This window comes from Alosa alosa, chromosome 13 (genome assembly GCF_017589495.1).
Source record: "Alosa alosa isolate M-15738 ecotype Scorff River chromosome 13, AALO_Geno_1.1, whole genome shotgun sequence".
NCBI classification, from domain to species: Eukaryota; Metazoa; Chordata; class Actinopteri; order Clupeiformes; family Clupeidae; genus Alosa; species Alosa alosa.
Window position 1 is genome coordinate 17096069 of NC_063201.1, and position 144179 is coordinate 17240247.

At 43.4% G+C, this 144179-nt stretch overlaps 5 protein-coding genes and 4 long non-coding RNA genes across 15 annotated transcripts in view; 7 read left to right on the forward strand and 2 right to left on the reverse strand.

Annotated features, from left to right (window-relative positions):
- Positions 1 to 5773: 5773 nt before the first annotated feature.
- On the forward strand, positions 5774 to 12546 carry ubxn11 (UBX domain protein 11). Of its 2 annotated transcripts, XM_048260491.1 has the most exons (15): positions 5774 to 5859; positions 5989 to 6066; positions 6153 to 6190; positions 6348 to 6461; positions 7339 to 7439; positions 8017 to 8071; positions 8272 to 8339; positions 8636 to 8756; positions 9243 to 9460; positions 10196 to 10273; positions 10549 to 10690; positions 10795 to 10898; positions 10990 to 11063; positions 11665 to 11814; positions 12037 to 12546. In XM_048260491.1, the coding sequence occupies exons 2-15, from the start codon at positions 5999 to 6001 to the stop codon at positions 12161 to 12163; spliced, it is 1458 nt and encodes a 485-aa protein (XP_048116448.1). In that variant the 5' UTR covers positions 5774 to 5859; positions 5989 to 5998; the 3' UTR covers positions 12164 to 12546. The 2 variants fall into 2 exon arrangements, with proteins under 2 accessions (XP_048116448.1, XP_048116449.1); XM_048260492.1 differs by lacking the exons at positions 5774 to 5859; positions 6153 to 6190 and having other exon boundaries at positions 5986 to 6066.
- Positions 12330 to 39976, reverse strand: cep85 (centrosomal protein 85). 6 transcript variants are annotated; one of them, XM_048260470.1, is made up of 14 exons: positions 39904 to 39976; positions 32524 to 32594; positions 32199 to 32330; positions 25911 to 26626; positions 25063 to 25196; positions 23998 to 24115; positions 22532 to 22717; positions 21817 to 21969; positions 18630 to 18784; positions 18357 to 18474; positions 17822 to 17872; positions 17597 to 17704; positions 15622 to 15922; positions 12330 to 14815 (listed from the first exon to the last, which is right to left on the reverse strand). In XM_048260470.1, exons 2-14 carry the CDS (start codon positions 32561 to 32563, stop codon positions 14652 to 14654), a joined length of 2376 nt encoding a protein of 791 aa, XP_048116427.1. In that variant the 5' UTR covers positions 32564 to 32594; positions 39904 to 39976; the 3' UTR covers positions 12330 to 14651. The 6 variants fall into 6 exon arrangements, with proteins under 6 accessions (XP_048116427.1, XP_048116428.1, XP_048116425.1 ...); XM_048260471.1 differs by lacking the exon at positions 39904 to 39976 and adding an exon at positions 34122 to 34281 and having other exon boundaries at positions 12330 to 14816; positions 15668 to 15922; XM_048260468.1 differs by lacking the exon at positions 39904 to 39976 and adding an exon at positions 34122 to 34281.
- On the forward strand, positions 37886 to 39453 carry LOC125305648. Its single transcript, XR_007195449.1, has 4 exons — positions 37886 to 38045; positions 38151 to 38225; positions 38482 to 38526; positions 39145 to 39453. It is a non-coding gene; the product is annotated as an uncharacterized LOC125305648 (long non-coding RNA).
- Positions 39977 to 43054: 3078 nt separating the features above from the next.
- LOC125305651 lies at positions 43055 to 44367 on the forward strand. Its single transcript, XR_007195450.1, has 3 exons — positions 43055 to 43164; positions 43397 to 43441; positions 44059 to 44367. It is a non-coding gene; the product is annotated as an uncharacterized LOC125305651 (long non-coding RNA).
- Positions 44368 to 44791: 424 nt separating this feature from the next.
- On the forward strand, positions 44792 to 57835 carry dhdds (dehydrodolichyl diphosphate synthase). Its single transcript, XM_048260525.1, has 9 exons — positions 44792 to 45109; positions 45881 to 45953; positions 46152 to 46268; positions 46365 to 46507; positions 48218 to 48334; positions 48709 to 48810; positions 49018 to 49132; positions 54440 to 54547; positions 57324 to 57835. Exons 2-9 carry the CDS (start codon positions 45891 to 45893, stop codon positions 57564 to 57566), a joined length of 1008 nt encoding a protein of 335 aa, XP_048116482.1. The 5' UTR covers positions 44792 to 45109; positions 45881 to 45890; the 3' UTR covers positions 57567 to 57835.
- A 918-nt stretch (positions 57836 to 58753) lies between these two features.
- On the forward strand, positions 58754 to 64456 carry LOC125305647. The gene is made up of 6 exons (XR_007195448.1): positions 58754 to 58910; positions 60671 to 60694; positions 60821 to 60850; positions 60943 to 60996; positions 61505 to 61555; positions 63773 to 64456. It is a non-coding gene; the product is annotated as an uncharacterized LOC125305647 (long non-coding RNA).
- Positions 64457 to 77613: 13157 nt separating this feature from the next.
- On the forward strand, positions 77614 to 85412 carry LOC125306486. The gene is made up of 3 exons (XR_007195570.1): positions 77614 to 77730; positions 83149 to 83272; positions 84802 to 85412. It is a non-coding gene; the product is annotated as an uncharacterized LOC125306486 (long non-coding RNA).
- Positions 85413 to 111179: 25767 nt separating this feature from the next.
- LOC125305791 (uncharacterized protein C1orf232) lies at positions 111180 to 118277 on the forward strand. The gene is made up of 5 exons (XM_048260744.1): positions 111180 to 111260; positions 113111 to 113185; positions 113754 to 113887; positions 114489 to 114891; positions 117989 to 118277. The coding sequence occupies exons 1-4, from the start codon at positions 111180 to 111182 to the stop codon at positions 114859 to 114861; spliced, it is 663 nt and encodes a 220-aa protein (XP_048116701.1). The 3' UTR covers positions 114862 to 114891; positions 117989 to 118277.
- An 18235-nt stretch (positions 118278 to 136512) lies between these two features.
- The window catches only part of fam110d (family with sequence similarity 110 member D), a 19279-nt gene continuing 11612 nt past the window's right edge, over positions 136513 to 144179 (reverse strand). Inside the window, exon 2 of the mRNA XM_048262076.1 lies at positions 136513 to 140602. Coding sequence (XP_048118033.1) covers positions 138348 to 139733 — 1386 coding nt within the window. The 5' untranslated portion in view covers positions 139734 to 140602 and the 3' untranslated portion in view covers positions 136513 to 138347. The remainder of the gene's footprint in view (positions 140603 to 144179) is intronic.

The window sequence follows — 144179 nt, forward strand, 5'->3', positions numbered from 1 at the left end:
ACTGCATATTTTTCTGATGTCATCCTTAGGTTGAGTGACATTCGAATGAGTTATATTCAAATGTGCAGTGGTCTCCTAATTTTGAATATGACCCTCAACTCAACACGACAAAAAATCTGTTCTCTGCTCTGTTAAATGGAGCTTTGGGTGTTTCCAGATAATACAGCTATCCCCCAACAGATTATCATCTAGCTTGGCTCATCTTCACTGACCCCAACTAAATTGACATAGCCTGGCCCTATACTATTAGCTTGGAGATTCCAGACCCTGGTAATCTAGAAAGATTAAGGGTCTGGCCACCAATAATATAATGGCCCAACTCGAGGGGCAGCACCAAGCGTGCATTTGAAAATCTCACTGCACACAACTGGATAACCCAATACAATTAACGTTTACTGACTGATTCCGGACATTGACGCAATTAGATAACACTACGAATGTTATCGGTTTTGCTCGTCTCTGGCCCGCCTATATCAGATACACCGATGTGATTTGCTCCCTGATACAAGTGGCAAAAGTTACGTGCATCATTGCCAGAGTGTCTCGCAGAGGCCATTCAAATTCCAGGGTACTATACTATGCATCCTGATAAAGTCCCCTTTGGAATTAAAATAGCCCCACATCATTACACTCAAAAAAATATCTTGTTGGATTTAATTAAAAATGTTTTGTCAAGTGGTTCCACAAAACTGTATTAAATAACTCTAAAGATACTATATTCTTTACAATCGACTCAAATAAATAACATTAACTGAACAAGAGTGAATAAAGTAGATGGTAAGTAATTGAATTCCTTTATTTTTATTTAGTATTCTTACATTGAACCAACTTAATATGGCTGTGTTCAACCAACTTAATGCTTTTATGTTCAATTAATTCAGCATTCTTACATTGACTCAACTTAATACTGTCCTGTTCAATCAAACTCACATTGTTATGTTCAATTAATTTAAGTTAAAAAGATATCTAGCACACATCCACATTAAGTTACGTTTAAGTGATAGTTACGTGGAACCACACTTGACAAAACTTTGTTAAGTAAACTCATCCTAAACACAAAGTTCTTAAGTAAATCCAAAGTAAACAAGTTGAATTTGTTCTGCATAACATTTCTAAATAAAATAAAATGTCTAAAATTGAACAAATGTGTGGAAATAGCAAACAGACACACGGTCTTCAAAACAAATCTGCATTTATTTAGCAGCAACCTTTGTCTCCATTCTCATCAATCCATCAGGGACATTTTTTAGTAAAATAGAAATGCAATGAACAGAAAAATATCTCTGCTAAACACAACATGTTTAGTTTTGTTACATTGTTAGGGATTCAACTATAATGTCTACATCTTCTAGTGGAGGCATTGGCACCCTCATGTTTGATTACAAAGATCCATGATAGCTTCAGCGAAAGTTCTACTAGGAAGACTCGTAGTGTAGCCTTACTCCTCCCATGCTTACATGGAGCCAATCTTAACTGCCTACTTTCGGGAAAGCCCCGCAATCTGATCATTCACTCATTCAATCAGCGCTAGCCTATAGGAATTCAGTGGGCTCCTTAAATATGTTCCACCTAACACTGCTTCTGCTTCTCAGTACGCTGACTTTGACGCCACCTCTGCCAGCAGTCCACATCCATCGGGCACGGTCTGCCTACCACATCATCTTCCTTCAGCCACCGCCACCAGTTGGTCCCCGTCTCGTCGTGGGGGGTAGGCTCCCGGCCCCTGCCTTCATCCATCGGCGGGAGACGAGATCCGCCATCGCTGGACGGATCCGAGACGGGGCCTACGCCAAAGACTGTTACCTATTCAGGACTCTATCATGCTTGTATCCAAGCTGTTCCTTTACTCATTAAATTGTTAACTGATTCTATTCTGTCTACTGAGTCTTTCTGGTAGAACGATGGTGGTTTTCTCCATCTGGCTCTGGGCATCAGTCCGCGTCCTTTACCACAGACCAAAAACAAACAAAAGTATATGTTTTTAGATATGTTTGAATTCAGTGGATTAACCTCGCATCTCCCATCTCCTTTAAATTAAAGCAATGGTTCTGAGTGAATTTCACCCTTGGGTCATTGCATGATCATCGCGAGCGCCAAACCCCCCCCCTGGCAGGAAAAACTCTTGGTCGAGTTTTTCCTGGTCGAGTTTGCGCTGTCAGTCTATGTATCAGCCCAATGGCTTGCCAAAACCAAAAGTGTATCTCGTAAATTACGCCACTAATAATGTCCGGAATATCACTAAACTTCTACAGTAGTACAAAAAAAAGAGTCTGTACTCATTAAACGAGGCATTGGAAAGTTTTTGTAAGCAGCCTACACCAGGAGCTTATTTAAATAACACTTGCCTGATAGCTTCTACTCTCTGCTGCTACCGCTACGTCGACATCACTTCCGTGATTTGTGAAAAGCTCGTAAAAGTCCTTTGCAAAACTCACAAGTGTAAGAGAAAATCTAGTGAATTCAACACTCCATAGTCATATATTGATAACTGGATGATATTTTAAATTGTATTTTCAGGTCAATAAGTGTTGACCTGAAAATACAAGCATTTATAAAACTTATGCATCGCTTTCTGCCAGGACTTTTACAGGCTTTTGCCAAATCCGCGATGGCGACGCCAACATAGCGTTGCAGTAGGTGTTGTTTATGAGTACAGACCCTTTTTGTACTACTGTAGAAGTTTGGTAATAATCCGGACATTATTAGTGGGGTAATTTACGAGATACACTTCTGGTGAAATTCACTCCGAACCATTGCTTTAGACTCTCTGCTCTCCAAAATCCCTCTAACGTCTATGATTTCTTTTAACTAAAAAGCTAGTTAACCAAAGATTAAAACTTTGGGTGACATTTTACCAACACAGACTAGGAAGCTTTGTCTGTAAAGGGTTTATGCGTGGTCAAACAGACCGATGGTGACTTGTTCTGCTTTAACATGCATATAGACAGCCTTAACAAAACATAACAAGCACCGAAACATGAACAAGGAAATGTCCATGGGTACTAAAATAATACAAGAAGCCAAATTCATTCATACCCTTTTTCCACTAGACGTACCACTGCTACTCTCGCTGCTGTTAATGCTTTACTGTTTTTTTTATATTAATTTACACTTACCAGGTATTCCTTAATGAGTTTCTCAGAGCCTTCATTTAAGTACACAAGTGCTTTCAGGTTGCAAGCTCTCAACAAGCCAATGGTATAATTCTGCAAAATAGGGAAATGAACACTACTTTACTTACATTTACAAATTAAGCATCTTAATGTTTACCATGTCTTACCATGCAACCCCCTTTGTTAAATGTTAAAAGAGATTTTTAGAACGCACTGATCTTCAATGTAAATCTATTCATGGGGTTGAAACAGGCAGTGCACCCCAAATATGTCAATGTTAACTTTCAAATTCATGTCATGTCAGCAAGGTAAGACCTTTCAAAAAAGGTTAGCAGGTGCATGGCAAGGTCCGGTAGCTCATGGCCTAATATTGGATCACAGGTTTTCAAAGTGGGAGGCACAAAACAACTTCTCACTAACCTGGTCAATGGCAGCCATGATCTCCTCCCTTCCTACGCACACACAGCAAACAGCCTTGTGCAGATGATGTCGAGTTCTGACATTCTGACAACGTTATGAGGGGAGAGGAGATAGAAAGAACAACTAACAATACAACCCAGCATTTGGAAATACAGAAAGAATTACAATTAGCATATGGTATGGGTGTCTGCGACCAAAGTAACCATGAGCTAACCTGTAATACTTCAATAAATGAGACCTTGATGACACTCCGGTCTTGCGCTCCACATTTGCACTGCCACATAAAGGCCTGTGGGGAGATGAGAAAGTATATCAAACTCAACAAATTTACACTAAAATGTGTAAAACTATAATAATATTGGATCACAGAATCAATTCAGAATTTTAATAGAATTGAACTAGGAAGAAAACCTTTAATTAGATTGGCTTGTTTATGATTTAATTAATTACTTGTTTGTGATTAACAAATTATTCAAACATTGAAGAGTAGGCAGCCTCTAGCATGTAAAATTTAAAATTATTTACCTCCTGAATATAGTGGTTGACAACAAATGTGTGTGCTTAAAATGGGCAAGTTTCCATGCAAGAAACTGCCATTTGCTTTGCTCTTTTAACTGATATATAAGCCGGATGAGAGCCAAGTAGCCTATGATAGCAATACAAAAATAATGACAAGTCTGATGTTCCTGCAACTGCTGTCCTTCAAAGATTGCAGCTACACGTGGCTAATGTTACAGAGAGACTAGGCAAGATGGCAGAGTTTGCTACACGAACATTAAAATGATTCAAATGTTTCTTGACGGACTTTAGAGTCTGCATCAACCCTAGCTAATTGTTCATGACACAGAAGGATAATTTGCTCAAACAGAGTGGGGTGCACCTACATTTAAACATTAACATTTTCAGACACTGATCCAACTATTAGTATTCACATAAACCCAGGCAGGGTTTGTATGGGGCTAACGTTAGCTGCTAGCTTATCTTAGCAGTTAAATACATGAAGTCATCCTGACCTTGGCACTTCTATGAACATTCAATTGTGATTTATATGAAATAACCCCATCAAGGCACCACCCCTGTCTATCTTCAGTAGGGAGCAAAACTAACCCGGGAAACATGATAGAATTCTAGCCTGAGATGACTTAACGTTAGCTCGCCAGCCACCATGACAGATTTAGTAGCTAACATTAGCTGCTCGAGTTTAGTAACACATTTACACTTACACATAAGATCTACTAAAATGATTATTCAAGTTGTTGTTACGATAAACTCAAAACTAAAACACTATGAACAGCCACAAATACATACCTTGCAATTACAGGATCCAAAAATGTTCCGTGAGCAACCGAGGAAAAAATGGCGGACCTTCACTTTCTCAACCGTCTCTGGCGGAGTCCTCACCATGGTCCTCATAAGTTGTGAAATAATGCTACGGCAACCATAGAGGGACAAATTTCCTAATCCATTTGAAATAACACAACCAACTCAATTTCACCTTAGAAACCTAATTTTGTTTTGTAAATCCTACGAAAGAGGATTTATTAACATGAACAATAGTGAGATTTCATTTTTTTGAGTGTACATACCCTTCACCATACCTAGAGATTGGCATGGTTTTATTTCAGTTAGCCTAGTAGCTGGTTTGATTTGCATTGAGAAATGATCTTATGAAAAGTACCCCATGTAAATCTCTCTAAAAATTAAGGCATTAAGATAAGTTTCCAAAAGATGATTTTTTTTATTTCTATTTTTTTGTCAACTTTAGCATGGGTAAGCAAAGCATTTTGGATTTTGGAGGGAATATGTAGGAAATACTTTGAAGAAGGAGCATGTATGTTACTGATGGAGTAGTCAGAGCAGGGGTGGGATGTTGGTTGGTGGGTAGTAGGATCTGAAGATAAAACCAATCAGGCCTTCTGAGGTCAATTCAGTGGGACTTTATTGTATTTACCAATCATCATAATTAGCCTAACTTGCAAAAACAAAATGGTCTTTTGTCGCCATCTAGCGGAGGAAAAGCGTAGACGTTGGCAGATAGTCTTGGTAGCACAAGTTGGTTTTAATAACCTAGGCTATGCGCATTTGTACATTTATATGAGTGCATTTTATAGTTTGCACGTAGCCTAAACTAATTTACACACATTTATAATATGTAGCCTAGTATGCCTACGCCACTACAAAACAGAACAGGCCAGGGTGGCTCCGGCCTCACGTACCCACGGTAACCAATTCCAAACAAAGTCACCTGGAACGTCAGCGTTCCATTGCATTTTCTTGAGTTTGATGCTCAGAATGTTGCAAACGATAATCAAGTAGCTTTGGCCAGGTAAGTTGAACTTTTAACTTTCCGCACACAGCAATGGCAGTAAACAATGTTACAAATTTGCAGGTAACTTGTTTTTAATTTAGGATTCGTCGTGCCCTGATCCACGTTTTTTTACCGCTTTGCTTTCAGTTTGTTTAAAATGAGCTCACCTTTATCTCTGTTGGGGAAAACCCGTAGAGCACCCTTGCCTGGATCTCTGGATGAAGGGTAAATTAAAGCGAGATTTATGCACAAATATTTTCCAGTTCACTTTCGGTGGCAAATGCAATAGCATAACAATGTATTGTGTACAGGAGAAAAAGAGTGCCCTTGAAGCAAAGTTCATCCATTGGTAAGGTTTTTTTTAGGCCATAGTGCAGTTGATTTTGTTGTCCATTAGCCTATGTGCTGTGATGTGACTATCTGTAGCCTATGTTCTGTATGTGTTTTGGTGTGTTTGGGCTGGGGTAGGAGGGATTTATGTTGTGTTGGTTTGAATTTCTCTTCAGAAAATGAGTTGGGTGTGTTGAAAGACATCCTCTCCAGAAGGTGTCACTCAAACCGTTCAAACGCTGATGGTGCCGCTTCCTCAAAGATGTCACAGAGGGGGAGAGCAGCTGACTGTAAGTTCTGTTCACTCCCTCCTTTGCTTAGAAGTGTATCCTGCCATCCTCTGCTGCTGCAGATTGCTGGTGTATACCAGCAAACATGTATCCACATCCTGTCTCCTTGCAGTGCAGCACATGAAGCTTCTCTTTTTTGCTCAGCTTAACATTGCCCTGATGAGGTTCATTACACTCACTGCACTCAAACGTATGGGGATTGGAATAGAGGGGGAGGCTAAACGGATAACCTTGGTCTGACTCCCCCCTCCTCTGCATTGAAGTGCCCTTGACATACTGAACCCACACCTGTTCCTGACTAATAGGCTTGCTGCCCTGTAACTGTTTTTTTGCCATAAGTAGGACATGAGAGGCGCTAACAGTAGAATGCTCTGAGTGCAGCAGGCCATTTAGTTTCACATCAGCTTTCACACAGTTTGAAGGTGATTTGTAGTTTCCAGTTAGGCCACACATTGTGAAACTGTACTACCTACAGTATATCTTAACCTATAACTTAGGGCAGCCGTGGCCCACTGGTTAGCACTCTGGACTTGTAACCGGAGGGTTGCCGGTTCGAGCCCCGACTAGTGGGCCGCGGCTGAAGTGCCCTTGAGCAAGACACCTAACCCCTCACTGCTCCCTGAGCGCCGCCGTTGTAGCAGGCAGCTCACTGCGCCGGGATTAGTGTGTGCTTCACCTCACTGTGTGTACACTGTGTGCTGTTTGTGTTTCACTAATTCACCGATTGGGTTAAATGCAGAGACCAAATTTTCCTCATGGGATCATCAGTGTTGAGGGAGGATACACTGACTTACCAGTGTACTTTGCTAAGTTGGTGTACATTGTCAGTCTTGGTTGTAGTTCCTACATAACATGTGCTTACTGTATCTGTCACCAGACCCCCCTCCTACAGATTTTGAGCTGATGTCCACTATGATGCAGAAGCTGGCCCAGCTAGAGATCAAAGTGAAGGCACAAGCTTTGGACATTCAAAGGAAGGCAAGAGGCTACACACACATTAAGAGAGTTAGCCTAACTCTCCATAAGTAGAACAATATCCACACCACTGCAACAACCTCTTCCATGTTCTGTTTTAACATCCAATCAGAAACATGCATCAGAAACCATATAGGCACAAGCTGCTGTACACAATACACAGAAGGCCTACAGCAGAGGTTCTCAACCTTTTTGTGGCTAAGGCACATCAAAGGTCAAACTAAAATGCTGAGGCACTCCCAATTTAGTTACTTATTATGAAGTATCATACACATTATCAATCTTCTATACAGAGTGTTAATGAGTTGAGACTACAGCGATGGGTACATGCTCACATGTTGACTGAGCTGTGTAACAGATCTGTATATTAGGCTACTTAATAACAACAACTTTAAATGACTACCCAAAACCGTTTTAATTAAGAAGCTGTGTCATTGATGCATTTAAAAATAGCCCTCTAGTCTATTTCGCGAATCTGTATGAAAGCGCATTAGGTTCCTCAAAATTCCACAGCACACCCCACTTAACCTCACGACATACCGGTTACCGTGAACCACTTTAACTCCCTTCTCACCTAAAGGAAAAGACAATAGCTGTTTTGGAAGAGAAGTTGAAGTTTCAGAAGAAGTCTAAAGGTATTTTTTCACACTGTTTATCCAAAGGAGAATCTGATAATTTTCATTGCACAAATAGTGTTGTCATTAACTTCCTCTTTAATGTGAAGGTAAATAACGCCTCTACAGAACTGTCAATTTCCCCCAAACTTCACAGTTTATAAATAGTGGCATCAAATGAGTAGTTATGTCCTGCTATGATATCTGTCTGTGTTGTTCAGAACAAAACTGCGAAGAGGAACTGGTTGAGAAATGTCACAACCTGCAGAAGCAAGTGTGGGAAATGGAGGTGAAAGACAATCATTTAACAGACAAGTTTACTATTTTCATTTACTATGAATATCAAATTCTAGCAAATAAATGGATTATTTCATTTCACACACACACTTGGATTTCAGTCCCATACCTTTACAAAAAAAAAAAAAAAAAAAAAAATATATATATATATATATATATATATATAAAAAACAACGGCAAAAAACACACCATTCACTTCCCTCTTTTGTTGCAAGGGTTGAAGCAGATGATATGAAAATGTTCATTAACATATAAAGAAATGACAGACATGAAATGTCTTCCCCACAGCAATTCCTGGCTGATTATGGCATGATCTGGATAGGAAACAATTGTGACAGGCGTGCTGATGAACCCAGCTCCGACATGGATGATGCAGACAAACACACAAAGCAAAGCCTATGGGAGCCAGGTACCAGAGACACTGGTATTACACAGTGCGACAGATGTACTATTGAAGTTGGACTCAAAAGCACACTATCAACAAAACGTCATATAGTTGTGTGTGTTCGATTCATTTCATTGAAACCTTGTCAGTTTTGTGGATTGCACCACTCATTATCGTAGGCTGCTGTCATCATGGATTTGCCCATCACTGCTATGCAGATGATACTCAACTACAGCTCTGGAAAAAATGAAGACTACTGCACATTTTTCTGATGTCATCCTACGGTTGAGTGACATTCGAATGAGTTGAGGGTCATATTCAAAATTAAGAGACCACTGCAAATTTGAATATGACCATCAACTCATTCGAATGTCACTCAGCAAAACTTCATATAGTTGTGTGTGTTCGATTCATTTCATTGAAACCTTGTCAGTTTTGTGGATTTCATGGATTTCATCACTCATTATCGTAGGCCGCTGTCATCAGTCCTGTTGGATCCTGTCTTTGCAGCCACCTCCAGGGCAGGAGAGTTCAGGATGAACTTTGACCTCGTGCTGGCGAACATCCGGGAGCTGAATGTGCTGGCGGGCGAGGGGGAGTCCTACGTGAAGGCCGTGCCTGGTGGCGCCCAGCTGGCCCAGCGGACGCCCATTCCCTTACAGCTGTACAGCAACGGCATTGTGATGTTCAGCGGGCCCTTCCGCTCCTACGACGAGCCCAGCACCCAGGTAGCCCTCAGGAGACCACCTGGACATCAGATCATCTGGTCCATGCCAATGCAGGGCCAGTTAGGGTCAGGGTTAGAGTCAGCTCACAATAGGGAAGCAAGTGTCACAGCCAACAGAAGCTGTCTCGAGAGTGTATCACAACCATTTTTTGCATCCCATTGTGTTGTTTGGGTTTCTTGCCAGATTTAGGGCTTCTGTTTAAAGCAAGGCATCATTTGAACAGAATGTTAGCTGCAGTTGTTTGCCTTCCTTGTGAAGGCAGGAGTCTAAAGTGATGTGATTTATCAGAAGAGGCACATGAGGCCAACTGTGACGAGAGCACTTGGCACTGAAGAGAACCAAAGAATGGAGACAACTGGAGCAGGTTGCACCAACTAGTCTTTGCTACGCCGGCCATAAGTGCTAAGTTAGTCTTTGTTAAGACTGGTCTTAGGCCCATATCTAACGCCTGTTGCACCAACAGAAATCAGCGTGGTGCAACAGGCGCAACATAATTTTAGACATAGAACGTTGAGTTACGCCAGTCTTAGTTTAAGACTGGTCCTAAGTCCTGTTGGTGCAGCCCGCTCCTGAAGCTTTTTAAGACTAGACGTTCTTCATGGTTCCTGAAGCTTTTTAAGACTAGACATTCTTCATGGCTTTTGAAGCTTTTTAAGACTAGACGTTCTTCATGGTTCCTGAAGCTTTTTAAGACTAGACGTTCATGGTTCCCTGCCTGTGCTTGTGCCTTCACAGCAGTGCATGCAGGACCTGATGGATGGCTATTTCCCCTCAGAGCTGCAGGAGCGGTTTCCTGATGGGGTTCCCTTCCAGGTGAGCGTGCATGGCGATGTCTACATACATCTGTGTGTCAGCTATACTGTTTGTGAAAAAAATATATAATGTCCGCAACACTGCTTAAACTCCCATATTTAATTAATGTACATTATATGTATGTGTACATTATATATTTTTTTTCACTGGAGTAAGTTTTTTTGTCCTGCACCTGCCAGAAGGTGGGATGTGCACTCATTAACTCTTTTTGAATGTCAGCTATACTGTTGCCATATTCTTTCTGCTTCTTTACGGTTTGCGCTGTGCGCTCATAGGTACAGGACAGGCGAGAGGAGGTATACAAAGACCGGCGAGAGCAAAAGGACTTTCCTGGCAAGGGTCAGCTGGTGTGTGAAGCATCCAGTGAGACCTCAGCTCAAAGCCTGGACACAACTCAGGGCACCAGCTGTGCATCAGGTCTGAGAGTACCGCACCTCCTGTGGAGACCTCACTTGGTTTATGCATTAAGGAGACCCTGTACGTCTTAAACCATGCCATGTGATTATTTGTTGGTTTTCTAGGCAAGGCGGTGTCCACAGAGCAGTTCTTGAGGAAGCTACCAAAGACAGTCATCAAAGCTGGAAAGGTGATCGACATTCGTGACTCGTTAAGAAACCATTTAAAGGTAAGCAGGGATGGGATTTGTAATTATTCTGCAAGGCTTCAAAATAACTTTTTTTTTGTTTGGTGAGTGTCTCTTTCTCTATGTGGTGTAGGGTTCTGCTGTGGAAGAGCAGCACCCTTCTGTGATCATTGTAGACACCCCGGCACTACAGACCTTACATGAGAGGTAATCGGGCTACAACTCACTCCCAATGCAGACGTGTCAAATACTATACTGCACACATGTCAAATACTACAGTATACTGCACACACCCAATGCACACGTCAAATACTATACCGCACACTCCCAATGCACACGTCAAATACTATACCGCACACTCCCAATGCACACGTCAAATACTATACCGCACACACCCAATGCACACGTCAAATACTATACTGCACACACCCAATGCACAAGTCAAATACTATACTGCACACACCCAATGCACACGTCATATACTATACTGCACACTCCCAATGCACACGTCAAATACTATACTGCACACACCCAATGCAGACGTGTCAAATACTATACTGGACACTCCCAATGCAGATGTGTCAAATACTATCCTGCACACTGCCAGGATAAATAAGCAAGTAAGGCGTTACTATTTAACTGCAATTCATGGAACTGTGGGTGGGGTTTAAGGAATCGTGAGGAAAAGGAGGAGGAAGAACAGCAGTAGTTGTAATTGTTAGTAACATCCGACATCTTTCTCCCACCATGAGGTTTGCTAGCTAGAGTTTTGGACTCCTTGGTGTTCAGGTGTCTCCCTGTCTGTAAGGTTGGATGAGCCGGACAGGACTGCATGTGATCCCGACGGGGACATCAGCACCCTGAGAGTGAAGTCCGAGAATGGGGAGAAGACTTTCGTTCTAAAGATGCACATCACTCAGACAGTAGGAGACCTGCGGCAGTACCTGGACAAACACAGGTGAGTTTATAGCAGAAACCATAAATAATCTGCCAAAACTGGTTATCTACGAGCCTTATTCTTATAATATAATCATGCTCTCGTTAAGATGTCTTTGAGGTATGCTTTTAAAAGAAGCTATTTTTTCAAATAGTGTTAGCAACTAATAAAATAGTGTGAAGTTTTGAATGATAATTTGCAACAGACCCAACTAACAGATTTGTATTTGGCTTCAATCACTAGATGCTCAGGTTCCTCTCCATACAACATCATCAGTGTGTTTCCACGACGACGCTATGACGATGACACCCAAACACTTGCAGCTTGCGGCCTCACACCCAGTGCTGCTCTGCTGCTTCAACCTTACTGATGGGCACATACAGATACAAGCACACACACAGAAATCTGTGGACACAAGAGCATGGACACAAAAACACTCCTCACAGATATCCTGTTTTCAGTCTACATCGATGACACCCAAGTGTTTTGCAGTGCTTAATTTTAATGCAGATAAAGGAACACAAACAACTGCAAAGTTATTGAAAACAAACTTTATTTCTAAAATATGACAAAAATAGATATCTTTTAGTGTTGCAAAAACAGCTGGCTTAACTGGTTGCTTTAGCTGGTTTCTTCTTAGTCACACACACGCTCACACACTAACATTCTCTGTGCAGTCTGGTCATGACCACGGACTATGTGCAGTACTTGCCCAACATCATTTCATTAATAAATTATTTCCAGACATTTTAATAGGACTTCTGGCATGTTATTCAAGTCTTCACAGAGGAAACACAAAACAGGTAAAATACTTTGTCACTGTAGTGTCAGTTTTTATAGTATTTAAAAGGCAAGGATGTGGAGCAGTCCAAAAAAATTCTCCTCCCTTTAGACTAGAAGTTGGAGATAGGCATCATCTTTTACCACAGAGCACAATACTGTGTGCAGAGTATTCGGCGCAGTAGAGGAGTTCAGCAGTTACGAAACAAATACTTGCATGAAAATGCAGCTGCATGACTAGGTGAAAGACAAGCACACAGAGGTGTGAAAAGACCATCAAATAACAGTCTTTCTTAGCTTCATAACAGAGGTTGCAAGGTTCCTATTCAGCTTAATTCCAAGAAACGATGCCCCCGCCCTGCCCCACACGTTTAACTTCCTCCCATTCTCCCCTGTGCAAAAGTACCCTTTATGCACACAGAAAGGCTTTGTTTAGTGTTAAGAGGAGACATTAATACAAGCAGACTACCAGCTTTCAGGTGTTTGCATGTTAACAGCTTAACACCCTTGTCCCTTTTTGGCACTGTAAAACAACTGCTGAGCAGACGGTGGCCCGACACACCACACACTGCGCACGAGAGCCACAACGCTCCAGATCAAGAAGGAATTATTTAGGCCGCCCATCTAAGGTGCAGCAATGGGTCATGTGTCTGTGTCAATGCCGCTCTAAATTGGCGCCCACAGGATATGGTAGTTGACGTTAGGTACATGGATAACACCACAGTGGTTGCTATGGTATTGCAGGCAGAATGAAACTGTGTGGAGAAGACGTCAGACAACCCCTCCGTCTCAACAGGAAGCCAAACACAGGAAGTGCACAAGTCTATGATACTACTCTAATACAGCAACACAACAGAACACAACACAACACGTCAAATAACACATTCAGTACATCTGTGTAAAGGGAATGTGGAGGTCAGTTAGCTGGCGTGTAATGCCCCACCCCACCCACCCCCCAGAGTCAATAGAGAGGCCAGTCTATTCCAACAGGAGCATCTGAAATGCTGTGCAAATAACCTTGGTGCACATGATTGTTTCAGTCATTGCTTTGCTACAGAGGGTTGCGCAACAGTCTGGGCGATCATGTTGAGTACGAGGACACTTTAGTCAGAGGAAGGCACTTTTCTGAGCAAGACCACTGCGTCTGTTGAGATGGCCATGCAACCAACAGGCTGTGCTGGTTAAGCACCAATGGATGAAAGAAGGAAAAGAAAGAACAAGGGAGAGAGAAAGAGAGCGGGGTCCCTGATGGCTCGACAGAACACCACTCCCTTGACAGTCATGGTTCAATAACAATCCAATGAAAGTCCGCTAAACCATCTCACTTTCTTCCGGAATACAAAGCTAAATGATACATTTGAAATAACAGTGACTAAAGCTGATGATACATAGGGCAACTTTTTGAGCAATGCTGCTGGGCAATGGCCCTCATTGTTAGGGTTCTGGCAATCAAAAATTGATTTTCTGGAGAACTTCAATCATCTGTAGGCAAATCATCAGGTTGCCCAGCATTATTGCTCAAAACGCTGCCCCACGCATCATCAGCTTAAGGGATACTTGCACTGCCATGGTTCAGCAAGAGAGACATTTTCAGTTGATTGTCAACCGCATCTAAAGATATTCTTTTTCCTCAAAGAGGAAGACACATCTTAAATAAATATAGTGTTGATGACACCACAAAAAACAGACTGAACAGGGCAGAAACTAAAAGTAGAGAATCTAAAGTATTCCACACATATACAAAAAGCAGGCTATTAGTGTTCTGGCAATACTGGAAGTGTTCTGATGGCAAAGCACAAGTGAACACACAGTGCCCACGCCCTCTCCTCAGAAGAGGCCCACTCACACCACAGGTCTGGAAGTCTGCTGAGGTGAGGCAGTGGCTGTCTGGGTCCTGGGGTTGATGCAGAGGTGATTACTCTGTGTGTGTGTGTGTGTGTGTGTGTGTGTGTGTGTGTGTGTGTGTGTGTAAGTAATACAGTTGTGCGAATGGCATGTAGTGATGATTGTGGCTAGGACTGAACACCACTGGGTGACACGCTTGTATACTGCCCCTATATATGCCCCTGAGCGCCAGCTCACTGGGTGATGCAGTTCTCGCCCATGTCCTGCGCGTAGCGATCAGAGATGGTGGTCCTGAGCTGCTCCACGTCACGGCGGAGCTGCTGGGCCTCGGCCAGCTTCCTCTGCAGCACCTCCGAGCTCAGCCAGTCCTCACAGGGGTCAGCCAGCGGCGGTGGGGCTGATGAGGTGAGAGAACACACATAACGTTTATATAGACACAAACAGACATAATGCTATGTACACACACATACATATAGTACATACACCATATGCACAGTTACGAGCACCACAAATCTTGCAGGAATGCTTTGAGAGTTCAGATGTAAGCATTCTGACTATATAAATACCAAAGCATTGTGAACCGCATGAGAGAGAGAGACAGAGAGCATGCAAGAGAGGCCGAGAAACAGACGGAGAGCCTAAAAGAGAAGAGAAACACACCGACAGCATGTGAGAGAGAGATGGAACATGAGTGAGTGGGGGTTAATCCCACTGACCAAGCATATGAAAGAGAATGTGTGTTACAGGGAATGCAGAACAAGCCAATGGTCAGATGTCTGATAAAGTCTGGCCGGTTGATGAGCGTCTGTAGCTCCAATCGGTGCGTTGTGCTGTGCAGAGCTGGTGGTTATTTCTTCACCTGTATCCACACTTGTTGACTGTACGTTTGTCATGATTGTTTTGTTTACTAAGTCTACAGGTTTCCACTGTTTATCTGACATAGCAACAGTTACATAGGAATGCAGGACTTGACCAAAGGTAGACATACGTGAATGAACATGTGACATATTACAGCCGATGCAGTGAGTGAGTGAGTGAGTGAGTGAGTGAGTGAGTGAGTGAGTGAGTGAGTGAGTGAGTGAGTGAGTGAGTGAGTGAGTGAGTGAGTGAGTGAGTGAGTGAGTGAGTGAGTGAGTGAGTGAGTGAGTGAGTGAGTGAGTGAGTGAGTGAGTGAGTGAGAGAGAGAGAGGATTGGGTTCTTACAGCCGATGCCGAGCAGCATGGACAGATTGGGGTTCTGTCCCTGTGTGCCGATGCCGAGCAGCATGGACAGATTGGGGTTCTGTCCCTGTGTGCGCTGCGTGAGGACGCTGCAGAGGGAGCGCAGGTCGCACAGGCAGGCCGCCATCTCGCCGTGCAGACGCTGCGTCAGACGTGCGCTCGCCGCCTGTGGGGGCCCCCGGCCGTGGCCCACACCCGAGCCAAACCCGGCCCGGTCCGCCTCCTCCAGGTGCTCCTGCAGGGTCAGGTTCTGATCCAACAGGTCCTGGTTCTGAGAGGAGAGCTGCACCGTGGCAGAAGGACAGTGGTTAGAGACTGGGGAGAATAATGAATGTCATTATGTGCACACACGCTTTTGGTTATTAATGAAGCCTAATGTGCACTGTATCCTTATTGAGTTATGCAAAACCGTCACATAAACAGGAACAGAAAGCCCTCCTTACGTCAGCCTACTGATGACATCCCTTATCAAATGCCGCACAAGCCTTTAGCCTAACTTTTACAACATTGGCTGTAGGCTATAGAAATTTAACGAAGTGTACACATGGCCTGTTGGGGGATCATAAAATAACAGGCTAGGATGAAAGGTGATTAAGTGTCAGCATTATTTTCCTGAGCTACTTTTCATTAGATGGTTATGATTATGGGATTTGGCAGACGCCTTTGTCCAAAGTGACATACAAATACAAAACAATATAATACTTAAATTTAACAGGTAACAATTTATAAATGTTGGTCAGACCACATTAAGGAGAATAGTGATAACAAACAACAATGTCAATTTATTATTAGGCTACGACTAGGACATTCTAGCACTCAAATATTTTTGTGAGGCTACAGCGAGCGCCAAATGAGTCCTCCTCTGTGTTAAAATAAACCATTTCTTTCGTTAATTATAGGATTAGGTAGCCTATCCATCTTTCACTGTAAGGCTTGTATTTCATGCATTAAGTAAAAGGCCCAGACAGCAGCGGAGTGGTAATCGGGATTCGTTATTTGTAAAAGTTTTTTTCTTCGCCCTCCTATAGCCTGGACTAGACTGCGCGATCGCAGCACTTTACTTTCACTTCCCGCCGCCCTCATGGTCAGCATAGATGGTAGCCTGATAACGTGGGATGCTGCATAGCATACAACTGAAGATTTTAAATGAGTGACCACGTCCACGATAGTAGTCTTAAGTAGCTTTTTTACTAGGCCCAGCGAAGGCTGGCAATGTGTAATATTCCGCTGTTTGGTGCACACGCAAGTGTTCAGATTGTTCGTCTATCCGGGAGGCACACGAGACTCCCCGCATGGCGCATTGATGACAATTCTCACTAATGCTAATGTACAGTGTTTTTGCTATGTATGACACAAGACACTAGAAAAAACACAAAAAAAGCAGCACCAACTGTTGGTGGTTAACCAATATAAATAAAGGGTCTGTGTATATATTTAACCAACTAGAATGATGAACAAGAAAAAGACTTTTATCACATATTAAGAGTTAAAGGAAAGTGGACATGTACCTTAACTGGCATACAAAAAAATATGCCATTTCATATATAAAAAAAAACACCACTGAAACAGGGTTATCAGCTATAAAAAGCAACCCAGGACACAGCGTTAACTGTGTTCGACTGTCAGCTGCACAAAAGAAGGAAGTATGTACACCAACTGTGGTTTTAAAATATGTGTTTCCCATGTAAAAAGAGAAGTGTTCATATTTTTTCAAAAACAAACAAACAAAAAAAACAGATGACGTGCAAGTTTGTGCGTGTCTCCATATGTGTGCATTTATGTATGCTTATGCGGTCATGTATGTATGTGTGTGTATGTGTATATATATATATATATATATATATATATATATATATATATATATATATATATATATATATATATATATATATATATGTATGTATGTATGTATGTATGTATGTATGTATGTATGTATGTATGTCTGTACATAGCTCACCTCCTTCATGGCGGAGCGCAGCTGGAGCAGACCCTGCTCCTTCCCCATCAGCTCCTCCCTCAGAGCCTGGCTGCTGCTCTCCTCCAGAGACACCTGATCCTCCAGCGTCTGCACACACACACGCATGCACACAGGCGTACACACACACGCACACACACAACCCAGGTCAGTTTCTGTCAAGTCTATCGACATGCCTTTAACCATGAGAGTGTTTGAGAAACGCACCCGAATTTGTGTTCCCAGCTGCTCCATCATACGCAACTGCTTCTCAATGACCTGCCAGCACAAGAGAAGGACACAGCATTCAGCCAAGATGGACTCTGAACTGTCACAGTGTAAAGGGCAACACAATAATCACAGATCACATGCTCACAAAGCCCTCCTCCAGATGCTGCACAGCCCTGAGGTGCATTCAAATTCTTCAAACAGAAATGTTTGAGGCAAACATCTTTCCTTTGAACTGTTCAATTTGAAAGTATTTGTGTAAACATTTCAAATAGTTAAATTTTAACACAACCCTTCCTACCGCATCCATGTATGGGTGGCAGAGCACTACCTCCTCAGACTACCTCTTTGCATGTGCTGGAAAACACTCACAGCAAACTCTAAGCAAACATAAAACATTGTCAACATTCACGCTTTGCAAATTCAAACACACCTCTGTTTCTACACGTAACTAAGGCAGAGAGGGGGTGACCGCTACACTGGGCAAACTGAGGTTGAGTGGGGGTGGAGGTGTGCAGCAAGCGACGCGTCTGACCTTTTTCAGTCGGTGTTGCTCCTCCCTCAGGGCGGTGTTCTCCGTCCTCAGCTTCTCCAGGTCCAGAGACGGCAGCCGCGCTCCATCCTCCAGACCCTCCTGCACACGCTCCTGCAGGCTACACACACACACACACACACACACACACACACACACACACACTATGGTGTTGGTGATTGAGGCATGACCAGGGTCCTTTCCCTTTTCCTATATGCCTGTTGGTAGAGTATACTATACTGTATGTATGAAAGAGGAAGTGCTTGTGTGCGTTACCTCGTGACGGTGCTCAGCAGCTCGCGCTCCCGGCGTCTCTGCTCTTCCAGCTGGGCGTCTCGGTCCCGGGTGGCCGAGCGCGACTCCCCAAGTCTAGCCTCCAGCTCTTCCACTGTGGCTTGGAGCTGCTCTGCCCTCCGCTCAGCCTCCTCCAGCTGACAATTAAATTCAGATTCATTACTGTTTAAGTTCAATTCAGTTTCATTCTATTAAGTTCAGGTGTAGTTCTTTTGAACTTCAAAGCATTTCTATCCTATTGATTTACTGTCATTTGCTAATTACTTCTTCGCCATTAGCGACCACATTCAAGGTAAACTAACCACACCACAACCAGAAGAGTCTGACTCAAACACATGGTCCACACGGTTAAATGAAGTCTGTACAGTGTCGTGCAAAACTTTTAGCCATTTTTGCTTAGCAAGATTCTTTCTATCTTCTGCATTGGTAATAAGAAACATCATATTTAGATTTCCAATTATTCTTTTTGTATAATTTTTGCAATTATTTTGTTTGAGGCATGTTCCGCTTACTGCACTCTGTTGCTAATGTTTCTAAGTAATAATTAAACTATTATTAATGTATTTTTGTAATCACCATAATTGATCATTACAGCATTTCCAATATACCCAAAACATCTGCACAGAACTGTACCTATAGCCAAACATAGTTTTACATGACCATACCCAACAGAAATGAAACACAGTGGTATGCTGGACATACAAGTTGCAATTCTGATGTAGCCTTAGCGCAATGGAAAGAAAGAGAAGAAATGAGACAAGCGTTCGGTGTTTCTCACACTGCAACCAATCGGCATTAAAATCTCGCCTTGCTCGGCTGCTACACTGCTGTCACAGGTAGATGGCTGCACAGATTAACATGCCAGGGCGACCACATTTCAGCAGATAAGCAAGAGAATATAATGCAACTATAGACTGATAAGCACTGCAAAGCAAACACAACCTGCTTTCCCTGCTTCAGCTGCCTTGGTGGCAGTAAGTGGAGGATCTCGGGGCAGGGCTAGGAGCAAACAAAATCAGGCCTTGCTACTGGTGCATTCCCCACAATCTCATTAATTACTGAATCTGTTAACAGTCAGACTGTGGCTTCGTCACCAACTCAAGCCTTAGTTTTATCACTTCAGATGTAATAGGAGCCACCAACAAAATCTCAACCCCTGAGCCTTCAAGCATGAGGTCTTATAAGAAACGTGCACTCTTCTAACAAGCTTTGGGACAATGTAGGATAAAGGTATGTTGGTATGGTTTACTTTTCTTCTGTTTACGTATGAACACTTAACAGAGACACACAACCTAGATGCAGAGAAAAAACTTTCCACAGGAAGGGAGTTGTCAAAGTGAGCAGCTTCTTCCACACTCTGGAAACCCGTAGCACACAAAGATCATTTCCGACAGCCCCCACTACCCACCAGTTCTTCTCTGCAGCATCCCAACGCACATGCTTCACAAGCAAACTTGTGTGACACCACGTTTTCGTTCACACACGTGGGGTGACACATGCGTTACACATCACACATTTCATAGGAGTCCAACACGAATGCCAAACTGCAAAAGATCTTTGCACCACTGAGCGTGTTGGCCACAAACAGAGTGAAAGTAAAAGTATGCAAAGCATGCGCTGGCCGACTAAAGCTAATTTAAAAGGTAATCTAATTAAATACCAAAAAAAAAAGCTAATCTAATTAAATACCACTAGTGCAGTGCCCGTTCAAACATGCCATTCCTGTAGAAAACCCGTAGCCCAATTACATGCCCTCAGGTATGCCTGCTTTAAAAATAGGATGATAGGGAAAAACATCATTCCAGCTTAGCATTCATATAATAATGAATACTGAATATTATATTATAATATATTAGCCTATAATTAATGTGCAGTAAGCAGAACTTAGGCATGACTGCATGTGACATTTTTACAGATCAAAATGACATAAGCCTAACAGCGGTTTTGAGTTAAGGCTATATGTTTATTGTTAAGCTTATTGAATAACTTTCTGATAAAGAAAACAAACCATTTTGTGTAATGTTGCATCATTTTAAGAAATTTGAAACGATGTGATGTGACTCAATTTCTGGTAGCCTATAAGTGACATCACGCTCTGTCTGCCACTCGTCTGTAGTTGATCGAAATGACATGCCTAAAGCTTTGACGTAAGGTTATATATTTAGTCTATTGAATACCTTAATGATATAGAAGACAAACCATTTTGTAGAAAGATGCATCATCATATGACATCTGCAATAATGTGACTCAAATCTAATTTTGCTGGTACTTGTGACTAAGTGACAATAAAGGGCTACTACTAAAAACAGTTTTTGGTAGCATAAGTAACATGTCGCTCTGTCTGCTACTCGTTGTCTAGCTGTGTGCCGTTCTGAAACGTCCTTAAATTCAGGACCATAGCCTGTCGCTGGTTTCAACTTGGGACCCTTAAGTCAGAATTGTTTGTTTATTCAAAGTCTCAAGTCCAAAGTAGTTTCGGCTATTCAAAATGTCAATTTATTGTACATTATCTTTACATCATTTTGAATAGCCACCGCAATAGGCTACCTGTGTTTGTTGCCGTGTTGTTGCAAAATCCGGAAATCATTTTATGCAAGCAAACTGCATACAGGGAGCCTTTATTGTTGTCAGATATGATGATGTCAGTGTGTGTATTGTTGTCAGACGTGTGTGTGTGTGTGTGTGCCTCAACCCCAGAGAGTGGGGAGTGTGTGTGTGCCTCAACCCCAGAGAGTGGGGAGTGTGTGTGTCCCCAGAGAGTGGGGAGTGTGTGTGTGTGTGCCTCAACCCCAGAGAGTGGGGAGTGTATGTGTGTGCGTGTGTGTGTGTGTGCCTCAACCCCAGAGAGTGGGGAGTGTGTGTGTGCGTGTGTGTGTGTGTGTGTGTGTGTGTGTGTGTGTGAGGGCTCAACCCCAGAGAGTGGGGAGTGTGTGTGTGCGTGTGTGTGTGTGTGTGTGTGTGTGGGGCTCAACCCCAGAGAGTGGGGTGTGTGTGTGTGTGTGTGTGTGTGTGTGTGTGGCTCAACCCCAGAGAGTGGGGAGTGTGTGTGTGTGTGTGTGTGTGTGTGTGTGTGTGGCTCAACCCCAGAGAGTGGGGAGTGTGTGTGTGTGTGTGTGTGTGTGTGTGTGTGCCTCAACCCCAGAGAGTGGGGAGTGTATGTGTACCTCACCTGCTTGCTCTGGGCCTGGTAGTCCTCCATGGTGGGCAGGTCGGCCAGGTAGCGCTCCAGCGTCTCAATGCGCTGCTGCCGCTCTCGGCTCTGCTCCGTCTCCTTCTGGCACTTCTTCTTCAGGTTGTTTATGTGCTTGTCCCGGTTACGGATCTACAACCCAAAACAGAAAAAGTTGGGACGTTGTGTAAAATGTGAATAAAAACAGAATGTAATAATCTGCAAATCTCTTAAACTCATATTTACTTGCAAAAAGGACACAGACAGCATATCAAATGTTGAAAATTACAAATTTGCTGCCGCTAGGTTGCATCTAGATTTCTAGGTTATGACTTTGCCCCAAAATGTATAAAATTCCCTGACTTTCCATGTCTGGAATAGACTAAATTTCATGATATTCCAGAAATTCTATGAACCGTGGGAACTGTTTGTAAGACACATTATTGAATGTATTTTCAAAAGCCCTATGCCCCTATGCTAGTCTAAAGTTGCCTAGAGGATCGTGATGGGAAAATAATCATCATTACCACCACAGTAACCATGAAGTCCTTCAGCAGAGTGCAAAAGAAAGTGTGAGTGAATGGAGGGAGGTGTGGCAGGGAGAGGGAGGTGTGGCAGGGAGAGGGAGGTGTGACAGGTGTGACAGGGAGAGGGAGGTGTGTGACAGGGGAGAGGGACTGTGTGACAGGGAGAGGGAGGTGTGGCTGTTGCTCACCCTCTCCTCCTGCCTCTTCAGCTCCTCGGCGTGCTTCTCGGCGCCCTCGCGCAGCGACTCGGTCAGGCGTCGCGTCTCTGCCTCCACCGCGCCCAGATGCCGCTCTGCCTCTGCCTTCTCTTTGGCCAGGCCATCGCTGCGCTCGGCAAACTGGGCCCGCAGGAAGGCGTTCTCCCGCTGCGCCTCCTGACACACACAAACCACACACAACACACAAACCACACACAAAGACATTACTCACATGCAGAGGGTCCACGGATACTTTGATATTTCGCCCCTACGCTCTACCTTGCAGCAAGTGAGAAAACCACAACACTGACCACACCAACTCCAGACACAGGGATTTCCACTAGTGTGAGTATTATGAGGACTTTACACCTGGGAGCGGGTCTGAGTGTGCAGTCAGGAAAGAGCATGGAGTGTGTAGTGTTACAGTTAGAGTATGAAGTATAAGCATGAGAGCACATATGGTGTTTGGACTGTGTTGTGGGGGAGTGAGTATGTATATTGTATGTATGTATATTGTGCAGGTGTGAGAGCAGGTATTGTGTATATTGTGCAGGTGTGAGTAGGTATTGTGTATATTGCACAGGTGTGAGAGCAGGCATTGTGTATATTGTGCAGGTGTGAGGTATTGTGTATATTGTGCAGGTGTGAGCAGGTATTGTGTATATTGTGCAGGTGTGAGCAGGTATTGTGTATATTGTGCAGGTGTGAGCAGGTATTGTGTATATTGTGCAGGTGTGAGCAGGTATTGTGTATATTGCACAGGTGTGAGAGCAGGTATTGTGTATATTGCACAGGTGTGAGAGCAGGTATTGTGCAGGTGTGAGGCAGTGTGAGGGCAGTATTGTGTATATTGCAGGTGTGAGGGCAGGTATTGTGCAGGTGTGAGGGCAGTATTGTGTATAGTGTGCAGGTGTGAGAGCAGGTATTGTGCAGGTGTGAGGGCAGTATTGTGTATAGTGTGCAGGTGTGAGAGCAATGAAGTGTATACGGTGGAAGTGTAAGAGTAGGTATGAGTATGCAGTAAAAGAATTAAGGGCCGTTCCCACCAGGAACGATAACTATAAAATATAACTATAACTATAAAGCGTCCACACTGACCAACAATAAGGAAAGTCTCTCCTCGTGTTGGTGAATATGACGGCTAAAATTGGGATTGGATGGATTCTGAATGGCGGTCAGCTTTATAGCGTCCTCAAAAATCGCTCTGAAAGTGACCTCCAACGACATTGTCCTTCATGATGTTATCATTATACTTTATGTGAGGACAATAGTCATATTCATATTAGCTAGAACGATACTTTTTTTTGCCGCTGTCGCTATAGAGTTTGAGCGACCACGTCACATTTCTGTAGCAACGGCCATTTTAGCGGAATAGTTCTTTGTGTTAGCGGCGCTTTAGAGCAGGTGTGTGTGTGTGTGTGTGTGTGTGTGTGTGTGTGTGTGTAGAGAGTGGAGACCTGCAGGCGGAGCAGACACACGTCGGGGTAGGGGGCTCCTCGTCCCAGCAGCGCACTGTGGACCTGCAGCTCACTGTCCCTCAGCCGCTGCTCCAGCTGAGCCACCTGCTGCCTCTGCCTGTAAGCACAATATAGACCCTTTCAACAATAAAAACAAAAACAATGCTTGAACGTTCTATTTGGTTTCCAATCTACTTCCTCTGCATTAAGATAATATATGGAATGTTAAAACGGAAGCCTTTAACGTTAACGCAAGGGAACACGCGCACACACACACACAAGCACGCACACACAAGACACAGACAAGCACAAGACACACACACAAGCACTTTTACACACACGCCACACACACATGCACACACACACCACACACACACACGCCGCACACACACACACGCCAGCACACACACACACGCCACACACACACACACACACACACACACACACACACACACACACACACACACACACACACACACACACAAATGTGTTACAAAAACAAATGCCAAAAGTTCATAACCATTACAAGTAACACAACACACAGCAAGTGTACACACCCTGTGGTTAACACGCCACCCTAACTGTGTTTAACACTTTGCAACACTGCAGTCATCTTCTACTCCTAATATAAACAGGCTGCACCAGTGAAGATGTGCTGCACCACTGTGAGCCATCCCTCACAATATAAATAACCAAACTGTGATCATGACTCCACAGCATATGGCTATGACTCAGCTTCATAGATCCACTCAACCTCAGAGTGTTAGAGAAGTTATGTGTACAAAGCCTAGTTCTTACACATAATGCGTTGCATGCACACTGCTGACTGCCTCTTGATTTCCTTGCCACACTCCCTCCTTCACGACTGTAACCCAACACAATCACTCCTAGGCCCCTCTCAAGCAAAACCCCTACTCAAGGTTTTTTCCTGTTAAAAGGGGAATCTGTCCAAGCCACTGTCACCCTGTGCATAGAGGAACTTAGAGGAAGGGGGTTCAGAGGCACTTGTCTACATTTAAGGCATTATACACAATAAAATAACATTAAAGTGAATTGATCACAAACCTTTCAATGAGCATCTCCTTCTCCTTCAGCAGGTTTTCGTTGGTCTTGATTAATGCCTCCCACTTATTGCCATCCGAGTGTAACGCAGCAGACTGGTACAGAGGAGGGTACTGACAGCTTCCTGTAGTATACAGCTACACACACACACACACACACCAGAAAGGCACAGAGAGAGCATTAACACTCCTTTATCAAACCAATATTTAGGTGTTTAAATACTAAAAAATGCAATCCAATACAGACCATGCAACACACAGACCATAATTCAGCACATTATTCATACCTTAAAAACAACATGCCCATCCTCTCCACAATGTCATTGATCATCTTATAATATGCATATTTGGTTTTAATTCTACCTCCCAACAACATCCCCCTAAAAACCTCCACTTAATTTATTGGACCACACCCCAAGATCTTGCTCTTTCTTGTTTTCCAAATGGCCATTTTTTATTTTGTTTTGCTGAACTGAATAAAAAGAAGAAAGAAAGAGGAAAATAAGAAAGAAAGAGGAGGAGAGGGAAAGGGAGAGAGAGATAGAGAGGGAGGGGTAAGGGGTGAATAAGACCGAGTTTGGGAGAGATATACCGCCAGCGAGCACAAAAGGGGGAGCGACAGGCTTGTTGCCAGGCTCCCAAGTTCTAAACCCACTGTTCTCTCTAAAAACAAAACCCCTTGCTGAAGTCACTAATCATAATACCCTTCCATCCCAAATATTTGTTTGAACTACACTTCTGGAACATACTTCAGTGTGTGTGTGTGTGTGTGTGTTAGAGGCAACAGGCTCTGTTCCCCCACTGGTTGTAGTTTTAACCTCTAAAGAAAAGCTCCATGTAGCAAATCCTCACCTGCATCTGTTCCACCTGAAGACGGAGGTTCTCCAGCTGCTTCCAGTTGTTGAGTTCCGCACAGCGCTCCTGCAACAGCGGCTCGTAGACCTTGGCACCCATCTGCAGACCCAGCGGGTGCCCGACGCCCAGGCCGCCTCCCCTCATCCCGTACGGGTCCACTGACCCACTAGCCAGTCCAGACTGGGCCTCGGGGAGTACCCTGTAGCTCTGTTCTAGGGATGGCCGGTAAGCGTCTCCGTCCCTGAAGCCGGTCACCGGCGGCCGCAGCACGTCCGCGCCCCCCAGGCCCCCCATCAGCATGGACTGGTTGAGCGTGGGCTCCATGTTGGGCATGTCAAAGTGCTGCGGGTCGTCCAGCCGCGTGTGCTCGCCGCCGGGGAAGAGCGAGTGGTCCAGGCCGTTCACCAGGCTGCGGTAGCGGCTCAGGCAGTCAGGCTTGGGCCCGCCAGCCCCGGCGTCCAGCCCCGACGCACCCTGAGCGTCCAGGTTGGGGGAAGACGCCGACTTGGAGAGCGAGGACTTGGAGCTGGATGTGGAGCTGGAGTTGCGTGAGGTGGAGGACGAGGACACCTGGGGCTCCTCCTTGGGCAGAGAGCGAGGCTGGGGCTTGGAGGCCGGGGTGCCGGCCGTGGAGGGCATGACATGGGCGGTGGGGATGGGGATCTGACTGCGGATGGGCTGGAAGGACGAGCTGCTGCTGGAACTGCACAGATCTACACGAGTGGGAGATGGGGAGGGGGAGACCGGTTCAACACATGCTTATTCATTCAGTATTCAAATCTTTGCATTACTGGGTCAATTCTGTGCCACAGACAGAATCCAGGAAAATGGTTACCGTGCCATCTTAGATTTTGCTGAAAGTTTGACTACATAATGTTTAGGCCCCAAAACTAGGCTAACATTTTGATTATTTTAGTTATTGCACTCAACAAGGGGTGATTACATTTCTTTTACATTTTTATGGGACGTTAATGTTAGCCAGTCCAAATAACGCTAACGTTACATAGCTATCGATAACGTTAGGGGATTTCTTTGTCTGATTATTATTTCTTGGTTTGAGTGTTTGAGTCGTGTCTACAGGCAAGTTACCATTCAATTGATCATACAACACACAGACTTATAAGACAGAAGCATAATTTACTGTTGGAGCTATGATTGAAAGTGTTTAAATTAGTTTAGGCTAGCATTACACACTTCTTGTATAACGTTAGGCTAATGCCCAACTGTCAATCATAGGGGAGAAAGCATGATGATCTGGGGCCGTTTTGCTGGATCCAGGGTCAGTGACTTGTACAGTTATAGGCACCCTGAACCAAAACGGCTACCACCGCATTCTGCAGCGCTCTAGTATACGCCTGCTTGGTCAGGGGGTTCATCCCACAGCAAGACAATGACCCAAAACATAAGTCCAAGCTATGCCAGAACTACCTTAGGAAAAAAGAACAAGATGGTAAGCTTGAAAACATGGAGTGGCCAGCAGAGATCGAAAAATTGGGGTGTTCTAAAACTTTGACCGGTAAAGTGTGTGTGTGTGTGCGTATACATATACATACACTCACAATCAAGACAGATCATTGATGGTCTTATGACGAAAATGGAGGGACAGCGAGAAAACCTGAAGTAAGCCTATTCAGTGGTACAAATACAACCACAGGGCCTGCCTTCGCATCCTTACAGTTCTTCCCCTCTGGCAAATGGGGACAACAGAATTATTACGGAAAAAGGCCAGGTAATTAAAATGACTCCCATTACGATGTAAAAGCCCTCTGCTTCTAGACTTGTCTTCAGTGTTACTCTGCATGAGTAATGTTACTCTTCTTACTCAGAGTTAGGCTAGTCTTTTTGCAAGTCACAGTTCCTCTTCTTACCTAAATTTTCTGCAACCATTCTTTTAAGTAATATTCTCATTTTTGAGTTTCAGAACTGTTTGCTGTGTTCAAAGATCTCATTTGTCAAAGAGCCTAAACCCCTCTCATAATTGGGGTGAAAATATTTCTACTGGAAGTAGCTTTTGGAAAGAGAAATGCCAAAAATAATGTTCAACCTTCATGTCCAAGAAATACAGCAGTCAATAAACAAAACTGACAAAAAAATGGAACACAGAAGAACTTCCTTCTCTCTAAAGACAATTTCAATATGTAGCACAATTCAAACAGCCTACTTCAGAAAGACAGATACAAAATAAAGTGGAATGTGTGTGTGACATTTGTGCCAAATAGCTTTGACAGGTCAACCAAGTAATAGGCTTTAGTTTTAGAATACAACCAAACAAAACCAACAAAATAGTCTGTGTCTGACTTGCCTTGTACTTCTGCTTTAAGTAGACAAGTAGGAAAGATCTTATTTACACTCTTGGTCGGTGTGAGTGAAACCCATCCTCTCTATTTTCAGGTAGAGATGCAAAGTATCTGTGGCTGGTGCTCTGGGCTGTGCTTGCTGCGCCAAGCTTGAAAGAAAATAGCAGCTAGGCTTTAGGGCAGACTGACTGTCTTCCCCCACAGATCTGGATCAGTCTGGATTCAACTCCTCTATGCACACTATTTAAAAATGACACGAAAGCTTCTCTCGGGACAAACTAAATGACTAGCTGTCCTTTTCAGAACCAGCTTACCCCAAAACATGCAGATGTATTCTACCCACTGCACAACACTCAAAGGCAGGCTATTACTAACTACTAACTAATTACTGTGAATATTACAGGGACTTGCCAAAGAAATTACCTTTCATATAGCAAAACCAACCAACGTCCACAAACAGGCACTAAAGCCTCCCATTTTAAGCGTTCAAAAAACGAGGCAGCATGAGCAATCCCACACATCACTCACCTGGCATTCACTGGCACACAGGGCAAACCCCCCCAACGCCGGAGGCATTTTCAGGGGGCACAATGTGGGCGACGGGGCAAACCAGCAGTTCTTTCGGGTGCATTTCTAGCCAGCCAAGTGAAAGGGGGAGAAAGGAATGGAGGAATGGCAAGGCTCAGGTAGACACAGAGAGGCAACACCCAGTGCCTGAGGGTACATCGTCCTGCGAAGCAAACTACCTACCAACACACACAAGAAGAGGTTCTGCCTGCCACATTAGTCTGCCAGTCAGCCAGCCAGCCATGTCTGCAGCCACTACATGCAGGAACGAAGACCAACACAACAAAACACTCCCATAAAGTTTCTCTCATATACACTAATACACGAGGAGACGTACACAGAAAGGTTAGGGATATTTATAGCTCCCTTCTCAAATTACCGGGTGATCTGCATCTGCCTCACACACACACTTTGCTGAGAGCCGTCTCTTTAATTAAATGAACTGCACTGAAGTTTATACAACAGCCTGGACAGGACCCAGGTTGAGCTCACAGCAACCACTGAGCTGAAACAGCTAGGCTACTACAGATATCAGAAGTCAACTGGATGTAATGCAGTCTAACAGGAGAAAAAGCTACAGGTATGATTGTTGTGAACTCCAAAGTGGCCAGCAGCAGATAGCTTCACAAGTCATCCAGTGAATGTGATCTGGACAACTTGGAACAATTTGTTCAGTGAACAAATCAACACTGCAAATTACAAACCACTGTCAATTCTTCCACTAGAGTTGCTTTTCAACTAAATGGAATTTGTGCTCAACGAATACATCTTATACTTATCTTATCTTGGTTAGACTTTTGAGTACAATACCTTTTTTTTTACAAATTATTATTGTTAGTCATTGTTACTACTCTTGTTTTTTTTATTAAAATGATCATTATTATTATTACCTAATTATTATTATAATAATTGTTTTATTAATTTGTATTTTTTTCTTTTCATCTTCACTGTCTGTCTATGCATCTGTCTATGCATCTATCTATCTATCTATCCATCTATCCATCTATCTATCTATCTATCTATCTATCTATTCAGTGAAAGCGGGAAGAACATCATTAGGCAACCTCCAACCTTCAAATAAAGACTTTAAAAACATAAAACCAACCGATTGATATGGCGGCCCCTCACGAGAGCCCTTGCGGTGCATTTTCACACCAGATGTGCTCCTAAGGAGAGCAAACACACTGCAAGAGCTTGAGGTCAGGCTCAGGCTTGCCTGAGGTGCCACACCCCTGGGGTTGAAGCCTGCGCTGGAGTTCAGATCGGTTTGAGCAAAACAGGCTGATAAGTATGTCATCTCCAGCTACTCACTCACCTCCATCATCGACACCTGCTAAAGTTAAACCAATTATTTCAGGGTTTTTTTTTTTTTTCGGCAGATGTGCATTCTGGCAGGGTGCATCATAGTCATCAAATACTGAATTCAATCCCACAAAGCATATACAGATATTTTTGGATGGTTCTATGGACCCCTTTAATGTAAACATCCAGAGCCTAGGTTGGGTGCGCACGCAGCATGGGTTCAGAAAGATGGTGTGGCTAATAGACCGGCATGTTGAGCCTGTCATTGTCACCCCAGGACTGCGAACCGTATCTCAATAAATTAGTCTTAGCGAATGGCGATTGTCTGCCTGATCCTGAGCTGATAACTGAATAGGTAGACAATGTAAGGAAGAGGCCAGAGATTCATTGGCCCGCCATATACGGCCATCTGGTTGACAAGCCCAGTGTGTATACACACGAAAAAGTAGGCATTTTCCTTAACATTTCCTTGAAGCTTTCTGACCAGATATGCACCCGCATTTTTCGAGTGACATGAACCGTGAAGGGGTGAATTTGTGGACCATCCAGATCTGCATTCACAGAATAGGAGGTAAAGCCATATTTTGTGGTGTTCCAGGAGCAGACACTCTGATTACTGTAAACCTTCCTAAAACGTGGAAAATAAGAACTAAGAGATTACAAGTGTGATGTAATTCAATTAAATCATTATAATTATAATCATAATCATGATTAATTATAATTATAATCATAATACTATAGGCCTAACACTCCCAGTCCCAACACTCACTACATTTTCATGCCGGGAATAAACGGTTTTGAATCAGTTTATTGTCCAAATTCCGTTTAACCTGTTTACAAGTAAGTAGAATGTCACATTTTGAGCATATTCCTGTTTACATAGCAATCTACATTATTCCGAATAAGTCAGCGACGCAGCCTACAAATAGGCTCCCAACGTCATGACTAAAATCTTTGACTGAACAGGTGGAAGACATAAGTTTGTCTCCTCGTCTTTCCAAAAGTGTGCCCATTGTTTCGCCATGATTAGGAAAGTGCGTGAGAGACAATTGGTTCATTTTATCCTAATTCTGTGTGAATGAGCATGCACAGGCTTACAACATTTATCCTTCTGGGAGCATATTCCGTTTAAGGTGTTTTCATGACCCAATATTCCATTTAAAACAGGCCCAATAAACCCATTCCCAATAAACTGATTCGAAACCATTTATTGGCTGCATGAAAAAGTAATGATTGAGAGCCAGTAATGGTGTATGTAACACACCACTAGCCTTCAGAGACTCAAGCACAGATATCCACATCTCATTTCCCCGTACTTCAGCCCAATGGTACAGCTAATCTGTCCGCATTATATGTTACACAGGGTGTGGGCATGGGGACAGATCGAGAGGGGGAATGGGTTCTAATTTTCCAGTTGGCTTTCCAATTTTCCTCATCCCAACAAAGCACCTCAGTGGAGATGAAACACAAGTTGGGGACACTGCTGGCCTACGACTCAATCCCCATTAGAGAAAATCTCATAGGAACACAAGGATCACCGCCAGCCAAGTCTATAAATATATGCCAATATGAAACAGACACTGCATACAAGCAGATCACAGTAACACGGTGGATGAGGATCAGAGCTATGGGAAGCAGTGACACTATCGTATCAATGACCTGCCATCCACCGCAATGGTGAGGAGGGTGGGGTGGGGAGGGTGTTATTGAATCACACTGCACACATCTAACCCAGGAAACCAAGGAATAAATTAAAAATAGTTCACTAGAAGAAAAAAAAAATGCACCACTGGTCCAGGGTATTCACTAAATCAATCTCCAGAGCTGAATTATACTCCAAAAATGTTCTGTTATCAATCCAGTAACCTGATATTTGCAATTTGAATATTTACTGCTGTCATATTTACTTAGCCAGTTCTATTACTTCCCTAACTGCAGGGATGATATGATAGTGGCCTTCTAAAATGAGCCAACAGAATCTGATCCTGCAAGGGGACTTCACCAGTGTTTTTTAAATGTCCCTCAGCTCTACACAGGTTACAGGCCAGTTACGCAACCATCACGTGAACGACAGTGAGAGGGTCTGTGTCGGGAGGTGATGTACGAGAGGGTCTCTCACCTTCAGAGTTGTCCGAGGGGGTGGCACCAAACCCTGTGTCCCCACTGTCCGCTGTACTGGGGCGCCAGCCAAAGCGTCTCTGGAACTTCTCAGACACAGCTGGCGTCTGCCACTCCATATCTTTGTACCCCACTGCAGAGAATGTGTGTGTGTGAGTGTGAGTGTGTGTGTGTGTGTGTGAGTGAGAGAGAGAGAACACACAGAACATAGGGAGAGGAGGTGTCAATGTCATAATGACATGGTTCACCGTTCTGAAAAGTCGCTAAACATGTTGGCTACTGCAGAGGTCTTTGTTTTCAAGTAATACACTGGCATGGATGCATACCGGATACTTTGGTGTCTTGGTGCCTCTGTGAGGTTGTCATAGCACAAGTCTTGAGTTTGCAAATGTCCTGACTGAGAAACAATAAAACATCACTGAAAATGTCAGTAGTATACTATTAGGCTACATCACCTTAGCAAATGTTTAAAGAACACTAGAGACTACTTAGAGATATTTTCTCACATATAAAAGATTAATATTAGCTTAAATCAGATTGCACAGGTTTAAAGAAATACAAGCTGAAGTCAACTATACAGGCTACACATGTTTGCGTTATGAATCGTGTTATGAATATAAGGGCTGTACCATGAAGAAGTGGCAATGTACGTAGAGAAACAAAACAACCAAACCACCACATTACATAACCTACAGGCATGGCAGCAGCAAAGCTTACCTATTAGCAGACCTATTTATCGAATTAATCAGTATCTCTCACTGCTCTGATTACCTTGCAATCCCAACTCTCAGTACCTGAATGTAAACGCGGGTGTACACAAACCTCATGTGACTGGACAGAGATTTCAATGCTCAGAACACGGGATAAGTATTCATCTCACCGATGCGTCGAAAGCCTTATTGCTGTCTATTTATCTATAACCCAGTTGTCCTCAGACAATTTATCATCATAGCAAGTATATCGATACCTTTATCAGTATATCAGGGTATATGCAGAATATTTCAGTGCAATTGCTAACTTGCCAACACAATTCTTGCAGAGAAATGTCCTAAGCATTATAATGTTATCTTAACTTCATTTCAGCGTAGCTGCTATCAGTTTGCACAGTTATGTTTTAGGACAAGCTAACGTTAACGTGTGTATCTCTTACAGTCACCTAAGTTACAAAAACTAATGATGGCTAACGGCTAACTTCTGTTATCACCTGTTATACCAGGACAGACAGTTGACAGTAGTAGCTGTCTAACTTCGTTGCAAGTGTTAAGCCATCAACATCAACAAACTAATGACTAGCCTATATATATCTAGTCATTGCAACAACGTTTGTAATGAGCAAACATTACCGTCATTTTAACTTGGATAGCATGGAACAGTTCAAGTTAGTAAACTTCGCTAACTACCTAATCATGAAAACATTACAAAACATTCCACTGTTAGTAGCCTAATAGTTCTATTCCAAAAGAGACGGTGAACTAAAGTAGCTTTAGTTAACTTTAAGTTTACGTTATAACCTAGCTAAAACACACGCTAGAAAGTCATAAGTCAGCCAACTTATGCTAGAGGGATAGCTAGAAGCTAGCGTTACCAAATTGATACATGGAGGAACCACGGTTGCTAGCGTTAGCTTATGTTGGTTACAATAAACAGGCAAGTTATGATAACGTTATTCCAGAGTGGATTTCGCCACTTTAGCTAACGTTATATGTTTACCGATAAAGACAATATGCTTCATTAATAACTTTATTTAAGGTTCAATCTGAGGATTTCACTCACTATCCACAGTAGCATTGTGTTAGCTTTGTTATCTTGGTTAACGTCAAAATAACTTTCTGTTATCCGACTTAATAGGAGGCTTGCTACAAAATAATAACTTAAACGTTAGTCCACATGGTTAAATTAACGTTACTGATCGTAACATACATACCTTAACCTTGCGCAAGGGACGTGATTAAAGTAAATTAAAACAAATGCATCGCTAGGCACACAACTTAGTGTTAAGGTTGCTATAAAGGAACTCGTAAACACTGAAGCCGTTGAGCCAGCTGACGAATGGACGCAATCTCCGCCCCACTACAGGTAGCGAAGTAGGCTACTTCAGCTGCGTTGAATTGGCGCGTTTATAGAATAGCTTTATTGTCATTGTAAATGTAGCCTACAACGAAATGTATAAGTGCATCGTCTATAACTGTGCAAAGGGGAGTTTAATAAAAGAAAAAAATATAATACATTTTTAAATAAATAAATAGGCTTTTAAATAAATAAATAGGCTTTAAGTTAATTAAAAGTCGAAAAGAAAACATGCAGCCACATACACAATGCATGCTGGCATTCTCATTTCATAGCCTATGTAAAATCAGGTTTTAGCAGCTGGGTAGAAACTGTTTTTTAGTCTATTTGTCTGTGTTTTTGTTGCTCAGTAATGTCTGCCAGAGGGCCGTCACAGTGGGATGGCTCCTTGAGGATGCAATGGGCTTTTTTTTCACACACACACAAAGTCATAATTGCACAAAACAAACAATGAGACGTGACACTGCTCTTTGTCTACAGGCCTAGCTGTAAGGACGTGTTATGCATTTGTGGAAATTGTACAATATATTTGGTGGAACACAACAAAATTCACATGATAGAAAGTTTTCTTCTTTCTTTCTTTCTTTCTACAAGCCCGCGCCACAGAGCTGTGAGAGCAACATCCCTCTGCTCAACAACCTGAACCGCTTCTTTGCTCGCTTTGAAGCACAAAACAGCACCTGCCCACAGAAGACCCATCCCCCTCTACATGAGCAGCCCCTGTGCCTCTCTGCCGACAGCGTGAAGAGGACACTTGCTGCTATCAACACCCGTAAGGCAACAGGTCCAGACAACATCCCAGGTCGTGCGCTGAAGGACTGCGCAGGGGAGCTTAAGGATGTCTTCACAGACATCTTTAACACTTCCCTGAAGCAAGCCATCATCCCATCATGTTTCAAAGCTGCCACCATCATACCTGTGCCGAAGAAAACTGCTCCATCCTGCTTCAATGACTACCGCCCTGTGGCACTGACACCCATCATCATGAAGTGCTTTGAGCGGCTTGTCATGTCACATATCAAATCCATTCCCCCCCCCACCCTGGACCCCTTCCAGTTTGCATACCGAGCCAAGCGGTCTACAGAGGATGCAATCTGCTCTGCCCTCCACCTAGCCCTCACCCACCTGGAAAAAAGAGACTCATATGTGAGATTGCTGTTTATAGACTTCAGTTCTGCATTCAACACCATAATACCACAACAACTCATAGTTCTCAACACATAGTGAAATTTGCTGACGACACAACTCTGGTGGGTCTCATCACCAAGGGCGACGAGACTCAATACAGGTTGGAGGTCGACCATCTGACCACGTGGTGCAGGGACAACAACCTCCTGCTGAACGTCAGCAAGACCAAAGAGATTGTTGTTGACTTCCGGAGAGGTCACACCCAACACCTGCCACTGACCATCAACGGTGTTGTGGTGGAGAGAGCGAGCAGCACCAAATTCCTGGGGGTGCACATCAGCGAAGACCTCTCCTGGACCACCAACACTGCATCACTGGCGAAGAGAGCTCAGCGCCGCCTGTACTTCCTGCGGAAACTCAGGCGAGCAAGTGCTCCACCAGCCATCATGACCACATTCTACCGAGGCACCATTGAGAGCATCCTCTCCAGCTGTATCGCTGTGTGGGGCGGAAGCTGCACTGAATACAACAGGAAAGCCCTGCAGCGCATAGTGAACACAGCTGGAAGGATTATTGGTGCTTCACTCCCCTCTCTGAAGGACATTTACACCACCCACCTCACCCGCAAGGCGACCAAAATTGTGAGTGATGCAAGTCACCCCGCTCACAATCTGTTTGATCTACTGCCCTCTGGGAAGAGGTACAGAAGCCTGCGCTCCCGCACTACCAGACTCACCAACAGCTTCATACACCAAGCTGTAAGGATGCTGAACTCTCTCCCTCCTCTCCCCCCTCAGCTACATAACATCCTGGACATTGGACCCACAATGGCCGCCTGCACTACTCCACTTGCACACTTTACAACTTGTTGTTGTTGTCCTGAAAACACAACACTTCTGCTGCTCTTACATAACTTGCACCACTATGCCACTTTCTTTCTTACTTAGGTCAAACAGAACTACCCAAGCCTTTTATTGGCCTGACTTTGCACTAGTATTTTATTGACTGTCTATGCACAATTTCAACCAAATTTTGCTGCTCTTATTTTTTTCATTATTATATGTGCCCTCTTATTTACTTATTTACTTACTTTTTTGTTTACTTGAATGTTATGTTTGTCTGTGGACTTAAATTGGTAAAATATGTCTTGTCTTCACCGTGGGATAGTGAGAAACGTAATTTCGATCTCTTTGTATGTCTGGAACATGTGAAGAAATTGACAATAAAGCTGACTTTGACTTTCTTTCTTTCTTTCTTTCTAATGAAAAAGAGTAATGGGCCTACCTGTTATTGAGAAAATTAATTGACTCAGTCTGCAGGGAATTGTTGAATTGAATTGACCATCTGTTGCAAAAGACAGCTCCATGTTAAACCCCTGCTTGCACTTTAACCTATTAGCCTACACTGGTCAGCCTTCAGCTGGCATGCTGGCATTTTCAAGACTGAAAACTATACAACTCCCTACTGCAGTGTTTTTCAACCACTGTGCCGGGGAAATGAAACAGAGGGCGCTTGTTTTATTTAGCAGGTCTTGCATAGAAGCCATAATTAGGCCATATCTGTGTATTATTTGAAATTTTAGGCTATAGTATGTTTATTTTTTCTTCACACAGGATGTTAGTGTGCCGTGGGACATTTTAAGTGTCAAAAGTGTGCTGTGGCACAAAAAAGGTTGAAAAACACTGCCCTACTGAGACAGGGTTCCCACATTCATGGAAAACCTGGAAAAGTCATGGAATTGTAAAATCCCATTTCCAGACCTGGATAAATCATGGAATTCTGTAATTGAATGTTTTGGAAAAGTCATAAAAAAAAACAAGGACGTATATATAGGAGCATAAATCATGTCACAGAATTTGATTGCCTGCTAGAACTAGATAGCAGACTCAATTCTATTCAGAATTTGAGTCTGGTATGCCTGGACCATTGGGACATCACGTATGGGGCGTGTTTCAGGTTAAAATGCCTCTGCACACATTTGGATAGACCTAACCAATCAAAGCAACAGAATATGTGAATCCTTTAGGTAGAACAGCCAAAACATCCTTTTTCTCAACAAATGATATGCCTTAATCGTTTTTGCGTAATCAGTATCTTGCGATAGCCTCTATGCTAGGCCTATATGCAATAGCAAAATGTAAATATCTAGCGACAGATATTTTTCTGTAAAAAAAATCAACCATGAGGTCCTTCAGGTGACATAAATAACTCATAGGCACCATTTCTCCTCTGTCCATCATTGTATTAAGCCGGCCCAGACCATTTGATTGGAGAAAACACATTGGCACTTTTCATAAATAGTACAGTAGCCTAAGTAATTTTGTACTAGGCTGTGAAAGGTCATGGAGATTTAATTCAAGATAAATGCCATGGAAAGGTTTTGAAATGTTGTCAGTGAAAATGGGTGGAAACCCTGAGAAGAGGAGGAGTGAGTGAGACGTTGATGGTCACAGGGGTGTAGACAGAGCAGAGATAAGTTTAGGCCTGTATCATGCATATAGCATGTGTATATATTAAATAGGCCTATATCATGCATATCTTTTTTTAATTCCCTTTAAGGATCTTTCCTGCAATTAACCATTTGCTCCATTTGTTGCACATTGAAACGGTGCGGCTGCCCGGAGGAAGTCGGGAGCTGAGATCTCAAGCTACAGTATGTCCTCGCATTATGTACTGTAGGCTCAGCAGGAAGTGTTCACCGCTCTGTTAAGAATAGCTACAACCGTCTTTGCACTATTTCTGCTTTTGTTGCTTACAGGTAACGGTCGTGATGAAACCACTGTTCTGTGCCTTTATCATCCTGCTGGTATGCTGCATTGTCATGAATGCTGAGGTAAATATATAATATAATAATATAATATATATATATATATATATATATATATATATATATATATATATATATATATACATACACACACATAGTATACTTTATAAAAGAATACTGTTTAAACTCACTGCTAATAACTGTTTAAAAACGTGTTAGCATTTATTTTTTTTACATTAACTGAATTAGAGTTTATCCATATATTAAGTGTTGACATCCTGAGGAATGTTGAGAAATAATGATAATTAATGTTTTATTTTAGGGTGCAGACACTGTATCCTCTACAACTAAAGGCAAGACTACAGAGGTATTTATGCTTTTTTTTTTTTATGTTAATCTAATCTAACAAAAAACATTGGGTCATTAAAAAATAAATAAAAATAAGACAACGTTTTGCATTAAGCTTTTTGGGTTGTGTTGATCCAATACAATTCTTTATAGGCCCAGAGAGAAAATTAACAAATTTGTAAAAATGTATGAATAAAGTAACAGGAACGAGACTGGTCCATAATGATCGTATCCACTGTGACAAGGCAAACTGGATCAGTATAGACCGAACAAAAGGACCGCAAACGTTGGCTTTGCGAGTTCTGAAGATTAAAAAATGTTATGCCAAAATGTAATCATATTGCCCCCATATTTTGACCACAAAATGTGCCTGGGTGTGTCCATAGCTGCAGTGCATTATGTCTTGATTTCCAGAGTTTCATGAACAGCTCGGGCCACACTGGCCATGTGTCTATTGAATGTGAATGATTTAACCTGTTAGGCTTGTCATATTCATAAGATTAATATGATTATGATATTTCTCTCGTTGAACTCAAACAACTTGATAGATCTATGAATTGCAGCTTGTACATTTTAGGACTATCACACCCGACAATTTGTATAAAGCACATTAATGTATATGTGAATTTTGAAACAGAAACCAGCATCTGGTGCCAGCTCGGATGGACTATCTGTAATACAGTTGCTGATGGCCTTGATTCCTGCTCTTCTCTGCCAAGCGTTTTAGCACCCAACACAAATCATTCAAGAAAGTATTCCTGGTGTGAAGTATTCAGAGGAATATAGCCTACATCTTTGGATCATGAAGAATGTGAAGAGTCTGAGACAGAACCAAGAGATTGGCATGTGTTGTAAAAAAATGGTCACAGCTAGTTAAAATTGGATCCATCAAATGACCTGAAATTGTAAAATCACAACAAATTAATAAAACAATGTTTTAATGACACAAATGACTTCATGTGTGTGTATTTCACTAAAAATTATAGACCTATCATTTTGTCAGGTTATTGGGGGATTTTGCTGTAGGCTACCCCCACCCTGTGGATTTCTGTTTCTATTCAGAGGATATTGAAAGACCTGCAACTTTAGGCCTACGACAAACCTAGGTGGAGTAAGTGGTTTTAACCTAATAGAAAACCCCAATCGTTTTATTCTCTAAGCAAAACAAACGTCCTTCAGGCCTATGTTATTAAAGGTACAGTCAGTGATTGTGCGACGTTGCGTTTGGTTAGCCTATGTTTATATTTCAATTTCTCAGACGCTTTTGTTCAAAACCAAACAAAACACATCAGATAGGTAGCCTAGGCTACTTTGTTCGTTTTTTTTTTAGTTTCCGGAGCATGGGCTGCCTACAGGGAACAAATTTCTTTTACAATTGTAGAGGTAGCCTACTCACGGGTTGGGTTGCTCACGGATCGTCTCTGAAGGTGACAAAAAATGTATGGGCTTGAAATTGCGTATGATCGCTGACAGTCTTTAAAGGTCTCATTCACTGAGAAACCGTTTAATACTTGTTACTTTCGAAATACTATAGCTCACTCCAAGTTGCATATGCATGCTACACGTGAAAATGATCTTCTACCCCCATTGCCCGCATTAGCCAATGAAAGAAAATACACGGAAAAACAAGCGAATCAGAAAGAGTGGCCTCGCCCACCTTGGCTTGTGACCGCCTACAGGAAGACTGGAAGATTTTGCTGCTAGGGGATTGTCTCTCTGCAGCTAGTAGGAGTTAACAGCAAGTTGCTAACATGGCGGAAAAAAATCGTGCCTGTGTTATTTGTGGCAATAACACATCAATGTTGCATGTCTTGCCTTAGAAACATGAGTTGAGGAAGAAATGGTTCGGATTTATCGTTGGAACACCACCACCGAAGTAGTGCAACATTAGTTCTGTGTTCCAATCATTTCGACCACAGTCACTGCCTACAGTTAGAAAGTGGTTTTGCATCGATGTTCTGAAAACCTGGTTCTGTACCGTCATGATGATCGTCCACCAGCTCAGGCTGTAACTACATGACGTTGATGGTCACAGGGGTGTAGACAGAGCAGAGATAAGTTTAGGCCTGTATCATGCATACAGCATGTGTATATATTAAATAGGCCTATATCATGCATGTGTGTATTATATAGGCCTAAATCATGCATGTGTATATTATATAGGCCTATATCATGTATGTGTATATATTATATAGGCCTATACCATGCATGTGTGTATTATATAGGCCTATATCATGTATGTGTATATATTATATTGGCCTATATCATGCATGTGTATATATTATATAGGCCTATATCATGCATGTGTATATATTATATAGGCCTATATCATGCATGTGTCTATTATATACAAGGAAGTTTATTGTCACATGCATATAGTTACTGGAAGTAAGAAATGCAGTGAAATTATGTCTGGTGTCAGCCTATTTGTGCATTAATGGGGGGGGTAAAAAGTGCAGTAGAAGAGGGGTTTAGTAGATTAAGTGGCAAGGGCTGCATAAAAAAGGGGGGGAGGATTGGGATTGGGTGGGGGGCACCAACAAGGAGCACTCAAGAGCAACAGGGGCAAGGAAAAACTCCCTTACCAAGGAAGAAACCTTGGGCAGATCCACGGCTCAAGGGGCTAACCCAACTGCCAGGGGTCTTGGTGTGTGTGTTGGGGGGATGACAGGGAAGATGGGATAGTGTGCTGTGTATGTGGGGAGAGGGCAGTGTGCAATATGTGTGTTGGAGAAGCTTCCTCATGAGACAATGTGCTGTGTATTGGGGGCAGTGTGCTGTAAGTATGTTGGGGATGTGTGTTGGAGAAGCTTCCTGATGAAATAATGTGCTGTGTATGTAGGGGGGGCAGGGACTTAATATTGCAAGCAGAGTACTGTATGTAATGTATGTGAGTGATGACAGTGAAGATGTGTGTGGGCGAGGGGAGTGGAGCAGTGACTGTGTGTGTGTGTGTGTAGTGTGTGTGGTGTGGGTAGGTGGGGGCAGTGTGCTGTAAGGGTATGTAGAGGATGTGTGTTGGAGAAGATCCTGAAGACAATGTGCTGTGTATGTGGGGTGTGCTGTATGTATGTGAAGTGATGACAGTGATGATGTAAGTGTGTGTGTGTTGGGGTGGGGGTTGGGGGGGGTGGGAGAAAGGCTAGGCAATCAAGGACATGGGTAGATGGAGGAGAAATCAAAAATAATAAATAAAAAAGTGTGCAAAATTTGGAGAAAGTCAGATATGTGTGTGTGTGTGTGTGTGTTTTTGACGCGTGTGATGAAATAAGAAAATAAATAAAAGGTCTGTAGCATAGGGAGAGGGATGTAAAAGTGCTAAAAAGTCTTGTAGGTGTGTGTGGGTGGGTGGGGGGGTCATGAGTGCTGAGGAGTGAATGAGTGCAAAGTCAGTATAGTGTGAGTTCAGAGTTGGGAAATGTTTGAGAGTGCTGAGGAGTGAATGTGTGCAAAGTCAGTATAGTGTGAGTTCAGAGTTTGGATGGCCTGGGGATAAAAACTTCTCCTGAGTCTCTCAGTTCTGGCTTTGTGACTACATAGGCGTCTTCTTGATTTCAGCGGTAGGAATAATCCATTGTTAGGATGAGAAGAGTCCTTCAGAATCTTTTGGGCTCTTAGGAGTACTCTTCTGGAATAGATATCTTGTAGAGCAGGGAGTTGAGTTCTTATAGTATCGCTCAGCTGAGCGCACTACTCTCTGCAGAGTACTACAATCTCTAACTGTGGAGTTCCCATACCAGGTGATGATGCTACCAGTTAGAACACTCTCAACCGCTGAAGTGTAGAAGGCCTTCATGATGGATGTAGAAACTTTGAATTTCCTTAGCTGACGAAGGAAGTAGAGTCGTTGTCTGGACTTCTTCAGAACATATTGAGTGTTAACAGTCCATGTTAAGTCTTCAGTAATGTGGGCACCAAGGTATTTAAAACTTGTGACTCTCTCTACAGGTTGCCCGCTGATCATTAGTGGGGTGTAACTGTAGTTCTGCTGCTGCCTTCTGTAATCCACTACCATTTCCTTGGTTTTATTGATATTCAGTGTCAAGCTGTTAGATTGACACCACTGTGCCACCTCATCAACCTGATCCAAGTAGAACTGTTCATTGTTGTTACTAATCAGGCCCAAGATCACTGTGTCATCTGCAAACTTGATGATGGAGGTACTGTTGGCTTTGCAGTCATGTGTGTAGATGTGTGTAGACCTATATCATGCATGTGTGTATATTATATAGGCCTATATCAGGCATGTGTATCCCTAGAATGATTAATGAAAGTCAACCTGGTCATTCAGTTTGTTTATATTACTTGTGCCGATATTCAATATGCCAATATTTTTAAACTCATTTTGATACAATGCATATTTTTTTTTTAATTCCCTTTAAGGATCTTTCCTGCAATTAACCATTTGCTCCATTTGTTGCACATTGAAACGGTGCGGCTGCCCGGAGGAAGTCGGGAGCTGAGATCTCAAGCTACAGTATGTCCTCGCATTATGTACTGTAGGCTCAGCAGGAAGTGTTCACCGCTCTGTTAAGAATAGCTACAACCATCTTTGCACTATTTCTGCTTTTGTTGCTTACAGATAACGGTCATGATGAAACCACTGTTCTGTGCCTTTATCATCCTGCTGGTATGCTGCATTGTCATGAATGCTGAGGTAAATATATAATATAATATAATATAATATAATATAATATATATATATATATACATACACACACATAGTATACTTTATAAAAGAATACTGTTTAAACTCACTGCTAATAACTGTTTAAAAACGTGTTAGCATTTATTTTTTTTACATTAACTGAATTAGAGTTTATCCATATATTAAGTGTTGACATCCTGAGGAATGTTGAGAAATAATGATAATTAATGTTTTATTTTAGGGTGCAGACACTGTATCCTCTACAACTAAAGGCAAGACTACAGAGGTATTTATGCTTTTTTTTTTAATGTTAATCTAATCTAACAAAAAACATTGGGTCATTAAAAAATAAATAAAAATAAGACAACGTTTTGCATTAAGCTTTTTGGGTTGTGTTGATCCAATACAATTCTTTATAGGCCCAGAGAGAAAATTAACAAATTTGTAAAAATGTATGAATAAAGTAACAGGAACGAGACTGGTCCATAATGATCGTATCCACTGTGACAAGGCAAACTGGATCAGTATATACCGAACAAAAGGACCGCAAACGTTGGCTTTGCGAGTTCTGAAGATTAAAAAATGTTATGCCAAAATGTAATCATATTGCCCCCATATTTTGACCACAAAATGTGCCTGGGTGTGTCCATAGCTGCAGTGCATAATGTCTTGATTTCCAGAGTTTCATGAACAGCTCGGGCCACACTGGCCATGTGTCTCTTGAATGTGAATGATTTAACCTGTTAGGCTTGTCATATTCATAAGATTAATATGATTATGATATTTCTCTCGTTGAACTCAAACAACTTGATAGATCTATGAATTGCAGCTTGTACATTTTAGGACTATCACACCCGACAATTTGTATAAAGCACATTAATGTATATGTGAATTTTGAAACAGAAACCAGCATCTGGTGCCAGCTCGGATGGACTATCTGTAATACAGTTGCTGATGGCCTTGATTCCTGCTCTTCTCTGCCAAGCGTTTTAGCACCCAACACAAATCATTCAAGGAAGTATTCCTGGTGTGAAGTATTCAGAGGAATATAGCCTACATCTTTGGATCATGAAGAATGTGAAGAGTCTGAGACAGAACCAAGAGATTGGCATGTGTTGTAAAAAAATGGTCACAGCTAGTTAAAATTGGATCCATCAAATGACCTGAAATTGTAAAATCACAACAAATTAATAAAACAATGTTTTAATGACACAAATGACTTCATGTGTGTGTATTTCACTAAAAATTATAGACCTATCATTTTGTCAGGTTATTGGGGGATTTTGTTGTAGGCTACCCCCACCCTGTGGATTTCTGTTTCTATTCAGAGGATATTGAAAGACCTGCAACTTTAGGCCTACGACAAACCTAGGTGGAGTAAGTGGTTTTAACCTAATAGAAAACCCCAATCGTTTTATTCTCTAAGCAAAACAAACGTCCTTCAGGCCTATGTTATTAAAGGTACAGTCAGTGATTGTGCGACGTTGCGTTTGGTTAGCCTATGTTTATATTTCAATTTCTCAGACGCTTTTGTTCAAAACCAAACAAAACACATCAGATAGGTAGCCTAGGCTACTTTGTTAGTTTTTTTTTAGTTTCCGGAGCATGGGCTGCCTACAGGGAACACATTTCTTTTACAATTGTAGAGGTAGCCTACTCACGGGATGGGTTGCTCACGGATCGTCTCTGAAGGTGACAAAAAATGTATGGGCTTGAAATTGCGTATGATCGCTGACTAGTCTTTAAACAATACTTAAAATCAAAATCCTACCTGTTGCAAATTTTGTTTGTGGCGCCACCTGCTGTTCGTTTTGAAGAACTGTTTGCCATTGCTGTAGCCTACTCCAACCAGTTGGCGGCGCGCATAATGTTTGCCGGGCAACAATCTCAGCACCCACGAAGAACAACACTACTACCCAGGAGGAAGTGGACGTCATTCTTAGTGACTAGTCTTGTGAGTTCTTCTTTCTTGTAATTGCGAGTCTTAGAAACAAATCTAAATTAAATTAATGGAAATATGAAATGTTGTTGTTTATCTATATGCATTGTTGCCCATTGTCAGCTAACATGTCGTACATTTTATAAGTCGGAATGCTTAACGTTAACAAACCCTAGCTGGCTAGGTAGCATAAGATGAATTATAGCTTTCCATTCATTCCTAGTATAAACAGTTCGTATCGGCTATAATGCACACTAATCGGTGGATCTTTAAACGCTGCTGTGTAGGTCGTTCCATATTTTATTACGCTCTTATAGCTGCTAGATTGGTCTTATAGATAGGCATCGATACCTCACACACTCAGGCCCCCCACATTGCCCCAACGCGTTTTTTCTCCATAGTTAGGTAAGGCGACTTGGTGAACCTAACGGTGATGTTGCTTTATAGACTGGGTGGACCCAGACGAACCACAAACAATACAAATGCACATTTGCTTACAGGTTCGTCTGGATTCACCCAGGCTAGATGTTTTAATATTAGCCTAACTATTTTGCTCACGTATTATTTGTAATACTATGGTCAGAAAAGTATCTTTGCTACATACCGTAGTATAGTGTTGGTAGCCGACACATGTTTGGTGTACTGGCTTTTTGTCAGCGGAACACACAGGTGATTGCGTTTTGGTTTGTGAGAGGCACAATCATGCAGCCAGCAGGAAAAAAGCTCCAAGGTGTCTCAGTTTTGAGTTCATAATGACGTTGCATCGATCGTTTTTTGTTTACACAGAAAGCCTCAGATGTCGTGGATAAGAGAAGGAGATTTAAACCTCATTGAGAGGATCTCTGCTAACATATTGAAGGTAGCCCTTTTCACCTGTTCCTTTTCTTAACTCTCCGACACAGGCTATCAGAAGCAGGTCCTTCTGATCAGTTGCTAACAATATGATAGTACGTTTAAATTATTGAAAATGTTTTGCACTTGTAAGATATGTAATAGTACTTACATATTATTGTTGTTATTAGCAGAATGGTCTTGGCAAATATTCACACTTTTACAGGCAGGACCGATTCCTAAACATGTTGCCTTCATCATGGATGGAAACAGACGTTATGCTCGCAAACGGCAAGTTGAGCGACAAGAGGGGCATAGTCAAGGTTTTGAGAAACTAGCAGAGGTGAGCCTTTTAGAGGGAAATAGTGCCACTTACTGTTCAGTCAAAGACACAAAGTGTATAATCCAGATAATAACGGAACCACTGTTTTCGCTTTAGACTCTGCGCTGGTGTTTGCGACTTGACATCCGTGAGGTGACTGTGTACGCCTTCAGCATTGAGAACTTCAAGCGCTCCAAGGATGAAGTGGATGGTCTGATGGAGTTGGCAAAGCAGAAGTTTACCCGCCTTCTGGAAGAGCAGTACGTTTAAATCTTCCTCTGTGGGAAAATGGGTCCGAAAGAGAGAAATCATTTTGTGTGCTAACTAAGGTGCTTATAAAGGCAGCACTTGTTATGTAGGCCTTGCATGATGAAAAAAGAAAAACTACCTTGTAGCCGTTTTAATGGTGACAGCTTGTTATATATGCACAGATTACCTGATTCAAGTGCATCAAAGCTAAAACAAGGTGGGATCTTTTCTCAAACATATTTGAGAAAAATATGTGTAGTAATCAAATTTTAAATTCTCTAGGAAAACGACATGAAGATATTATTGATAAATGTTATCATATTAAAGCAGCATTGAAGAAGATTTGCTCTCGGGGTCCCCCTAGAGTTGAGAAGCGCAATAATAAATGACCTAAATGTGCGTCTTTGCAACAAACTATAAAAATAACTCTGATACAGTAAAGAGGGAATGCACTGACAGCAGTCTGTAGAAAGAGAGCTTCGAGTTCCAAGAAGCAGTTCTTTTCCATTTCGATTCTGGAGGGGGATGGGAGCAGTGTTCCTACCCAAACAGCAACTTCCTATGACTATTTTACAAGGGATAAGACCTGCTTAGAGTGCGGAAAAAGTGCTGTTCGCCATATTAAGAGTTTATGTATCATCAAAATTATTTTGGAAACGTTATTTTAAAGTAAAAAAAAAATAAAAAAAACTCTTGAGAAGGGGCTTATAAAGAGTAAGTCAACAATTGTAATCCGATTCACTTTCTGCTCTGTGTGGTCCTCTGGCTGTCTCTTCTGTGTGGACACTCAAAAGACCTACACAGTTCTGGTTCTGTAAATGAGAACCCGCACCGAGTTCTGACTGAGGTAAATGGGGAATGTAGGAGAACATCGACAGACCGAGCAATTATACTTATGCTGTCAATCAGCATACTACTTCAGGAGCACAGAAGGAAGGAGTGCAATTTGAATGGCTGCTGAGCTCAAATATCAACAACTTTTTACCAGAATCATGGGCTCTGCCTTCAAAGCTGGAAATATTGCTTCCATTATGAAGGGTTCTATATTTCCGGAATTGTACTTTGAAAACAAATATTTAATTTTGGAAAACTATCCTGTTGGACGGGTTTTCTTAAGAGTGACTTAAGAGCAACTTTTCAGATCAGAGATCAGATCTGAGGTTCCACCATTTTGGTTTCTAGTATATTATCATGTGTAGCCTACATATCAAAGACATATTTTGAAAGAAATCTTCATGGAACCTTACTGCAGATTTGGGTTTTTGGTCCACATGTCTTGGTTGAACGGGCTGCACAATCTAAACCAAGGAAACACTACTGCATTACTACTGCATCAAGGATCCACCGAAATAAGCACCCATTATACTCTGTCACATGATGCCCCGAAACATGGAACAGAGCTATAGATCTCAGATCAAAAGGGTTTGAAATGTTATGCTGCCATGTGTGTAAAACTTTAGGGAAGGGCTGCTCGGCAGGTGAGGGGAAGATGAATATTCTTATTCAACCACTATTTATATCTCTGGTGGTGGTGGTGTTGGTGGGGGTCCTGATTCAGAGATGTTTCAGAGTCTGCCAGGTCGCCTTTATTGTTAAAAAATTGCTCTTAAACTCGGGCAATGAGTTAAATATAATGCCAAGGTGTGGATTCTGGATATAGGAGTAGTGACATGTTCCAACTTAAAGTTAACCATGCCGTGATTTGCCTCCTGTGATTTCAGAGAGAATCTGGAGAAGCATGGTGTGTGTATACGGGTGCTGGGGGACCTGACCCTCTTGCCATTGGACCTGCAAGAAGTCATTGCCAAGGCAGTGTTGGCCACTAAGACTCATAACAAGTAGGCTGCTGAATCTCTCTCTCTTCTAATATTTTAAGCAACAGGACAAACTTTCACAGTAACTTTCTTTTCTTTTCTTTATATACTTTTTTGATCAGTGAGGGGTTAGGTGCCTTGCTCAAGGGCACTTCAGCTATGGCCCACTGGTCGGGGCTCGAACCGGCAACCCTCCGGTTACAAGTCCAGAGTGCTAACCAGTGGGCCACGGCTGCCCAAACTGATGTCTATAATCCTTTCCATAGCCTCTGAAGTTTTGCCAGTAGCTCAAGGTTATTTCCTATATTGTATTTGTAATTTTTGTAATGTAGTCTGGTAAATAGTAATTGGTAATGGTAACTGTTTCAAGCCTTGAACTAATTTTCCGATTTGCACAGATGCTTCCTGAATGTGTGCTTCGCCTACACTTCAAGACATGAGATCGCCAGTGCAGTCCGAGAAATGGCGTGGGGTGTGGAACAGGGGCTTATCAGACCCAGGTCAGTTGAGCACCAATGTAAATGTAACCGCAAAAGAATACCCACACACCTAAGATTTTATTTTTGATGACACTTTTGTGGACCCTGACACCAGTGATTTATGAAGGACATTCTTATGTATCATCATACTAACCACTTCCTGTGTGTGTGTGTGTGTGTGTGTGTGTGTGTGTGTGTGTGTGTGTGTGCGCGCGTCTGTATGAGAAGTGATGTGTCAGAGGCCCTGCTGAGTCAGTGTCTGTACACCAGTAACTCCCCAAACCCTGACATGCTCATACGTACCTCTGGAGAGGTGCGCCTCAGCGATTTCCTGCTCTGGCAGGTAAGACACAGGCTCACTTCCTATGTGAAACAACATGTTTACACTTACTGACCACATGGAATCTGTGTTCCAATAGGTGTTTGCTTTTAATTAGGGAGGGGTAGGACACTACTGGAGGCATGAATTGACATAATTTGAATGAAGCCTGTATGCATACTTATGAAATAAACATATATTTGTTGACTAACCAAACTTAAGTAAGGCAATTAAACTGTTAACTTTGCATGCAAGATTAGTCTGCTGTGTACTTTATAACCATGAGCCATGACGGAACGGTTCTATTTGTTATTTGCCCACAATGGTTTAACTCTTCCTAATATCTGTATTATATGCCATGCTTTTTGTTCTTCAAGTAGAGGGAAGTTAGGGAATTAATCTCAACTGCTTAATGGTTTGCAGGTCAAAAAAAACAAAACTGATCTGCTCTGATCCACATATAAATATCCCTTCTTTTCACCGAATTGGCAGTATTGGTTTCTCTGTCAATTTGTCCCACTCTGCCAACAGTTAGTATTTCCCCTTGGGTACTAGCTTGACCTCTGTTGCTCCTTGAAAGCTACACACACTGATTAGTGATGTAAGCTCAACCCAATAATTCAAGGCATTGGCAATCCACATATCCTGCAGAAGAAGCTACGGTTAGCTTTGGAACTTCTTAATTTTTGGAACTGCTTCAGTTTCCACTTTCTCAAAACTAATTACAGAGATATCATTATTAAATGGGCTATGGGAGTTTCTATGGCATGAAAGAAGACAAACATGCAGGGATTTTAATTTTCTGAAAAAAGTGATGATCACAAAGATTAATCAACTGCACAAGTGTCAGTAATCACCACTCATCTCACAGTTATAGCTCATTTTTCACTCCTTTCTTCCTCAGTGAAGGCATTTGTCAACATATTCTGAAACCAGCCAACCCACTGGCAACATCTCACCCCCCACCAGTGGGTTTGATCCTATCTATCTGATCCTATTAACTAAGCTCATTCATGAATCCTCACATATTATTTATCCGTCCTCCATATGCTTCTTATTAAAGTTATCATAGAACTGACTCTTCCACCCTGTCATGTACATCAGAACAGCTACATTGAAATACAGTTTACAACTCTGTTTCCAAAAAAAGTTGGGAACCTGTGGAAAAATGTTAATAAAAAAAACGGAATGTGCCAATCTGCAAATCTTGTAACCCCATATTTAGTTGCCAAAAAGAACATAGACAACATATCATATAGCGAAACTGACAAATTTGAGGTCATTTTGAATTTGATGCCAGCAACACGTCTTGAAAAAGTTGAGATGGGGGCAACAAAAGGCTGTAAAATTGGTGAAATGCTAAAATAAAACACAAGGAGGAACATTTCACAACTAATTAGGTTAACTGGCACCATGATCAGGTTTAAAAAGAGCATCCCAGAGAATCAGAGTGCCCGAGATTTGTGGCGATCCAGATAAATGTTAACAGGGCTGAAAAATCAATATTGGATGGCCGTGATCTTTGGGGCGCCGGATGGCACTGCGTTAAAAACAGACTTGTTTCTATAAAGTATTAGCTCAGGGAAACGGGTGCATCACGGGCGTGCATTAGTGCCCATGGCATGGACAGTTTGCACATCTGGAAAGGCACAATTAATACTGAATGGGATAGGTTTTGAGCAACATATGCTGCCATTCAGATAACATTTTTTTCAGCTAAGACCTTGAATATTTCAGGAAAACAATGGCAACCTGCATTCTGAATATATTACAGTATGGCTCCATAGTACAATAGTTCAGGTGCTAAAATGGCCTGTCTGCGATTCAGACCTGTCACATTAGGTGCATCATGGAACCGAAAACATGATGAAGAGGACCCCAGACTGTTGAGCAACTGAAATCCTATATCAACAATGAGACGACATTTCATTCTTAAAACCCCAGGAAGTGTTCACCTCCAGTTTTCTACATTTACAGACCGTTGTTAAAATGTAACTCCAGCGAAAATTGACCCAGGGTCTTTTTCTGCATTAAAACACATCAAACTAGATGAAAATATGACCGCCGCCCAGTCCAGCACATTTTTTCCACAAAAATAAATCACGCTGAAAGGCCTATATGATTCTAACTGTCTCACTAAATTGCATTATCCACACTCAATTCTCACTGGTATCTGCTAGACCAAAAGTACCAAAACATGATTAGTTCATAGATTTCACACGTAAAATTCATTTTATACAACCCCACCTCCATCTTGCCTGTTCATAATTCTGAGAAATTCTTGAATTGTGTGCATGTACATGTTTGTTATGTGTGTGTGTGTGCGTGTGCGTGTGCGTGTGTGTGTGTGCTTGTGTGTGTGCCTGCGTATGTGCCTGTGTGTGTGCCTGCGTATGTGCCTGTGCATGCCAGCGTACATATGTCTACTGTGTGAGTATGTGTCATACGTATGATTACTGTGAATGTATGTGTGTATCTGTTTGTGCACATGTGTGCACATGAAATGGGTTAACATGACCCCTGGAGGCAAACATACGGAAAAAAATGGTCATCCTAGTCCCTACAGTTCTCAAGATATTCACAGAGAACTGTGTCTGCCCTACCCTCCTTTCGGGGGGTCCAGTCCAGCGGGGGGGCTACAGATCAAAACGAAAAACGACGGTTCCATGCTATCCATGTGTGGGGTTACATGCCCACCAAGTTTTGTGTACCACGGTCTTTCAGTGTCCCGGGAATCCTTGTTGGTGTACGTCACTAAATGTACACATACATTATTTTATTGTAAGGCCCCCCATGAACGAAAGTACACAAAACTTGGCATGCATTCGGAGGGTGTCATAATGATCCTACACTTTTAATTTCGTGCAGTTTTGACCTTGTCAGCCAGAGATATTGTGATGAAAACACCTAATTTTTGCTTTTTTAATTTTTTAACTAGGTGGCGCTATACATGAAATAAGTGGTAATGGGATGGGTTGACATGCCCCCTTAAGACCAACATACATAAAAAAGGTGGACCTCCTAGGCCCTACAGTTCTCAAGATATTCACAGAGAACTGTGTCTGCCCTACCCTCCTTTCGGGGGTCCAGTCCAGCGGGGGGGCTACAGATCAAAACGAAAAACGACGGTTCCATGCTATCCATGTGTGGGGTTACATGCCCACCAAGTTTTGTGTACCACGGTCTTTCAGTGTCCCGGGAATCCTTGTTGGTGTACGTCACTAAATGTACACATACATTATTTTATTGTAAGGCCCCCCATGAACGAAAAGTACACAAAACTTGGCATGCATTCGAGGGTGTCATAATGATCCTACACTTTTAATTTCGTGCAGTTTTGACCTTGTCAGCCAGAGATATTGTGATGAAAACACCTAATTTTTTTTCTTTTAATTTTTAACTAGGTGGCGCTATACATGAAATAAGTGGTAATGGGATGGGTTGACATGCCCCCTTAAGACCAACATACATAAAAAAGGTGGACCTCCTAGGCCCTACAGTTCTCAAGATATTCACAGAGAACTGTGTCTGCCCTACCCTCCTTTCGGGGGTCCAGTCCAGCGGGGGGGCTACAGATCAAAACGAAAAACGACGGTTCCATGCTATCCATGTGTGGGGTTACATGCCCACCAAGTTTCGTGTACCCCGGTATTTCAGTGTCCCGGGAATCCTTGACGGAAATTTGGGCATGCGAAAAAAAAAAGAAAAAAAATCTGACTAAACCTAAATGACCTATGCTTCGCTGCGCGGCGGTCATAATAAGCCATGGAGACCATATTTTTCATTTATCAACCACTACAGAGCTTGCTCCGGTATACGCAATAGCCCCAAATCGCAAACAGTGGATTAGCTTAAGTGCCATGAGAGAAACACTAAAAAATTAGGAGATCACTACACATTTTTCTGATTTTGAATGAGTTGACGGTCATATTTAAATTTGCGGTCTTTTAATTTTGAATATGACCGTCAACTCATTCGATTGATATGTTGCCCTTGCACTATTCTCAATTACATGTCAAGTCAAGTCAAACTTATTTATATAGCGTCATTTTATATGCACAGAGTGCAACCAACCCAAAGCGCTCATAAAACACACATGACATGACACAGTAATGATAACAATATGATTGAACAATATGATGGTAACGTTATGGCAGACAGAGACATAACAAACATATTAACAATTAAAATAATTACATATTAAAACAAATAAAAACAAGATGCTTGACACAGAGTGCACCAAAAGTGCTCCACACATACAAAACAAAAGATGCTAGACGGAGCGGCATAATAGCCAATGTACCTGTGTCACCAAGACATACAAGACAGAGAACAAACAAATTAACAAATAATAAAAAGTAAAATATTTATATATAGGGTTTGCATGATTTGCATGTTATTTACATTGTACACAGCATCCCACTTTTTTTTGGGTTTTACACTACCGGTAGTTTAATGCATCACTGTTATTAGGTAACAACTGCTAGCTCAATCCCTCTGCCCACATGCAGGGCAGTCCTGCATGGAACCTGAACAATTGTTACATCATGGGCAATTTGCACGAACAGATTTTATTCAGTCACCCAGCTTCAGAGCCATATAGAGAAATAGCTATAGGACTCTGTCCAGTTTTAAATGTGTTTGATTCTTTTCAAGTGTGTCTGTTTTACTGTTAAGGAATGAAAGGTGAATGTTCTCTCTGCTGAAGTAAACCATCAAACTTAAAATTAGTTGATGTTACCTTGCAGGCTGTGATGAATTTGTCACTTAATTATCACTAATCATGGCAGCTGTCTCAGTCTTGTTACCATAGATATTAGAAAGCTAGATACGGCATCGGGCTCCCGAACGTACGTAAATAGGATCGCCATCTTGGTGGGGGCAATCAATAAATGGAGGTCAATGAAGAAGCATGTGACTCTGACTGGAAATCAAACAGGTGTATCTGATTACCGGCAGGTGTTGCCCATATACAGTAAAGGTGTTGCCCCCAGCAATATGGCGACCGTGTTTACGTATGCCTACTAATAGAACTCGAGCCCAATGCGGTATCTAGCTTTCTAATATCTGTGCTTGTTCCCATCACAAATAAGGTTATGTTTTTCACCTGTGTCTGTTGGTTGGTTGGTTAGCAGGATCATGCAAAAACTACTGGCCCTATTTCAATAAAACCTGGTATCTTAGGCCAGGCCATTTTATAAAATGCCATAGGTTCTTCCTTGGCAGAGGATCTGTTACAGATCCAGTGAGCTTGACGAAGGTGTGCATTCTACTGAGTTCCGTATTAATACACACTATGAATGTATGTACACTTTGCTTCCTCCCCTGTAGACTTCGTACTCGTGCTTGGTGTTCCAGTCTGTACTGTGGCCAGAGTACTCCTTCTGGAACCTGTGTGAGGCCATCCTTCAGTACCAGCTCAGCCATCGCTCTCTTCAGGTAAAGTACATGCCCGGTAAAACCTCTCTGACGGAAGTCCAGGAGCCTGATGAAGTCCTGGGAACATACCCTTGCTATGTTCCCAACAGTCTGTTTTAAGGCACTAGCACTTCTATTTTATTTATGTATGTTATTATTTTAGTTATTTATTAAACTATAGGGACCCAGACTTTTTGTATATGTTTTTATTACCTCTTGTATTTTAGCCATTGGGTCTTGTCTGAGTTGTGTATGTTGTACTGTCTGTATTTTCTGACTGAATGTTCTGTCTTCAGTCCCACTAAACCAAATTTCATGAGATGTTTCACTGTATTGTCCATAAAGCCTTGACTTGACTTGACTGAGCTATACGTGTTATTTTTAAGTCAGTGCTTTTAAATAAGATTCCTTATGCAAAAAAAGCTATGTCATGAGTGTTCCTCTAGCCTGGCCATGTGCCATCCCCTTGGTACACTTCGCTTCTACAAGGGTCTGGGATCTAGGCTATTGACGAATGTTTGCAAGGTGGATGCGTGGACTCTGTAGAAGTTTGAAACGATTAGATCTGATTTCACCCAATCGCTAACGTTTGGCCGTGACGTATGTTATGCGCCAGCTCGATCGTGAAGTAAACTACACTACAACACTCAGAAATTGCCCACAACAACCATTCCCCACCAAAGCGAACAAGATGGATGTAAATGACCATGCCAGCTTTGCGATACAAATGTAAGAGTTAGTGGAAGATTACTATTCAACAGTAAGGTTGAAGATAACATATTGTAACGCTGATGAGAAGTTAGGAGACGGGGAGGATATACGGGATAATCGGTTGTCTTTCAAATTCCCTCTGCACGCAATAGGACAGCGTTGAGTCCCATGCGTTTTCCCACCAGCTGAGCTAGTTGGCTAGTTCAAACTTTTGCCATCTTAAAACAAGTTTAACTCGTGTCACACTGTTGGCCAACAGCAACATCTATCTTCTTTGTTTTCAAGTAGCAGGGAATTCATGCTAAACCGTTGCAACTCTGCCATCAATCATTATGTTAAGCCGCCTAACGACTCTATACACGATTTGATTGGCCTGATAGAAGTTTAATTTTTCGAGCTCACAAGCCAACGGAGAGTTGCTAGACTAGCCCTGGAAGCAAATGTAATTTGCTGCCGCTAGGGTGCGTCTAGATTTCTAAGCTAGTGTGGAGTTACTTTGAGCCTTGTAAATGGTGTAAAACAGTGATTTATTTGCATGGCTAGGCCAATGCCAGAGGCACCCCCAATGAAAAACTGTTGGTAGCATTGGCTAACTAGCACCAGATTTCTGAGTGCAGGGGACAAGCCGAGATGAGCTATGAGACATACGTTCACACTCAGTATCATGTTTCAACACACTTTAGGTCAATATCACACCGGAATTCTTCTTTAAGTGAGCAGTGTGATTAAAAACCTCTGTTGTGGGCCCCGGCCATGGCGCAATTGGCTGGGGCACCTGCAACGTACACCGGCGACCAGGGTTTGATTCCCGCCCCGTGGTACTTTCCAGATCCCACCCCAATTCTCTCTCCTACTCCCTTCCTGTCATTCTCCACTATCCTATTAGCCTAAAATCCAGACCTTTGTAATCTAGAAAGATTCAGACATCCCAAGTCTCCCGGAAGTTCCGGGAGTTTCCCGCATGTTGATAGCGGCTCCCTGACGCCCGCAAATTAGATAAAATCTCCCGGGATCTAGAGCGAGCGATCACACAGACCGAGACTTAAAATCGCGTGTGCATCTGAGTGTAGCGCATTAATGACGGGGAGAGAGAGGGGTGTTGCGTGTGTGCCTCAGCGCATCCAAGACAGAGAGCATCCTGATTGGCCTGTTTTGCTAAATCAACCAATCAGTTTTCAGTGTAGGCAAGCTTTTTATCTCTTTTCTCCCGAACTTGATCAGTTCAGTGTATCTAGGAACAGGAGCGTCATGACAGAGTCAGTGCCCCCAAAAAAGGAAAATGTAAGACCCATTTCAAAGTGTACCCTTGTTTCATAATCATAAGAGTAAAAAAGAATGACAGGCCTAGTCTTGCACGCTGCACTATTTGTAACAGCGACTTTAGCATTGCCCATGGCGGGTTAAATGATTGCAAAAAACATGTTGAGGTGAGTTTAACTAGTGTCAATTCATGTGCATATTATTCAGGCCTGTACTAGATGGCTAGTTGCCAAGGCTACATGAAAAGACCAAACTACCAAAATCTACATATTTTATTTTCACAATTTCTATCTATAGGCCTTCCTTATTTGGTGTGCTGACTAGACATTATTGAACAAACATATTAATCTGTATTTCAGTATCGGGGGGGGGGGGGGGCCTTCGTGATACCTCCCTGAAATTACTTTTTGCAGGTTGGGATGTCTGAAGATTAAGGTTCTGGCCACAAACAATGTAATGGCCCAACTCGAGGGGCGGCAACAAGCATGCATTTAAAAATCTCACTGCACGCAATTGGATAACACTATAGACCATGTTTACTCTGAATGATTTCGGACTTCGACGCAATCGGGTAACACTACGACCAATGTGTACTGTCCTCCAACGTTGCAGAGCTGTCTTCATCAGTTTAGCTGGTTCCCTGGAATGCAAGGGGTAAAAGTAACGTGCATCATTGCTCATTGCCAGAGTGTCTCGCAGAGACAATTCCATTGTGCTCTCGCGAGAACCTGAATTTCCAGGGTACTATCCTATCTGATTAAAGGCATAAAAGGGCAAAAAAAAAATATATATACTTTAAAAACCTCTGTTGTGAATGGTCTTACAGAAAGCACGCGAGCAGCACAGAGAGAGCCAAGCTCTCCAGCAGCTGGAGGCGGACCGCTCCTGTGTGGCGGAGTTGCTACAGCACCGCAGCAACGGGACGCCTGTGGATGCCCAGAGCCGACAGGAAGCCCTGCATAGCTACACAGCTAGCCGGGAGGAGAGGGTCCGCCACTTCCTGGGTGCGTTGCAGCACAAGAGGGACACGTTCTTCTCTGACTTGTGTAGCCCGGCAGTAGTGGCTTAACTCTTGACTTCATGTTGCACAGATGTTGTTTGTAATGGAGCAGAAAATTGATTTCCATGTGTTACTTTTTTTTTATTCACCAATCTTGCATATGTGAATAAAAAAGTTGTTATGCCCCCGTTTTATGGGGCTCTGAAATCTATTTATGTAAATCTGGTTGTCAGTCTACGCCTAGAAATGCTGCCCTGCTAAGTGCAAATTGTTGTGTAAGTGTGGAGTTAAAGGGCCTTTAAAATGCTGTAACAAATCATTAAATACTTCCCATAGAAGTCTGTTATCTTATTGATAAGCGGCGTTATGGGTGCAAGATATGGGTTTTAGACCAGGCCTGTACACAACTATCAATCATGCAGATCTCAAGTAAATCAAATAGCTGTGGTATAAAGCAGTGTTTCTCAAAGTGTGGTCCGCAAGCTATCCCAAGTGGCCCGCGGGCAGACGTGGTAAAATATAAATTAGCCTAGTTGTTTGGAATATTGAACCAACTTGTAGCCTATGTAAATCCAAACAGTTCTGCAACACTGTATGTAACCTATGCCAGTTTAAATCATATGAATCCTCTGACACAATAAGCAAGGTGCCAAGACAACAAGGTTGTTCAGTGAGTATGCCTATTGTGTAATATACTGTTGAAGTAGGTCTACTGTTTTCTTTTTAGCTATACCTATTAGGTGGTCCGTGAGGTTTCTATTTATTGGTTAAGTGGTCCTTGGTCTGAAAAAGTTTGAGAAACACTGGTATAAAGTATTACCAACTTGATTCCTTACTTTAACTAGAAACACATCTTTGATGTTATAACAATACACATTCATTAAACCTGATCTAAAGCAGACTGAAGTTAACTATGGCTGTCTTTAAACATCTTCAAGATTAATTGTCACACCACTTCATGTGTAATAATTCATTACTATTAATTAATTAATTATTTAATCGTGGTCTGTACTACACATTTTGTTTCCCTACTCCTAACATGGCAACAGTCCCAGGACCCTTGACTAGGACACTGCATGGATATCTTTTAGCCAAGGAAAACAATACCCCATCCGGAGATGATGTGCCATTGCAAGCTGTTTTTCCGACAATCACTGCAGCTTTAAGAGTATACCACGCCCAAGAACATATGATTAGATGAACAACCAATCAGTGAAGGAAGAATAAAAATCTGGTTAAAACCGGTTTCTATCTTAGCCTACATTTCAATATAAATAGGTAATAAACATATTGCTATTCATTTATTTTCGTTAAGGCGCGAGTCAGTATATAGCGTCTGTGCCTTTTCCGTATTACTTATCTGAATAAGCAGACGCTTTTGTCCAAAAAAGTGACAAGATGCCCAAGAGAAAGGTAAGGAATTCGCGCCTGTTTTTTTTTTTTATATTATTATTAACGTTTAAAATCGTTTGTTATTTTCGGCGGTCAAAAGAACTACATGCATTTAATAGCTGTGCAAGTGTTTACCTTATCGTCTGTATTTCAGTGAGTAAATGGCACGTACTTAACTTGAAGATGATTTGTTTCTTCAGACATTCAAGTTTACGTTAGCGTTCTCACACCACAGCCAGCTGATATTTGTGTGGGATTTACTGTTAACGTTACTTACTTGGGAAATGGCGGCAACGTTAGCTGGATTGTCTAAATGTAATAAGAGCTCAACGGCAAACACCTTTTGTGCAAATGCATTTATCCAACTGGCCTATGATTATTTGGGCTCTATTGCGCTATATAAATGAAAGTGATATGGGGATAACGTTGCTAGATTTGCCGCCTCGACGGTTAACGTTAACGTTTTGACTTGCTTGGGCATTCAAACGCGTTCATTGACGTATCTCAAGAAGTCGATGTTGCGCCACAAGCGCACAACCAAACTATTGTTGAACCCGACGTTTAATGGTGCTCAAGTAGATTCTAAACTATGTTAAAAATGGTAATTGACCTTGTTTGGCCTCTTGATGGTTGCTAGCTTGGTCAGATAATTCGCATTGTTTATCTTCTTTCGACTAACGTTAACCCCTGCAGCTGACTAGTTGACGCGAATATTTAACACACAACCCTGTAACGTTGCGGTCGACTTTACAGTTGGTATGAAACACGTAGCTTATATTATGGCTAACGTTAGGTTGCTGATGCTTTTTGCTTGCTGCCAGTAGTCTGCTAACGTCAGACTGTCGACCATCTTCCTTGAACATCAGTGTGGTGAATGCAGTGAATGTCAACTTAACAATTTGTTAACATTAGCAGAACATATTGTGTTTATATTTAGCTAAATGTAATAGGGCTTACATTTGCCACAGTCATGGTACAAGAAAACCAACGGCTGTCTACTGTCAGTCATAGTAAAACTACTAGCCAACATTAGCTTAACTAGGTCTACTCCGTGATATTGACACACTTCGATGGCGTGCTAACAGTTAGCCCGCCCATATGACGTTAGCTTCTCTGCTGTTATTAAGTGACCTTTATGGCGGGCTAACCTTAAAGTATTTTTCATGTATTGCAGTGATCATTCGACGTTACTAATGTTATTATTCGTTACAATAGAGATTAACGTCGTTCTGGCGCTTGGTGGTCATCGAAAAGACAACATTTGTCTTCCTCTTATGATAGGATTTTGAACCATGATGACAGGCGCGCATTGGTAGAAAGGAAGCAGAACAAAAGGAGCATCAATGCACCGCGGCTGCAAACAGATTTGAATTTGAGCGGGAATGGGCTATCGTTCATATAGTCAAATGAAAACATCTGTCACACTCATCTCGGAAATCGCCCTCATTTGGAAACACGACAAAGATTCGCGCCAATCGTTGTGTGTAGCATTCTCAGTGGAGATTCGACGTTTTGTGCAATGTTATGGAACTCTTTGCCTTTAATTGCTGCTTTCGTAGATTCTGATATTTGAAAGACGCTTTTTGTCCAAAGCGGTTTTAGGTATACAATACATTAGTTAAAGAAAAATAGTTTCAAATCAGAGGAGAGAATAGTCAACTATGGAAATTACATTCGGCCCTATGTTTAAGCTTAATATTATATTTAATTTAAGCATAGGGCAATGTGTATTGTTACAATAATGACGTTATGTCTGTTCTCTTTTTTTTGTTCCATGCTAGGCTGACAAAAAAGGCAGTGAAGAGGTTTGTGTATAGTTTAAACATAATTCGGCATGTATTGTCAAACATTTTTTTTTTTTTTTTACACATTTGTAAATGCATGTACTTAACTTTACTAAACATGTGTATATTTTTATTAAATTTTCACAGCCAGCACGGCGGTCTGCAAGGTTGTCGGCTGTAAGTAGTATTTCCAATTCAGTTATGATATCCCGTAGAGGTTATACCCTCAAAAGTGGTAATCAATTGTATTGTATTTTTCATCTTCTCAGAAACCAGCACCTCCAAAGCCAGCCCCCAAACCCAAAAAGGCAGCACCACCGAAGGTATGATTACGTTAATTGGAGACAGAAGTTGATTGCAGGCCCAAATTAACATAAATAAATTAAATTAAAAAAGTGAATGGACCACTACTCATTCTCTCTCATTGCAGTTATATGAAATTGAACATTGAGTATATTTGGTACCATGTACTTATGAATTAATCTTTTTATTTATGTACTGACTTGTTTACAGTTGATATTCTGAATATTGCTTTAGAAATGTCCTTCAGTCAAAGTAGTTTGTGTGGCAGCTTTGTCACAGTTCCTTGAATAATTTGGATATGATTTTTAAATGTTTGTTTTTATATACAATCATGCATGCTTGAAAAAGCATATGATGTCCTGGTGGAATGATGCCCTTAGGAATGTTTGTGTTTGCTCTGGCAGCATGTGACTGCAGTTGCTGGATTTGGCATCCAGATTTTCCTGTTTGTCAATGTAATGCTCAAACATGTCACAGAGTAACTTCACACATGACTAGCTATTCAAATCTTTCACATCTGTTTTGCAGAAAGCAGCCAAGGGAAAGAAGCCTGCTGAAAATGGCGAGGCCAAGGCAGAGGTGTGTATGGTTTCAAAATGTTAACAAATTGCATACTGTTAAAAGCATGCAATGAGATAATTGGGGGGAGGGGGCAAAAACTTACTTAAATTTCTAAACTTTAACCTCACACTTGCAGTAAAGATGTGATTACAAGTACTCCATTCAGTTACATGGACATGACTTTTGATGTAAATTACCAAGTTGTATGGTTTCATGCACACAACAGTAGAGCCAATTTCATTTGAGGTGGTTGTATAATAAAGGTTTCCATGAAATTATGGCAAGAATGTGATTTGTCCTCAAAACTCTACAATGAATCCCAGCACATACAATGAAGTGGGTAGCTTTACATTCTGTAGCATACAAGACAGGCACTTCTGATAAATAAGCCCGGTGAGAAATGTGGGCTAAATTCCATAAATGGGCAAAATGATATTAGTAACTCTTAACTATGTCTGGGAGTTTTAAATTAATCTTGCGTCTCATGACAATTGTCAAGGCACAAGTAGTGATTTAAATGGTGAAGTGTGTTGCTCTTGTCAAAGCTGGAGAGTTTGTATGATGTAAGCAAGGATGGCACTCTCAGTTCTTTTCAAACTTTTAATCGCCAACAATGGACGTATTGGGCTATGCGCCCTTCTTCAGCGTATAATGGCGATTATGCGCTGAAGGAGAGCGCTCATCCCGAAACGTTCGTCGTTGGTGATTTAAAAGTTTGAAAGAGAACTGAGAGTGTTGTCCTTGCTAACATCATACATTATCACTGAGGGATTAAGCAAGTCAGTAAGTGTGAGTGTGTTGCTTCTTTAGAGTTGCCATGGGAATGAAGGCTAATTGCCTCTGCCTCTGGCAGCTTTCACCAATAGACCCTTTCAACAATAAAAACAAAAACAATGCTTGAACATTCTATTTGGGCCCCAATCTACTTCCTCTGCATTAAGATAACATATGGAATGTTAAAAAGGAAGTCTTGTGGGGCCAACTATGATGCTGATAATGGAACTCTCTTGAAAGGGTCCATACCACATTGGGTTCCAGAACGTACGTAAATAGTGCTGCCATTTTGGTGGGGGCAACAATCACTGGAGGCCAATGGAGAAACAGGTGTCTGTGATTGGAAATCAGACAGGTGTCTCGGATTGCCGGCAAGTGTTGCCCATGGACAGTAAGGTGTTTGCCCCCAGCAATATGGCGGCCGCGTTCATGTATGCCACCTAATAGAACTCGACAATGCAGTATCTAGCGTTCTAATATCTATGGCTTTCACCACCGCCCTCCAACACTTTCACCCCCAGATGTAAAATCTGCCATACAAATGATGTTAATAGACCTCTGAAGTTCGCCTACAAAAAAAGCTGCCATCTTTGAGATCCGTTTTCTTTTCCTATGGGAAATTTGAATTATTGCACCTGTTAAACTTACACAGGGACGACAAAGTCTGAAATGCAGACGTTTTCCTGAACACACTTTTGTCCTCTGCCTTCAAGTGGGTACTGTGATCTCCAGTATGTTAAGATGGCAAGCTCAGATTTTTGCTACCACATGGCTAACTTACTACTGCAAGTTGCATTGCAGGTTAGCTCTGGGATAGCAAAAATCAGAGTGCTGCCTTCATGTACCAGAGATTACAGTATCCACTTGAAGGCAGAGGACAAAAGTATGTAGAGCAAAACGTTTGCATTTCTGATTTCTTCGTCAAAACAAACAACTCAAAACATACACTTACAATTACTTTCTCATCATAAATATGAAGGGATGGGCTACAAGGGTAGAGGAAGATCTTACTCCCTTAGGGAAAGTGCACAGAGACATAAGGCAAGGGAATACAGCACATGGCTGGCCAACAGAAATGTAAACAGTCCAAAAAAGATGCCAGCAGCACCTGAGAAAGAGGTGTTTTCTGATCACAGCTGCAGTCTGGGTGTCAAGGATTTTGGCATGACCTGTGAGCCCACTCGTGAGCTGTGCATATAGTTTGCATACAAAAATCATTAGTGGATGGATGCTACTCGACATTTTTGGGCTGTGTGCATGAATTCCAGAGGGAGTAGATTCTCTGTTTACCTACATATGCATTTCTATTTATCTACACTATAGAGGAACCTGGAAACTTGTATTGAAACTTTACATTGAAGCAAAACCGAGTGTTGATGTAAAATAAATGGTGTTAGTCTCCTAGCCAACCTATGTGTTTGAGTATTGATCTAATTCTTTTTTATTTTTTTTTTATTGTAGGCACAGAAAGTCGAAGCTGCGGGAGATGCCAAATGAACGGCTTTCTTTTGGGTTATTCTGTGTACTTGGTGACTGTACAGTTTGAAATAACTATTTTTTACCAAGTTTTATATAAAAATATCATTTATAGTTTCATTGTTGGCTTATATTTGATGTACTGAAACGGTTTTAAAGTACTCTTGCAGTCATATCCATTTTTATGCCATTGTTTAACAAGCACCGTCCTTACCCAGGCAAAATGATGTTTTAGGCTCCTTTTAGGTTTTAAAACTGCTGAATGTTACAAAAAATGATTATTTTTTTTGTTTTGGTTTTTAAAAGTCTGATTTTTAAAATACCAAACATTATCATAAGGCAGCTAAAAGTGTATTTGTAGAAATGTTTGGAAGAAAAAAGCTTTTAAAACTTTTGTCATTTTTTTAAATATCTGTAATCAATGAGTACTTGCAAAAATTGTTAAGACCTTTCATTTTGAGACACAGCAGTTGAAATAGTCACTAAATTTTTGTTAATTTATGATAGGCTATCAACCCTGATCAGATGTATAATGTGAATTTAGCGATTTGTTGAAACTGATGAAAGTGTAATTTTGTTAAATATACAAAATTGTTTGAAAACAACTTTTTGTGACTCATAAACACAATGTGTTGTATGTGCTTTTGAATAAAAACATGAAAATGTAAACGTTTTGATATTCATGCACATGCACTCTGAATCGGTAGTAGTTACTGAGTATTAATAGAACTGGCTTTTTGATTGAATTTGGTTGATCACTCATCAAATCCTGTTAAAATCTATTAGTGGTCAGGAGACCTCCAAATAGACTCATTTTATGGAACACATTGGAACAAGGAGTGTAGGAGTCTTTATAGGCAAGTCCATCTTGGTAACGGACTTTGGGGCAGTTATCGTCAGCTATTTAGCTATTCAAGTGAATGGGGTGGGATATACAGGTGCTGGTCATATAATTAGAAAATCATCAAAAAGTTGATTTTATGTAAGTAATTCCATTCAAAAAGCGAAACTTTTATATTCATTACACAGACTGATATATTTCAAATTCAGATGTTTATTTCTTTTAATGTTGATGATTATAACTGACAACTCATGATAACCCTAAATTCAGTATCTCAGAAAATTAGAATATTACTTAAAACCAATACAATTTTTTTTTTAGAAATGTTGGCCAATTGAAAAGTATGAACATGTACAGCACTCAATACTTAGTTGGGGCTCCTTTTGCCTGAATTACTGCAGCAATGCGGCGTAGGCTGGAGTCGATCAGTCTGTGGCACTGCTCAGGTGTTATGAGAGCCCAGGTTGCTCTGATAGTGGCCTTCAGCTCTTCTGCATTGTTGGGTCTGGCGTATCGCATCTTCCTCTTCACAATACCCCATAGCAGGCATGAAAACTGCTCACCTTTCGGCGAAATTCGCCGTTTTGGCATAGATTTTCTATGGGGTTAAGGTCAGGCGAGTGCTGGCCAATTAAGAACAGGGATACCATGGTCCTAAACCAGATACTGGTAGCTTTGGTGTGCAGGTGCCAAGTCCGAAAAGGAAATCTGCTTCTTCATGAAGTTGGTCAGCAGCAGGAAGCATGAAGTGCTCTAAAACGTCCTGGTAGATGGCTGCGTTGACCCTGGACATCAGAAAACACAGTGGACCAACACCAGCAAATTACATTACATTTGGCTGAAGCATTTTTAACCAAAGCGACTAACAACATGGTAACAGTTAAGTTTTAAAGCAATTCTCTCAACAATTTGACGACAATTTAAAAACGGTAGAGTACAGTAAGAATCAGTACATCAGTGAGTGCTGTTTTTAAACAGTTGAGTGTCAGTTCAAGACGGCTGGTAAGTGCTCTAGCATCAGCACGACTTGTTGTAAGTTGTGCTATGACAGAAGATGTTCTCTAAAGAGCTGGGTCTTCAGGAGTTTTTTGGTGGAACACTCAGGCAGTGTGGTCCACCAACGAGGAACAACAGATGAGAAAAGTTTGGATTGGCCTGAGCGTACCGGTGGTAGAGCTAGACGTCGTTCTTCTGAGGAGCGCAGCGGTCTGGAGGTAGCGTATGTCTATGAGGGCCTCCCAGTAAACAAAATAAAGTCCCGGCGACGTCCTTTAAATGTCCCCTGGCGAACGCCACCTCCTCGACATTGTGTAGGGTTCCCGCGGACCTGTGTTTGGTACGTCGAGACTTTGAGGGGACGTCCTGTAATGGTCACCGCAACGTTATGCGTGCAACGTTTATATTTCCAAGATGGTAAAAAAAAAAAAAAAATGAAATATGATTTCGCGGTATTACACCCTGTAGGCTTCATAGGCTGCTAGGAGAGAGGTTGTCATAACATCAGATCTCATTTATGCCTTGCCTGACAAATACATAATCTGTTACTCTTACCTCATGTTTTCACGTCGATCAGTCATGCATGGTATCACGTCCTCCTTATACATTACACTAATGATGAGTAGACAGGGACCATTGTACCGGGCTAGGATATGCTACTTTCACATCTACGGTGTCTTTTTCTTAATAAACTGCTAAAAAATTGAATGGGCATATCCCGTAGCATATTGTTCAAAACATCATCAGAGTAGGCCTAGGCTAGCCTAAGCTAAATTATTCAAACCATATTGTTTCAAAATTCAAAACAAACTAATAATAGCCTAAAATGCGTAAATGCGCAATGCATGCTGGGAAGCAAAACTCAACATGAAATAAAGTAGGCTACATGAAATATAACTAGAATGCATTGACGTTATAGACATTCTCTGGTTATATCCACTCTAAGGCGTTTTCTTGGACCTGTGATCAAACAGGGACCGCCTAAAAATAGCCTATGTAAGCATATCTTCCTGGAACATTGCAGATAAAGAAAAATGTATCGTTTTCTCTAGGCTATGAAAGCTCTTTGTAGCCAACATTAAGCTGAAAGAAATAGATTCCAGATGTTTAGATTTCATATCATTTTTTATTCATAAACAGTAAGGCTCTGGTAAGGCCAGAGATCTTCTGCTCCTTGTCAAAAATCTCATCGGATATGTGCACTCTTCTTTGCTGTTTCCACAAGGAGCTGCTGTGACATCGGGGAAAGCTATGTGTGGCAGATTAGTTTACACCTCCACAATCATTTCTGTGCCATTTCCTCTGTGCGCGATTGGTGGACATCTTCTAATTGCAGGGCGGACTCTTATTTGGGTATTTAGCCAGAGACTTTCTAATGAGGAGACACATCACTCAAAAAATCCTCCATAGAAATGCATGTGGTTAGTTTGTAACGCCGTTGTCTACACATATCCCACCCCTTCCTCGGCAAAACGTCGAAATGTGAATACATTGAGCCAATCATGTGGTGTGATGTGAATACATTGAGCCAATCATATGTTGTGTTGTGAAGACATCTTCCCAATCATGTGTTTTGAACTCGCCACTGGAGCAAGATTGGTGTCGTGAAGCCTTGCGCACGTGCATTTCTGCTGAGTAGGATGCCTGATGAGTGCCCAAAAAGTGTTGCTATATGGCCGCCGAGTGGAGGGACTTGCCTAAAAGGACTTTGATTTAGCTTAGCGGATATCACCGGGAGGTACTTTTCTCCCTTCTTTGTTTTGCTTCCAGGGTGCCCGTCGTTACTCGGTGGCGTGTGGTGGCAAGTTGACTTGTTTAGCCACTTCAACGACAAGTGTGTTTAAACTAAGCTTGAGTGGTTCATATTCACTGGCAAGGCTGTTGTAGCGAGCTCCGACGCTGGGTGCTCGATGGGAATCAGCTGGAGCCGTAGCCAAGCCTCTCATAGCTCACTTCATGACCTGCGGTCCCAGAGAGAGGATTCATCGCCACTTGTCACGTGTGAAGTGGATAACAGCCAAGTGCCTCCACACCATGGAAAGGCTGCTGTTCTGTTGTGCTGTGGATTTGTGGATGACGTTTCCATACGGTCGGGATTGAACGGCGTGCCTAGTTTTGTTGGGGACTATTTGTAGCTTAACGCATGGGGCTACGCAGTGGTGTACTGCCCTCTCTATCGCTCTACCCGCATGCCTACGTCCTTTGATTTGGCGGCTATACGGTGTGTTGTCCTGTCTTTTGTTTGACCTGCATGTTTATTTTGTTTGTTGTTTTCTTTGATTTGGTGCATGCGGTTATGCAGTGCTGTACTGTTTCTCCCAATGCTTGACTCGCATGCTTTTCTATTTGTTGGCTTATTGGTGTCTTTGAGGTTTGTGTGTGTGTGATTGTGTGTTTGTGTATGCGTACTGTAACCTAAATTACTGTGACCAGGGCAGCTTCAATGTCAGGATCAACCTCTGGGCCCTGGTGGACACCCTGACTGCCTCCCCCCCTGCCTGAGATAAGTAGCCTTGTTAGCCTAGCTTGATAAAAAGGCTATTGGTGAATGAATGATTGCCATATAATTACTGTCAAGCCTTTTAGCCTGTGCCTCTGTTCCCTCTCTCTCTCTTGCTCTCTCTCTTCCGGACAGGTGTGGTGAGTTTGCCACAGGCGGCAGGCCAACCTTCAGGTGGTGAAGTTCCCCCCTCACTTTTCTCTGCTGTGTACAACGGGTGCTTTATTCTGGATTGCAGTGTACTGTCATTTTCCTTCACGTGTGGTGCGTGTCTTCTGGGTCCCTCCTTTTCCCCCTTTTGGAAAGTCCTGCTTGCTGTGGTAAGCCCCCCTGCCCTGCTCCCCTCCCTTTGATTACGGGTCACAGGTTAAGCTACAGCGTAACAGTGTGGTTACCATCATTAACCATCCAGTAGATTGTGTATTGGGACGATGGTAGATAGATTGATTTGGAATAGAATAGATTAGATTGTGTAGATTGTGGTAGAATAGTGATTGTGATTGTGTTAGATTGTGGTAGAATAGATTGTGTATTGGGTATGTGGGACGACCCAGAGTGATTGCATCTGACCCATGTGTCGTACATGATGCATTGTTTTTATTGATGAATCTGTGTTGTATGTATCAATAAATTATGTTGACTTAACTCTTGTCTCTGGCCTAAGAGTGTACGAATCTGTGTTGCCTTGTGGGTACTATAGGGAATATAGTGTAACTGGTCCTAACCCCCTAGGTGGCGTAGTCGACTCCAAATTTCCTTGCCACGTCACATATGCTTGACACTTTTAGCGAGCATGCGTCAAATAAATTACAATGACATTTAAACAAGTCATGAAGAAGCAGTATCCTTAATTCTTCTGCAATGTAGATAGTTTTACTTTACAAATTAAGCAGTCACTTCTGTTGCTACTAGGCAACCCTAAACAAGCTACGTGGTCTGTTTTTAACATTTCTCTAGTTTTATTGCATCGTATTCAGCTCCAAAAGTCCTCGGTTCGGCCGTGTGTTTGGTTCTGAAAATAAAACGGATAAGTACATGACTAGATAAACCACTGCCTATTTAGAGCATGTTACATGCATCACGTAATGACAGTTATCTGAAGAAATGCGCATTGTAAGCTACACCAGCTAACATGAATTTGATACAATTAATTTCTTGAATTTGATACAATTCATTCCATGAATTTGATACAATTCATAAACTCAAAACGTATGTGCTACATAATTCACATATCAGCAGTGAACCTACTTTGTTCATAGACGCACGACTTCATAAACTGTATGTTGCCATATAGACTACGGTAAGCTAATGAGCAGCTAACCTGCTAGCTAGAGATAACGTTTTAGATAGATACTTTATTCACCCCCAGAGGAAAATTACAGAACGTTACCTTATACACGTATCCGGCGAAACTACCGGAAGTAAGCGGGCGCCATTACTGAGCTGTTGCTGGGTAGCATTGCGCCAGTGACTCCTATTGGATTCGTTGCGTCCACTGGGATAACAGCCCGCGATTTACGGCTGTCTCACTACTTCTTTTATAAAGTCATGTGGGAAAACATGTTCCGTTTTCAATTGTTCCAATAGCAGCAATAAAATGACCAGTTGGAACAAAAAAAAATGTGAGATACACAAAATACCCCGGGTCGACTGCCCCTGTCTGGTAGCCTAACGTTACCATACGGTTTGCACAGATAGCAGTTAGCTGTACCTTACCCTTTCCTTTTGAAATGTGAAAACTAGATAAACAATGGTCACAAATGAAAAACATGAATTTGTTTATTTGATATCCATTCATTTATTTATTGTTGCCAAATGGACAGATATTTTTATAGTTTCCTCGTTAGCTAGCCTAGCTAGCAGTTATTGCTGACGTTAGAGCTACAGTAGTTAAGTAGATATAATATTAACCTAGTCCCAATTATGTCTTTATTTCCTCATTCTCTACTCTAAGCTATTTTCATGAATAATCTGTAAGATCGCTTGTACCATCATCTGTGACCGGGCCACAACATCATCAACCCAACAAGCCATACTGCCTGGCTGTAGCTGTCATTGAGGGTGCGTTATCACGGAGGTTTGTTTACATACCAGTAAGAGCTCAGTAATGGCGTCGCCACAAGATGGCAGCCTCCACAGAACGCTCGTCGGATTCGTGTACGTTAACATTTGACAACTTTTCATTCCGTTTCATTCAGTTATTGAAAACTTTATCAGCTACATACACAGCCAAAGATGTTACTTACTTTCATCGGTGGCCACCAATGGTGTATTTCTTCCGAATGCTGTGTAAGCTGACCTCAATGTTGCTACGTAATGACGTTTAACGTGAGGTCGCGCATGGATGTTGATGTCCGTCCTGCAGGCTGTAGCAGACCTCTCTCAACTCCGCTGCCATGTGTGTACTTAATAAACAAACGTCCCCTTGATGTCCCTGGTATAACGTTATTGTCGGGCCCACACAAGGACGTCCTTAGGATGTCTTTGAAATGACCAAATGCGAATGTCATCCGAGGGACCTGACGGTGACGTCCCCAGAAAGTCCTGCACCGGACGTCGCGCAATAACCAAAGGATAACTTGCTCCGGACGTCAATAAAGTCACCGGAACGTCCGCTAGAGAACATGACGTTGGGGACCAATCGGGGATGTCGTGAATGTCCGCATAAGGTCCGGGGGACGTCCCGTGTTTGTCGGGATTCAAGTAGGTGGGAGCAGAACCGGAGACTACTTTGTAGGCAAGTGTTAGAGCCTTAAATGTGATGCGGGCTGCCATAGGTAACTAGTGTAGCTGGATGAGCAGCGGGGTAACATGTGCCCTTTTGGGTTGGTTATAGACCAGGCACGCCGCCGCGTTCTGGATCATCTGAAGGGACCTGTCAGGAGGGCGTTGCAGTAGTCAAGTTGTGAGATCACTATTGCCTGAACCAGAAGTTGAGTAGCATGAATCAAGTAAGTCCTGATTTTCCGTATGTTGTAGAGTGCGAAACGGCATGACCGGGCGACTGAGGCAACATGATCTGAGAAGGTTAGTTGGTTGTCAGGAACAACTCCTAGATTTCTTGCAGTCCTGGTAGGTGAAACAGACAGGGAGTCAAATTTGATGTTGATGTCGTGGTGTATGGTAGGTTTAGCTGGGAGGACCAGCAGTTCAGTCTTTGAGAGTTTCAGCTGGAGGTGGTGTGCCTTCATCCATGTAGCTATGTCTGAGAGGCAATCCGGGAGCCGTGCTGAAACCAAGGGGTCATCAGGTGGAAAGGACAGATAGAGCTGTGTGTCGTCTGCATAGCAATGGTATGAGAAGCCATGCGAACGGATAATCGGTCCCAAGGAGGTGGTGTAGATAGCAAAGAGAAGGGGGCCCAGCACTGAGCCCTGGGGGACCCCTGATGTGAGATAGTGAGGTGCAGATAGCTGACCAAGCCATGATGCATTAAACGAGCGTCCTGTGAGGTAGGATTCAAACCAGGAGAGAGCAGAACCAGAGATTCCCATGTTAGAGAGTATAAAGAGAAGGATGCGGTGATTAACCATGTCAAAGGCAGCTGATAATTCAAGCAGAATGAGTACTGATGACCGAGCGGTCGTCCCTGGCTTCTTTTAAGGCTTCTGTTACAGACAGCAGGCTCTGAGTTTGGTGCGCTGCGATCAGAGGGTATCATTTAGCCATGGATGAGAGTTTGGATCGAGCTGGCCTTGTGGTAAGAGGGCACAGCTCGTCTAGACACGAGCTCAGTGTGGAGCAGAGAGAGTCTGTGGCCTCATTAACCTCCAGAGAGGAGAAGGTGTTGAGTGGAGGTAGACCGGAGGCAACCACCGAGGAAAAGTGGGTTGGAGACAGGTTCCGGATGTTGCGGCGGAACGTGACCATCGGCTGAGGAGCCGGAGGCTGTTCTGTCAGGCTGACGTTGAACTGGATGAAGAAGTGGTCAGAAAGATGGCGAGGCGTCACCATGAGGGTGTGTGCTGCAGTTCCGAGTGAGGATCAAGTCAAGCTCTTTGCCAGCTTTGTGAGTAGGTGGGCTTTGAACCAGTTGAGGTCAAAAGAGTGGATCAGGGCCAAAAAGTCTGCTGAGCTTGGGGCGTCTAACTGGATGTTCATATCGCCGAGGACGAGAAGCGGACAGTCATGCTCAGGGATGGAGGACAGTAGAGTGTCAAGTTCGTCCATAAAGTCGCCTAGTTGGCCTGGAGGGTGGTAGATGACCAGTACGTAGAGTTTTGCTGGGGCGATCACTGTGATGGCATGGAATTCGAATGAGACATATTTGTTTGAAGGCAGTAGCGGGGTGAATTTCCATTTGTTGGAGATTAGCAGGCCTGTCCCACCTCCTCGTCCAGATGGGCGAGGGGTGTGGGAGAGGGTAAAGTTAGTGGAGAGTGCAGCCGGGGTGGCAGTGTTCTCTGGTTTGGTCCAAGTCTCAGTCAGAGCAAGGAGTTCCAACGAAAAGTGGTTGGCATAGCCAGCTGTCCGTTTTGTTGACTGCGGATTGGCAGTTCCACAAGCCCATGGAGAAGGAGGTTTCTGTAGGTGAGGACCGTTTAAGTTGCTGGAGGTTAAGCAGATTTCTGCCCCTTTTGGCATGATGCCGTTTTCTGCGATGGCCGATGATAACAGATATGATGGAATGGCACATTTTTGCCTTTGTTGGCGCCTGTGCTAGGTGAACTTGCACAGGTAAACTTGCTCATCTTGACCACGTCCGTCTTTAAACGAGGACGGCTGAAACGAGGACTGACGCTTCTGCTGACGCTTCAGCAACAGCCTCTATTGTTATGCTGACAGGAATCGCATGCAGCTGGCCTCGCGTCTCACTAATGATGAATCAGCGTAGACCGCCCTCTGACGTTAGCACAGCTTAGATTAAAAGGGTGTTAATTACTCTCAACTGAAAGTCCGCTCGCTCACACCGACCGAAACTCGCAGTTTCAAGTAGCCTCCTCCCTCAGCTGTTCCCAAACGCCCAGAGTCCAATTCTAATGAATTGGAGAGGATTGGCCAATAGTAGCCTATGTGTTCTTCCTTTCTCTCTCCCAACGCACTGCAGTTGTTGTCTGATTAACTGAGAGGTGCTCCGATATTATAAGGTGACATGGCACCCCAAAGATGACATGGCACCCCAAACCATCACCGACTGTGGAAACTTTACTTCAAGCAACGTGGATTCTATGCCTCCCCTCTCTTCCTCCAGACTCTGGGACCTTGATTTCCAAAGGAAATGCAAAATTTACTTTCATCAGAGAACATAACTTTGGACCCACTCAGCAGCAGTCCAGTCCTTTTTGTCTTTAGCCCAGGCGAGACACTTCTGACGCTGTCTCTTGTTCAAAAGTGGCTTGACACAAGGAATGCGACAGCTGAAACCCATGTCTTGCATATGTCTGTGCGTGGTGGTTCTTGAAGCACTGACTCTAGCTGCAGTCCACTCTTTGTGAATCTCCCCCACATTTTTGAATGGGTTTTGTTTCACAATCCTCTCCAGGGTGTGGTTATCCCTATTGCTTGTACACTTTTTTTCTACCACATCTTTTCCTTCCCTTCACCTCTCTATTAATATGCTTGGACACAGAGCTCTGTGAACAGCCAGCCTCTTTAGCAATGACCTTTTGTGTCTTGCCCTCCTTGTGCAAGGTGTCAATGGTCATCTTTTGGACAACTGTCAAGTCAGCAGTCTTCCCCATGATTGTGTAGCCTACAGAACTAGACTGAGAGACCATTTAAAGGCCTTTGCAGGTGTTTTGAGTTAATTAGCTGATTAGAATATGGCACCAGGTGTCTTCAATATTGAACCTTTTCACAATATTCAAATTTTCTGAGATACTGAATTTGGGATTTTCATTAGTTGTCAGTTATAATCATTAAAATTAAAAGAAATAAACACTTGAAATATATCAGTCTGAGTGTATACATTATACAAGTTTCACTTTTTGAATGGAATTACTGACATAAATACATTTTTTGACGATATTCTAATGACCTGTATGTAGACTGCCATATTGGTTTTACATACTAACCCCATGCAGTTCTATGGAGGATTCTTTGAGTGCTGTGTCCTTAGAAAGTCGAGTGTAAGTCAGCATATTAGGATGACTTAAAGGTGATCTAAGTGATGTTACATGGTTTCTAACCTAAAACATTTTTTGTCATGTATAGCAAACATCACTTCACCGCTAGCTGCCTGTGCCCTGAATACACTAAAAAATGCAGGACGGCTCTGGACAGCCCAGGCTCCAAAAACGGCAACAAAAACAACTTGGTTCAGCCTGGACCATAAAAACATAACAAACTGATACAGCCAATCACCGACGAGATTAGTGATAGGAGAGTTTCAATTGCACAGGAGGGAGTAGCGGCTTATAGAGCACCTTTAAAATTGGTTCATTAACAATTATTCCAAGGTACAATATGATCAAATTATTCTTCGGGCCTGTTTTCTATTATGGACAATGACATGCATTGTGGCCTCATGGGGAAGCTGATGCAGTATGTTGATAGTGATTTCCAACCTAGTTTCATTAACTGTCCTATTTTTTCTTTTGATCTGATTCTGATTCACTGGGCTATTGGGCACTGTGGTTAACACATATGTGGTCAATACAAGGTGTCCTTTTTAATTTGCATAAAACACCAGCATGCGGCTTATATTAGATAAGTTAGTTGCTCTTGGGTGCTCCTTGTTGGTGCCCCCCACCCAATCCCAATCCTCCCCCACCTTTTTTATGCAGCCCTTGCCACTTAATCTACTAAACCCCTCTTCTACTGCACTTTTTACCCCCATTAATGCACAAATAGGCTGACACCAGACATAATTTCACTGCATTTCTTACTTCCAGTAACTATATGCATGTGACAATAAACTTCCTTGTATCCTTGTATATATGATGTGGCTACAGAGGAAATTACTGTAGTTAACAATATTGATTGCCAATGCATGTAACATACAATTTAGGTTTGGTATGGAATGATAGTATGATTCTTGAACATCCATGCTGTTTTCAAAAGGGATAGGTAGACCACACACACACACACACACACACACACACACACACACACACACACACTTAAAGAAACAGGTCAATGCAGTATATCTCCAAATCAGTCGGAAAAGACTCCAGCATTTTCCTCTGGGTTGGCGAGTATTGTGGCTTGATGTGATATGTCGAATATTTTTGTTTATGGATGAAAACAGTCATTTGATTTCAAATGTAAACTACTCTGACCTATCATTATTTAGTCCCCAAACTTTAAGAAATGCAAATGTAACACACTATATTGTCAACAGAGGGCAGTATCGGATACAAAACCACAGAGCCATATACACGGAAGGAGCAATCTTTACAGGCGTCAGTCTTTTCTGCATCATTCAGAGGAGGGTTTATACTCGCACAATTCACCCACACACAAAAAAACAACATGTTTTTATGATGCTTGCTGTTTCTAATAACAATTTATCTCATTGTCACAAAGGAAACAAGAATCCTTCACATTGACGTGTCCTGATGTTTCTAACATCTGTATGTGGCCAAAGAAAAACTTGAATAGGCCAAAGGTTAAATTTCCAATCCAGTCAGGTTTAAATGGCTCAAAGTGAGTCGCTCTTTTGATCAGTTGCCAGAAAGTAGATTAAATAGTATCACTACCTGTTAATCAGCTTTGTGACAACTTGGATAATCTGGCTATATGCAGACTGAAGCTGGCGTAAAACTGTGAGATGAGACATGGACTGTTCAATCAAAGTTTCAGAATACACACCAAGCACCACACATGCACAATGCGCTGCAGGCAACCCTATATCTCAGTGACAAAGGGGCGGCAGCACAACTGACCCCGCGCAAACTGACCCCTAAAGAACAGGGGTGTCCTGAGAAAACACAAGGTGTGTGCTTCAACACCCCACCACCACCACAGTCAGAGCCACCATCCAATTACAGACTCCCAGAATAACTGTTTACCATACCGCTCACACACTTTAAAATCGATCTCCTGCCAGAAGTGTGCAGAGTCCAGATCCCGTAGGGTAAAGACACATGATGACTTGCACGTATAGGAAGAAGGGAAACAGATAGGGGGTGCACATGTGCTGAAGAGCACGGGTGTTTGAGTGTGCATATGTGTTAACTCTTTCATTGCTGGATTGTTAGCGGAGGGCAAATGTAAAGACTGGCATGTGGAACACATTGAATCTGGCTTTGTGAATTGCAGCTGGGGCTTTTAATCATGATTTGCATGGCTCAAATAAGAAATCTACAGCAGTGTTCTTCTACCAGTACAGTCTGTTAGAGGCCTTATTTCAATTTCTAATAATGTATTCAAATAGTTAGGCCATTCAGCTCATACTGTATTTCTAGAACAAAAGCTAACACTGACACTAAACATGTTTGCATGTTTTGCCAGCTGTTGTATAGACCCTTTCAAGAGAGTTCCATTATCAGCATCATAGTTGGCCCCACAAGACTTCCTTTTTAACATTCCATATGTTATCTTAATGCAGAGGAAGTAGATTGGGGCCCAAATAGAATGTTCAAGCATTGTTTTTGTTTACCTTGTTGAAAGGGTCTTTCAAATGAAGTCCAGACCAGAGTTGTTGGACCCATATCAACCTATACTTTTGGTAACTCATACCAAGTCAGTCGACATGGGCTATTCACTGTGGAGGACCAGGGTCAAAAGAAAGGATAGAAAAATAATTAGCAATACAATAAAGCAATATCAAGGTGAGGAGGTAAGGAGCACTGAAAGTGTTCCTTATTGGACCCACTGCAAAGCAGGATCAGACAACCCAGGTTAACCCTTTCGGTGGGGGGGGGGCAAGCCTTGGCAGGAAAGGGGTTTGTTTTGGCTTCTGGACACAGAGAACGGGGGTGGCTTGCTTTAAAAAATAATTTGTGCTGCTAAAAGAGACAGCTGCAAAGACAAAGGACTTGGTTGAGATGTTGAGAATAAGGCTAGGACAGAAACACATGGGATTAGGATAAAGTGGAAACTGGCTGAAACAGGAAAGTGGGGGAGGCACTACCTTGCTTTGCATTCTATTGATAAGGTAATGGCTGAGGCAAAGGGATGGAATTCAAACAGTTCCAAGTGGTCATTGTGGCGTTTTCACAACAATCATCCATTAAACACGTTGCCTAGAAAATGTAAGAAAGCCTTCTACAGTGAATGGTTGCCAACATCATGTAGGTCAGTGAGAATACATTTTTTTAACCCCATGCCTTTTGGATATAAGACATATTTTTTAATTTCGTAATGTATTAGGCTATTTGGGCCCTACACACGTTGACTGCGGGGTGCACCAAAACTATTCCATCAATTCACAGCCTGATATGTCCAGGCACATCAAAACTTAAAATCATAGAATTGGCAACAGAAACGACAACGGATAAACATGAACCATGTCTGGCGATTCCATTTACGCCAATGGGGGGTAACTGTGTTTGTATGAGCGCTCTGTGACTTGCGCGCTCCTTGACTGCCTCTGTCCCCACCCCTGCCATACATCTATAGGTTAGTCAAGCTTCCTATATATCCACCAACGTGAACATCATGTGGTCTTACCCCACACTCACAGGAGCACGCTGAAATACCCTAGACCCAACTAAGTTGCAGGTAAGCTTTTACAATATTGTTAAAAACACTTATCATGTAATAATGGCGCTCCAAAAATGTGCTTCATGCGCTCCAAAATTGCCATGATAACGCAGATTACTTAATTATCCACTCATTACCATAAGACTTCGTGGCTTTACGAAGTAATTTGAGATGAATGATGGCTGCAATTATTTAGAGAATGTAGGTAAAGTAATTTGCGTCATTGGATTAATTATATTCAACTTTTGATTGTGTTTCACTTGGGCACAAAATGTTCCAGGCAAGGCTCTGAACTGCATGTGGTTTTGTTACGTTTACATAAAGAGGCAGAGGTTGCCCTGATCTCGTACATCATCGCATTGTAAGCTCCTAGGCTGTTTTTTGTTTATCAGAATTTCAACATAGGCCTACCAAAATATACCAATGTTTTTAAGACTTTGAGGAAGTTTAGACAGATGTTATTATTATTTGTGTAATCTTGAAGACCGTATGGTATTAAACCCGTTGGTGACACTCCCCCCACTTATTTAAACGACTTTAAACAAGCACAATCACAATTGTAGGCTATTTTGCATGGAAAGAGAATGACTTCCACAGACAATGTGTCTATTGGCGTGCACATATGCTTTATACATTTTATCCAGCGGCATAGGGTGTTGCAACAAATGTTTCTTTATACTTCCATGGTTTGCTTTGTAGGGGGCAGGCAGGGGCGCAGACGGATCGAGGCTCATTCAAAGTTGGCTAGATTGCGGCGTTAATTGGGGGAGTTGCAGTGACATGGGACCAACAATTCATTGATTAAAACGACACTGTTTAGGATTTAGCAAACCATGCAGTGTGCTATAAGGCTGGTTGACTCAGATTTCTCTGTGTGGCTATCTTTAGAAGTTAGGTTCTTGTGAAAGAATTGATGATAGATATCCTTGGGGTCAACGTAATGGTTAAGACCAAGATAGAACTCGGATTCCGTGGTTTGAGGAGGTCTCCAAGTGTAGCCCATTTGGAGATTTTAACATTAACACCCAATTGCAGCAATTCAGCTCTGATTAGTACACGGTGTTCCCGAGTTGCGCCACCCTCAGACTGTCCACTGCTAATGCATTTAAATGTAACTGAATTGATGGCAGGCTATATCTGCAATAGCCTATGCCTACAGGGTTTAACGTTTGTGTGAGCTAGTTTTTGACAGTATTGAATGGTAAGATTTATGGCATTAGGGCCATTTATGGCGGTCTGAAAAACATTGCATAAAGTGCCCTCCCACTTGTCAGTCAAATTAACTATTTTCATCCATTTTGACTTCTTTAGGTTTATTTTCTGTTTTTGAGTTGATTTGAATTTAACACCTGTTGCAGTGTGTGTGTGAAGTTAGAGTTCTGATTTCCTTATAAAGCCTTAAGTGTAACAATGGCTGACTGGATGAAGTGTTGCAGAGAACCACAAATTGGTGTAGTCTTGTAATTTGAAACCGAGGCAAATGTTTGAGTGGACCTAGCAATAAAATGGGGGTTATCCCTATGTTCCCTGGGCCCTATGCTCCCCGGGCCCTATGCTCCCCGGGTCCCATGTTCCCCTCTTGGGATTAGGGTTAGGTTTTTTTTTCTGGGAACATAGGACCTGGGGAGGTAGGCCTACGCTCCCCAATAAAGATGAGTAGCCTAGCCTAGGTCATTACGGTGTTAATTGTGTAGGTGCACAATTGCTTAGGGATAAAATGTCCCAACACACTTCTATATATTTGCTCAATTGCCCAACAGCCACTATGCAGGCTTGCAGTAGGGTCACCTAGTTAGAACTGTGAAAGGAGGACCCACACAAGCTGAGGCAATTTAAGAGTTGTCTGCAGTCTGGGCAGCCATGTTGTAGAGCTCCAGAGTAGTGTGCTGACCGTATGGTGGCTTGCGCTTGGCTTTCATATTGTTTCACGTGGTAAGCTGGTAAACTCTCACAATCTGATTGGAGATGCCTGTTGTGTTTATGGCGGGGGTTTACTAATCCCGCTTTCTGACCTCCACTTTAGAACCCCCCCCTTTTGTCATGTAGCCATGTCGGCCATGTCAACCATGTCAATGATGGCTGCTTAAGCTTTCCATCTGCATCATGTAACCATGGAAACCACTACATGCTACAGGCCGACATGCAGGCCGACACGCACGCCCCTGCTTTCGTGTGTGTGTGTCCGAGAGAGTGTGTGAGTGTGGGGGTTTCCGGCCCCTCTCCTGCCTGCTGGAGGCAGTGGGATTGACTCGCTAGATTATGCAACCGATGGGATGATGTAATAATCCAGTGCAGCGCTATTAGATCAGTGGCGCGGCAGCGGGATTAGGAGCTGGAGCAGCAGTGATGCAGAATGTGCAGTTGTTGCATTTCCCAGTGCCCATTGTTGAGGCTCTCCAGCAGGCAGGCAGACAGGGCCCCGACACAACACCACGTGGCAGGCTCTCTCTCGCTCACACTCTCTCTCTCTCTCACTCTCTCTCTCTCCCTCTCTCTCTCTCTCTCTCTCTCTCTCTCTCTCTCTCTCTCTCTCTCTCTCTCTCTCTCTCTCTCTCTCTCTCTCTCTCTCTCTCTCTCTCTCTCTCTCTCTCTCTCTCTCTCTCTCTCACCCCCCTTCACTCACTAGGAGGGATGGCTGTGTGTGTGTATGGTGGGGTTACTCGGTGAGGGAGGGAGGCAGGGGAGTTTGAGTAGTGACTAGGTGAAGCTTTTCCAGAAGGAACGTGATTGGTTTGTACCTTGCGTAGACTCACGTGACTGACACAACATCATTACGCTCCAAAAAAACAAATAGTCCAGGAGTCTCTCCCATCTCCTCTGTGCACCTGAGATAGGGGTGTGAGCTCTATAGAAATGTTTACCTTTTCGTCTACCCATGCTTCACCCCCACGTGCTGAGAGTCGGGGAGGTCCCCCATCCTCACTTGTGGGAAGACAAGACAGCTCTTGAAGATGCAACGCTCAATGCTATATGCATCGTTTTTGTTTTTCAAAGGATGTATTTTTTATTTTTTTTTACATTAAGTCCGTCCCCTGTTTTTTACAACACATTTGGAGTGGTTCCTGATCTCGCATTACCGGATTTTAAAGAGTACTTGAGCAGTACAGTCTAAAGATTCCTGTTCACTACTTGTGTCTGCACGAGTTGCACCCATCTGCCGCAAGGTTCTTTGGCATTTATGCCAGCCAGTGGACCGTCATGCGAGCACCCACATGCTGTGTGGGTATGGTTGAGTTTTCCAGCTAACTTACCTAAACCCTTAAAGAAAGCTGACGTATGCTGACACACTTTACCTCAGCACATGTACCTAAAGCCAGGTGTGGAGATATTAGCCCTAGGCTAGTGTGGTGACCATGAAGTGATGGACAGGGCTTTACCAGGAAGGATTCCTTTTGGTGATTTAATTGGACTTGCCTGCCATGTTTGATCTTCATGAGAGAATGAAGAGCAGCCCACATCCCATTCCAAATGACTACAGCTGAAATAGACTTTGCATGCTTGAACCGGCATGTGGGTACCCCACCTATCAAAGCACTGATCAACATACTCGTAGAAGTTTAAAAATAAATCTTGGCATTTTTGGAGACTTTGAAATTGAATATTTTCATGATTTAACGTCAGAAATGTCCCTTGTTGATAGTCTTGACCTTCCATCTGACGACTTAGGGGTCAAACTTGTCCCCTCTGAGGACACTACTTTTTCTTTACGTCATTGTTGTGGCAGAGCTGCAGGTCTGGCAGCTACTTCTATCAGTCCACTGAAATGGAAAGCCTTACATAACACCACAACAAATGGCCCCGAAGCCTTACTGTTGGAGTCGCACGCTTGTAAACATGAGACCAACAATGTAATTGGTCCTCTGTTTCCCATGTAGCTGAAAGGACAAGAAAGGCCAGTAGGACAGTGGCAAATATGCCTAAGGTCCTTGTCCATACCACTGTATATGATAAAGGATTATGTGGCCAGGTCAATGGGGTTGGAAGCATTATTGCATAATCTATGCATCTATGCATTTGACTTCTTCAGAGCATGCTCATCAAACACAAGCACCCCCCCCCCTTTTTTTCCCTTGCTAGCCGTTCCCATGTGTGAACTGGATGAGCAAATCGCATCTGACAAGTTCAGAGGGTTTGCGGTTTTTCTCTTCCCCTGCACTGTTGTGGCTGGGTAGGGAAGTGGGTGTGTGCATGAGCACGACCAACAGAGTGTGATCCTTGGCGACAGCTGTGTTGTTATGTGTGCGAGAGAGGGAGTGAACCGACGAACAGGCTCACCAATCTGGTTGTGCGAGAGGAGGTTCTATAAAAGGGTGGAGCGCAGGAGGGTGCTCCCTTCATTTCAAGAGCACTCCATCGCTCAGCAGGGCTCCCAGGGTTGCAAGCTTTGGTTGGCTGTCTTCTGGAGCCTGGACTAGCTGCTAGGAGTTGCTTTTTCATTGGCTCCATCTCCCGCTGGAAGCTTGTTAAAGGTGAGAACCTGGCGGATAACTTATCGCACCGCTCGTGTTTCGGATTACTTGGATTTGCCCTAGAGCAGCTACAGAACCTCCTCCTGGACTTCATCCTCCGAGTCACTTTCCCGGAGTGATCTTTACCCCCCCATACCTGAACTGAGGAGCACAGCTGTAGTCAGGCTGGCAGATGTAGCCTTAATCTCCTTGCTTCCCCCTCCTCACACTGTACTCTTCCACTCTGATATACTGTACATGTCTTTGGATGCGTATTCGGTCATGCCTCTGTGGTTGAGGAGCTTTGAATACCATTTGTATCAGTTTAAGTAAAGAGCACCTTTTTTTAAAAAAAAAATAAATAAAATTGAGAACAGTTATTAGTTACTAAAGTTATGCGTTAGAAATCATCCAGAGTGTCCTACACCAACTTTGATGTGATCGGGTTGACGGTGATGGCGTACTTTCAAGAATAGTCATAGCTCGTTATGATCGATTAGCTTTTCCATCTTGTCTTCGTCAACTTTTGGGGTTTCGATAACATCTGATCCAGTTCAAACATGTTGATATTATAATGGAATGCATTCTTTCAATGTGGTTCTGGAGTGTGCTGCCAGGGACCAGTCCAAACCAAGAACAGATGGTAGAGGTCTGATAATGTTTTTGCTTGGCTAAGATGGGGTCTGACGCCATAGCCAAGGGCTAAAGTGGTCTTCCTCTTGCCTCCGCTGCTTTGAGTTTATTACAAAGAAAAACCCCAGGTCTTGAATATCCTTTTATAGACCATCTCTCTGCATGAAGCCTTTCATAGAGCATGATACTTGGTGGCGTCCATTTCCTTGTTGAAAGTCATTGCTTGTATGTTGGTATTGGATCGATCCATGTGTATATTTGCCTCACCGTACCAGGATATTCCAGTAAATGAGCATGTCTGTTTTTTAAATGGTAGTAATTTATACATTAATTCCTGTTTCTTTCCCCGCAATAGGTCTCTGAGCTGCATTGGCAGACGCCCCCCCCACCTTCCCAGAAGAGAACATCTCGGCTGCATTTGCACAAACATGATCATCAGACTGGGCAGACTAACCCCTGGATACTTCCGTCTCCTCCAGGTATGTGGATATGCAGGTGTTCCGTCAGAACTGGTCCGTTCCAACACTAATAAAATGCAAGCCGTACATGTTGGGAGTTGGGCTTTTAGTTTAATTTTTACGAGTCGTTAAACTGATTATATTCAAACAGCCAGTGGCCCTGGATTAGACCTGTCTCAGTCTGAACCATCCCCATTTAGTTTTAAGCAACAGGTGTTCCACGGTGGGAAAATGTGAGGATAAATCATACCTTCTGTTCTCAACCTCTCCATTATCAACAAACAAGGAATTGTAAGCATATTTTTAGGTATCGTGCATCATTGTGACTGTGTATTGACATGAATTTGACATTAAACAAGAATCCTACTGAATCCACCCCTGTCCCTTTGCTACCACCCAGGCTGAGTCAGTGTATAGTAGTGGGGTTAGTTCTGAGCCACTGCACCCTGGTCTGCTGTGCCGCTCGACGCCCCAACAATGGGCATGGTGGCCCACAGCTAAGTCTTTGTTGGTGTAGGAAATGCCAGCTCAGTTGAATGGGTTGTGATTCACATGGGCAGGAATGTATAGAGTTGCTCCAAAAAACCACAGGGCAGGTAGGCTGCACCTAAATCTAATGAGGAATGCGAATGGCTTCGATATGTCTTGTTGAGTGACAGTAATTTGGTAACTGGTTTATAAAAGCAGAGGGTGCATTTCCTGTATATTCAGTTGCCTCATTGGCATGTGTTACTCATGTGTGTTGTGAGAACTACATTAAGCACCAATTATGTGAAAACGGAGTCTCTCCTCCATAAATCCCTGTTCTTATTTTACACTGTTTAATGTAGCTTAAGAGGGCCTTGTGAAAGACGTGTCAGTGTCAATGTCTTCTCAATCTACATTGACTGCGGGTCAAAGTTAAGCTTTAGTAAAGATGTGTTTCCACATCATTTCTGGTATGCAGCAGGGCCCCTTCTTAAAATGGAGGATCCTCCCACCCCACCCTGTCGGCAATCCCCCACCCCAATCTGGAGGCATTGGCGGCAGATGCATGCTAGTGATATTATTATGACTGACACTAAGTCTATTGATCTTAGGTTTGCCATTGTCTGTGGAGCTGCTGTTCTCAGTGGGGGCCATCATTAAATGGAGTTCTTTAGGTTGTTCTATTAGCACCAGGAAACCGTGAACCCAAAGGGAGGGTAAAACGTTTTGTGTTCCATATTTATTTGTTCATCCATCTGTTGTCCACTGGATTGTACCTCATGTCCTGTGCTAAAATGTGCCCTTCCTCATCTTGCTAAATATTTAATCAGCTCTGCCTAACCACAGGCCAGAACACATGGCAAAATGAGTTTTTAGAAGGAAGTGAACTGGTCTATTTATTTTGGTACCCAGTTAACTGCGAGTTAAATTTAGTTTACCAAATTCAAAAATTCCAGACACCTTAATGTGAAGTGAATGTCACTTCTCAGCTAGGTATGTAGATTGTTTGGCAGGCAGACATTTTATTGCTCAGACTCCAGCCATTAAGCTAACCCTTGTGTGTGTGTGTTTCCCCTCCACAGAGACAGGTAGCAGGAGAGGTACAGATGCAGCCTCAGGACCGGACGGTCAATCAGATTGCCATGATGCTGGCCATCCTGGGCCTCAGCCTGTCCTACTACAGTGCTCGCCAGATGACTGAGAAGGTCCAGCGTGAGCCGACCCCCTGAACATGCGCCGCCGGGATCCGGCTGGAGTGGCCGGAGTGATGAAAGCCAATGAATGAGAGGGGAGTAGAGGAAAGGAAGAGGTGGGGATGAAGAGGCGACGGCGTCCAGCACTTTCTAAAATCACTCTCTCACACTGCTGACAGTCACGTTAAGACACTGGATTTCGTTTAGTTTTTTGTTTGTTTTTTACATCGGGAGAACGCACCGTGTGACAAGAGTTCAGAGTTCAGGACGGCTCTTCGCAGGCTTCTCGGTTTTAATTTTTAGGACTTTTTGTTTTGTCCCAAGTCTGTCCTCAGGAGGAAGAGTGCGATGAAGTAATGGCCTTGGGGTCCTCTGGTCTTGTGAACTGGTTAGGAGAACGAGAGCGACCCATCCAAAACGCCCATGTGCTTGTGCGGCCTGAGTTTCACTGCTTGCTGCGATGCCTGCATGCGAGAATCCTGCAGTGCTGCTCCTGGGTCTAGGGGTGCGATGCATGTCCTGCCAGTGTGTCATGCCCAGCTAGTGGGGGTAATTCATTCATTTTTAAACGGAGCAGCAATTGGCCAAGGTTCTCGACATTTAAATATGTCAAGCAACAGTTGAAAGCAGGCCCATGAGAAAGATGGGGTCAAACTGTGAACCCTCTAAATGCTTATGTGTTATGATTCTGTGTTTGTTTGTTTTTTGAGAAGCCTTAGAGTTGTCAGAACTTGCGTTGGAGATGTCACCTTACTAGACCGTTTTAACAAATGGGAATCTTTCCACATCACAGGCATCACGACAGTCACATTGTAGAGCAAGGCATTTCTAGCAACTAAAGTGGAACTTTGAAAAGGGGCCGTTTCATCACTACTGTTTTTTTCTGTTTAGCTGTTCGGTATACTGCATTACTAGGTAACTCGTTTAAAATCTGTGGCTTCTTAGGGAATCTATATCCTCGGTAATATATTTTTGTCTACCTTCAAATATTGCATGGAGAGCCTTTTTTAACTTCTAAAACCATAATGATAACTATGAATGTATGTTATTTTCAAAAGTTTTGATTAAAAAATAAAGCTGTGAATTTGTTTGGACAAGATGAAGTATATCTGCAGTCATCTGCAAGCAGGAGGCTAAATGAAGGTACAGTACTAAAATGAAGTTGCTGTGGTCTCTGCCTCCTTGTTCTCTTGTGATGGCGGGCCGCTCTGTGGCTCGTCATGGTTCTGTGCTTGGGGGGACTCAAGTCTGTGGCGTCGGCGGATGTTTTCAAGCGCGGCTCGGCCACTTCCCCTCCTGCATGGCGTGTGGCGCCCACAGGAGTGTGCCAACTGTACGGAACAGGAAGTGGCTGTGGCCTCTGCTAGACACTATCTGTCTTGTTGAGGGTGTTTTGGGGATTTTTGGCTATCCAAAGTAGAGCACTTTTGCATGCCTACATGCCCCACATTCTGCGTAGGCCAGAAAATTCATAAACCCCTTTACATTCACCTCCTGTAGATAAATAATGCCATCAGTTAGTATGCAGCCTGCCAGTTCAAACCGGCACAAGCTAATGCATACAGTGAATCCAGCATTGGGTTCAAGTGGGGCACTTTAAAGTCTCGGGCTTATAAGTAAACAGCTGTAGATGAGTGTCGGGTACATGTTCTCTATATCTGCTATACATTAACCAGTATGTTGTTTTAAGGCTTAAGACCCCTCCTTTTGTGCAGCGTTATCTCCCAACATGGCGGCCTTTATCAGACACAGGATGGCAGCAGGCTGGTGTCACATGGTGGTTGTCCTCGAAGGACTGGGGAGAACATGTAGGCTGTTGGAACATCTGAGGAAAGCCGCAAGGGAGGGGCTGGGGTTGGAGAACATCTATATGGCCTCTTTATATATTGTTTGTTTTTAAGGGCACAGAGTTACTTGAAGGATTGATCCAGTAGTCAATGAGCACCCCCAGGTGAAGGAAGCTCGAGTAACTTTTAGAGGACATGTCACGGATGTCTGACGGGTGTCTTGAGTGAGGAGGTAGTGCTGTGTGACGAATGTGAATGTGAGGGAGCTGTCAAGGTTTAGGGATCATTGTTTTCTTTCTTGCTTGCTTGCACTGTGCACTGGCTTGCTAGGTAAGCAACGTGTTAGGACTGGATGGAAAAAGTATGTGTGAAAGTTTGTCTTGAAGGTCATGAGCTGTCTCAGTGTCTTGTGTTCACTGGGCCACCATTGTTGTGGCATTTTAATGTGGCCTATTATTATTATTATTATTATTTAATTTAAAATTCCCCTCTATCCCAGGTGATCAGATGGAAGTAATATCTAGACTACTCATTCTTTTTTTCTGGAATCTCCTCCCAATTAGCCAGTTGGCCATATGTTTTTGAAATGAAGTCAATTTTACCAGGACACAGTAGATGCAGATCAAAGTCACTGATTCACTGATTCTCCTCACTGTAAACAAGTCTAGGAGAGGCAGTGGTAGTTTTATTTTTGGGAGGAACTGTGAGGGCGGGGGAGATGGAGTGCGAGAGGGGGGGCCGGGGTGCTGCTCCTGCCTTGGCAGATGTGATGCTCTGTGACGGGCTGCCGCCTAACTGTGCGACACATTTTGAAACGGTCTATGCCCCGTACCAACCCCCCCCCCCCCACTGCCCTTCCCTCGTATGGCAACCTCTGTCTCCCTGTTTCGCTTAGGTCTCGTACATCCCAGGGCACATTCTCTCAGAGGCGTTCCATCACGTGGCACGTTCTTTCTGAGACACTCGTTTCCAGTGTTCCAGCCACGGCGGCTCAGGACATGAACCCGAGCGTTGGCTTCCCATTGGCTGTGCGTTGATGCGTCATGACGTTGCCCCAATTTGGAGCCACAGAGACAAAGAACTGATGGCCCAGGCACACTGCAGAGAAGCAGGGGGCGTTTTAATAAAGTACACAAAAGACCTGTCGTTATCAATATTCATTTCATTATGTTTGGGGTTAGGGTGAGATTCATAAGGCCTTAAGAGCCTTTCGGCTTTGTGAATACTTGTTTCCTTTACCTTTGTAAATAAGAGAACGTCCTGTCAAACATTTCACCATAAGCATTTGATTTGACTTCAGTCACCTTAGCAACACCTGTGGGGTTATGTGAATAGTGGTGTTGTATTATAATTAAATATATAACAATTTCAGTGCAATATCTACCCTGTATCCATCCATAAATCTACCAGAGAAGGAACTATAGATAGGGTGTCCAAACTGGACAGGAGACCTTGGCTGTATGACTGTAATGGATCCTATTGTCTTTACTGTATTTGTGTGTGTGTCCAGTGGAGAGAAATGAGTATTAACTGAGTATTAATTTGATCTTGTATGTTCTTGTATGTGGTCGATTGAGTGCTTGCTTTTAAACCAAATGTCAGTACTTTTTGTTAGTTTGTAAAAGGTTTGTACCGCTATCACTGTGAAGAACCCACTGGGCCACCTGTCCTGGTCCTTATTGTGGGTTTGTATAGCCCATATACAATCATATCATCGCTCTCGTAGCCTGGCCTGTGTGTGTGTGTTTATTGTCAGAGCCAGTATTGTACTGCCCCGTCCCAGTCATGGTTCTCTGGGAGGAACAGCATGTGTGTCCTGTGTGAAAGCTCCTGTCCCAGTCTGCAGTCTGAATCAGATGTAGTCTGGGCTGTATGGTGCCTGAGGAGGGACATATTTGTTTGAACCTTTCCTGTATTTTACCATGAATTCTGGTCCCAATCTACGCCACATCTGGACCGGGGGTTCTCATCTGGGTAGTCTGTAAATATACCTGATTTTCTTGTTTGATGCTACATTTGCAAAAAAATAAAGATTTTTTTGAAATGCACTTTTTTCTTTTTTGCCCTGGACATGGTCTTTTCTCAGCACGACAACCGCAGTATGACAGTGGTGTTCACAAGCTAACATGAATTAGTATTACTATACACTTTATTATCCTGGAGATCAATTAAGTATGTGTACAGAAACACCTGGAAGTCTAACTCAAACACATAGATTTGAATCTTAACCGTAGCTCCTTGGGTGAAGCAAGATCCTAAGAACGTAGGGTACAGTATGATAACACCTAGGAAACCTACAATGAATGCAATAAACACCATACAAATCAAGTCAAGTCAAGTTTATTTAAATAGCGCATTTCATACACAGAGGTTATTCAATGTGCTTTTTTACACAGTACACCACAAAGTGGTGTGGTGTATGTTCACCATAAAGTTGCTTTAGAAAAATGTCAGTCAGAGTATGTTTTTTTTTTTTTTTTTTTCCGTAGGGTCCCTGGTTCATACCAGGTTTCTCATTAAACATTAAATCTTTGTACTCTCCCTGATGTGTTTTGCAGGACCCAGTTTTGCTTTGTTTGGATGCTCCGTGTTCCCTAACCATCTTCTGGTCAGTGGGATAGAAAGTGGCTGACAGTAATGGTTTGAGGAGAGCTCTGTGCCCACGTGCCAGTCTGCTACATGTGCGGAGCTGTCCATGGCATCAGCACCCAGAGGCACCCGTGTTTTGACTGGAGTCTGGGTCTCCGTCTGAAACGTGCTGAAGCGCTCTGAGCTGAGCTGAGTGCAGTGGTACTCCTCTTCCCCCGGGGTGACTCACCACCCCATCTGCCCGTTGTGTCCCCCTGTCTGCTCAAGCGGCCGTTGCCCCGTCTGCCTGGCGAAGTAGGGCGGCATGTTCCCGTCCTTAATCTTCCATCAGATGCTTTTTTAAACTGCCCATCTCTATCTCTCTGTTCCTCCCTCCCTTTCACTCTCTCTCTCTCTCTCCCCTCTCACCTCTTTCTCTCTTTTCTTTCAATCAGGGTTTTCTGAAAGCTGCTTACTCTGTTTACTCTGTACTCTGTTTGGGTCCATAAAGCTCGTCTCAGGCTCTTTTATGGGTGTGACTGTAGTTCTAACCACTCTTTTAAAACCTGTCATTAAAGTAGCAAAGAGATGTGAATCTAAGCAAGGCAGAAAAAAAAAACATGAAACATAAACAAAGCTGAATCAAACTTCTGTGATTTTGTAATGACATATAAAAACAATTGGTTTCAATTGTAGAATTCTGACATCACTTAAAATGTCTACACCTAAGAGATGCCTTCTACACATAGTTATTGCAGATAAGTGGAATAATATCCTCTATTTTTATTTTAGTGTTTGAATTGTCATCCTCGACAACTGATGAATGAATCCTATTCTGCCTGCTTTGGCAAAGAATGAGGGGCAGCTCCACTGTGACTGCTTGAGCCTGCAGCCTCAGCTCTGTAAAACATATAGGCACAATTTGTTACTGGATGCACCTACATTTTGGGTTATGGTTATGATATGATGACAGTTACTTACCTTATGTAAAAAGACTATAAATTAGAACGAGACATTATACTTTATGACTGTTCATCGATTGGAAAATATCAGTCTGTGTCCTGCAACATATAGTAGGCCTATCACAATAATATCAAATTAAAATGGATCTGAGCTTGCATATGGTTAAATCGCATAAGTAAAATTTGTCCTGATGTCATCTCTTTCAGAGATTTAGCTTTCTATTTTTTTCTATTGGTAGTTGATCTCATTTGCTGTGTCTTAACTGATTATCAGTCCACCACATAAACCAGCATTAGTGTGCCAGCCACCCCCTGTGTCATGTGTAAATATGTCCAGCGGGAAAGGACAGGGAGAATATAGGTCAGCCTAGAGATTTTGACGGCGGATCTTTTTTTTGGGGAACGCCTCATCAGCAGCCCAGGGCAAAAGCTTCCCAAGCAACAGTTGCTCGGCACCTGGCCAAAGCATTTTGGGGAATGCTGGGGAGCTTATGTCGTCTCTCAGTAGCCCGCAGCAGTGGCTAACACTGGGAATGTGCGGCCTAACTGACAACCCACAAGCAGAAAATGGCTCTCATCTGATCATTGTGGTTTCCAAGCATAGTCATTCAACTCATTTGAGTTGGGACATAGATTGTTAGGCTGTCTCTCAGCTGCTTGTGAACTCTGTAGAGTCATATTTCTGTGTCTGTATGTGTGATGAGGATTATATAGTGGCAATATGCTTAAGCCCAGAGTATTCTCTAAGGAGAGTTTAAAGCTTTTTTGAGCTTCGCAGACCGTGGAAGTTGACAGTTGACAGATTTCTTTGAGAAATAAGTAAACTTAAGTAAACAAATGATCAAAATGACCTGGAACTCATATAACATTGTCAACCTACATGACAATGTTCTTTAAGGTTCTATTTTTAACTTTATACAAATTCTTTGTTCCCTATAGTCTAGTAGTCTTTAGTTTGCCCTACAAAAACGCCATCCTATGCATTCTCATAACTTGCTCAGTCAAGCATCCACGCTTTGCTTTGTGCTGCAGGGACTCTTTCAGCTGAGAGATATAACGGCAGAACCAAAGCTGCAACACGTTGTCATTGTCAGTGCCTGACACTCCCATAAGCTGAAGACACCAGAGGCCACTGGAGACGAGGGGGAAACAGGAGCTTCACTTCATGTGTTCACACTTGTCTTGCCCCAAGCTGTCGTGACCTACTCATGTAGTACGTATGAGCCTGGCCTGGACCTACAGGGGAGCTGGGAGCTCTGGGGTTCACGCTCCTAATCGAAACACATGCCACTGACAAGCTGCTGCCGCAGCACTGAAAGGATCAGGGTCTCTGCTGCACCTAGTCTTCATGAAGCCAGTGGGCAGGGTGTTACTGTTCAAAGAAGAAACCAGAACGGAATTGAATTTAAAAGTATTAGTGGTCATTCACCTGTACATTAAACAACAGACTGCTGCTTTTCAAATATAGTAGGGTCTCTCTGCAGAATATTAAAAGTTTGTATACTTTCAGGAGTGCATTGCATTGTTTGGCAGATTTTGTGTTTGGTTTTACTGTTTTATTGACAGGTTTCAAAGATTGTTTGAAGTGAAGATTTTGTGTGAAAGCACTACTGTAAGAATGGCTGAAAAATAATGCTTTATCAATATAATGTCTGCATTTGGTAAGTATGTGGAATCCTAGCGGACGTAGGTCTCCATCACAGCTTTCGTAACTCCAGAGCTCAGTGCTTCCTTGTGTAAGTTCAGTCACATGTTGTGCTCTCTTCCCCTTCTCTCCCCACAGGCACAACGCAGCACTACACAGAATAACATGCCGCCACACCCTCTGCTGCCAACACTGTCCTTCCTCCCTCTGTCACACAACAGCCCTCTGTCCAGACACACTGTGTATCCCCATGTTCCCGTCACCGTGCGTCTCTCATTATCTGCAACCAAGATATCAAGTTCCTGATCAGTGCACAGCGCTGTCTGTTATTAGCTCTACTTTATATTGTCAGTCATTCATTTGAATGACAGAAAAATCTTTCTTAGAAAAAGTCAATAGTGGGGTGTGTTGTGTTACATTTGAATGTTGTCTTGCAACAGATTGCCTGCAGGCCTTATCTCCATTTCTGCTGATGTGGGGGGAAAACGGCTGCTGCTGCCAACTCTTTGTGGATCCTCAAATACAGTGTGTTATTTCAAAGGCTTGGTTTGGCACACAGAGCCCCTGAGAGAGGTCCCACCAGCTGCCTAACCCAACGTGTTCTTCCATACTAGTGTGGGGGAGATGATATCAATGGCAAACATCTCAAGTTAGTCCAGGTTCCCTTTTCATAATGCCCTAAATGATGATGTTGTAATGGTCAGCTTTGATGTGACCCTTTCTGCTATTGTGTCCTAGCGTGGAAGCCAGCCCGAAAACCCCGCTCACGAAATTTGGCCTGGACTTGTTCCATTGAGAAGCAACTATGCCCGAACCAGAGCAGTTTGCACCAATCAAATTGTATAGGCGGGCTTTATTCGATGATGGACAGATGAGCATCAGAGCCTAGTCTATCACATCACCTGAGCGCCCTTTGGTTCATTTTGTTTACACAAAAAAGTTGTTGTCGCTAGAGAAGCTACATTTAGATTACACTATTGTGTCTGTTGTAGGCTACAAGATAGCCTATTGACAGTGCATTAACTTAAAAAAAATGTTCAAAAGCGAAACAAAACTAAAACAGCGAGAAGAAGGATGTTTTGGTTCAGGATTCACGGTAGGCTATTTCGTTGCTATAATTGATTAGGTCTATCCAATTGAGTGCAGAGGCATTTTTCCCCCTGTTTCAGTTGAAACACACCCCATAATCATGTCCCAGTAGAGCAGTGCCAGACTCAAATTCTGACTACTGTAGAATTGAGTATGACTACGTCAGGCTAATTGTGTCCGGCATGTATCCCCTGCTGGTCAAAGCATTTCATCATTTTAGTACATGCTGCCTCATGATGAGCCATATAGCAAAGGTACACAGGGTTTGGCTGTGCCTTGTTTTTAGTCCTTAGGTTCTTCTGGTGCGACAGTCAAGGTAAAAGTTTCATAACGAAAAAAAAAGAAGTTCAAGACTCGCACACAGAGAGTCAAAAAGCTAGACGAGTCTGGATTCAAAACAGTCATCAAAATCTGAGGAAAGTCATGGACTGAAAGATTGGACTGAAAAGACAGCAAAACATGTCTGCAAAAGTTTTCTAAAATGCCACATGTACATTATGCTGTGTACAGTGAAGTAATCATGGTTATAAAACGAAATAATAAAACAAAATTATGTTATAAACAAAAATAACAAAACAAAACAAACACGTAAGGGTATGCACAAACAAGCAAACAAGATCACAGAGGACTTGCCATCTGACCAAGAAACATGTGCCTCCCTCTCTTCAGGTGCAACCTTACGCAGTGACATGCGGCGTGTCACGCGTCAGCACTGTCACCCAAGTGGCCCAGGGGCTGGTTAAGAGCGCTGGGGCGCTGAAAGACGCCTGGGCTACACCTAGTCCCAAAACAGCCCACGGCCAGGAAGCTGATTTATATCAGCTGCAGGCTTATTTTGGGGTACGCATGTCATGTCAGGGGGGACAGGTGGGAAAGGACATCAGATAAGAGAAGATGTGTGTGTGTGTGTGTGTGTGTGTGTATGTGTGTGTGTGTGTGTATAGGTGTGTGTGTGTGTGTGTGTGTGTGTGTGTGTGTGTGTGTGTGTGTGTGTGTGTGTGTGTGTAGGTGTGTGTGTGTGTGTGTGTGTGTGTGTGTGTGTGTGTGAGTGTGCATGTGCATGTGTATAGGTGTGTGTGTGTCAGTGTGTGTGTCTTTGTGTGTGTGTGTGTGTGTGTGTGTGTGTGTGTGTGTGTGTGTGTCTCTCTCTCTCTCTCTCTCTCTCTGAGTTTGTGTGTAAGTAAGCAACAGTAAACCATGTAGGTATTCACAGAGAGATAGATAGATTAGTTGATAAATACTTGAAAGAGATAGATGTAGAGAGAGAGGCATAGAGAGAGATAGGAGGAAAAGAGGTGGATGAAGAGAGAGAGAGAGAGAGAAAGAGAGAGAACGTGAAGGGAAGAGCAGATTGAGGGGCACTGGCCAGATCTGAAAGCGAGCTGCAGAGGGCAGCGGCACAGCTCCAGGGCCAGAGGGTATTTACAGTCATCCAAAAAATGTGACCGACTCATTTACGGATTCTCAACATTCTTATTGGTCCACCGGGCTATCCGTCAAAGATGAAACTGACAGCCAATTGGCTGGGAATCTAGGGGAAGGGGGGTTTGTATGTGCTCCGTCATGCTATCAACATAGTTGTGTGCGTGTGTAAATTGTGTCCTATAGGCTGAGAGGCGTCACATGGTCGCTTTGTGTACCCACAATGCATTTGTTTGGTTTGTACACAGTCAGTGTTCCTATCATCATGTCTTTTTGAAAATCTCTCCCTGGTCTTGTTTATCTATACATTTCCCTATGACATGCACCATGAGGGCTGGGTTGGATTAGCAAGAAGCTGAAGAGGCTGTATCTGTCTTCCTCTCCCTCTCTCCATCGCTCTTGCTCTTTGGACTGTCCAGAACACATGCTTCTTTCAGTGCAACTGTGCAACAGAGAATAGGCTCCATATACGACCAGCTCCATACATCTCAAGTGACTCCCCACCACCCCCACCTTTCTCTCTCTCTCTCTCTTTCTCTCTCTCTCTCTCTCTGTCTATTTTCTGTCCACCTCACTTCTCTCTATGAGTCCTTAAAACTTTGGCTTAATTCATTGTGTCTATTCCTGAATGGGATTGGTTCCAGTAAAGGCCATGATAGCCATGTCATGGCTTTTTGCATAGGGTTTGAAGAGCAGTTCCCAAACAGGCTGATAAGGTTTGAGTGAGTTGTTGGTGTGCAGCCAGACACGTAGCCTATATGCATTCTATAGAAGGGGAACTTTGCCAAGCGCCACTGTAAACAAGGTCAAGGACAAACCCATAGAACACAGTGCTCTGAGTTGGGTTCATGGTGTGTGCATGTACTTACCACCTTGAGTCAGACACGTTTGCTTACTTTTAACTAATGTGAGTGTGTGTGTATGTGCGTGTGTGTGTATGTGTGTGTTTGTGTGTGTGTGTGTTTGTATGTATGTATGTGTGTTCATGCGTGTGTGCTTGTAGATCCACGTGTGTGTTTATGGGTCCCTGTTAGTCCATGTGTGCTTGTCTCCCTCTCTCTCTGTGCGTGTGTAAGAGTGTGTATATGTATGAGTTTGCACTTGTTTTTATATGGTACATATGTGTGTTTGTGTGTGATTCAGAGAAGTGTCAACATTGCTCTATGTGTGTGTGTGTGTGTCAGTGCTGTTGCATGTCAGTGTGTGTAAAATGTGTGTGTGATTGTGAGCAGATTCCTCTTCCATGCCTCCTCATGTGTTCTCCTCAGTGTTGCTGACTGGTTCTAACTGGCTTTGGTTACAAGGCAGGTCTGTCTGCATGTTTGGCTTCATTTCCTCTCCTGAAGAGGCCTCTGGCTACCAGTGAGGCAACAAGCAGTAGGGCAATTCCACAGAAAATTGACTTTTTGTCACATCCATAACGCCAGTGAAATACCTTGGCATTTGTATGATGTGAATGATAACATTCATTTTTTGTGCATTTTTTCTCATTACATTCTTCAGCCAAAATTAGCAAATGCTCAAATTTCATGTAATCATTCACATCATACCATACCATCACATTTTATTGGCGCATTGGAAAATGTGATTTTCCATGGAACTGCCCAGTACTCAACTCTCCCCTGACTCACAAACATGCACACAGACTTAGCATACATCCAACACATCCAAACACACACACACACACACACACACACACACACACACACACACACACACACACACACACACACACACACACAAATGTGCATAACATGTACAATATGTGTAATGACAAACAGACAGACAGACAGACTGACAGACAGACATAAAGACATGCATGCACAAACCCACAAACCCACCCCAGGAACCCCACAGAGTACATTTAGTCCATCTCTGTAATAAAACACAGCTTTATTCAGCCCCCTGGCTGCTAATTCCTCAGCTCTACATCAACATCAGCAGACCCCTGCAGATCAGATCAACACGGTGGCCAAGTGACTCTCGTCTCTCCTAGCAACTCACATTAGTTCCTATCTCACCCCCTCAATTGACATCATTGTGGAATCCAAAACACACATACAGACCCTATTATCAATGGGTAGTGTATCGATTGTATGAAAGCTAAGCAGGAAATGCCTACATGAACTACAGCTCAAGGGAGACGAAAGAATAGCCTCTTGTGGATGTGGTCAATGAGTTCAGGAAGGCCAGAAGCTATCCTGGCCTTCAAAGTGGTGTTTTTTTGCCAACATGGTGGCGAGACATTTCAGCCAAGCGTTCTATAAGTTGTGCTGCTTTATGGGGAGGATGTCACATGCCTCAGCGCCATGGCGACCAGTCAGTGCCGAGACCCCTCGCTCACTGGGGTTATGTTTGGATGACAAACTACACGTTGAGAGGAGGCTGTTAACCCAACTGGGTGCTGCAAAGGCTCATGGGAAGAACATGTGTGTTCACTATGTGCTCTATGTGCTTCACTAATTCATGGATGGGATGAATGCAGAGACCAAATTCCTTGTATACACAAGTATACTTGGCCTTTAAACCTGATTTACATTTACATGCTCCGATGTTTCTGGGCTGATGCCGTGTTGACGCCAACAGGTTCCACGCTCCTCAAAAGATCCCTCTGCTGCTGCCTCGCCAGGTGAGATAAAGGAGTCCCATTCATTTCAGCCATCCTGGCTCCGGTTCAGTCTGGCCTCTGCATCGAATTCCCTTCTGTTTGCCCACTTTGAGTAACCTTTTCCTTCACTCTATTTAGGGGCCTTTTTTATTGGTGTGGCAGGCTTTGTATTACGTAAGACACAATGGGTTTTTTGTAATGTGAGCTTGTAAAATGTTAGCCAAGTTACTGGGTATAAGCCAACTATATGCTGCTAAAGAGAGAATACTGGGTAAGTCAAAAGAGTCAGAGTGAAGAAGACCTCTCCCATTTCCAATGAAATGTCAAATCTAAATTCAGTGTTTTACTTCTGTGTTTTTGAATATGTTGTGTGTGTGTGTATGTGTAAGATGAAATGCTTTCATGGTGTGAGTAGCCTATGTGTGTGTGTGTATGTGTTTGCATGTGCATGTTTGTTTGTGTTGGCATCAGTGTGTGTATTTGTGTATTTGTGGTTGCATTTTTGTGACATTGGTATGACGGTGTGTGTGTGCCCTTCTAAAGTTACACACTTGTCATGTGTGTACTGCACACCGGTGCCATATTTGCACAGTGCCATGCATGCACATACCAGTGCGCACCTTCTAGTGAAGCATGTTTATGCGTTTGGCCGTCATGTGAAATCCTGGCCAATATCACCTTTCCAGAGACAGCGTGTGCAACACGGATAGTATGAAAGATGAAATGCACTATACCTCTATCTCTCTCTCTCTCTCTCTCTCTCTCTCTCTCTCTCTCTCACCACATACAGACCTCCATTGTTTCCTTTTTCCCCTCTCACACATTAGGGTTTCAGTTCTGAGTTATATAATCTGATTTCATGATGACAAACCGGTCCATTTCTATCATTTGTAGGGTCCGATGTTGACGTCTCTCTGTTAAGTAACTTCTGGTCCTTTCTGATTACTCAAGGAAATACTGTCGGCTCACCCTCTCTTCTCCAGCCAAGGACAGAAACCCAAACTATGTTGTAAACAGCAATGCTTCCTATGCCATATATCAGATTCATCCACCCTCTGTCGGTAATACTTGGCAGGAGCAGTTTTGGAGGTGTCCCTGTTAAGAGTACACATCTTTCCACTCTGTTCGTGCTGTTACGCAAACGCAGAGGCCATTCCGTGGTGGGGCTGCTCTGCTGTTCTGGCCAGTAACCGATGGTCTTAATTGCTTCTGCCTCCGCAAAGCTGAATGACATAAGCAATGCTCTGTTTTTGCCAAGATCTCTGGCTTGGCTAACTGTTGTTTGTGTTTGACAGCAGAGAGCAGGAAGGCCCCGATTGAAATGGTGTCAATTGGACAAAAGAAAACACATTTATTTGCATGATGTCAATCTGTGTGCATGTCCATGCCTGTTAATGTTTCAAATCCAGAGAAAAAAGAGAAGTGTGGAAAGCACGTTCATCAGATTCTTCACATGACAAAATCCGCACAATGCATGAAACATGACCAGGTACATGTTGCCTTCAGTGTGACACAGGTGAGTGGTGATCAAGTGATTTGCCTGGGCTTGGGGCTCAAAACAGGGATACACAGATGGCCTCTGGGTATTCAGCAGATGCCTTTAGTATGTTGTCTGAACACAGTGCATCATACCTAAGCAGTCATATTCAAATCATGATCATGTTTTAAACCTGCAAACCACCACTGCATTATTGGAATGGGTAATCCTATGGGATACAAGGGGATACATGCGATAACCTGTTCCCAACCTAAACACCTGCTCCTGCATTCATACATGACATTACATGACATTACATTACATTACATTACATTACATTTGGCTGACGCATTTTTAGCCAAAGTGACTAACAACATGGTAAACAGTTTAAGTTTTAGAGCAATTCTCAACAATTTTAGGACAATTTAAAAAACATTAGAGTACAGTAAGAATAAGTGCATCAGTGAGTGCTGTTTTTAACAGTTACGTGTCAGTTTAAGGCGGCTGGTGAGTGCTAGGATCAGCAAGACTTGTAAGTGTTGCTATGAAAGGAGATGTTCTCTAAAGAGCTGGGTCTTCAGGAGTTTTTTGAAAATGGAGAGGGATGTCCCTGTCCTTGTAGGAACTGGCAGTGTGTTCCACCAACGAGGAACAACAGATGAGAAAAGTTTGGATTGGCCTGAGCGTACCGGTGGTAGAGCTAGACGTCGTTCGTCTGAGGAGCGCAGCGGTCTGGAGGTAGCGTAACATGTGCCCTTTTGGGTTGGTTGTAGACCAGGCGCGCCGCCGCGTTCTGGATCATCTGAAGTGGTTTCACTGCGCAGGCTGAGGGCGTTGCAGTAGTCGAGTCGTGAGATGACTATTGCCTGAACCAGAAGTTGGGTAGCATCTTGAGTCAAGTAAGTCCTGATTTTCTGTATGTTGTAGAGTGCGAAACGGCATGACCGGGCGACTGAGGCAACATGATCTGAGAAGTTTAGTTGGTTGTCGAGAACAACTCCTAGATTTCTTGCAGTCCTGGTAGGTGAAACAGACAGGGAGTCAAATTTGATTTTGATGTCGTGGTGTATGGTAGGTTTAGCTGGGAGGACCAGCAGTTCAGTCTTTGAGAGGTTCAGCTGGAGGTGGTGTGCCTTCATCCATGTAGCTATGTCTGAGAGGCAATCTGAGATCTGTGCTGAAACCAAGGGGTCATCAGGTGGAAAGGACAGATAGAGCTGTGTGTCGCCTGCATAGCAGTGGTATGAGAAGCCATGCTTGACGGATAATCTGTCCCAAGGAGGTGGTGTAGATAGCAAAGAGAAGGGGGCCCAGCACTGAGCCCTGGGGGACCCCTGTGGTGAGATGGTGAGGTGCAGATAGCTGACCAAGCCATGATACGTTAAACGAGCGTCCTGTGAGGTAGGATTCAAACCAGGAGAGAGCAGAACCGGAGATTCCCATGTTAGCGAGTATAGAGAGGATCGATGCGGTGATTAACCGTGTCAAAGGCAGCCGATAAATCAAGCAGAATGAGTACTGATGACCGAGCGGTCGCCCTGGCTTCTTTTAAGGCTTCTGTTACAGACAGCAGAGCCGTTTCGGTAGAGTGGCTGCTTTTGAACCCAGACTGATTTGGATCCAGAAGGTTGTTCTGTGAAAGGAAGTCAGAGACCTGTTTGGAGACTGCTCGTTCAATGCCTTTGGATAGGAAAGGCAGGAGTGAGACAGGGCGGTAGTTCTCGACTTGAGCAGGGTTGAGAGAAGGTGTTAAGGAACGGTGTTACCCGGGCCATTTTGAACGCTGTTGGAAATGTGCCGGAGGTTAGCGAGGCATTGATCACATGTGTGATAGTTGGTGCGATGGTCGGGCTGATGGACTGAAGTAGGCTCGTAGGTATAGGGTCCAGCGAGCATGTGGTAGGACGGCTGCATGTCAGGAGTCTAGATACTTCATTCTCGGAGAGAGGCGTGAATGCTGAAAAAGATGTTCCAGCAGTCCCTAGAGGTTGTAGGAGTGCGGTATCTGAGTCAGATGCGTTGAGTGGGCATGTAGAGAATTGACTGCTGATTGCCGCCACTTTGTTTGTAAAAAATGAGGCGAGGGTATCTACAGTAAGGCTGGATGGAGGAGGAGGCAGCTGAGGGTTGAGTAGCGATTTGAAGGTTAAGAAAAGTTTTTTCGAAAGTGTCTGTAACGCTGTTGATTTTGTCATTGTAGAAAGCCGTCTTAGCAGCAGTGATGCTGGCTGAGAAGGAGGTCAGGAGTGTCTGGTAGTTTTTGAGGTCATCAGTGACTCTCATCACTTTTTGTGTCTCAGTTCATTTGGATGATGTACATAAAATGAACAGTAACGGCAAAAAATGTCTTTGCTTCACCCAACAACAAACGATCATTCTGCACTATTTGTTAATGGGTAACAACTGCTGATGTCACAAACATACACTGGTGGTCCTGCTTTCTTATTCACTTAATTGGTAGCATTTCATTTATACAAAGTTAGAGGTGCGCTATTTAAAGATTACCCTGCTCCGCCAACCTCAGGTTTCCAGTGGTGAGACGAGGTCAACCTAGCCCCCCCTCCAACCTCAGATTTCCAGTGGTGAGACGAGGTCGTCCTATAACCCCCCCTCCCCCTCCATCTTGTACTTCTGGGGGACCTTCCCAGGAAGCGGTCTACCCATTTCAAAATTTTAGAACAAAGGTTAATTGACGCGCATGATATCACAGATGGGACATACTGTAAGAGTGAAAGAGAAGCAAACACACAAATGTCCCCAGTACGCCCGCCGCCCCCTGTGTCCCCCTCAGGGGCGGACCTGCCATTAGGCATGGTCAGGCAATTGCCTGGGGCCTCGGCCACCAGGGGGCCTCGTCATCTCCGTATCGTATTTCGTTTTTTTTTTTTTTTTAATAAATAAATGATCACCGCATCCAAACAATATATTCTAATCCATAATAAGGATTTTAAAAAAAAATTGGGTAACACTTTATTTTAATGTGTCGCTGTTACAGTGTACCTACCTAATTAGGTACAGTGGTACAACCTGTGTAACAACATGTACTATCAGGTACTATCATTGTACTTGCATTATGTATTTGTTGGTACCTACATATAGTTGTTACATTGTAATACTGAGTGCTTTTACAAAACTTTGCCAATTTGCCTAAATTTTCATCAGAGGCAAAGAGCTGACCTGAGACCTGCTGGATGGGGTAAATCTGGTCATGATAGATTTGATTTACAAACCATTCTTAGCTCCAGTCAAGGCCTCATTGTCTTCAGTGTACATGTAACAGCTGTGCTGCTACAACCTTGTTACTCTTTGATACAGTGGAATAAACCTATTAAGTGTACCAGTTAATTACTTACATGTACATATGACATGTATGTTGTGTCTTCGATGTCTTGGAACAGGTCTACTAATTCACTACATAGTATCAAAGAGTAATAAATGTGTACCAACACAGTTGATACATGTACTACAGTATGTAGGGTAATGGCAGACATGTTCCAAGACACCAATGACACAACACAATATGTACTGTACATGTAAGTACTTAACTGGTACATTTTAATGGGTTTGTGCCACTGTATCAAAGAGTAATACATGTGTACCAACACAGTTGATACATGTGCTACGTAGGGTAATGGCAGACATGTTCCAAGACACCAATGACACAACATACATGTAAGTACTTAACTGGTACACTTCATTTTAATGGGTTTATGCCACTGTATCAAAGAGCAATAGGTGTGTACCAACACAGTTGATATATGTACTATGTAGTGAATTAGTAGACCTGTTCCAATACATACACAACATACATGTCATATGTACATGTAAGTAATTAACTGGTACACTTAATAGGTTTATTCCACTGTATCAAAGAGTAACAAGGTTGTAGCAGCACAGCTGTTACATGTACACTGAAGACAATGAGGCCTTAACTGGAGCTAAGAATGGTTTGTATATCAAATCTATCATGACCAGATTTACCCCATCCAGCAGGTCTCAGGTCAGCTATTTGCCTCTGATGAAAATGTAGGCAAATTGGCAAAGTTTTGTAAAAGCACTCAGTATTACAGTGTAACAACTATATGTAGGTACCCACAAATACATAATGCAAGTACAATGATAGTACCTGATAGTACATGTTGTTACACAGGTTGTACCACTGTACCTAATTAGGTAGGTACACTGTAACAGCGACACATTAAAATAAAGTGTTACCAAAAATTGCCTCATGATTGCTCATAAACTCACCATAAAATCAAATGACTGCAGGTCCGCTTCCTGTCACCATAGCAGCAACTAGCTAGTCTGAACGAGGTCTTGGTGAGGTGTGGAGTTGAGCGATTGACAGCAGCCATGAAACGTTTCCAGAGTGGAAGTGATAAAAGAAAAAGGGAGGAGGAAGAATTTAGAAAGAAATTGCATAAATTAACCAACTTCTTCCAGTCAAAGAATTCTACCACGGAAGAAAGTAATTTGGATAGTGATGCTGCAACAACATCTGCTGAGCTAATGCTAGCTGCAGCAGCAGCGATGCACCACCACCGGCAACTCAAACTTGCACTACATATTCTTCTACTGATGATGATGATGATAATGATGTTGATCTAAGTGAAACAGTCGTGAGGGACAAGATCATTGCTGGTCAGTGCTGGTGGTGCTGCTACGGACACCATTTCAGTAGCAGAAGCTTTGGGTGCAAAGGAAACCAGTAACGTGAGCCCTAACAGGATACCTAGCACTACAGTTATCAGTGACTACCCTGCGTTATGGCCAGACACCGTAAGAGATGCAGAGCGAGTTGAAATGGTTAAAGAAAGGCCCTGTGCTCGGATGGGCCTCGGGATCCTTTGCCTTGGGCCTCAAAGTGTCCAGGTCCGCCCCTGGTCCCCCTGCCTATGGTGGCCATACCTACAGAAGATTTGTCACTACCAGGGTCACAGCCATTATGCAAGGTGCTATTTCGGTGGGAACATTCCGTCCTGGTTGGCAGCGGGCCGTCATATAGATATACATACACACATGCGCCGCTGAGGTAAACATTCTGCCAGATGGGGGTGAGGGTGGGGGGTCAGCGAGATGAAGAATGCCTCCCCATAGCGACTCGTCTTCAGCTACAGCGACCAGGACCATGCTGTGGGTGTCAGTGAGTCGGTCTATCCCATACCACAGAGAGGTAGGGAAGAGAACAGAATGCAGAAGAAGAGAGAAGAGGACGCAGAAAAAGTTAAGAAAGAAAGAAAGAAAGAAAGAAAGAAAGAAAGGAAGGAATAGTGCCAGTAGACGATTAACGACATAAACTAGATTAGAAGAACATAATGATGCCGTGGGGGAAAATAAGACAAGGATGATGGGACAGGGAAAGAGGAGGTCAAGATGGGGTTAAATACAGTATGCTGGGAGAATTTAATGGAAAACAGTTCAATAGTAAATCTAGGAAATATATAGATAGCAAAGATGGTGTTACACAATGACTTGTTAAATGGGCATATACAAGAGAGGTGAAGGCGAGGAGCAGTAACATAACAGTCAACACATCTTATTTAGCTCATCTGAGATGGATAATCATCTGAATGCCCTTGAGTGTTAATGGTTTGGACCTCTATTTTTGCTAGCTGTCCTTAAACAGCACCAGGGTGATCATGTTCAAATGGGTGGGTGAGCGAGAAAGGGTGGGCGGCTGTGGGAGGATGGGCGAGGGTTTGAGGTGAAGGCTTATGGGGGTGACTTGAGGTAGGGTTGGCCTGCAGCAAACATCATGGATCTAAATTAGCCACAACATGCTTCATGTAACACAATCGCAGCTGAATGTACATAAAGAACAAGGTGATGATGGTGAGATGGTTGAGCTGCTCATGTGGTCTTTACGATAGCGCATCCCAGGTCAATCCAGACTGTTAAAACAGAACACAACAGGACTGCCATGAATGACACCTGGTTACACACACAGGTCGCATTCTACTTAGAAATGTCCCCACAAAAGAACACATTGGCTCATTGGCTTATTACTGTCTCCAGTCAATGTCAGTCTCAGTCTACTATTACTTCTTGTTAAATCTTGTCGAAAACGCATTAAAAGAATTCCAGTTGAACATCTAAAATCTTATTATATTTTTTTCTTGTTATATCATTGTGGCACTGAAATAAAAAAAATTGAAATCCCTCCCTGCCTTTGTCCTAACAGAGACAACTAGTCTAGTTGGGGCGACAGCGGTGCTTCAACGCAAAGTCAAACAAAGCATTCCAGGCCAGACAGGGAGGTGGGGGAGGGGTCCGCAGCACACCCTGCTAACCTACATGATATGGCTAGTGCTGTGTTGGACATGTGCTGTGCCTGGGTTGCAGATCAGGGCTGCATCTCTTCCACAGTCAGCTGTTTGATGGGCGCTGGGGCGCACATCCCGGTGTGTGTGTGTGTGTGCCACAGGGTGGACCTCCGATGCCCACTCCACAGGAGCTGTGTGGTCTGACGGAGACAGCATGAACTCGGTCACCTCTTGGCCTCTTGACCTCCTGAGTCAGTCAATTCTCGCGGTGTGCTCTGTGCTGAGATCTCCCTCTGCCTGGTGTCAATCACAGACATCCTGGCCTGTCAGTGAGAAAGGCCCTTTAATTTGGCACACGCTTTGGTCTGGGTGGGGAGTGGTGGACACTGCTGGTTGTGGTTGGAGAGCTGAAGCAAAGTCCTTTTAGGCAAGTCTCCCCAATCGGTGGCCATCTTGCAACACACTATGGGCAGTTATCGGCCAGATATTTTCCTATTCAAGTGAATGAGGAGGCATACAGTAAAGGGCGGGAATATATAACGACATATTGGTGTTACATATTAACCCCATGCACTTCTATGGAGGATTCTTTGAAGTGTCGTGTCTCCTCATTAGAAAGTGTCTGACTGAAGCCTCTGCTCTTTGAAGTTTTCTTCCAATGCTATAGGCTCTACTTTCTGCTAATGGTACATTAATTCAGAAATTCTTTAGCGAGCCTTCAAGTGTCATAATCGATCCATCCATGGATCCCACTGACACTAGCTGTCAAGAACAAACAGACTAAGAGATTAACACAAATCTCATAACCGCCTTACAACACACACCAGACACAACAAATAACCAAGCCGATTTCACAGACAATCTTCACTGACTGATTTGTGTTGAAAATGGCATAAGCTCCTTCACCTCCCAGGCAGAGGTTGGACACTGACAGGGGAAACAAAGGAGATGCAGGAATGTCCACAAGGCACCATCCTCAATCAATGACACTGAACACACACACACACACACACACACACACACACACACACACACACACACACACACACCGGGATGTGCACCCCAGCACCAACAAACAGCAGTATCATCACACACCCTCACATGGTTGTCCTGCGGCACATGAGAATCCTAAGGAGAGGAGAGGAGGGAGCCAAAGAAACAGTGGCAGTGGAACACTCTGTTCTGTACATTTTGTTCTACATCTCAGGCTGATCGGGAGCTGGAGTTTGGGGTTAGATCGCCCCCTGGTGCCCACAGGAACAATTGAAAATCTCTCTGAGATTACAGTTTTTTTCAAATGCTTACACACTAAATTTTTGCTTGTCACACAGTCATTTTGAGGCAAAATCAGCTTTTTCAGAACTCCATGTACATCTGGTGGTCATTGTATTTTGCTTTGCTTTGTTCTTGTTGGCTGTAAAATACTGTATTTGCAACAGCAAATTATTTGCGAAAAATCACTGTTTTTGGTTTCAATACAGTAATATGTGTATTTCAACTTCTCTCTGTACCGTTTCACTCTTGTATGGAAATACATAAGCTTATGAAAGACAGAAGAGCGTTAGGTTTTGAGCAACAGTGTGTACATGATGTATCCAAAATGTCATATTATGACAAAAGTGTTTGTAATGTGAGGCGGATGTTTGCTTTAAAGATGTGTTTTTGACATTTTGAATGTTGTGTGTCATTTTGCTGGAGATTTGAGGCATTTTGCATTTTGTGTGAGCATATTGTAGGTTTTGTGTGTGGAGTTTTGAAAAATAGACACAGAGTTTTGAAAACGTGTGTAAACAATTGTAAAAAAACTGTAACGTTGAGACAAACCTCTTATGTAGTGTTATCCCAGCCAACATTTGTATGTGGGGCCCATGTGGGTATCATATGTGTTGTCAATATGGGTCCAATATGGGATTGTCCACGGGTTCCAAAGTGGCCCCATGTAATTTGCCCACATGGGCTCCATGCAGGATTACACTGGGTTTACATTTGGGTCCCAACTGGGCAACATACGCTGGACCCATCTTGACCCCAGCCTTAAATTCTACCTGGGTTCTACATGGGTACCACAAGGGTTGAAACATAGGTTTTTGGTGGGATGTTAGGAAATAGGGGAACTAAAATAACTTTACAGTTTTTTTCAACTGCTTACACACTAAATTTTTGCTTGTCACACAATTTTCTAAACATGTCCTCCAAACATCATAACCCGACACCAAATCTGCAAAACCATACACTAATTCTCAGTGTTTGACTCAGTTTTCAATTGACTAAAACACATTTTGCAAAACATCACACACAATTTTCTACCTAACACACAAAAATCTAACAGGAAGTAACTTGATTTCGTTCTTCAAACACAACCCATCAAAATGCCACACTAAATCACCAGTACTTCACTCTTTCTCTCATTGCTTGCATTTTTACTGTGTATTTCAACTTCTCTTTGTTGATACCGTAACTTTCACTCTTGTATGGAAATACATATAGAAAGCCTAAGACAGAAGAGCTTTAGGTTTGGAGCAACAGTGTGTATCCAAAATGTCATATTATGACAAACGTGTTTGTAATGTGAGGCGAATGTTTGCTTTAAAGATGTGTTTTTGACATTTTGAATGTTGTGTGGAGTTTTGCTGGAGATTTGAGGCATTTTGCATTTTGTGTGAGCAATTGTGGGTTTTGTGTGTGGAGTTTTGAAAACTAGACACAGAGTTTTGAAAATGTGTGTAAACAATTGTAAAAAACTGTAAAAGACCACTGTACAGTTTCCTGGTGGCATCCTACAGTTGCTGAGTGACATTCGAATGAGTTTAAGGTCATATTCCAAATTAAGAGACCACTGCAAATTTGAATATGACCGTCAACTCATTCGAATGTCACTCAGCAACCGTAGGATGACATCAGAAAGATGTGCAGTGGTCTTTTAAAAAAAATTCCAGAGCTGTATATGTAATCTATAATTCAGGGCACTGATTCCTGCATTTCTATTGCACTTTCTTTCACATTGCGAGATAGGGGAAAGGATCTGCTGTTGGTTACTAGTGTGTTAGATAAAGGATATCTCAGTGGAGGAAAAGCTGTTTCTCACCAGGGCAGTAGTGGAGGCAAATTTATCCACCTCTGAAATTTCAGAAATAGAGTTTATCCACCTCTTATTAGAGTTAATCCACCTTTCAAAAGAGTTTATTCACCATTCATTGCAACTTTTAATATTTAAAAATCACTGTTGTCCACATTCACAATATGTACACTCATCAACACTGGAACCATTTAATATCACAGGTATTGTTATAAACATTGGAAAATAACCTCTACCATCATCAAACATGTTCGGAATGCCTTTTTAAAAAATATGATACCTCATGGCGCAGTCCACTTTACCGTGATTAGATAATTCATAGTTTACCCAACACTTATTTTACCACTACACCCCTGTTTCTCACCATAAACTATCAGTATTCTCTGTCACTTACCAACCATGATAAACCAATAAACTTCTCTGTTCTTTCCTGAGATGCTTTTGTGGGTCCTTACAATACTTCAGAGCCAGCAATTAATTTGGTTACATTTTAATACTGCTTAATTTTCTCACAATTCTTTTGCATAACATAAAACCATTGGGAGCAAATTAAAAAGTATTATGAGGCAAGGCAAATTCTGGGGGAATGCAATGTGCACATTGCAAACGTTCTTTGCACAGAAATGTTAAAATTGCTCAAAAAAAAAAAAATCACTTTTTGGGATCTCCTTAGAAACCATTATTGAAATTGATCATCATGGCATCTCTTGACAAAACTCAGAGGGGTGTACTACAAAGCAAGGTTACTGGCTTATTCAGGCAACTTCGACACTCAATCCAGTGTTCTTTTGAGATCAGTGATTACTCCAGAGGTTACAACAATAACCTCACTTCATAGTGCAGCCCTCAGCCCAAATCATGTTTGTTTACAGTTGTGCTCCAACACGCATCTTTTGGATCCATCTGCTGGTGAAATGTGGTGGTAAAGCCTCCAATAGGGAAGCCATCTTGAAATTTTAATACTGACTGCAAATTGGATCCAACCTCGGGCCTGCATGTTTTCAAAGAGACTATTGATTCAGCTTTACCCATGCCCTTATACATATTCATCACATGGTTACTCTAGTCAATTCTGTCAATCTGTTATCCCATCTTCATATGCACAGGCCAAGGAACATGGAAGAATGAAGAGTTAATTTGTTGAAACAGATATGGCTATCGGATGGTATAAATCCAGGTGGATTAAGATAAAATCAGATTATATTTCTAGACTAGACCATCTGATTGGTCTGATTAATCTCACTTCCACCTCATATGATCAAGTGTCTTTGAGTGTCTTGAAAAGTGCTAACAAATTAAAATGTATTATTTATTATATGGGATGAGCATTAGCAATCTAGCAATAGCCATGTGATGTAAAATGCTACAAAGATCTGCGCAAATGCAATGACCCACAACCACACTAAAAATGCTATTCCCCATCCATCAATTAGGCTCAGGGTGCCATGCAGTAACACTACCCATGTCATATCCTGATAAGCTGTTAGTTATATATTTACTTTGTGTGGCAAGTACTTGACTTGGTGTGATATGGAGGCTTTTATTTACATAGAGAGTGCCAGAGAGATTGGCTGGGCTGCTGTGTGTGTTAGTGTGGTTCTCTGAGGTGAATATGGAAGGTGCGTGCGGTGGCTGACTGGTAAGAACTTTGCCACCACATCAGGGTGTGACTGGCAGAGCTGAACTCCTGATGAATTATGCACACTGGTCATTGGAGTAGCCTGCCACTGGATGCCTCCGGAGTCGAAACCTTCGGACCGGGACTAACCTCGAGCTAACCTGCACCTTACAGGCATCTCTGTTCTTCTCAAAGCATGAAAGTCCTTACACAAGACACATTCAAATTAGTTTTCTATAAGAACATCAGCTGGGCCCCCCCAAAAAGATTAAACCCCCCATGCACAAGCCATCTTCAGGAACCAGGTGCTGGCGATGTTTAGGGGCATCAAGATTTAAGTAAATATCATCATCGCACACTGGCCTATCAAGAATTGTTTTATTAGCGAATGATGCGTTTCACCTTCCTCTCTGAGAGCGAACCTGAGGAAGCCAAACGGCGAAACGTGTCGTTCGCTAATCAAACAAATTCTTTCCTGACCAGTGTGCGGTGATGATGTCTACTGGGCCCCACATTACCGGGCCCCACAAGTGTTCAGCAGTCTGCTTAGTGCTGAATGAAATCTCATTCAACCTCCATGATGTTTGTCCTCCTTCATATTCTACTTAATATAACGGCTCTACTTACTTAGAGACCAGACACTGGTGACGGGGGTCCAAGGTGGGCCACATGCAACTGCACACTCTCTCTTGATTGGTCCATATCAATGACAGAAAACATAAGTGGGTGTGTGAGGAGACTACACAGGAGGGACTAACAAGAATTGGTCTGAGTGGATATCAGAACTATTACCACTGGTGTGAATGGTCATGGGCCTTTTGCCATGGATGGCATGACATGACACATGGCTGGAGTTGATGTGTCTTTCATTACCATAAATGGAAATGCTGGTTTTTGTTTTCAGGATTTTTTGTTTTGAACAACATTTAGATATACATGTATTCATTTGGCAGATGTGTTTATCCAAAGAGGCAATATAAACAACAGCATCATGTTTATCTTCATGAGAAGAATGTTACCAACACCTAGAACAACTATGAAGTGTATCAGATAGTGCTGAACGATATGCCAACAAAATAGCAAGCTGTTGGTATACCACTGTGTCCCACATTTCCATGTTGTCTCAAATTACTCCTGGTGGGAGTGTGTTTTGAAGGAATAACTGAGCGTGTGTGTGTGTGTGTGTGTATTAGCTGTTTTGACTCAGGTTACAGGGCTTAGTTCTGATGGCTATGCCAACAATGGAAGCTTGACTCTCCACAGGGTGAAATATTCATGAGGTAATTCATACCTGTTTCCAGGTAACCAATGCTTGAAGCCTAAAACAAGACAGTGTGTGTGTGAATTAAATGTGTGTGTGCGTGCGCGCGTATGTTTGAGTACATGCATATGTGTGTGTGTCAGTGTGTGCGTGCATGTGTGTGAGGCAGTGGAACACCTCAGCTTCTTCCCTTCCTGGTCGCCCTGTGAGGACATTGTCAGCTCTCGGTAGTCATAATTAGGCCATAATCACACTAAGCATGCCCCAGCATCTCACTCCAGAGCTGTGAAGTGGATCGGCGGTTTCCTCATCACCTGCAGGGTCGAAACTTACGGAAGAGGGGCCCTGGTGGTGAAATTGGCAGGACTGGAGAGGGACGGTAGCTCACTGCGGCGACTGGACTCGGTTGATGGTGGCTCCTGAAGGCTGAGAGGAATCACTCTCTGGTAAACATTCTCATCAGTGGAAGAAGCCATAGGAAGAGATCCAGCATGAATCCCCTCTGGAAGGTTTATAAGAGCAAGGTGATGAAGACATTGAATCCAGAGATGGAGGAGGATGTGGCAGAAGAGGTAAGATGGCGAGTTTAGATGACAAAACATGTGATGTGATCGGACGAACAAATTATACCTCGCAGATAGGCCCACTCAAGATTAATTCAACTGGTTGGAAGCTAAAAAAACAAATAGAGTGAAGTGCAATACTACAACATTTCACTTGACTGGCATAGCCACCATGCACTTTGTGAGATGAAAGATAATGAGTGTTGTCACAGCCTGGAATATATTATTCATATGATATCCTGCTGTGTAAATCATTGTATGGACATTCAATGTTCATATCATGGCAGGACATATTACAGGATGCTGGGAACATGGCATACAAGGCCTCTAAGACACTAACAGGCAGGGTTAAATTGTGAGTGGTTACCCTCTCAGTTTGTAGAAGTGTAAATGTTGCCTTTGCCTGGGTGTAGTGTAGCTTTATTTCACTTTTTACTCATATAATAAAACAGGAATGCCAGCGTGACCAGGTCCGAGTGACCTACTTCTCAGTGGTGTGCAGTAATGGGAGACACAATAAGAGCAGCAGGCTTCAGTCCGATGGCACGCCAGTGAATGACACTGACAAGACGGATGGGCGGGATGCGGCCATTTACAGATGGCTGCCTGGTTTGCATTTCTCCCCTCAGAATGGCCACAGCTCCCATGAATATCCACAGGCATAGTTTCCATATGAGCTGAGGACAGGTTTCATTGTTAGCAGATGTTTCTGAAGGGTGGGATGCTAGCTTCTGACACTACTAAAGTTTTAAATTAAGTGCTGCTTCTTCATTATTAGGGGATGTTTATACTCAATCATGTCTTCTGCTTTTCAGCTTGCTATCGGCTTCCCTATCCATCCAGTCAATGACAACATGGGCAATGCAATGCACAGCACAACACATCAAATCAAAACAGCTCAATTGAAAATAATTAGCAAAGAGAATGTTCTTTGGATGAACCATGATGAGATTAGTGCTTTTAAGGAAGCACTTAAAAGGGAGAGTTTTGATATATTGAACCAGATATTGTCCCATGACTTCATAAAACATACTGCAGTTATTTCATGTCATCTCTGTTTTCTGTGCAGTCAAGCAGAAATGTATTTTTAGTAATGAAGTGGTCTTTCACCCACCCATATTAATGTTCAAAGAATATTTTAATGTAATACATACATATGTTACGGCACATTCATGACTAATGTAAAGCTATTACGTCATTACTTTATACATGTTATTTTAAACTAGGCTGATTGCAGTAATTTTAATGTGTCACTAGAGGGCGACATTGGATACACATGCAAGCAAGCAGCACACACACACACACACACACACACACACACACACACACACACACACACACACACACACACACACACACACACACACACACACACACACACACACACACACACACACACACATACACATTCAACTATGGAGAAAATTCATGGTTTGTTGTGCATACACTTTTGTGCTGGACTTTGTTGACTTGGATGTTTTTCAATTTGATATTTCTAATGCAAACTTTTTTTTTGTTTAAGGCGACTTACATATGTCAATTATATGACAAGGGCTATTGTCCCCGGAGCTTTGCCTTGTGCCTAAGTGCCTTGCTCAAGGGCACAATGGTAGAAGCCGGCCATTGAACCCACACCTTTTGGGTTCAATTGGGTCCTTTACCACCATGCTACCAATGCCCCTACTATATTACTGCAATACCAGATGTGAATAGGGATGCTCTCTTGCTGTGTCAAAGGCTAGATCCAATAGATTACTTAATTTCAGTACAGTCGCTGAGATCTGACAGTATGCTCTATGTGTAGAGAGACCAAATAAAAGACAATGACAATACTTTGTCTGTGTGTAATTTGCGTTCAGGTCCAGCCGGAAGTTGACATGTCTCCGATACAGGATGATGAGGGGCCCAATGCCGTCTCGCAGTTGGCCAAAAAAGTGAGTATAAGCCTATACCTTACCACAATGTCAAATAACGCAAGCGACAAAAGCATGTTTAAACACACCTCCTTAACACCTTGAGGGTGTGGGGGTCTGGGTTTTGTGTGGTAGAGAGATACGCGGCTAAAGGCCATCTTTAATAGATGTGATGCTATATATGTTTTCCGGACACCAAGCAAACCAGGACTGCCAACCCTGTAGTCTAGTGCAATGACCCTCAGGCTGAGAGAATCTGGACAGCTTGTACTAAAGCCACAGAAAAGCGATGCAGTAATCTATTGGTGTTCAGTATTGGTGCAGTTTGAGTATTGAGTATGTGAAAGGTTGTGCTCCCTTTCCCTGGGCAGGAGTGTAAAAGTCACACAGTAAACTGTTTTCTTCAGTGCTGAAAACGAGGTGTTTTGGGATTGAAAGGCTTCGAGTAGCTTCCTGACTGCGCTGCCTTAAACTCTATACTTGAAACCACACATGGTGAATCAGTAAGCGCTGAAGCCGTGCTGCACAGCAGCATGACTGAGTTTAATGAGGCGAAGGCTGAGGAACATGTCGGCTGTGCTTTGATCAGATGCAGGGAGCGAGTGTGAAGGGCTGGAAAAGTGTCACCGCGCTCTTCAACAAAGAGGACGAGCACCAGCTGCTGGAGTCAGAGACCGAGACGGAGCCGGAGAGCCAGCCGGAACCAGAGCCCATACCGGACCAGTGAGTATAAGCCACCACCATCACCATCATCATCGTCGTCATCATCATCATCATCATCACCCTCATCATCATCACTATCATTACCTTTGTCACCATCCTCAGCATTACACTACCACTACCATCCCATCACCACCACCTTTCAAGCATTCATGGTTTACATGCTGATTTATATGACCTGTTTCATGCTTTCATCTGTGACCTGTTAGTTTCTTGCATTCTACCTCATTTCTGAGTCTCTAAGTAAGATAATAGATAGATAGATAGATAGATAGATAGATAGATAGATAGATAGATAGATAGATACACAGTATATCTTGCATTCTACCTCATCTTGCATTCTACCTCATCTTGCATTCTACCTATCTTGCATTCTACCTCATCTTGCATTCTACCTCATTTCTGAGTCTCTAAGTAAGATAATAGATAGATAGATAGATAGATAGATAGATAAATAGATAGATAGATAGATAGATAGATAGATAGATAGATCTAGATAGATAGATAGATAGAAAGTTATGTTAATGGACCCATGGGGAAATTTGATTTGGACTACAGAAAGCTTGATGCTTCTTTGAGCCGTGTCTCTGTGGTTCCCTTTCAGCCCATTGGCGGTGAGGCCAGAGGAGCCTCGACCCAACAAGCGCATGACGGGCTTCTGGGACAGTTTCGCCACAAAGTTGCAGCAGGCGAAGCAGGCCCAGGCAGCCGCAGCCGCCGCCATGGCAACAGAGGCAGGGTCAGAAGGCGACATGGAGGCGGGGATTGACAACCAGGGGAGGAGCCCAGAGATGGAGAACCAGGAAGAAGGAGGGGGCGAAGTGGGAGCCCCTGGGGAGGAGGAGGGCCACAGCAACAGCTTCTCCAAGTACACGTCTCTGGGAGGGGGCGGCAACGGGGAGACGGCACTCAAATGGAACTTTGTCACCAGCAAGCTGGCCGAGCTCAAGACCAAAAGCATGGCCAAGACCAACTAGCCGACCACAACATGCAGAGTTTGGAAACAGGTGGGTGGGTGGCTGAGGTGTGTGTGTGTGTATGGGGGGTCAAGGGGAGGATTGTGATGGGTAAAAATACCAAAGGAAAAAAAACATCAAACACCTGGGGGCTCCACAGCCCACAAGGTCACAGTGTCTGCTGATTTTGGATTGAATCATTCATGGTCATTTGATTCATAAGGAGCTCTAGGACTTCTCAGAGCTTATAGAAATATCTCTAAAAACAGTAGACTGACCTTTTTGAAGCATTTAATTTCATTTGTGTAAGAAACCTCTTGTTTCTTTCACCAGCACTTCAGGGAATAGCACCAAAAACATTAAATTCAAATAGAAAACTCTTCATTCTCATTTTTTCCTTTGTCCAAAGACACATGAGTAATTTTAAAATGGTTGTAATGGACACGGCTGAAACCATATGTGCGATCTAGGAAAACCCTTCACATGGTGCACGCAAAAATCCTGTGAAATTTCACTAATTTAAGATTCTGATACCATCCTAGCAACATTCTGTACACTGTCTCTCCTAGCAAAATCCAGGATACCATCCTCCCAAAATCTTGGATGTTGCTAAGATATAAGTTAGTAAAATTGCACCATATGAAGGGTTTTCTCAGACCGCATCACATATGTGAGTTTAGACATAATCTTACTCTGAGATGAGCCAGATTAGGGCCAGATTAGGGCCGTATCAATACTGGAGTCAGTCAGTCAGGTGACCCAGTGGGCATCACTGTGCCGTGTCAGAAAAATGTGGTCACATTTTTTATTTTTACAACGAGAGATATCATAGCATGCTGAAACTGAATGAATCAGAATGAGAAACTGAGCTATAATGAATCACACAAAAACTATTGTGTGTCCACTGTGGTCATACAGTTAAGAGGCGAGGACTGCCCCATGGCCTCATTTATAAAAGTGTTGCGTATAAACCATCCTTCATTTGATCTTAGATCATTTCTGAAATGATCGTACGTGTGATTCACAGAACACGAACGTAAGCACAAAAAAAAACGTGCGTATGCCACCCTCCCAGATGTGCCCATTATCAATCACAAATGAACGTCAACTTGTGCGCAGCCGGATGGTTTTAGCTCTCCGCCTTGTAAACACCCCCTCATCAATATCATTAGCATATGTTTTAATGAAATCAATGGCCTAAAAGCTGTAGCCTATGTAAAATTATATATTGAAAACATTGTACAGGCCTAGCCTATGCCACCTGATGTTAACTAGCCTATATGCGTCAGTTCGAATAGCTTAACTAATTATGTTTTTTCCAGCAAAGCTTTCTGGAAAGAGATCGTATGCATCCATGTCCATTGTCCTCTGCTCGCTTTCATTCCTTTTGCTTGCAGTAATGTGAATAATCAACCTTTAGTAGCATATGTTTAGGACTACTTTGTAGAAAAAAAATTGGGTAGGCCTACCTTATGAAGGAAAGACCTAGGCCTGCAGCATAATCCTGTACGTTATGGTACAGTAGGCTACTGTACGTTTCCAATATGACCCAGGGTAATATGCTGATTTAGTCTACAAAACAGAGGACTAAATTAAGCGTGATATGTCATGTAGGCTTAACGTTTCTTTTAGGATAGGCTATATTTTTGCTGAAAAAGTACCCTAGTTCGCCGGTCATTATTCATTCATTCTGCATATCTTTGCGACCGTTTTCTTTCAATAATGTCCAATGGCTTAAACATTGTCCTTTATTGTTTGCTTTAGGCCTACCTTTATATTGTAGCCTACATTATTCAACTGACGTACTGTCATCTAATCTTGGGCACTGCCAGTCAAAAAAAGCAAACAGGTGCGCGCTGCACCTCTTTACGCAACTCCGACGCAACACTAAATATGAAGATGCCTTGCTCAGAAGATTGGTTCCGTCCCTTGGTTGTGTAGGCTATATATGATATAGAGTATCTATAGCCTACATTGTATAGCTTACATTCAAATATTACCTTTCTGTTACGAAGCTGGGAATAGGCCAATGAGCGCAAATTAGGATGTAGTGGAGGCTAAACGCGAGTAAACACAGTTTATCCACCTCTGAAATGTCAGAAATAGAGTTTAGGCCTACCCACCTCTTATTAGAGTTTATCCACCTCTCAAAAGAGTTTATTCACTTTTAACATTCAAAACTGTATTATCCAATACTATCCTATATTCCCAATACTGTACAATAACCTCCGCCATTATCAAACATGTTCTGAATGCCTTTTTAAAAAAATCCGATACCGCATGGCGCAGTCCACCTCACCGAGATTGCAGAATTCGTTCACCCACCTCTTATTTTACCACTACATCCCTGGCACAAATGTACTTTTCCTCTCCTAAACGAGGGCAATTGGACATTTTATGGTCAATATTAGATTGGTGAGAACACTAAATATACTAGATCACCTGTAAGAATGTTTCAATCATTCTATCGTAGGTCTTGGTGTTTTTTTAGATATTATTAAATAAGTAGGCCTAAGCTATACGTTTTTTTCACTTTCTTAAGTGGACTATAGTTCTCATTAGCAGTTTTATGCTAAACCATGAAACATTAAGCTGCGTCCAAAAACGTCTTTAAAAATCTTCTGATATTGATCATGCATATGGCAAAGAAAGACATGAGATCGTTGGTCTTGGAATTTTGATCGCACTTAAGACCTCAGATTACTTGCAGTACCCCGGCATTACCACAAGGAAATGGTCGTACGTCAAGTTTGAACCTGACGTGGAGATAAGCACTTTTCCACGTCAAAGACGGTTTTTAGAAATCTGAGCGTTGGCGTGGATTTGAGCGTACGCACGGTCTAAGATCAAATCTGTGCGTAAGAACGCTTTATAAATGAGGCCCCAGAACTCCACATCACTTAAGACTTCACGGTAGTATCATTTAAAAGCTTCAGTGATGACCTGCCCTGGGGTAAGTCCTAAATATGGGCAGTGGCTGGACAACCTGTAGCTTCGACAGAAACCTCATCAGTGGAGCGGTGTTCAGCATGACACTCAGAATACTAAAGAGTGCAATCAGCTCTGTATGGAAGCTGAGGAGTAAGTCATTGTAAGTTTTGAAAAGGAATCAACGATCAATTTTAATTATTCTATCATCCTCCAACAGCCTCCTCAATCCCAACTACAGCAATCTAGGTGATGCGCCATTTCATATTGCATTTATATAAATTATCCTGAACTCATGGAGAAGATTGAGGTGTAGGATTTGACATTATTGGCTAATTACCATGTTTTGTTTGTTTGGTATGAAACTCACTGTTTGTTTTCTCCTTTTGGGAGTGCCAGCCTGTCTGTGTTTGTGCTGTTGTGGCTGCTAAGATTGAACGTGTTCTCTATGTATATGTTATAAATAATCTATTTTTTCTCTTTGAAGGAATACAAATAATTTTGTTTTTATTGTGAATATGATGCTGGGTTGTGTATCCTGATATGCTGATTTTATGATTCAATAAAGCTGACTGAAATAAAAAGACAAAATAAATCTATATAATCTCTTTAACTTAATAATTTCCGCATCTTATTATTAACACTTGCATATGTAGTGCATTGTTCATGTTACAGTTTTTTTCAATCGCTAAACAAGCGCTTACCCATACTTCAGATACTTTTTCTAAACTCTTAACACAGACTCACACCTACAAAACACAACTGGCCAAATGGGTAATTTTCTTCTCAAAAACACATTTTGTTAAACATACTACTAACACATCTTTCTTTGCACAAACTAACTTTACCAAAACACTGGAAATCTGACTCAAAATGAAATTATTCTGTCAAAGAATAACACTTGTTTTCACTTCACAAGGTACATGCAGTCAATCAAAGTACACCAGGTTTCAAAATACTGGCTATTGTTGACATTACAAAAACGGCATAGACTTTTATGTTTCAGTTTTACAGGTATTTGCATGCAAGTTTTACACTAAATTTCTTGGTTGAGAACTGTATGTCCTCATGTTATGTTCACATTCAAAAGCAAATCATTTTTTTCCCTTTACTGTTTACTACAGGAGGTACAGTAGAATTACTGTTTACAGTATGATAGAACAGAACAAGTTTTACAGTATTGCAATGCTTACAGTGAACAAAATATCCATGAAACACACAAACATTCTGAACAAAAAAAAACAGCAAAAGCCCAGATAAAAAGGGGGGAGCTAAAAAAAGTTATTGTAAAATTACTGTATCTAATCTCTGCGATTACATCAATGATAGTGGCACAAACTTCATCACTGACAGCAGTTTTTGCAGCCAAATGGAATGCCACCACGCATTCTTACACCTCTACCTTGACCTCTCCTTGGGCCTGCTCCTCTCACTGCTCCTGCACCTCTCACTGCATCTCTCACTGGGCCTGCTCTTCTCCCTGGGCCCCTTGCTCTTACTCTTCCTCTTCCAGACATTACAGTGTTTGTCTTTTTCTGTTTCTGTTTCTAAAAACATTACTCCTCAAAGTCCTCCTTTTACTGTGTCAGTGTAATAGAACAAAATAACCCCTGCCACTGAGTCTAAGCCAGACTGGAATCAGCTGTGGTTGGCCTAATTTACCCAACATAAATCAGTTGTGTGTCAATTATCAAATTGTTTGTTTATTATCATTTATTATCTGAGATATATTGTTTTTGAACTGATATCATTGCAGAAGCATTGGTTTTTATACTGTATCTAAGGTTTGGAATATTGTTTTTACTATTTTGGGATGTTGTGTGTTAACATTCGTAAATACTGCATAAATAATCCATAATTTTGTTGGGAGGTATAGCGAGTCTGTTAAGAAAATGTAAGCATTGTGGAAATGTGTTCACTGACTGCATATCGTGTGAAAACGACATAAAATGTGTGAATGGTATGGCCACAAAAGACCGATGCTGTGCTAATTGTATTTAGAGTTTTGAAAATGTGACAACTGGTTGGACAAACGCTTGTTAGCGACTGAAAAAAAGTGTAATAGAAAAAACTTAATGATAATCGCAAAGACTGATAATCACCAAGCCCTGTTGAAGGCTGAAGGGAGTTTGGCACACCACTGACACCAGGGGGCAGTCAAAGATTACAGGAACAACATGGTTCCTGCATCCAGTCATCAGTTGCAATAGGTGTGCTCCATGGATGTTTCCTTTTCCTTTTGCTATTTGTCACAGGGCATGCATTCGGATTTATTATGTAGAAGTGTGTATGAACCTAAAGTTTATTTTATCCGTTGTTATTTTTTAAATAATGTCTGCAGTCTGATGCATTGCCTTCTCCTTCCTCATTAATCTGCCTTCTAACTTAATCCTTAAATTCTACGTTTTGACTTCTACATTTTCAAGTCTTTTGTTCCTTTTCACTCTCTACCTCCCCACCTCTCTAGTTTCCTGTGTAATGGTCCATTGCTGCTTTTAGATAGGATAAAAATAGACCAAATCAAGTTGTCCACCGCCAGTGAATATGGTTTCATTTCCTGTATGAAATGGCCTTTTGGTCCTTCTCATTAAGTCTAGGAAATACCACGGTTTAAAGGACCCCCTCCACATTTCTTAAATAAACCTGGTTAATTTAGAATAACTGAGCTGCTCTTTTCAAAACTTCTAGGATGCAGCAAGATAGAATCTTCATGAGACTTGAAGCTTGATTGCTTGAAGGCATTCAGAATTTAAACATGGCAGCTGTTTCAACTAAACTCTTCTCACATTTAGACATGTTTTCCTCGTTTGTGTGAGGTTATTCCAAGAGTGAGTACTGCATCCCGTTAGTGCTAATGCACCATCATCGATGTCTGTGTGTATCAATCACCATGATTGACAGCAACCAGATGGGAGATGTTCTGTTGCTGTCAACATGAGTTTGTATCAAAATGGCACAGTGGAGAAGAGCTGTTCAAGGCATAGCTGTCCCTGTATGTGGGGATAAACATCCATGCCGCCATCGGGGTACAATCTACGCCAAAGCCTTGCCCTTTGCCCCCAATGAATGTTAATGAGGAACATTTATAAATGACTGGGCCCCTGTGCTCTGGGCAGACCCTTAGCGGGGATGCTAACTTTTGCACAGAGAGCGTGTAAGCCTGTTTCAGCTGTGCCGTAACCGTATTAGCACGCCTCTGCAGCAGCCCGGCCTGGTCTGACCAAATCAGCTTTGTAGAGCATGAAGAAGTGCATCAGTCCAATAGCAGGATGTATGTGCCGCTCTCTCATCATTGCAGGCAGAGAGGAGCACGGCAGCGAACCGCTCCAGGCAAAACGCAGCAGAGCAGTGGAAACGAAAGGGCTGACGTTACAAGAACTGAACAGCGTTGCCCTGAATCTCTGTCCACAGGCAGATTTAGTGAGTTTGTCTCAACACAGATTGAATGTGGAGACGTGTGTGTATGTAATCTGTGTCTTTGTTTGTGCAACAAGTGATTTTCTTTATAGTTTTAAATGTAAAGTGTACAAAAGAATGGCTTTACTAAAAGACTAAAAGGGTGTGTGTGTGTGTGAGTGTGTCTGTGTGTGTGTGGGATCTGGTGTGTGTGTGTCTGTGGGTGGTTGGGTATATGTGTGTGTGTTTGTGTGTGTGTGTGTGTGTGTGTGTGTGTACGTATGAGTGTGAGTGTGTGTGTGTGTGTGCCTGCATGCATGTGCGTTTATGTGTGTGCCTGTATGCATGTGCATGTATGCGTGTGAGGGGGAGAGAGGATGTTGTACGACAGGTGGGGGAAGTGGCGAGGGGGGTGGCAAGTTTTGCCTTAAGATGTCCATTCCAGTTCATGTTTGAGGATATCCATTGTACGCTGCCGTGTTGGAACCATGAACAATGGCCGATGTCTGTCACGTCTGGAGGATTGTCTTCCACACACCTCCGTCTCTCTCTCTCGGGAGCCCGTCATCCTCACATAAATTTGTAACACACACCACTTTGAGCTTTTCACAGGGGCGACTCGAGCCACACGTATCCTATTGCCCTACAGTAACATAACCCTGGTGATACTCTCTGGGTGTGTGCGTGTGTGGGTGTGTGCACGTGCGTCTGTGTGTGTGTGTATGTGTATGTGTGTGTGTGTGTGTGTGTGTGTGTGTCTCTCTCTCTCTGTGTGTGTGTGTGTTAGGAACTGATGGACTATCTCTTGTGGAGAGGACTGGGTGCCTCTTGTCCTGCAGGTGTGTATCTGTCAGCACACACACACACACACACACACACACACACACACACACACACACACACATTTAAAGACACTGTCACACCCAGATCAAATGCACACACACACACACACACACACACACACACACACACACACACACACACACACACACACACACACACACATACCCATTCATCCACAAACACACACACACACACACACACACACACACACACACACATACCCATTCACACACATACCCATTCATCCACACACACACACACACACTGATACCATCACATATGCACCTTTTCCTCACACACAATCACCCAAAGATTACATGTTCACCTCCACTCCAAGCCCATGTTTAGTCTGACATGACTTGCAAGAAAAATGTAAAAGTGAAACAGCTCTTTTGATTACACACCAGACGGACAGTACAGCCATGACGTCATCTCTTCCCATGTGCAATTACATCATTACAGTTTTTCTCGATTGCTTTTACCTGCTTAAGTAAACTAGAACCCACTTGGTCTTCATGACTACTTTCTTTGCACAGCAGAAGTCATCTCTTGCTAATGTGTTCACACATTTTCATTGGGTTCACACATTTCTCACACCCTTTTGCAAAACAGTTAACACAGGTGTCATTCAAAAGCCCCAAACTCTATTGGTTTTCCCATGCTAAACAAAAGGAAAAAATCTTTTCACAGGTGGTATAGATTCCTTGCATAAGTCTGAATCTCTGAGACACCTGTGTGAAACTCCTTTGCACAATTCTTCAATCAGCAATCATTCATTATACATAAGAGATGTCTGTTCTGTGTTGCTATTTGCAAGTATGGATCTAATGCACATTTAGACAAAGTACTGTATTGCCTATTTGGTGGAGAAAACAGTACAAAAGGTGTTTACTGTAGGTCTATTTAGATGAAAAATGACAAGTTGTAGTTCAATGAAATTTACTGTCTATCTTGCTAGGTATTTACTGTATGTCTTACATGTCAATGGCAGTTACATCTTGGGAGGAATGAATAAATATTTTTTTTATTCAGTACATTTTGTCTTTTCACAGTTTTTTTTCTGATAGGCCTAACAGAAAAATGAGAAAGTAATGGAACAGACATAGCAAAAATGCTCATTTTGAGAACTAGATTTTGCATTTTGTTGTCCAGTGTGTAATGATTGATTAAAGAGTGTTTTTTAATTGGCAACAAGTTGTAGTGTTTGAAGGCAAGATTTGCTTTTGCTGCATGTTTTAAGTGTTTTGAGAGAGTAACAGCCTTTTGCAAGCAAAATGTGTCATTTTGTCCAGAGTGCTTTTGTTCAGACACGGGTGTTAACTGTTTTGAGAATGTGATTTCAGAGTTGACACAGGTATCAAAACGATCGAGAAAAACTGTAATGCTTTTTATTGCAATACAAAAGAGGAACATTTTACCTGTTTAACTGTTACCACCGTATCATGTGGAGAACAGAGCTAATGCAATTAGCTTTATTTGAAATCTTTTTTGTTTTGTTTTGTAACCGTTCTCTTTTGTAACTATACAATACAACATCATAACAGTCATAACAGCCCATATCAGCCAGGGTCCTATGTATGCATGCTACTATAAGTATAAAAACAACATACACTGACTGAACACAATCCATACACAGTCCAAAGCCCATACATGTCCTTATGTCCTCCCAGTATGAGGTCACTTAAGGCACAGAGGACCAGCGGAGACTGACCACAGCTCTGGTTATTTACATTGCAGTAATTGCTATGAATGAAGTGACATGGTTTTTCAGTGCTGGGAATGCCGTGCTCATTCCACCACAAGCAGAAACTTCATATCTTTCTTTCTTTCAGTCTTTGTTTCTTTGTCTCTTTCAGTCTTGTTCACAAAATGTCTCTTTTATTATCCTCTAAGGTGAACAGAGTTTGCAGACATGGAGGTTGTTGAAGATTATGTCTGCAGGTAAAATGACGACCATAACACAAACAGACTCAGCAACACAGGTCTCAGCAGCGCAGGTGATTAGTCACACACACACACACACACACACACACACACACACACACACACACACACACACACACACACACACACACACACACACACACACACACACACACACACAGGGCCCCTCACTATCCAGACAGATATGCCCAGAAGCACCTGAGCATGAAGGGGTAGAAGGAGGTGGCCGTCTGAGGGAAGCCAATGAGTCAGCAAGGGAGACTACGGGTCCATCTGGAACACACACACACACACACATCTGGAACACACACACACACACACACACACACACACACACACACACACACACACACAAACACACACAAACACCCACCCACACAGATGTGCACTGAGGAGCACAGCTGTGCATGTTAGAGGTCGTTATTGACCTACTCACCTGGGATTCCCTGTCCTGTTCACCTCTCATCCCACTGTTCCCCCCTATAAACAACACCAGTATCCCACAATGCATCATTCACCAGTCATCGCGCAATTTCAGTCTCAGACATTCTCACTCTTTACACACTTGTGCAGTTTCCCACTCTAAAAATACAAGATGTTACAGCAAGATGTTAAACACGTGTAGCCTTTTTTTTTCCTGTGGAGGTGCTCTGCTTGTAGAAGCATGTTCGGATTATGACAGGGTTTACTTTTGCCTGACTAAACACATTGGAGTAAAGTTGTACCTGTCGCATGATATTACACAGGGATGGCTCAGGAAGGCTAAGCCATTAATCTGGCTAAGACATTAATCTGTTGCCAAAACAATATATATTGGGGGAGTGGGAGATCTGAAAAAAGATTCTTGATGACAGAGGCTACGGTGTTGCCCAGGGTATTTTTACTGCCAGGGGAGATCTTGTGGGAAACTGGAGGCTCCAGGCTCTTGACAGTTCGCAATCTGAAATCTGTTGGCCCTCTGGGGTTGGATTTGTACCACTTTTGCTATCCTCAACACTATCCATCCCTAGCTATCTCTCTGAAGATATCTGCACTACAACCCTCCTGCTCCAAAAACACCTCAAATTGCCCTCAACTGAAGCACCCAGCCACCACCACCCTCCTGTTAGCCCTGCCCCCATCTCTCTCCATAGACGAGAAATACGACCCTTGGCTCCCACCTTTAGGAACCTAAATAGCCCTTTGCAAACTAATTGATTTGTCCCTGACTTTTACTGTAGTGAGAACTGCTATCAAGGAATAGCCTCGTAGATAGTCTATACTGCCACTTTGATTGAATGACTTCAATTTGTGTGCATGATTTGTTTGACCAACGGCCTGGTTCACACATACTAGTATTGATTGATATAGATTTTTTTGTTTAGTTCTGTAAGACATGGCTTTTATCCTGATAATCCCGATGGGGTCATTTAATATGACCTCAGGGCCAAAACTGATGAATTGGCACTTAAATAAATTGTGCTGTTTTCAATTACTGAGAACCTCTTTTCTTTAAATACATGGAAGAAAAATACTATTAAAAGAATAAACAAATAAATAAAATACTTGTCAAAGATAGTTGAGCAGTCCAAGGAACATCAGAGGTCTATCTACTGAACCAATAGAGAGGTGATGGATGAATATACTTGTAGAAAATAAATTAGGTTCTCAGAGAGGTTGGATTAAAACTCTAGAGTCTTCTAGATACCACCTTTAAAAGTGTCTTTGTGTTGTGATAGAGCTCTCATTTTACGACTAGGTTAGACACAATTCACAAACTTCTAAGTCCATAACATCAGTCAAAAGATATCAGTGACCTACTGAAAGGAAACGGATCACCCCAAGGCCTATCGTTGGCTTTGACGATGTTTGTTTACTTCTGCTGCTGATCATTTACAGTGTGGGTTTTGATGTTGAGAGCGTGTTTGCTTAGCTAGAATAATGTTATCAGCTTGATTGTGTTCTCTGTGTTTGGCTGCGACAGCATGTTTACTGAGGCCTAGATGTGACCCACTCCACCCCACCCCCCCATCCACCTCTTGGTACGAAACCCCTGACAAGATCCGGTTACTGTTTCTGCAGCTGTTGGGGATGTTGTCTTTTGCTGTGCTCCTCAGCTTTAGCAACCCCCCGAACCCACCAGCCCAAGCCCCCGCCCCCCTAAACCCCCCAGCCGTGTCACCCCTTGTCTAATCCTGCGCACCTCCCCTAGGATCGTGCAGTAAAACTCTTTTATCTCTCAGTAGCAGTTATCTACACCCCAAACGGGTTATCTACACCCCAAACAGTCTAAGCGTCCCCGCTGCAACTGAACAGTCATGATGAAACTTTGCCCGGGTTAAGAGTCACACAAGAGATGCTTCAGAGAGAGAGAGAGAGATAGAGCGAGAGAGAGAGAGAGAGAGAGGAAACAATGACAGGTACACTTATCATGTCTCTTAGCATATAACTGATAAGGTCAGTATCAGGGTGAAGATCTGACCCCACCTCTTTGGCCAAATAGCCTCAGCTTACACACACTGCCATTTTTCTTGACACACACACACACACACACACACACACACACACACACACACACACACACACACAAACACACACACACACACACAGGCAAGCATATCCCCATCTCTGACCTGTCTTCAAGGTGTCAGGAAAACCGGAGTCCTTCCTGTCCACACATCATTCCCTTGGCTGCTGCTGAAGTACTTCCATCTCCTCCATGACGCTATTTCTGACCGGGAGACAGGGTGTCGGGGGACAGATGGAGGTTCACTGGAGCGTCCAGGGTTCAGTGGGGCTACAGAGAGATTTGCTATTACATCTTACTGCAAAAACACTGGTAAATCAAGAATGATACACTTACCCATAATTAAACTGTTCTGTGAATATACACAGACATTATTTATGCAGTGGTGATTTCATCATGGAGTTGCTTCTTGTGCAAAATCAACTTCACCCTCACAGCAACTGTGACAGTGAGGGCCAGCAATTCAACTTTATAATTCTACAATTTTATCTATGCAATGAGGTCACATCAAATAATGTTTTTATTTGTATGTCTAACAAGGGAGCATATATGTACTTTTAACGGTACAAATCTTCTCTCTGTGGTGGTATATTAACGATACAGGTTTGTATCGCGTTAAGGTACAAAATTGCCCCTATAATACAAATGTGTGCCCCTTCTGAAAGGTACAGCACTGTACTCAATAGGGGTGCTGCCACAGAGACAAGCATTTGCACCTTTTAAGGTTTTTATTCTGAGATTGTTCCAGGCACTTTTCTGCTCTGTACCCTCTATTCTACACAACAAAACAACAACATTACAACAATGCCACTGACCCCCACCTGCCAGACTGAAGGACTGAAAAACGTTGGGAGGGAGTCAAGCAAACAAGGTGTGTGTGCACCCCGGCCACTGCTCTGTGCCTGTTCTGTGTCTGTGTATGTGTGTGCTCACTGTGTGACTCTAGACTCTTCCTGCCGCAGGTGAGGTACCTGAGTCAGGTAAAATTCCATGACAGGCACGTAATCCTCCATTAGAGGCCTCCTAAGTGTGCCATCAAAAGGGCCTCATGCTGGTTTGATGGACAGGTGAAGTGTAGCAATTAGACACCTGTGTGTGGACCTCACCTGGAGGCCGTGTTCTGCCATGTGCTCTGTGTTTTGGGCAGACCTCACACAAGTGGCCTGAGGTGACGAGTGAGTGAGTCTGACGTCTGCAGCGTAAACAGAGGATGGTCCAGTGGTTGTAATTATGAGGACTGAAATGGCCTTTGAAAGAACAAGGAAAGGCTTTCCCAGGCTATTTTGGCCTTGGGTCTTTTTCTGCCACAGCCTCCATGCAAATGAGCACCACAACAAATATTCTTTTATTTAATCTGCCATGGTAATAAGTCAGCCAATTGTTCTCTGTCTCCAGAAGCATTTGACCATGACAAACAACTCTATTCTTTCCTTGGACTTATTATGTAATGCACCATCCCAGAAAACAACTAACTGACTTTGGGACAGATTCAAGCAGGACTTTGCCCACGTCTCATCTGGAGCTGGTTCAAAGCAAGCAACCTTCCCAGATGCAGCCTCACTCCCTCTGTCATACAGTGGGTCCTCATCATGTGCTTCTGTATGTCAGCATGTCACCCTGTACCTAAAGCTTATGCTCTCCCTCAAGAACATCCTATAATGACATATTCATGAGAGAAGCCCATTGTACTTTATAATTAATGATATGTTAAATACATCGTACCTAAAGGCACTGAATTACTAAACTAAAAAGGGTCCATCATTTCCATAATTACCATCTGTATATCGTTTGCATATGTTGCATTTCGAATGCGTTCCAATTGCATGAACTTGAGCTAAACATAAGGAATGAGTCACACTATTTCTGTGTCCATCCATTTCATCCGTGTTTACCTGATAACTGTTTTAATGCTCACCTTTACCTTGAGGAGGGCTCCTCTAACGGCCTGTGAGATCTGCAGGAAATGAGCTGTGAGGCATTGAAAGCTCTGCACTGCGCTGCGACTGTGAGCCAATGAATCTCTCTTTGATGGGAAACCGAATGTAATTAGAATTTAATCCATCCTCTTTGACACACACACACCCCTCTCTTTGTCTCACACACACACACACACACACACACACACACACACACACACATACACACACCCCTCTCTCTCTCTCTCTCTCTCTATCTCTCTTTCCCCTCTTTCTCTCACACACACCTTCACACCTCTCTCTCGCCCACCCCCCCCCCCACCCCCCACACACACACATACATTCAAGCACACACACACACACACACACACACACACACACACACACACACACACACACACACACACACACACGCACACACACACACACACACACATGAGCTCACACACACACACACACACATGAGCTCACACACACACACACACACACACACACACACACACACACACACACACACACACACACACACACATGAGCTCACCCACACACACACACACACACACACACACACACACACACACACACACACACACACTAACCAAAGCTGCTCCACTCCTCCCCTCTGTGGGCCTGTGGGGTCAGATGTGAGTGTTTCTCATCCATACACCCCCAAATCACCTGTTTCACTCCAAAACCACCAGCCGAGATGAGCGGGAAAGCCTCCTTCTCACAGGCCTGTAGGAGCTGGACACCTTTGAAACCTAGGAAGACAGGAAGTAAAAAGAGGGGTAATTGGCCCTCATTGGAATAAGGAAGTAGGCTGTGTCCACTGTTTCCCTGGAACACACATCAAACACAGTCCCTCCAAATATCAGACTCTGAAATACTCTACTTTTAAGGAGGGCTGATATGTATACACTGAACTCCTTTGCCACGCTCCATTATGTAAACATTTCCTTTACATTTCTAACTTTAAAACAGTGGGCCTTTGTTTCTTTTCTTACTTTGAGCTGAACTACACATCTCAATGGACATGTTATTGGCCCGTAGAATTAGCTCCACATTTAATACTCTGATTGACACATGAGTGTCCTTTATACTGCCATGATAGACTGCAGTATGTCTATATGGAGGCTAGTGAGAGGTGGGGTGCTTTGGAGGAGAGTTGAGGCTCAGGCCATGTGAACCGTCCTGAGCTACGTGGAGCGTCCAAGGCCATATGGAGCGTCCAGCAGTGTGTCTATGTGACGTAGGTGAGAAGCGTGGCGCCGTGGGGGAGAGGTGCCCCAGGCTGTGTGGAGCGTCCCGGGGTTAAATAAGGAGCGGTAAACCCCCAGATCTGTGGGTGAGGTCACACTCTGGGCTGGGCAGAGCTTTGATGTTGGGCCCAGCTGGAGCTGAGGGAAAAACTCTGATCACCAGATGCAGGGAGGTATCCTCTCTCATCTCTCTCTTCTCTCTCTCTCGTCTCTCTTTCTCTTTCTCTCTCTCGTATCTCTCTTCTCTCTCGTCTCTCTCTCTCTCTTCTCTCTCTCTCTTAAGAACATATGCACACACAACACAAACATACATTTTAAATTACTTTATTACATTACATATTACTTTATATTACTCTCTTTTCACACCTTTAAAGCACACACACACACTCACACTCACAGACACACACACACACATCCTATTTACATCCTTTCTTTCTCTCATGTGTGATCACAAGTTCTTCTCTCTTCTTCTTCTCTTCTTTTCTATTTGCCCCAAAGATTCTCATTCTCATGTATCTTTTCATCTTTACTCTCTTTTTTGACCCCCCCTCTCTCTCTCACACACACACACACACACACACACACACACACACACACACACACACACACACACACACACACACACCTACACACACACACACACACACACACACACACACACACACACACACACACACACCTACACACACAAACACAAACACACACACACACACACACACACACACACACACACACACACACACAAACACAAACATTCAAGAAAAACAAAGTCTGTTCCCATAGTGAAACACATGCCCTGCCTTCCCCTCCTCCATCTGGTCTAGCCTCTCACAGCGCTTGTCCCCCTAGGACCTGGAGCTCCATCTCCCCCACACACACACACCACCACCCCTGTCTGGCCCTCACCTGAGCGGGGCTTTCCTCCTCAACAACTCAACCTCCACCCCCCACCCTGGGCCTTCTGCCCAACTGTACTGATCTGTGAGAAGAATCAGCTGCTCTTCCCTGCAGTTACATGGCTGCCAATTACAGGAGGAGGAAAGGGTGGGGAGCTGACAATAAATGAACTAAATGAAGTCATAAGTCCTAATGCCTTTCCCACTGGAGTACTCAGAAAGCCACACTGAATCCCCTCTCTGAAATCCAGGGCTAGTGGTGGTGATCCTTTTTGTTGTTGTTGTGCATAAGTGGATATTCTTTTTTTCACAGTGTACACAGAAACACATGGCTTTATTCACGCTAGTCACCAAATAACAACCCCTAAAATAGTGCCTGACTCACACTGTTTTTGTTCAAACTCGTGTCTTCCATATCACACGCGCAAATTGTTTTATCATCACAACAGTAATCAACATGACAGATGAGGCACCACAAAAATAATCCTATGTGCTGTGCAGCTGTATAAAATCAACTAGTTTATTGTGCCGATGCTACATGTCTTCCGAAAATAAAAACATCTCCTCCGACCTCACCCATCAAAGGCATCCAGCTGTGTTTCCCCTTGCCTCTGTCTGGTTCAGTGCAGAAGTGTTTCATTGTCTCGCTCTCATCCTTTAGAGAGAAGCACCGCAAAACACACCGCAGTGTTGTTTTTTACGTTTGAAGTCCTCATGTCTGTCTCCGTGTGTAGTTGTAGTATCTGGAGATCAGAAAATCAGCCCTAATAGCATTTGGAGACCAAAAGAGGCATTCCAACACAGAAACCCCCTTTGTATGTCTGGGTAGGCCCTGGCCAAACAGACCTCTTCAATTTAGCTGATCCACCCATTTTGCCATCCTGTGCTTACATTTGGTCTTTTCCCAGTGTATTCATTTTGAATAGTGATTAAGGCACTTTACTGGATTTACCTCAGCATCAAGTACATTTAAATCAGCTTCCAGCCAACAAATAAAGCATTCACTCTGTGCCAAGTCCTGTCGGTCGAGCCTGTGAGCTCTGCCACCGCGCTGCCTGCACGCTGCCTCTCGTCCTCTCTGTGTCATCATCAGGCTGGTGTGAAGTCAGACCCACCTGGCCAGTGACCACCAGCCTCCAGGCTGTCTTCCTCACGGGCAGGAGGATTAGTAATCAGCACTGTCCCAGCCATCGTTTCCCCCGTCGACCTCTGCCTGGCGGTGGATCTGTTAATGCCATTAGCCCGCTACCCTGGCTCACGCTCATGGTGTTTGTATCACAGAGCCCTTAAGGTCATTAACTGACTCCTAATCCCAGGCTGCAGGCCTTTAATCCTGTCAGTAATGGGTGAGGCAGTGGGCCGCCCTGGACACTTGTGTCAGATGTCTCGTCATCTGCTGGGTGGCTTGTGTCGTCCTTGTGTTATGGCTCACCGGTTTTTCACTGCTTGTTCTAATGACTGTGGTCACTGGAGTTGCTAACGCTGATGGCATTTGCAGAGATGCGAAATTGAGTGAAGGCAACAAATGTTAGAGGGGCTGTCGTTGCCTGAGCGACATTTTGAGGACCGGTCCACTCACCTCACGTTATACTGAAACTGGTGGTGCCAGCAGCAGGCGCGCCATTCCACCCAGGTGTCGGTTTCAGTCAAAACACTCTCATGATACGGCTAGTTGACCCAGACACAATTTTGGGACAGAAAACATGCACTTAGCAGACCTTTGTTTGGGCTTCCCCGTAACTTTCCACTCAAGAAACTCAACATGACCCTCGCTCTTTCCTGACGGTCATGGGTGTGGGGGTGTGGCGCAGGGGGGGACAAACGCCTGGCGACGGCTTTCCCACAGAGGTGATGCTGGACCCCTCTCTCCCTGACCCCTGGGAGCGGAGGTCATGCTGGAGACGAGGGGGGGAAAGAAAAGAGCCGCTGTCTGATTTATGACCTTTGAGTGCCATCGGATCCCCCTGGGCTCAGGCACAGGTTTTGTTGAAGTTGGACACACACTCACACATATTATGCACGCCACACACACACACACACACACACACACACACACACACACACACAAGCTCACACACACACACACACACAACACACACACACACACACATGAGCTTTCTCTCTCTCACATACACACACACACACATACACACACACACACACACACACACACACACACACACACACACACACACACACTTAAGCACTCAAGCACACACTCATACACATGAGCTCACACACACACACACACACACACACACACACACACACACACACACACACACACACACACACACACACACACCAAAAACAGACCCTCCCATCAGGATCCCATTTCAATGGTGTTGAGTTTCCAAAGGCTCCATCGAAACCATTTCTGAGAAGATCCACTGAACCTTAAACATCACTAGCAATAATCCTAAATCTCATTTATGAGATATGCACATGTGGACTTCCTCATATCCATTCATTGAACCTTGAGTTAATTCTGATCCATACACAGAGATAATTGTATGGGAATGTGAGGTTTCTGCAGGTTCCATGTCTGAAGGTTCAGCCCTTAACCAAACTCCATCAGTCTAGATATGGTTCCTTTCACAAGGGTGCCACCCCAACATGTGTGTGTGTGTGTGTGTGTGTGTGTGTGTGTGTGTGTGTGTGTGTGGAGTGTGTGGTGTTGTCCTGTAGTCCTGATGTCTCTGCTTACTCCTCCTCCAGCTTTGAGTTCCACAAGGTCTGACATTTCAGGCTAAATCAGTCTCAACCCCCACCCCCCTCCCGCCTATCACTTCCACAGACCTGATGAACTGCCACCGCTGGGGAATGATGGGCTTTTGGCCTCAAGTTTGGCTCATTTTTGTCTCTCTTTCTCTCTTACCCACACTTTGCCAATCTTTCTCACACCTCTTTCTCATTTTGTCTTTCCATACCTCCCTCTTTCTCTCCCTCATTCTCTCTGCATTTGTGCCTGTCATATCTTTTCTCTTTCAAACTTTGCCTCTGTACCTCTTTATTTGTCTCTTTCTCTTCCTCTCTTTCTCTTTTTTGTCTCTTTGTCTCAGTCTTTCTTTCTCTATCTCTCTCTCTCTTTCTCTCTCACTCCCTCTCTCTGCATCTCTCTCTCTCTCTCTCTCTCTCTCTTTCAGTGTGAGTCATGCATTGCGGCTTCATGTGAAGCGTGGACAGGGGAGGCACGTGTGAGTTGCTGGCCCAGAAGAACTAGGCCAGATTTGACACACTCCACAACCCTGGCTAATCCTGCCATTCAGAGCCCCGCATGCCTATGCTGCGACTAAACTAGTCAATTAGTTTCAACTAGTTGCTATTAAAATCTGTTATCTGTTACTAATGCAGTGCCTGGGAAACTGCATGTAGGTCAACTGAACCTTTCAAATAAAATAACTCAATGGAGGTATTTGGCTTTTATTACAGTGTAACTACACAGTGAAGTACAGTGTAATATGAGAATCACAGGAGTGTAATACTTTTTAATATCAGAAATCATAACCCTCAGTTTAGGATTAGATTTTGGAATATGTAAATACAGCATATTGAAGTGCTGTTGCACGCTGATAATTCACAAAATATATATTAATTACACGACAGAGCTAGCTCATTTACTTTCCGCTTGTCTTGTGATCTTTGGTTTAGAAAATAAGAAAATCTGGGTTCCTTCTGCTAATTTGCCTCAAAGGGCTTTCTTTCTTTCTATCTTTGGCCATAAATAGGTCAATTTGGTCTGTCTGACACTTCCTGCCGGGAGACAGGCAGAATATTCATCAAAAAAGGCCAGTAGAGGCAGAGAGTTATGAAATGTCTCCTGATGCATCATGGTCTGTGAGGATTCTGCTCCTCTCCTTGACTCTGAGATTCAGCCTCAGAGCTGCACTCATGTGCTTCTTCTCAAGGCTTCAGGGCGGAAATAGATGTTTCCCTGCTTTCAGTGCACAACCTGCACATATAGAGTTCAAAGGAGCTGGGAGAAAATAAATAAATAAATAAATAAATAAAAAATTAAAAACACAGGAACCTGGGTTCCGCTGCGTTAATGATGTTGGGGATGTGGCTCAGTTGCCCCCCCAACCCCCTGGCCCTCCGACATTTAAACGTTAAACGGAAAAGCCCCAGTCAGCAGTACGTCTGGGACCTGTGGCTGCTGCACTATATGCTTTTGCTTTTCTTCCAAAGGTAGGGAGGAGAGGGGTTTGTTTTTATGAACAAAGGTGGAAACTCACATCGGGGTCAGGCCAGACTACATTTCCATCTGAGGCTGATACGAAAGCCATTGCTGTCATCAATATTGACTGCTATCCAGAGAGCCCTAACTGGGTCTGTGTGGAACGATCGGCTCTTTTTGCTCTAAAGATCCATGAATAAAAGCTGGCTGTGACTGTCATGCAACAATTTGTGCTCACAGACACTCTCATTTATCCTTCTCTAGACCTTATCCTCTCCACCTAAAGCTCTTCCTCTCTAAAATAGGTTGGTCATATGTAGAATGCCTCAAATCAGAAATATAAAACAGAAAAAAAACCTTGATGATTGTTTCTTGTGGTTTTTCTCTCACACATGGATAGCCAGGTGATGTGTGTAAATGCATGCGGGTAAATGTTTGTGTGTGTGTGTGGGGGGAGGGGGGAGGGGCATGTTTGTGTGTGTATGCTGGTAAGTATGTGTGTGTGAGCTTATGTCTGGGAAAGAGAGGAGGAAAGGGTTCTGACAGACAGCACAGGAGTAACTCAGTAACCAAATGCACGTTTAAAGGAACTCCTGCTGCTCAACACAAACAGGGTGTCACAGCAGGTCACACACACACACGGCCACCGAGAGAGTCAGGACACATGGGTCACGCACACACACACTCCTGCTCTCAGGACAGGGAGAAAAAGACACACGCAGCCAGAGAGACTGAGCAGAGAGAGGGGGAAAGGCAGAGCAGAGGGAGGAACAAAGACATCAAGAGAGGAAAAGAGAGAGGGAAGAAAGATTCTAACAACAGTGAGAATCACCGAGTGAGATAGAAAGAAAGAATGAAAGAAAGAAAAGACAGACAGACAGATTCAAGTAGATAGATAGATAGATAGATAGATAGATAGATGCACTCTTAAAATGAATGTGTTGAAAACAACACAACTTGCATTGTTTTTAACACATCCCTGTGTCCAGATAGGGACAACACAACTTTGTATTATTTCCTTTTTTATTTATTACACAAAATGTGTTGAAAATAACACAACTTGCGTTGTTTTTTAAACACATCTCTGTGTCCAGATAGGGACAACATATTCATTTTAGGAGTGTAGATAGACACAAACATGTAGACAGAGGTACAGGCATACATAGAGAAAAATGTCCATGACCAGACAGACAGACAGACAGGTGAAGAGCTTCCATGACCAGACAGACAGACAGAAGAATGTCCATGACCAGACAGGCAGACAGGTGAAGAGCGTCCACGACCAGACAGACAGGTGAAGAGCGTTAGGCCTGTGGCACCAGTGTGCTAACTCTGAACAATGACCAGCGGCCTCAAACTCAAGTGTCTTGTGTGCTAATAGGGTTCAGTAGTAAACAGCCACTTGAGCGCAGCTGGAAAATGAGCTGCGAGACAAAAAGAAGGAGCCACTTCATCAAACCTGTGACCTGGGCAATGATGAGCCAGCCACTCAGACCCACGGGCACTCAGGGCCTAAACAGATAGCTGAGTTATTCAGCGACAGGATTGCGCTGCTGTCTCTGCCGTGGCTGAGTTTTGGCATCCTTTAAGATCCTTCATCCAGCACTGTGTGGGTCTCCAGTGGGTCAAACATAACATGGCAAAGAGATGTCTAGACTTCATGCAGATATCATTATATGTATGTGCATTCGTAAGTGTCACCTAATCTATTTTTGTTTGTGTGTGCTTGTGTGAGAATGTTGTCGATATCCCTAGAGTTATAATAACAATTCAACAACACATTTCAGTTATCACAGTACGCAGTACATGAATTTTGTACAATTTCTACTTTACTTCTGTTGATTGCAAGTAAAAAAGACAAATAGTACTTTATTATGTTGACCTTGTGTGTAAATAATACACAATGTTCTTTGGAATAAAATCTAAACCTCTCATAGATAGAAAGAAAATCTTTGCAGAATTATATACACCATCCTGTAAACATGCAAACACAACAGCTCTCTAGCATTTCCAGTTTGGCTGTGGCCAGATGGCCATTCTTTCGGACCTTCAGCATACAGATCTGCGTCGAGACCAACATATCAAACCAAGTTCCAGCAGATTTAGAGGAGCAGAGAACCCATCCAGAGCAGGTCATACAAGGCATCTATCATGGTTGTGGGGATGTCAGAATTTCCACACAGGTCACATGATTTTGTGACCTGCACACACTGCTGTAACTCTCCTATCCAGTTTGCAGTGGGTCTACTATGACCCCTGGCCTACATACTGCTTTTAACTAAAGTGTGAATGAGTGGCTGAGGGCATAAGGTAAGGTGTGTGTGTGTGTGAGAGTGGGTGTGTGTATGAGAGAGTGAGTGTGTGTGTGTGTGTGTGTGTGTGTGTGTAAGGTGGGGGTGTTGATTAAAAGGGCCCTTAGCTCCCTCCCTTCATGTTTTAAGACGGAGAGACAGATCACAGTCTGACACATTGGGGGAGTGCTGTTGGCCCTGTGGGAGTTTGCCTTTATGTGAGTGTCATTCATGCCATGTCAGACTACCTAACACTATTCGGCTGAGGGGAATAAAGCGCACTGGCCCCTTCATCATGCAGCAGAGTCTGAAGTCGTGCTCTGCGTTGAGTATTTGATTATTGCTTTGTTTTCTTTAAAACGTGAGACATATTGACAGTAACAAGTGATCTAGTCTATGATGTCTCTGGTATTGCTGGAATATTCTGTGACATGGAGAAATCTACACATAGAAACAGAACATACACTCTGTTTCTATGGATTTGGAATTGTAGAGCAATTCAGTCAGCAAAATGTGCAGTGGTGCATGTCTGGTTCAACTAAGCTTGATCTGAGCCTGATGAGTGAGTTTAAATACTATGAGATTGTACTCTTGGTTTATCAGGAACAGCATTCTTTATGCACAGTAAATTAAAGAGATCATAGGTCTATGTTATTTTTCTCTCTCTATTGCTCTCTCTTGCTCTCTCACTCTCTCTTGTTTTCACTCCAGTTCAGTGCTCTTCAGGCCCCATAGGGGTGTATTGCATGTTTGTTCCAACGCCTGCGTTTAAGGAAGAAAAAAAAAATATGAACACACACATACAACCCATACTAATCTGGGACAGTGGGAAAATGAGGTATACACACACACACACAACCCATACTAATCTGGGACAGTGGAGAAATGAGGTACACACGGTTCACTTAATACTCACATCACTTCTTCTGGTCAGGGGAAACAAAACTCAATGTTTTTTTTTCTGTTCATAAATTATTAACTTGCAAAGACACAGGATGCAGAGGCATGTTAAGCAAACAACACAGTTGGTGCAATAACACACATTACAACATGACCTAGTATCACAGAATCGAGACTAAATTTTGAACAGTTTTGAGCATGACACAGAAGAGAGTTGTTTGAAAACAGGCGACCAGTAAAATGCGTCATCCTAAAAGGAGGGTAGAAGGGCGGTTTCAGTATGTGGCAAAAGGGGAAGGGTTGGTGCATTCACAGCACTAACAGTCTCTCACATATTCTCAAAAGAAATAAATACAGCATATCGATCTGTCAGAAGTACTCTATGGCGTATCAGCTCTGCATAGGGGCTTTAGTCCTTAGCCCTGTCCACTCAGTTGGAGTCAGTCAGTGGCTACACTGTGGACTCTTTGGGTCCCTCCTTCTGTGCGTTCTTGCAGCCGTAGAGCCACTTGATGACCCGCGCGTTGCGCTCGATGATGGACACCCCGGTGGGCAGCTGCTCGGCCAGCTCCTCCTGAAACAGGCCGTCGCCCGAGTGGCGTGAGAACTCGCTGGGCTCCGAGCCGCCGGCCACGCTGCGCAGGATGAGCGAGAGCGTGTCGATAGAGCTGGCGCCGGACAGGAAGTTCTCGGGGCCCAGCCATTCGATGATGTCCAGGTCGAGGCCGCAGAAGTCGAAGAAGCGCTCCTGCTCGGACAGCGCCAGCGAGGACGAGCGTAGCCGCAGCTCCGATTTGGAGCGCCGCAGCCCGGTCCGCAGGGCCACGGGCGGAACCACGGGCTTCCAGGGGTCCATGTCGTCATCCGTGGTGGTGGTGAACGCGGTGGTGTTGTTGTTCGAGTGGTCACTCGTGCCGTTGAGCGCTCCATTGGGCTTCTTCGCCGGCCTCTCCACGAGGTAGACGTTCCCGTTGTCGGACTCCACCGAACGTGCCCGGTCGGATCTGCTGGACCGCCGTGTCTCGTTGCCACCGGTCACGCCATCCACCGAGTTCTTGTCGTTGGACCAGGACATGCGCGAGTCTCCGTCTCGTGACGGCGCCTTCTCCTCGCTGATGGTCATCTTGTCTCCACCCCCACTGCTCTTCTCCCGCATGGAGCCCTGGAAGAGCCTCCGCACAAAGCTGTAGCCTTTGGTCTCCGTGGCGCTGTTACCCCCCGCGATGGTCACCGTGGGCGACTTGCACTCCTTCTTCTGCCGGTAGATGACCAGTGAGTCCGGCCGCAGCATGCGCTTGCCGGTGCTCCGCCGCAGCACGGGGGCGCTGTGGGGCGCCACGAGCGGCACGGGGACGGGCATCCGCGGAGACGGCATGAGCACACGCTTGGCGTTGGTGCGGTTCTGCTCCTCCACGCTCTTCCTCGCCGGCGCTCCCTCATCATCTTCATCATCCTTGTCGTCGTCGTCGTCCCCTCCCTGGCAGTTCTCCTTCCTGGAGTCGTCCTCGCTGTCGTCCCGCGGGGAGAGTGGGGTGGAGGTGGAGTAGAAGCCGTCCTGGTGCCAGCGGTGCGGCAGGCGCGGCGTGGAGCAGGCCGACACGGCCAGCGGCCGGCGTGGTGGGGGCGGAGGGGTGGCGCAGGGCACCAGCGCCGGCTCCTGCTTGGTGTTAATGACCTGCTGGCTCTTCACGTACTTGGCCTTGTCGGCCTCCAGACGCTCCACGGCGCTCACCGCCCGCCCGCGGTTGCCAGTGTCCATCTGCCAGCGCAGGTAGTCCGGGCCCTTGTTGAGGAGTCGCAGGGGGGACGGGGAGCCGATGGGAGTCAAGGGCTTCATCCTGCACCACCCCGATGGGTAAATGCATCAAAGCAGGCAGCAGCCGAAAGAGCAGTCGTCCCCCAACACTGCACAGCGCCTCGGCCTGGGCACAAGAGCAGCCTCGCAGGAGATGAAGTCTCTAGACGACGGCCGGGGCGGATTATTCCAGAAGATTATCTGATCGTCTGTGTTTGATCTTGGTGAGACTTCTCAGTTTAAAATCTGAAAGCTATCGCACAACAAACAGATAATCTCCTTTAACTTTGCTTGTGTACTGTATTATTTTTTTTTCTCTCCCCTGGAGGGCCCTGTGAGGGAGTCAAGAGGAGGGGGCCGCTGAAGCTTCAGGCTCTTCTATAGTTAGACTCTTTTGTTGGGGCGCCTTTTTGGACCGGCTACAAAATTGATATCTCCATCCAGTATTTAGACAGGCATTTGGGTAAACAGGCAGGGCACAGGGAAATCCTTTTTCTGCAGTCCAAGTGCACTCCCAAATGAGACGTTCTTCTGCCCACAGCGTGGCAGAAATAGCCGCCCGAGTTCACTCTCAATGTGTTTGCTCTCTCTTTTTTCTTCACTGCCCCCCCTCTTTTTTCTTCCTTCCTTCCTTCCTTTCTCTCTCTCTCTCTCTCTCTCTCTCTCTCCACTCTGCTTCCGTTGTAGGTCCCAGCGTCAGCCGCTCTGGGAGCCAGAGGTATAATGAGTTTAAATATTTGCTTTCTGATAGCTGTCTCGGGGACAGCGGGTCAAGCCTCCATTGTGCCGCGCCGTCACGGTTGAGGTGACCTGTACAGACGGCACCAGGGGCGCCTCTTCGGACTCGACAGACGGGGAGCTTGCGTCTTGTTCTTTTCTTTTCTTTCTGCTGGCCTGTCTTTCTTTCTCTCCTGTGAAAACAGAGAAGGAGGAACAGAGGGAGGGAAGGGGGGAAAAGGAGAGAGAGAGATGGGGGGAGGAAAGAGAAAAAAGAGATGGGTAGGTTAGGTCTGGCTGCTGTTGTGTGCTGAATCACCGCGAGCACGGAGAGCATATGGCAGCGGGCACTCTGGGGTCCTTGTGGCAGGCCTACGGCCCGGCGCCCACTCTCTGTGTGGTTGGCACAGACCCACATCTGAGGCCGGCACGGGCACTGCCTGTCACCCATGCATGGGCACACTCATGAAGCCCAGACATACACACACACACACACACACACACCACACACACACACACACACACACACACACACACACACACACACACACACACACACACACACACACACACACACACACATCACACAGCCACAGTCACATCCAGAAGTGACTAAACAAAACAACAAAACACTCACATAGACAGATACATGTTATACATACTGTACATATACTGTACAAACACACACACACACACACACACAAGAAACTAACACAAACTCTGACATAGACAGATGGCATATAAATCATTCTGAGGCATCACAAGTCAGAAATGTTGCACTATTTCTCAGTTCTTCCCTCTCTCTTCCTGACAGACTCAAATCATGCTGACTGAGCGACGATCAGTCAGTCTTTCCCCAATGCGTAGCATTCAAATTTCATCCGCCCCCGCTAATTGGAGTCGATCTCCGCTCGCTGTGCAGTCCAGCCGGTATACCGGGTGTGGCACGGCGCGAAGAAGGCGGGGGGTTAACTCCACGCTTTACACTGCAGCGTTTCCCACACTAGCTCTGATGTCTATGACAGCAGAGGGAATAATATACTGCATAATGCACCTTTAGTTTAACCAAGCTCCTACATCATGGTTGCATTTGCATACCCTAAGGGGCCTCCGGCCGCTAAATAATTCATGAGTCTGTCAATATTTTACAGGACAGCTACAGGAAAAAAAAAACTGCACACATGCTCTGCCGGCCTGAGTCTCCCTCTGTACTTCCCTCAGCTACATTGGTGAGTTTCAGTGACAGTTGAGGAACATTTACAAGCCAACGCAGCGTGTGCTGTGGGTGAAAACTAACTGCTTTAACGACGTGCCGCACAGAGAGAGCAAATTGTTTATTTTTAGTTTTTAAATATCGCTATGAAAGAGGGGGAAAGGGTGTGTGTGCGTGTGTGTGTAAGGGGTGTTTCAAGAGGCTGGGCTCAAACTAAAGAGACGTGTGCGGAAAGTATTTATAGCCAAGGAGCACCCTTCTGCAGTTATTTTGTGTGTTTGTGTGTGTGTGTGTGTGTGTGTGTGTGTGTGTGTGTGTGTGTGTGTGTGTGTGTGTGTGTGTGTGTCTTATGCATCAGTGTGTCAGCACATGGCAGTAAAGAGGACCCAGCCCTGCAGATGAAAGAGGCTAGCTGGCTACCAGATTCTCCAGACTTCAGGCTTCTGCTCCTTCGAGAGCAGCAGACCGGTCCCATCTCCGAGAGCCCTTTCAGCAGAACCAACAAAACTCCAAGGCCGTTCTACACCACCGACAAGGAGCATCAATACAGCCATCGTGCTGATTCACACATTCTTTACTTCTCTTAGCATAAGAGGCAGTCGGGCAGCTGGGCATCCTCTTATGCAGGAGGCAGCTGACACCTGAAACGGATCTGGCTAGAATCTGGCCCTCATGTGGCCCAGAAGGTGGGACATACATTTTCACATTTTTGTGTAAAAGGGAAGGGCCAGATATCAGCGGCTCTCTGGGTTTGAGGTGTCTCTCAATGAAGTTCAGGCTTCAGGCTAAAGTTGCATGGTGTTCAGACGTGAACCCTGTTCTCAGGTCAGTGAAAAGGGCTCACAGAGCGGGAGTGACAGGTCCCCGAAGTGACTGGAGGAGAGTACTGCACTCCTATAAAAACTTAATGAGTCATTACACCAGAGATGTTCCACTGCACATGAGAGCAGCTGGAGCCGGCACACTCATTCATTCATTCATTCACTCACTCAATCATTCATTCCCTCTTTCACTCATTCATTCACTCACTCTGATGTAAATTAAACTCAGAGCTCTGCTCTTTCGGAAGCCCAGAGATGCCAGTTCCAGCGAGCCAAAGAGCTTCAGCTTCAGTGGCAGGTCTAGTAGTCGACAGCTCAGCTGAATCTTGTTTCAGGGCGCTTTTTTCATGAGGAACAAGCAAAAGTAGCTAAATGAATGCTGTAAGAGCACTTCTGTCACTGTACGCCCCATGAAAAGACACAAATTGAAGCCAAAAGGCTTTGATCGTGATGAGATTTCACTTATAAATGGCAGAGTGTTACTCGTGAGCTGGCACACCACAGACCTCTTGCTACATAGGAAGCAGATGTCAGATCTTCCCGGAATTCAAAACACATACGCTCCCGATGTCTATTTCAGGGCTTCCTTTCATATAAGAGGAACACAATACAAGGCCTCTCTCAAGCGGAAAGGGCCCAACTGTACATCCTTGATTAGAGAAAAAACTCTATATGGTGTCCTGTTTTTTATTTCTTTAACCAGTGTCCTGCTTTTGGACATCCATCATTTGGTGACAGTGAAGCTTTTTTAGCCCATACTATGCCAGCCATTTAAAGGCATGAAACATATGTCAACAGATGGGCAACACCAGTCATAGAGTGTTTTGAAACTGTTTTAAAAGCCAAAGGACAGCAGGTCACAATAACAGAGGCAGAGTGAGAGAGATGGATACAGAGAGATAGAGAGAGAGAAAGAGAGCGAGAGAGATAGATAGAACAAGAGAGAGAGAGAGAAAGAGAGAGAGAGAAAGGGAGAGAGAGAGAGAGAGAGAGAGAGAGAGAGAGAGAGGAGAGGAATTACTGACAAGGAGAGCATGAAAAGTGTGGGGCCCTCATCTCTGAGGTTCAGTCACTCAAGACTAAGACCTCTCTCTCTGTCCAACTCTTACACTCCTCACGTCTTTCTCTCTTTCTTTCTCTTCTCTTCCCCCACCCCACTCCCTCCATCCCTGTCTGCAGTGGAGCCGTGAGTGGTAAACCCTGCCAGGAGGAGGTCTGCCCCGCTGCAATATTTTCCAGATGTCCTGCGGGGCGGGCAGGAAAGGCTGCCATTGTTTGGGAGGAGTTCCGGGATAAAATGCTGGACAGGTGTGGAGAGAGGAGAGGGCCAAGGCTGGGGGTGCGGCTAAACGGAAAGAATAAATGTGGGGGGGGGGGGTGGGGGGCAGTTGTGTGTGTGTGGGTGGGTGTCGGTGGTAGTAATGTGTGTGTGTGTGTGTGGGTGTGTGTGTGTGGGAGGGAGGGTGGCGGGTAGTGGGGTACCCAGCTCCCCCCACCAGATGCCATTTTCTTCCGGTACTTTCTCCACTTCTGTAAGTCGCATCAGACGTGCTTTGACAGCAGAGCTCAGAAGTGCCTGGTTTGAGGCAGCCATGCGTGGAGCAGGATTTAGTTCACTGCCTAACCCAAATATGAAAAAATAATCATCTGCTCGCTCCTCATGTGCAGGAGACAGGAGAACAGCCAGGCGGAAAAATGTGGGACTGTGTCATCCTCTCTGTATCACGCCTTCAGTCG

Coding starts and splice junctions, on each gene's coding strand:
- ubxn11 (XM_048260491.1), top strand. CDS start 5,999: ATGAGCTCACCTTTATCTCTGTTGGGGAAAACCCGTAGAGCACCCTTG. Junction 6,191..6,347: donor GAAGCAAAGTTCATCCATTG/GTAAGGTTTTTT, acceptor ATTTCTCTTCAG/AAAATGAGTTGGGTGTGTTG. Junction 7,440..8,016: donor CTTTGGACATTCAAAGGAAG/GCAAGAGGCTAC, acceptor TCTCACCTAAAG/GAAAAGACAATAGCTGTTTT.
- cep85 (XM_048260470.1), bottom strand. CDS start 32,563: ATGACAACCTCACAGAGGCACCAAGACACCAAAGTATCCG. Junction 18,785..21,816: donor ACCAGGCCCAGAGCAAGCAG/GTGAGGTACACA, acceptor TTTAATTGTCAG/CTGGAGGAGGCTGAGCGGAG. Junction 17,705..17,821: donor AGCTGGGAACACAAATTCGG/GTGCGTTTCTCA, acceptor GTGTGTGTGCAG/ACGCTGGAGGATCAGGTGTC.
- dhdds (XM_048260525.1), top strand. CDS start 45,891: ATGTCGTGGATAAGAGAAGGAGATTTAAACCTCATTGAGAGGATCTCT. Junction 45,954..46,151: donor TCTCTGCTAACATATTGAAG/GTAGCCCTTTTC, acceptor ACACTTTTACAG/GCAGGACCGATTCCTAAACA. Junction 48,811..49,017: donor CAGGGGCTTATCAGACCCAG/GTCAGTTGAGCA, acceptor CTGTATGAGAAG/TGATGTGTCAGAGGCCCTGC.
- LOC125305791 (XM_048260744.1), top strand. CDS start 111,180: ATGAATCCCCTCTGGAAGGTTTATAAGAGCAAGGTGATGAAGACATTG. Junction 111,261..113,110: donor AGGAGGATGTGGCAGAAGAG/GTAAGATGGCGA, acceptor ATTTGCGTTCAG/GTCCAGCCGGAAGTTGACAT. Junction 113,888..114,488: donor CCAGAGCCCATACCGGACCA/GTGAGTATAAGC, acceptor GTTCCCTTTCAG/CCCATTGGCGGTGAGGCCAG.